Source organism: Dipodomys merriami, unplaced genomic scaffold, assembly GCF_024711535.1.
Source record: "Dipodomys merriami isolate MVZ:Mamm:240054 unplaced genomic scaffold, mDipMer1.0.p SCAF_555, whole genome shotgun sequence".
In the NCBI taxonomy this organism is placed as follows: domain Eukaryota; kingdom Metazoa; phylum Chordata; class Mammalia; order Rodentia; family Heteromyidae; genus Dipodomys; species Dipodomys merriami.
The window spans coordinates 261332-388928 of NW_027206130.1; the positions used below are offsets into that span (position 1 = coordinate 261332).

Sequence of the window (127597 nt, forward strand, 5' to 3'; positions counted from 1 at the left end):
TCTTATATTTTAGGAAAACCAAGTTGTTGATGAAGAAATGCTCCTCTTTAAAGAATTCTAACTATTAAAGTGAATGGAATGACAGTATTAGAAACTCACTTTGCAACACCAAGTAACATCTTTGCTAAAAACAACACATGAAAGATTAGTGAGGAACAGTATAGTAATCAAGTTAGTAGCATCTGAGCTTACAAAGCCATCTTAATATAATTCGAAGTCAAACCAGACATTAATTGGCTTCTAATGTGATTCGGTAAAAAGTATAAACCAACTGGAGCCAGTGGCTCAAGCCTGTAATCCTAGCTATTGGCGAGGCTAAGATCTGAACTTCAAGATTTGAAGCTAGCCCAGGCAGGATAGCTGTCAGTGAAAGTCTTATCTCCAATTACTACCAAAAAGTCAGAAGTGGCTCAAGTGATAGAATGCTAGCCTTGAGCAAAAAAGCTCAAGGACAGTACCCAGCCAAGTTCAAGCCCCAAGACTAGCACACGTACACACATACAAATAAGTACAAACCACCCACTGAGTCTAAAACTTTCTATATTTCAAACTTACAGAAAGTAAAGGGTGATAAGACATGTTAAATAATGCCAGATGATATAACCATTACATCTAAAATGTAGAAATACGCAGAGCAAAATATTCAATTTCTGCAATTGAAAAGGGGCTAGGCATGGTGGCTCAAACATATATTCCCAGCTTTTGACAGGCAGAGAGGATGAAGGTTTAAGGCCAGCAGCTAGAACAAAAAAGATATCAAAAGATCCTATCTGAATGAAGCTGGGCATGGTGGTATGCAGCTATAATTCCAGCTATGTGGGAGGCAATAGTTAGGAGAGTCATGGGCTAATGCTGGCCAGAGCAAAAAGCATGAGACCTATCTGAAAAATAAGGAGTGACTCAAGCATCCGGCCTTGCTTCAAACCAGTGTTACCAAAAAAAAAAAAAAAAAAAGAAAGTAGCACAAAATGGGGGGAGGAGGGAGCTAGAGAAGTTAAAAAAAAGTCTTAGATTCACTAAACAAATGCAATGACTAACACTGACTCTAATGAAGATACTTACTGCAATGAGACAATAGAAAATACTCCTTAAAAAAATGCTGGTGGTTCACACCTGTAATCCTGGTGACTCAGGAGGCTGAGACTTGAGGATCTGGGTTCAAAGCCAACCAAGGCAGGAAAGTCCATGAAACTACTATGTCAATTAATCACCAAAAAACAAAAAAACAAACAAAAACAAAAGGCAGAAGTGGAGCTGTAGCTCAAGTGGGAAGAATGCTAACCTTGAGCAAGAAAGCTCAGGGACAGCACCCAGGTTATGAGTTCAAGCCCCAGGACTCACACATACAAAATAAAAAGTATCGGGGGAAAATCTGAACATAAAATAGTAGGTGAGTAAGGGGGAAACAAAGGAGGAGGCAACAATGTTTGATAAGAAATGTACTCCTTACCTTGCTCATGTAATTGTAACTCCTCTGTACAGTATTTTCACACACACACACAAAAAGCAGATGATGTGACAGCTGGGAACCTCAGGGTGGGTATTGATTGACTGACAGTATCAATTGCTGTGATCTAAATTCACTACTGTCTTCAGCTAAGGCCAACCTTCCTTCTTCTTGCCAATCATGGACGAGCATGAACAGACTGACAGTATCAATTGCTGTGATCTAAATTCACTACTGTCTTCAGCTAAGGCCAACCTTCCTTCTTCTTGCCAATCATGGACGAGCATGAACAGAAGAAAGGTCCATTGAGAAACCTTCAGGTACAAGCACCTATGGCTTGAGGCCTTCACCGGCCTTGTTGACATTGTTTTAAGAACTCTCTATGGATTAAGATTTCCTGTCCAACCATACTCCTGCATCATCCCTGTGCTGTCCTGACAGCCCACAGTCTTCTCTCCTTCCAAATTTCCCCCCAATAAACCTCACACATGCTGCTTCTTAAAGAACCCCAACTAAACAGATATTAAAGAATCTGTATTGGTTTGTTGGATATGATAATATTGGGGTTTTTTTTAAACTCCTATTAGAGGTACATATTAAAATATGAATAGGGGAAAATGATAGGATAGAAATTTAAAGTATTCCAGCAAACAAAACAAGTAGGGGCTGAGGGAGAGGAGAGATGCAAAAGATTGGCAAGGCATTAATAATTTTTGGAGTGTATCTCAACAGTTCATTGGAAGATGTGAGAAATCTCTGACCAGTACTGAAAAGTTTCAAAAGCATCAAAGCCAGGAACACCTGAGACACTGTCACAGCTGTGTCTGAGATGTGACCCCCAAGGGTAACACACAGGGCTGAACTGGATTGTGTTGCAGAGTACTGTAGGGAAAACCTGAGAAAATCTGAGCCAAATTAATTTATCAATATGGTTCATTACTTGCAAAAAGACACAATACTAATGTAAGATGATAACAAGAGGGAAAAGGTACAGAACAAACAGAAGCAGAACTTCTGCATTACCTCCTACAATTCTGTAAACCAAAACTCTTCTAAAGTTTCTTCCATAATATATAAGAAAATAAAATCCCAGAATAATCTTTTAACTTTATTGTGATTCGTCGGGGTGCAAATTGTGGATATCCAACTGGGTGCCAGTGGCTCATGCCCATAATCTTGGCTACTCAGGAAGCCAAGATCTGAGAATCGTCATTTGAAGCCAGCCCAGGCAGCAAAGTCTATGAGTCTCTTATGTCCAATTAACTAGCAAAAAAGCAGAAGTGGAAGTGTGGCTCAAGTGGTAGAGACCCAGACTTGAGCTAAAAATCTCCAGATTAGTTACCAGGCCCTAAGTTCAAACCCCAGTACTGGCACATATATACACAAAATCACTGGATTTCAATCCACTGATCCATTAGCTTAGAAGTACCACTGATTTTTTTCTGAACTCACATTGGCATTTTGAACATGTAGACTATTTGGTGACCACCCAGCGTCTACGTATATACCAACCACCCAACAAACAAACAAACACAAAACCATATACCAAAAACACTGTGCTTAATGAAACATTATTTGTTCCAAACTAGTTTGAAACTCTGACAAAAATGCATTGTTGTTACCAAGAACCTTCAGGCAATAACAGGGATAAACCTTAATAGAGAACAACGAAGTTTTCATTCTCCTGTCTCTGGCATTTGGAAGTCCATTTGAGTTCCAGAGATAATACGGAACTAATGAGGTTATGTCAAGCTGCCAATGTCCGTGCTGAGGCTCCTACTGATACAATCTTTTTCAATGAAAGCAATGAAGAGAAGAGCAGGCTATGTTTTAAACAAGTTCACATGATGTTATTTATATAATGATTCACTATCCAAAAAAAAAAAAAAAAAAGGCAAAAGGTTGTTTTAAAAAAATAGAAATGCAGGGAAGGGGTCTGAAATCTTTGACATCTCAGGATTACCTGGAGGACTTTGTTAAAACAAATGGAGGTGTGGAGTAAGGTCACTGAATTTTTGTATTTCTAACAGATTCCTAAGGTAATGCTAACAGTGTGGGAAATAGAAAACCTCAAAATACTTCCTAGAACAGTGATTAGCTCACCAGTTACCATGTTACAGTATCAAGCACAAAGCTTTGCAGTCAACACAACTAGCAAATTACCCTCTTGATCTGTTTGTTACAGGTTTTAAAGAACCAAATAGAATACATACACCAAACACCCTGGCATACACAGCTACTGAATGTTATTATGCTGCTCTAAAATCAGGTTGGAGTAAATCTTAAATTGTTGCCAGACTCAGTATGTTTATTGGCACCTGCAGCGTAGGGGGGTCCTAACAAGGCCTTTTCATTCATTTGGTCCATTAAAAATTTCCATGATCCTTTTGACTTAATAGTTAACACAAATGTGATTGGCAAAAACTTTCAATTAGTGATGTTGTTTACTGTACAGGGGTTTAAACTCAGTGCCTCACACTTGTTAGGCAAGCACTGTCTCTAGGGCTTTTCCCTACCCGCCCACACCCCAAGCCCTTAGGCCTGTGGGTTATTTTTAGATAGGGTATTGTATATTTGTCTGGGGACCATAATCCTGCCTATAGCCTCCTACAGAGCTGAGACCACAGACGTTCACCACCACAGCCCGATTATTTGTTGGGATGAAGTTTCCATTAATATTTTTGCTCAGGCTTGCTTACTGGAACCATGATCCTTCCCATCTCTACCTCGTGTATGAGCATACTCTTACCAAGAATGATTTGTGGTACTTCAGTGTGGATTTTTACACCGTTGTATATACTTTTGCACCACAAAAACAACAAAAGAAATCCAATACCTTTTTATTCATTTTTCAATAATTTGCTTCTGTAAACCTTAACTGTCCACTGATGACATCATGTACTTGGGCTGACCACAGAACACAGTTCATATTTTAAAGGAATGCTAATATTTTCTTTGGATACAAGACAGTAGTCTAACATAAAGATTGTGACTGACAGATCCTACAGTATGTCTAAACAAAGATACAACTGATTACTTATAAATTAAGACTAAATAAGTGTATGTTCAGACAAAGACATACACTGCTGGGGCTGGGAAGATGACTCAGTGGTACAGCGCTTGCCTTGCATGCATGAGGCCCTCTGTTCGATTCCTCAGCACCACATAACCAGAAAAAGCTGGAAGTGGGGCTGAGGCTCAGGTGGTAGAGCGCTGGTCTACAGCTGAAGAGCTGGGGGACAGCACCCAGGCCCAGTTCAGGCTCCACAACCGGCCAAAAAAAAAAAAAAAAAGACATACACTGCTATGAAAAATTTTGTTTTTATATGTATAAAAAGTTCAATCCATCTTTCTTAACTGGCTCATACCAATTTATTTTTACGTTGTTCAACTATCTAACACAAACCTTTGTTAAAAAGTTTGACAGATGGAGGGCTGGAAATGTGGCTTGGTGTAGAGTGCTTGCCTAGCATGCATCAAGCCCTGGGTTCAATTCCTTAGTACCACATACACAGAAAAAGCCAGAAGTGCTGCTGTGGCTCAAGTGGTAGAGTACTAGCCTTGAACATAGAGAGGCTCAGGGACAGAGTACAGGCCCTGAGTTGGAACACACAAACAAAACTTTATTACCAAGTCATGGGAGTTTTTTGTGGGAGTAACATGTATTTGATTCAGGATTAAGAGGAAAGATCTATTTTCCAGTTTCTCTTTATCTTTGTAGACATAAAATAAATGAATGGATTTTAAAGGACCTAACAGCCCAACCCCTTTTCCTAAGAATTGATCACAAATAAATGTAAAGATGAAAGCTCTTGCAAAGCTGAAGAGTAACTAGAGGAATGAGATTAAGAAATTATGTGGGCAATTTACAGTTGCTGACAAAGTGTATGCATGCATGCATGCACAAATACAGAGTGAATCTAGAAAGAAAAACTCCAGGGATCTGATGAAGTCTTCAGATAAAGGGTTCCAGTTTCAATGAAGACTATGAGATCTTGCAAAGATTTTCAACAGGTTTGCCGGTGGAATATGTTCTGATACAAGGATGTAAGACATTATCCAAGTGTACTGACAAGAATGTTGCTGTCTATTAGACACACAGGATATTACTGAGAGGATATGAACTTTAGAAGACTGATTAGCTTGGGCAGGTGTATGAAAAATAACATATCATGTAAAAGTTAAATGAATCATTTACTAAAACATGAAGACTAGATTTTTAATTTCCAAACCCCCATTTATATCTCAAACTATGAAGGATCTACAGTTCTTTGGATTCAGGTGTAGTTTGAATTCAGATTAAGTTTATATAACAGTTGCAATCATAAATCAAGAAATTAGTAGTTTTTGAACACAAAGACAAGGTTTGCAATCAGGCTGAACATAAAGCACACTTCTTCACTCACCAAGAAGTCCTATCATTATTATATTCAGATATTAAAGTTATATTTTTGTTTTTTAAATATAATTTCTTCTAAAATAATATAACCAAATACAGATTTTTGAAATATTGCATTTTGCTTAATTTCTTAAAAAAAAAAATCAGGGAGAGGATTTCATTAATAGTGTAAGGGAAAAAAATAACCAGTGTTAAAAAAATAAATGAAAATGTAACTTTTATTGAGTATTTTTTTACATGAAAAGCATATTGAAATTAAAGCTATATTACGTTGAATATCCACAATGAAAACCTATGCAGTGGGAATGGTCAAAGCTGCATGTACAATACTGTACTCAATTAACTGTCCAGATGTTTTCCCACACTTAGGTTATCTGAATTAGTGATTTTTCAACAAAACAGTAAGCTGCATATGATCTTTGCTTTCATATGATCTTTGCTGGTACCAATGTCTATTTGTTTTCTTAAATTAAAAAAAAAACAACAAGCAATAAAAACCTTGTATCGCATAGCCAAATCTTTTAAGAAACATGTTGATGAAAAGTAACATACATTCAAGAAGGCACCAGAGGGAAAAACAAAACACAAGCACTTAAAATTCAGAATTATTACCACTAACCTTGTAATCTTACTAGAGTGAATGCTAGTTTGTGAACTGAAGGGCAGAAGCTTAAATGTTTTAAGAAAGCCCTATTAATAATGTATATGGAAATACTAACCTGAAATCAGATTTGGAACAGTTTGGTGCACCTGACACACAATTCTTTTCACTTTATTACTGTTATAAATTCCTTAATGCTTCTTTCCTAATGCATAATTACTCAAATTAATATGGCAAGGTACTTTCAAATATGTATGTTCTTTCCTTGGACTAGTCAGTATTTGACAGTACCTATTAACTAGATCTAATGTAAGACAATGGCTGAATAATTAGCATTAAAAAGTACCTTTGAACAAACTGTTCAGATTAGTCAAACATGCTAGCTAAAACTGTTCTATGCAACTAACACACTACACAGAATGTACTCTGCTAAGTGGAAGAGTTGGTTCATATCCATTTATTTAAAACTTCAACATAACTATAACTCTATACCACATGATTGCTGAGATAGGTATGAATATTCAATGCAACTCTCACACTGATTTGGGGAGGGGGATGAGAACAGGATTTTAATGGGCTAGGAAATTCAGCTAAGCAAAACAAAAAATGTGGGCTAAAGGTTTTCTTACATAATGGTTCAAGTCTTTAATCCCAGAATCAAACAGCCAACTTATATAGATCAAAGAGAAGCTGAACAGCATGGGGGGAGGTGCTTTTGTTGATATACTTGATGAGCAAACTTTGTTGTCCATGTAGCAATTCACTTTCAGTTTAATGAACAACAGAATTAAAATTTTTCATCAATAGGATGTCCTTTATTTAGGAGAGCATAATTCCAATGCAAATCTAGCTAAACTGTAAATTTACTGTTACATATTAGGACTCAGATATGAGAAGTGTTAACAAAAAGTTCTGATTCTTGGATGCTAATTCTTTCTCATTTAACATATTCTCTCTAAGAAAAAGCTGGTGTGTTCTGGTTCATATATTACAAAAATGAAAACACCTAAATATTAGAACAAATTAGCAAAATGATGAGTGCCAGCATTACCTGAAAATTACTAGTCACTAACTCAAAAAATCACAAAACTGAAAAAAAAAAAAGCAAAGGAAGACTATCAACATGAAAGTTAAAGACATTAGGTTAATTGATCTAATTGATCTAATTGATTAAAAGATCTTCACTGTTTTTTCTTATGGTGTACAGCATGTGTCTTTGTATTACCCTAATTCACATTGTTTTCAACAAAGTATATGGACCCAAATTTGATGTCTAGCTACAAAAATCCAGACTGCTCCAAAAAAGATAAAACACATATAACTGAGGTAGGTTTTCCACCTTAAGAATATATTGCTTCTTACCACAATTAAGCAAATTTTAAATTATGGAAATAAAAGACTACAGTGCTTCATTAATACTTAATTTTCTACATTTTAATATACTTGGACATGTGTGACAGTGCTAATCTACTATTATTTAAAAGTACACGTCCCAACTCCTTCCCCTTCCCTCCAACAGTAAATGTATTATAATGAAATAATAAAGAACTCTAGAAAAATGAAATAAAAATTGTAATAACTTTAAGGTGGTCCGTATCAGCAATGGAGATAAACTTAATTTTGAAAATGTTGTAACTTTGGATGTGCTTTATTTTGCCACAAATCACAAGGAGTTATGAGAAATAATATTAATAGGACTGGATTTCACAAAATGTATTTTATTAACAACAAGCATGTTTCCTATGACAGTACACATGTACTTAGACTACCTGCTTAACACTTCCCCTAAAATTTATAAATATTTATTTGTAAATATTTAATTTATTGGTGAGAAAACTTTGTTGCCTTTGAGTATTGCTATGGTACAGGGCTTTGAACTTAGGGCTTCTCACTCTTGCTTAGCTATTTCACTGAAGGCTAAGGTTCTGCCACTCGAGCCAAGTCTACTTCCAGCTTTTTGGTGATTAATTGGAGATAAGGATCTCAAGGACTTTCGTGACAGGGAGGGCTTCAAAAGTGGATCCTCCAATCTCAGCTTCCCCAGTAAACAGGATTACAGGTGTGAGCCACCATCACCTACCTCTTTATATATTTAAAGGAAGAAACTGTAGTAAGTCCTACTTCAGTGTAAAACTCCTACATGAAATAAACACACATTTTAAGTAAGTGGGGAAGTGCAACCTGTGAAATGCTTTGCCTAAATCGTGAGGCTCCTGTATCTGCACTGGGAGTCACTACATTAAAAAAGCAAAAACCATTCCTGAAAATACTAGAGGGAAAAATTTTAAAACATCTCAAGCTTTAGAAGCATTCATAACTAGTACAATTTTAAGTGAAATAAAATGTGCCTTTATCTACATAGGAACTAAACAGAAAACTGAAACTAATTCTTTCACTAATATATTAAGGTAGGATATTGCCAGCATTTTCACAACATCTGCAGAGTTGATAAAGATCTGAGCAATGGAGACCTTTCTGCCACATACCTAAAAATGACTGAAGAGATGAGTACCACATAGCCCAGTAGTGATTGAGCCTGGCAGATACTGTAGCAATGTGGGCAGCTGATCACTGTTATGCTGGGCAAGTCTCCAAGAAGGAAGCTGTTCTTCAGTAATTCTTGTAGCTGTATCAAATTTCATGAGCTAACACTGAACTTCATGTGAGCAGCAAGCATATATATAGATGTACAAAAACTGCCCTCGGGCAGGGTGTGGGGACCCTAGGTTAATTATTACTTTAAAGGAAGAAAATAACTGGTAGCTAATTTGTCAATTACAGGACCTGAAATGGAAAATACACAACAACAACTGATTCCAAAACTACATTACACTAAAAATCAGATGAGCTTTAAAAAGTCTATAGAGTTCAGGTCTCAATCTAAATCTACTTAAGAGTTAGAGCCAGGGATTCTTTTTAAAACTGCTCAAGTGATTCTGAACATTGGTTAATTTTGATACTTCTAACTGCAGATATATTTAGAATTTAAAAGCTGATATTCAATTTTTCCCCATTGTCTTCCATTCCCTAATTTTCTAATGGTGAATAAGTAAGTTTGGCAAGTGAAGTAAAAAGAGACAGTAGGGCACCCTAAATGGGCTCTCCTATGTTCAAGCTACATCTATCTGTGCTTTATTAGATAAAATGACATTAGTACTGCTGCTTGATATTCAACTGCAGAAAGACATTTCTTCATGTTAATACATATTAAGGGAGGGAAGGTTCTTACTCAATATGAAAATATAATATGAAAAAACTCTAGGTACTAAGGATATTTAATAAAAGGTAATTCCTCCAAAAAATAACTTTTTAAAAAAAGTTTTCAGTGTTAGGAAAAAAAATTCCTTAAATCTGGGATAAGGGAATATTCACTCATATAAAAACAGTATCACAGTGTTTTTCCAGCTTAGAAATTAGCTAAAATATTTTGATACTACTTCTGCTTACATACTGTTCTGTTAATATATGTATAAATGTCTTCAGTGAGGACAAATACATTGGTTCTAATATTCTAGCATTTGCTAGAAAAAGCATGGGTTTCCTTCTCAAACACTGTCAATTGTACACAATTTTGAAGCCTGAAGAATGAGTAACTTTCTAAATCCCCCATATTTAATAATAAACCTTGAAACAATAAAGTAGTACCTACATAAGAAATTACATATGAAAAATTACAACTGTTTCTTAGGAATTAAAGTAATGTAACAAGTTTCAATATTCAAAAACAAAATAGTAAATTTTCATTTACTACAGCATAATTCAAGTATTCTCTTAAGTTTGTATTTAACTGACTAGAACATATTGACTTTTAAAAACTGCTTTCCTCTACAAGATTACTGTTATACAAAGTAGTGTTTCTGTTACTACTCCAAATCACATAGAACAAGAGAAAAGAACAAATGACAGTAGACAAATAGCTTTATGAGCGAATCTTCAACATGTAAAAGGTTGCAACATCAGTAATAAGGCATTGGTAAGTAATTTCCCCAAAGAATGTGAATTCATGTAAACAAAGACTACAATATATTCCTTTACGGAGAAAATACACTAGCATAGATAAAATATATTCAAACAACTGTGACTTTAAAACATATATTATTTGAATACCACACAAAACCAAGAAGCATTATCTATCATTGTAATAACTGAAAGATGTTACTTATTCATGAAATAAAAGATTTTTTTAACTCATAATGAAAAGAAAGTTTTGAAAATAAACATCCATTCATTTTCTAAAAATAAATATACAGTTATTTTAATGTACTGCAACACAGGAGTATTACACTAGCATTAACTGTAACATTCAATCAGTAGTTTTAAAGGATTTTTTCCACAAAGAGCCTTGAATCTTCTACCTCGTCAGCTGCCCAACAACTTTCAAAAGAGTTTTATTTTCCTGCTTTAGCTGTTCATTTTCATCTTCTATGTCATCTAGGTCCTTTAAGGAAAAAAAAGAAAAACAGTACTTTTAAAAAACTTATGGGCATTTTAAAAACATTTTTAAAATTCACATTTTAAAATGTGAATGGCTCAGTGGCAGAGCGCTTGCCTTGCATGCCTGAGGCCCTGGGTTCGATTCCTCAGCACCACATAAGCAAAAAAGAAAAAACCCGGAAGTGGCTCTGTGACTCAAGTGGTAGAGTGCTAGCCTTGAGCTGAAGAGCTGAGGGACAGTGAGTGCCCAGGCCCAGAGTTCAGGCCCCACGACAGGACCACCCCCCAAAAAAACTTTCATTTAATCAACTAATTTTAAAATAAGGGTAAGTTCTGAAAGTAACTTTCAATGGAAGATGTCCAACCTAAAGCAAGCATCTATTAGTTGATTTTTCATTGTTATCATAAAGATTTCAGGGCCAATTCTTGTCGGATTTTTGTTTTTCTAATGAGAGCCACAAACTGGGATTTTGAAATTATTAAAAAGTTACTTATAATGATGGGAAATTATGAATTTTCCCATCATTATAAGTAATTTGTCAATTTTTTTTTGAAAAATAAACTTTATTTCCCCTCCCCCAAGTTTATGTTAACCAGCACAAATAAGGGTCAGAGGCAGGATTCAGTGGTAAGAGAGTCTTTCTGGAAAGTGAGAGGCACCGAGAAACCTCAATACTGAGGAGAAAAAGCTGAATTCTAACACAAATGGAGAACTGCTTTATAATGAACCAAAAGGAAAGACCATATCTGAAGTCAAGCACTGGCTCACCATATGTGACTGTCTATGGCCTAGAGTAAGTTATAAACTGACAGCTTCACTGTCTTCGTTTATAAGTTGTAATTATAGCCTTTGAGCTTTACTAGAACAAATTTACATGTTTAATTTTATTTATTATTTTAGTGGTGCTGGGGCAGGGTACATGCAAGTACTTCACCATCTAATTTTTTTATAGTTATAGTTAAGACTGGTTTGGGGGTCTGTGTTTTTCCACCCTGAAGCAAACTTAATTCTGTCTTCTATCTTATATAAAATCCTATAATAAAGCCAAGTTTGGGGATATTTTTCTTATCACCATTGTCTATGTATGGCCTAGTGCTTTAAACAGGAAGTAAGCTCTGGGGCTAAAGACACACATAAGAGCTACAAAAAGGAGTAAGTAGAGCTTGGGACCTACCGCTCAAGTTAGAAATACATATAATACAAGGAAGAAGTGATGGGAAATATACACAAAGATAGCTGGAATTTCTTTTAGTGATAAAGTACCAATTTTTTTTATTAATGTAATTCTTTCCCAATCTCCTTTTATATTGGTAGTGGACAAGCTGCCTAAACCTCCAGACTTTTTTTTGTTGGTGGTGGTGTGACTGTAGGGTCTGAACTTAGGGCCTGGGTACTATCCCTGAGCTTTATCACTCTACCCACAGTGTCATTTTCACTTTTACTGGAGATAAGAGTCTCATGGACTTTCCAGCCCAGGCTTGCTTTTAACTGCAATCCTTAAGATCTCAGCCTCCTGAGTAGCTAGGATTACAGGTGTGAGCCACTGGTGCCCAGCTAAACCTCTAAACTTTTAAGAAAAAAACAGAACAAATTCACTAATTAGTCAACCCCCCAAGGAACAAAAATTGAGTTAAACTAGTCATTGCCTAAATGAAATAAAGTTATGGAATAAAATATAATTCTCACCATAAATTACTCTCTCATTAAAGAACTGGAAAATACAATTAAATAATTTCTTCATAAATATGCACTCTCATATCATTGCTAAAAGGAGACTTTGTAATTAAAATATGTAAAATACTTACTCTGTTTAATAAATCGATTTCTTCTTTGAGTTTTCCAATCATTTCTTCTTTATCTTGCATCAATCTCACAAGTCTTAGGTTTTCTTGCCTTTCTCTTAGTACTTCCTGGTAGATACAATTACAAAGCATTAATAGGGAAGTAACTTGCTTATTCATCTATCATTCATTCATTAATTCAGCAAGCTATTGTGCTAGTACTGGTGTTCGAATTCAAGACCTTGTGCTCTCATTCAGCTTTTCTGCTTACATCGTGCTTTCTTGAGTCACTTTCTCGATCCTCAGATCCCAGTCCTAGTCTCTTGAGTATCTAAGAATATAGGCGTGAGCCTCCTCCTAGAACCCAGGGCTTGGACAGTCTTTGAGATTTTTTTGTTCAAGGTTAGTATTCTACCACTTAAAACACAGATCCCCTTCCAGAGTTTTGTGATTTCCTTGGAGGTAACAGTCTCACAAACTTTTCTACCCACGCTGACTTCGAACCCCAATCATCAGACTCAACCACCGGAGTAGTTAAGATTATACCACCAACTCGGCTTGCAAAGGGATTGTTTTGTTTTGTTTTGTTTTTTAGAACAATACCTTTTACAAAATTGTATTTATAATGCAGGGACCGAGGCTGAGAGCCACCAGAGAGCAAGAGACAGGCAGAGCTGAAAGGTCTGGGTGGTCAGGATTTCACTTCTTTTCTACTGGCCCTCAGAGAAAGCAGCTATTCAAATCAATCAATTGCAGGCAACTACTGGCAATTAAATTCCAATTCCTCTATTCCAGAAGACATTCTGAGGAACCCCCCCTGAACACTACACAGAACGTGTGTGTGTTCTCTAAAGTTTTAAATTTAAATGCACAAAGCAGGAATGTTTGTTAAAGCACAGACATGACCTAAAAATAATTAATACAAAAAGAAATTTCAAAACTTAAATCTCTACTTAAAACAATCAGTTTCGTAAAATACTTATTCACCAAATAATTCAGTATCTATGAGACCATAGCTAATATTTATTTGAATTGTTCTTGCCAGCTCTGACTTCTAAACTTTTCAAAACTCTCAACATATTAAAGATAACGTATAGCAGAATGAGACTATCATCAAATATATTAAGGAACACAAGATCTCTTTCATTCCTCAAGTTTTAACTTCCTAAGAACTGGACAGAACAAGTGAATACCAAGTTGCTATATATCTTAAACTAAATACATAAGTGATGGTTATAAGTAGCTGCTAATTATAGCAGGGTGCCTGTGGCTCAAGCTTATAATTCCAGCTACTTGGAAGGCTAAGATTGGGAGGACTGCAGCCTGAGGCCAGACCAGTTAGAAAAGTCTACAAGACTCCATCTCTATGGAGGGAAGATGGACATGGTGATACAGACCTCTGACCCCAGCAATCACAGGATTAAAGCTCAAGCATGTGCCTATTGCTTGGGCAAGAACCAAGTCCTATCAAAAAACTAACCACCAGAAAACAGAACTGGGGCCAAAGCTGAAACAGTAGAGCTCCTGCCTAGCAAACATGAGGCCCTGAGTTCAATACCCAGTACTGTCAAAATTTATCAACAACAGCAAGTCTGATATTACTAGATGGAAATACCAGTCAATCTTTCATTATCATTACCCATTCTCTACCATTTTCAATTTATTTTCTATCTCACAGATGTTATTAAACGGAAAAAAAAATCCCTATGATACATTCACCTTACAAATCTTGAATAACTCATAATTCATACCTTTTCAAGATCTTCAATTTTCTTTTCCAGTGTGCTACTTGACACCAAATTACTTGCAACAGGTGCATCTCTGTTATATCTACCTCTATCTGTTCTGGTATATCTACTTGAAACTTCATCTTCTGAGGCAGTGGTTGTGCTATGCAAAGAAAAAGACACATTTTATAAAATCTTTAATAGTGTAAGGGACATTTTCTATTCAATCTTAAACAACATTTCCAGAGGATATATTGGTATAACAGCTTATTTACCATTGTATGGACTAATCATCATTCTAACTCAAGGAAAATTTAAAAGAAACATTGATTCTTCTAACTGGAATGTACTAAGTAACTGTGAGATATCAGACCTTGTTCTAGGTACTGAATATGTTAATAGCAAGCACAGGCCCGAACTTTATATAGAGCTTTCGGTTTACTGCCAGGCACTGATGGCTCACGTCTGTATTCTTAGCTACTTAAGAAGCTGAAATCTGAGGATCATGGTTTGAAGCCAGCCTGGGCAGGAAAGTCCGTAAGATTCATCTTCAATTAAGCACACACACACACAAAAAGCCAGAAGTGGCTCAAGTGGCAGAAAGCTAGCTTTGAGTTTGTCTTTAAAAAAAAAAAAAAGGCTGGGAAGGTGGCTCAGTGGCAGAGCAATTGCCTTGCATGCATGAGAACCTGGGTTCAATTCCTCAGCACCACATAAGCAAAAAGAAAAAAGCCAGAAGTGGCGCTGTGGCTCAAGTAGTAGGGCACTAGCCTTGAGCTGAAGAGCTGAGGGACAGCGCCCAGGCCCAGACAGAGTTCAGGTCCCACAACCAGACCCCCCCCCCCCAGCAAAAAGCTCAAGGGGCTAGGAATATGGCTTAGTGGTAGAGTGTTTGCCTAGCTAGCATGAAGACCTGGGATCAATGCCTCAGTACCACATAAACAGAAAAAGGAGAAGTAGCTTTAGCTCAAGTAGTAGAGCGCTAGCCTTGAGCAAAAGCAGCTCAGAGACAGTGCCCAGGCCCTGAGTTCAAGCCCTTGAATCTGTACCAAATAAGTAAATAAATAAATACATATAGAGTTTTCATTTGCTATAGTACAGCATATAACCCCTTCACAGTAAGACAAAGCAGAATCTGTAAGAACTCTAATTTACATATACTGAATTAATAGCATGTGTGTATGTATGTGAGTATATATCTATATCTATATATCAATAAATGTTAACAAACAAGTTTACCTCTTGTTTGCTGTATCATTTACTACAACCAAAACATTATCTTAGAATTGTGTAGCTTTGGACAACACACATTAATTACCTCAAAGTTTCTTCTGTTCAAGAGTTCAGAGGCAGCCTACCTGGATGATTGTAATTAAGGAGCTTTAAGTCAAGGTGTTGGTCAGGTCAGTGCTACAGCCATGTGAAGGCTTGATTTCCGGGCTAGAAAATCTGCATTCAAGCTCACTTGTGACTGACAGCTCAAGTGCTTAGTTCCTGACTGGCTGCTGGTAGAAGCCCTATAGGGTCCTTCCATTTGGGTAATTTTCCATATGGCAATTGACTTTTGCAGAGATAAAGTGACAGAGCAAGCAGGGGAGAAGCTGAAATCATAACCGAATCTTACTAGTGACAAGATATTCCATCTGCCTTATTTTATTAGCCATGCATAATAAGCTTGGTACAATGAGAGAGGACATTCTCCCAAGTGGAAATACAAGGAAGTAGGCCTCTTGGAGCCATCTTGGAGCCTGGCTACCACATTTGTTAATTTATCAATCTAGGGTATACTGACGATGACTCAGATGGGATAAATATGAATCTAAGCTACTGGCTTTAAGCTACTTGCATGCAGAGGAATCAGTCCCATAAAATTATGTTAACAGGAACAAGATGAGAATTTTTACAGGAATTTCAGAAAACTTCACCATATTTTTAATCAAAAATGCAGAAAAATATGCTTTTCAATATTGTCTTCAATCTTTCATAGATAGCCACTGAATTATTTTGTCTAAAACAATCATAGTAAAATCTAAAGAAACTTTTGAAGAAAAAGGTAAATTCCTGATTTTTAAAATTTTCCTTCCTATAGATTCATTTTATTAAAAATTAAAGCTATCAAACATATCATTTCTGATTATAACTTTTTCAAATATGTATCACCAATGTCATAAGCTATTTGTTGACTATTGTTACTGCTTTATGGAACCCAAACTACCTATATAGAAGCTTTCACCCAGATTTTTAACATATTATGGACCTTATCAGCCACGGAAAAACATCAGACATGCCTTCCCTTCATAAAAGGCTAAATCAAGGAAGAAAGAAGGAAAGAAGGAAAGAAGGAAAGAAAGAAAGAAAGAAAGAAAGAAAGAAAGAAAGAAAGAAAGAAAGAAAGAAAGAAAGAAAGAAAGAAGGAAGGAAGGAAGGAAGGAAGGAAGAAGGAAGGAAGGAAGGAAGGAAGAGAGGGGGAGGGAGGGAGTAGGGAGGGAGGGAGGGAAAGAAAGAAAGAAAGAAAAAGAGGAAAAGAAAAGAAAAGAAAAAGAAGCAATCTATAAGCCAAATAAATTTGATTCACATATTTAAAGAGCTAAGGGACAATGCCCAGGCCCAGAGTTCAAACTCCACGGAAAAAAAAAAAAAAAAGAGCTGGCAACCAAAGTAGTTTCTTATCTTGTAAAAACACTAAACACTAAGAGTTTAACCCCAAGTTCAAATAGTCTCCACTGAAATTTTCCCTTTGAGAACCAATGTATAACTTAGCCCAGGACAGTGGATTAGCCTCAACTGATAAGTTCAAGACTGAAACTATCATTTAATGTTTTTGAAATCTAAAATTTAATGCATTAGTGAATAGTACACATTTGTAGTGAACTGTTAATTCAGCTGATAGAGTGCAGGTACTGTGTAGTTTATCTGACACAGCATTTTCTTATTTCTCTGTGAGAAAAATAGGACATTGGTCTTATTTCCAGCCCAAGTATTGTCTCTTTCTGTGCATAATTAGAATATATAACTTATAGAATTATAACCTCTTTGTACAACTACTTAATAAAATATAAAACAATACATTTTGTCAATGTAAAACTTCAAATCACATTTGTTAATACTGTAGCTAATTAAAAATGTATGTGCTTTACAACAAGCTGTGTTTATCAGCAATGAAACTGAAAAACGTTATTATTCATCATTTTTATGACAATAAAATAATGTATTCTATTCTGAGAGAACTTTGTCGGACATTTAGTCTTCTTTATTACTATCCTGTTCTTATTACGTAAACCTATGGTGTTGCTGGAAACTGGTATCCAAATTACCTTCTTTGCTACAGACTTATCCAGGGTTTGCAGGCAAACTCTTGTTATTTGTTGTATGTGGCTTCTCAATGTTGACAACTTTGTTCAAGAGACTTTGTAAGAAAGTAATAAATTACTAACAAATATGTGAAATCCTAAATATCTGCTTCCATCAGCTAAAGGAATAGTCTTTCTTTCAAATAGTAAATTTGGTTCTGGTTTATTTATACATGTAAAAGCCACTCAAATTCTAATTGTATTGTTTCACTAGCTAGTCTCTACTCACAAGTAAACCACTATGATTTTAACTTCTCCACAGATTGTAGTCAAATAAGACTTTCAATATATTGAGAGTAAATACTTCTCAACTGAATTAGTACCAACTGTAGTTAGTGCCTTTGAAATGACTTCACTGTCACCATTTAATGTACTGCTTACTTTCTTTGACATCCCCTCACCCAACCCTCCTCCCCCCCTACCAAAGTTGTAAAGTTTGTTTTCGACATAACGACTTGTACTTCTCATTATTGCAAGGGGTCCACCTGTATCCCTATTTAAACGATTTGTTTTTGCCCTTCATAGTCAGAAAAGGTGTACCTTTTTGTGTCAAAAAGACCAATAGTTTGCTTTTCATTAGTAAACTAGGATTAAAAGACATAATATAAATTTTATTTCCAAGATTTAGACAATATTTATAAATCAAAATTTAAAAAGAATGAAAAACAATTGTTTTTACTTTTTGCTTTTTTATTATTTAATTTAGCTATGTTGAGTTTTAATTCATTTCATGTATAGAAAAAATAAATCTAAGTAAAATTATAACAAGATTTTAAGCAAAATGAATTACATCTCCTTTGCTCCTTATGAAATCTGAGTACAAATAGTTAACATATAATACCCTATGCAGTAACATGGTCTTACTGGGCATGACTAGCATGCAACTCACCAGCACTTGAACCAGCATATACACTCTTCCCAAATAAGCCCATGGATTTGCAGGGGAGGATGACAATCTGAAATGCCACTGGGTTTCTACACACTTCCTCTAGTTTTCTACTGAGCTTGTCATGGATTGTGACAATAGTTCAAGGACCACACTATGAATTGCACTATGCTAGAAAATGTTTACACTTAACGAAGCAGTAAGAATGTGCAAATATCTAAAACTAAGAGTATGTGGCTCATTTGAGAAACAGAAAAGCCCAATATGGCTAAAGCATGAAATGTAAACACAAGAAAGATAAGATAAGAGGCTGGACAAGCAAGCAGGAAACATGAAAGTTATTTTATGGAAGAATTTAATGGTCTCCAACCTTTGTTTATATATATACCTATGTTGGGACTACATTTACTTATATACACGTTATGAGATTTACAAGGATTATATAAAAAGAATACACTTTAGGTATATAGCAAAAAACAGAATATAAACAGAGACAAATTATCGTTTTATTTATAGTACCGAATTTTTAAAAACAAAAATATAATTGATTGTGCTTCTATATTTCTGAAATCCTACTTTAACAATTTGTGATACAGAAGACTAGATGGCTGCTAGTTTGCATTTATGGTTGGTTACAAACTATCACACAAATAGCTTGGCTATCAGAGGTCCTCACAATAAGACTTGGAATTTTTTCTTTTTTGGGTCCGGTTGTGGGGCCTGAACTCTGGGCCTGAGCGCTGTCCCTCAGCTCTTCAGATCAAGGCTAGCGCGCTACCACTTGAGCCACAGCACCATTTCCGGCTTTTTTTTCTGCTTATGTGGTGCTGAGGAATCGAACTCAGGGCCTCATGCATGCAAGGCAAGCACTCTACCACTGAGCCACCTTCCCAGCACAGACTTGGAATTTTTTACTTAACATTTTAATATTATTTTTTAAATATTGGAACTGAAGTCAGTGGAATAAAGTATCTAGTACAAACAGAACAAAAAAAGAAAGAATAAAGTCTAGGAAAGATGGTTAGGTAATATCAACACATAATAAGTAGATATCAAAAAAAAAGTAGATATCAGAAAGGAAGAACTATAAAGAAGTAGATACTAGAAAAGAAATGACAGTAAGAAAATCAAGAGTAAGGTATCAGTGAGGTCATCTCATATTGCAGAAAAGCACCAAAACTTCTGAAAGAATCTTTTACATAAAAAAAAAAAAGCCCAGTTTCTTCATAAACTACAAGATATTCAGGCAGAAACTCTAATGCTGTCAAGTTCCACTTACAAACAAAACACTCAAATACGTTTGTCTTTTAGTGGTTCTGTAGTTGCTTAAGGAACAAGAATGAACTGCATTTTGAAAGTGGCTGGATGATCCAAGATGGCTGAGTCAAGAGGCCCAGCACTCATCTCCCCTATAGAACAACCAGGACAACAAATGTCCTGGTTTCAGGAAGGGAACTGAGGAAGAACAAACACCATGTGTCAATAAGGGAGTGACACAAACTGTACAGGAATCAGAGTCTTGACACAGCAGCACAGAGAGAGGAACAAAACTTACCACAAATGTGACCCTGCCCACCTGCCAAGGCCAATTCCACATCACCAAGACAAGGCAAACAAGAAGACATCACAGATCTCTGTCCACACCACGTAGTAGGAGAGGTTCCATAGCTCTCACTGGCTTTGATCCCAATCTGAAGAACTACCTGATGTTTCTGACTGTTTTGCTCTGGAGAAGTAACTCACTTTGGGCCCCACCTTGAGGACAGAGCCATGGCTAGAGTTCATTCTGCCAAGGGACTGCAGCCACTGCATCTTCACCTCCCTGGAGTCTCACAAACATCCCAACAGCTCTAACACTGGACTGCCACCTCATGACTGCAGCTACTCACCTACACAGCTATGATGTCAGAACACAAGCCTGAGAGCACCCTGAACTTTAGGACAACTAATGCATTCAGCCTGAGGCTCCATCTCCAGCTCACTACTTCAATGCTTTTGGTCTCAGTGCCTCAGCTACAGTTGCCATCATCAGCTTTCCTCTGTGAAGTATGACTGCCACACTATGAGAGAGAGATCCCACCACTATTGCAGCATTCACCTCACAGGGCCTAGGAACCCACTTTACCAAAACCTGGAGCATCACAGGTACAACTGTGAGAGGCCCTCACGACTCCAGCCAGCATCCACTTCTGCAGATAGCTGCCTTAATAATTTTACAGATCCTTCACAACAAGCTTGTCAGTATATAAAAAAGGCACCATTATGCAAGGGTAAACGCAAGACATAATTATTACTGGAAAATAAAAATACTGCTTTATTCCCAGTACATATTAGGTATGAAAGAAGTACTATCATAATTATGAAGAACTGGTTACTTGGCTTTACTGCCAAGTCAAACAGTTTATCCAAAAAATAAAAAAAGTTTTTTAACCTACTTTGTAGCCCAGATATGCAAAATGGAAAATATTCAAAATAAAAAGTTGTTTTATTAACTCCAAAAAGATTGTAATGTTCTACTTAGGAATGTTAACACAAATCTCTAACTAAGATCCCAACAGAATCTTCCTCCATTTGCCCTCAGCTACAACAATATTAATTATAATGTTCAGAAAAGGGAAAATCATAACCAGTATCACTAAATATAAACACCATCTTTTACTGGAAGATTCCCCCCTTCTGAGTATTTCACATCTTCTCTGGAAAGATAAGTGCTGTGTTGGAGAAAATAACAATGTTATTCTAAAACTATCATGAAAGTGAGGTTGGCAGCACTAAGATTACAGCTAGAAGAATTTTCTGATAATATAGACATCTTAAAGCTTAGCAATTAATAGAAATACAAGACTCCTGGGTACAATCCCACTTTAAGAATGGATATCAAATATGTAGAAGCATAGGATGTGATTTCCTACATGACCCAACAAGGGCATGGGTAGTCTCCATATTTTTAGCATCTCTTACTACCTTGCCCTCCCACTTCTCAGTGTAGCTCATGCTGTCTAAAGGGTTCTCTCTTTTCTTCTTCCAATTAGACACACACACACACACACACAACCAATTACTAGCAATCAGAACCAAGTCTCCAATTCTAATAAAAATGATATATGCTATGCAGAAATATAAAAATAAGCTTTATCAGTAACCCTATCAACCCAGAAAAAATGACTATCCTTTTTAAAACGTATTAATAGGTTCCTAACTTTTCTGGATCACAGAAATCTTCAAAAATCTCAGTGAAAAAAGAGATCTCCCAGGAAAATATTATTTTTCCTTTTTTATTCTTTTGTCAGATGTGGGACTTGAACTCAGGACCTGAACACAGGCCCTGAACCTCTTTGTGCTCAAGGCTAGCGTTTGAGCTATAGCATTACTTCTGGTTTTTGAGTGGTTAAAGATAAGAGTCTCATAGTTAGAGATAAGAGTCTCATGGGGAATTTTCTGCCCACGCTGACTTCAAACCACAATCCTCAGATTTCAGCATCCTGAGTAGCTAGGATTACAGGCACCTGGCAAGAAAATATTCTTTTTTCTTTTTTTTCTTTTTTTTTGTTGGTTGTGGGGCTTGAACTCTAGGCCTGGGCACTGTCCCTCAGCTCTTCAGCTGAAGGTGAGCACTCTACCACTTAAGCCACAATGCCACTTCCAGTTTTCTAGTAGTTATTGGAGGTGAGAGTCTCAAGGGCATTCCTGCCTGGGCTGGCTCTGAATCCATGATCCTCAGATCTCAGCCTCCTGAGTAGCTAGGATTATAAGCATGAGCCACCAGCACCCAAGCTTGAAAATATTGTTCAACAGAATTTTAGTGGCACATGACATTAGATCTCAGATTATATATATATCATATATAGGCCAAGTCTACAGTAATGTATATATATTTTTTATTTGATAAATTTTTAACACTCTTCTCCCTATTCTACATTTAATTTAAGCAGGTTATAACTTTCTTATGCAATCCTTATTTTTCTATGCCATAATTTTAATAACTACATTTTTACTGTTTACAAGAATATAGCACAGCTTTAAATATGTCTCACTGTTAAAAATTTCAGTTGTTCCATTTACAAGTTATCATTTATGCTCATGTTTGTCATACTAAATATAGGGAATTATCCTTTTTTAAAAAAAATCAAATAGAATAGTTACTTTATCGAAAGTACTTGGCTGCTCAACTATTACTACTTGAGAGTTAGACAAAACAAATTCAGAAAAGAAAACATTCTTCTAAATGTCGTTTGTTATATCCCAGAAAGAATAGCTAAAATTATACAGTATTATTAACTTACCACGAGTCTCTCACACAGGACTTCACAGCTTAGAATGAGTCAATAAATATTTGACATATAATGTTCCTTTTGCTTTGAGGGAAAAACCCTTTAACAAAACAATACAAAAATTTTCTATGTACTAAGAATATATCAGAATCACCAAGTGCCAGTGGCTCATGCCTGTAATCCTGGCTACTCAGGAGGCTGAGATTTGGGGATCACAGTTCAAAGCAGATTGGGCAAGAAACTTTATGAAACTCTTATCTCCTGCCAAACCTGCCAAAAATCTGAAGTAGAATTGTGGTTCAAGTGGTAGAGAGCTAGCCTTGAGCAAAAAAGCTCAAGGACAGTGCCTATACCCTAAGTTCAAGCCCAAGTTGGGGGGCGGGACCAAAATCTTGTACATGAATGTTTAAAACATATTCTCTACTCTGTATTACATGCACCTATAACATTTCATATTAGCATAAATAAGTGATGAATGACTAAATAAGATATAGTAGATTTGTGAATTTTCTGATATGCTAAGTGAAGGAACACAGTCACAAAGGGCTACATTGTATATGTATGGTTTCACATATATGAAACATCTAGTATAGATAAATCTATAATGACTGAAAGTAGATTATTGCTAAGAGCAATAATTAAGGCCTGACTCTTTAATGAGTAAAGGCTTTCCTTTCATGGTAGGAAAATAATTTCTGGAACTGGATAGTAGTGATGGTTATAGCACTGTGAATACACCTTAAAAGGGTGACTTTTATGATGTTTGAGTTACAACTCATGAAACTCCTTTTAAAAAGAGAATAATAAAAATCATTGTGGGAGGCCTTACACCTATAATGCTAGCTAGAGACCACCCATGCATATGAATGCTAAAGTAAGTCTGCCTGAGTTCAAATTCAGTTTCTGCTAGTAAGTTTGTAGCACCAAGAAAAATATTCTACCTCTAGAACATCATTTACCTCATCTATCAAAGAAAGTAAAATTTATATCTACTTTAAAAAATTACCAGGAAAACTGAGACTGCTATTGAAGTGTCTTAAAACATTACAAGAACCCATTAATCTATGTTTTAGCACATTATAAGCACATGTTTCAGCAACCTTTACAATCTCACCAAGACCAGGAAGTTAACCTTTCTGGTACTATCTATCAATGAACAACTTTTCACAATGACTGCAATTACGTTCCTATATACGTACACATATAAACACTCTGGTGTTTATTCATCACTTAGGTATAATATAATAAATGTATTCAAATCCTACCCACAATGTTACTGTACTTATTAACAGGCATTTGAGAGATAATCAGGTTTAGATGAAGTCAGGAAGGTAGAGGTCCCTCCATGATGGGACATCATAAAAGGGACATCAAAAAGCCAGTCTCCAACTTCACTACAGAATAATACAAGATGGCTAACTGCATCCCAGGTTTATTAAGACAGCCCCCATCAAAACCTAGCTGGAGTGGAAATATGATCATGAACACCTAACCTTACAAACTGTGAGTAAATTAATTTTGTTGTTCAAGCCACCTATAGCTTTATGGCATTTTCTTAATATAAGTGGAATACTTGTATTTTTTTTTTGAAATTTTACTCTTGCGTTAATTGAAATGCACACTCATGGGGCATTTGCCTCTCCTCACAGAGAGAAATCTCTCCCATCACAGATCACCTCCTTCTCATTTGTTACAATGGATTTTTCTTTTTTTTAAATAAGTTTTTTATTGTGAAAATACTGTACAGAGGGGTTACAATTACATGAGCAAGGTAATGGGTACATTTCTTATCAAGCACTGTTGCCTCTTCCTTTGTTTTCCCCTACCATCCCTTCCCTCCCATCTCCACAACTACACTCCCCACCCCCCACCTAAATTGTAACAAGTTCATTTTTCAACATAGCGTCTTGTACATCTCATTGTTGCAATGGGTCCACCTGTATCCCTATTTAAACAATTTGTTTTTTCCCTTCCTTCCCCCCCCCCAAATTATACCAACATCAAATACAGTGAAAACAGGGGTTATACCGTGGGGGAGGGACATACAAAGCAACAAAAAAAATCACGTGGTACCTTATAAATACATTAGAAACAATAGCAAGCAAGGAAAAAAAAACACTGTGTCCTTATGTTGGGGTTCATTTCGCTTAACATCATCTTATCTGACCTATTCTGCTTGTCTCAGACATATACTATTACAAATAAGGGAAACCATGGAACTTATGTTTCTTTGGGCCTGGCTTACTTCACTTAATATAATTTTTTCCAAGTCTTTCCATTTCTAACAAATGGGGCAATGTCATTCTTTCTGATGGAGGCATAGAATTTCATTGTGTATATATACCACAGTTTCTTGATCCATTCATCTACTGAGGGGCATCTAGGTTGGTTCCATATCTCAGCTATGGTAAATAATGCTGCAATAAGCATAGTTGTGCTGGTGGCTTTAAGTACTTGTATTTTCAATAGTTGAATATATGAGGTAAAGTGATTCTAAGTTTTTATTTTGCAAAGTTCATCAAACTATGCAAATTCACAGTGTGGGCAGTTTTCAAAAACTGCAGGATACGTCAGAATAACCTATGGTCAGACAGACATTACATGCCTGCCTACAATGTAATTTCTCACAATATTAAGGTTTCCTGCTTTTCAAAAAGCTACTTTAAGCAGTTCTACTTACTTAAGTAATGGTCAGACAGACATTATACTCATGTCTACAATATGAGTAACAAATTTAAGATTCTTACCTTTTATATCTGCCTGAAACTGTTCTAGATGATTCCTATGAAGTAAAAATAATGACAAATCAGTTTGCATGTGCTTAAGTATACAATCACTAATAGACAACTGATAAAGAATATCTAATTTTGAAAGAATCAGCTGAGTGCAATAACTATTACACTTTTTTAAATTCACATCACTTATCAAACAAAACTTGATTGTTTAAAAACTTGGTGTTTAGCTCAAATTAATCACTTATAAATTGTTGTCTAATATGTATTTTAAAAGTTCAGAAAATACTTGGGTAGGCCATCACTTATCAGTGAACTTAAAGCTTTCTAAAATATTCTATATAAACTAAAATTAAATGTATACCTAATTGGTACTCATTTAAATAAGCATGAGAAAAATGCTAATCATCTCTGAATCTCCCAAATGCAGTAAAGCATCTCATCTCTCTCATTCTGATTATATGCAAAATATTTCTGAACATGCTACATCACCTTCCTGACTGAAATGAAGGAAGCAATGAAGGACGGCTTTCTAAACAAGAGCAGCCCTACTGACTTGGGGGTTACTGCTCTACCACCTAAAATACTATGAGCAACCAGGCAACAGGCTTTTCCTTATGACTGCCAACTACTATTAGTACAAATATGCAGCAAAATTTTAACAAATGCAGAAGTATGAAATGGAAGACAATAAAACTGAGTGTTATTATACTTATTTAACATGTAGATTCAATTATAAATTACTGAAAGTAGATAGCAGACAAGCTTCCAGCTTAGTACATTAATAACAAATTGCATAATAGTATCACGCTATTTCTTTACAGGCTTAAAAAAAAAAAAAATCCAGTCACTTATAGAGTGCTTACCTCGCATGCATGAGGCCCTAGGTTGGATTCCTCAGCACCTCATAAGCAGAAAAAAGCCAGAAGGGGTGCTGTGGCTCAAGTGATAGGGCACTAGCCTTCAGCTGGAGAGCTGAGGGACAGCACCCAGGCCCAGAGTTCAGCCCCCACAACTGACAACAACAAAATCTCAAAAGCTTTTGTTTCCTTGCTTGTTTTTGAAATAGTGTTTTATCATGTGCTTTAGTCTGGCCTTAAATTTGAAACCCTCCTCCCTATGTATGGCAAGTGCTGAAATTATAGGCAGCCACAAAAATTTCCAAATAAAGGAACTTACCTCTATAAACGTGTATTAATAACTAGTATAAACAACTAATGATAAACTTAATTCACTCTAAATGTGAAATAATCTTCCTGGACGTGTATTTATCTCCTCTTACCACATATAAACTTTGTTCATTGTTTCTGAGTTGCCATTCCAATTTGACACTGCACCTGTAAAGACCATTTTCCTGGGATTTCCTTATTGACAGTACAAGCTTAAATGAGCCAGAATGTTTTATTTAAACTTACACAAAACAGCCTGTGCTCTGCCAACATTTTCTTAGCTCTACAAGGTGTTTTCCTTCCCTTTGAGCAATCCAAACTATCCCATTACAGGGATGACTGTTTCAGGAAAAACGTATTTGATATCTGTTGTATAACAGACATTTGAAGTTTGGGGAAGATAAAATTACAGCCTTTGAAATTTGTGAGACCAGGAGTTATACTTTCTACAGGCAGTTTCAGTAGAGTAGGATTTCTCCGTTTTTTTCTACATTTGTATTTCCTATAAGTAAACATGAGACAATAAAAACCGTTGGATCTATTACCAAATGACTGATTTATAAGCTATTATTTTTAAAAATATAATTCATCCTTACTTTAAAATTAAGAAGAAAAGACCATGTAACTAACTTCTTCAGACCTAAGTAAATGGTAGAGTCACAGGCAACTAAATGTACACAATTCTGAGTTTGATCCCACAAAAGACATGATTTGGACAATTGGGAAAACCTGAATAAGGTCTCAATCAATAGATAGGAACAATGCGTCAGGTTTGATTTCTTTCTTTTTTTTTTTAAGAGCTATGATATAGTTACATAGCAGACTTTATTTCTGGAAAATACAGTAAATTTTAGAGAAAATGAAGGCTCAGAGTAGTAATTTACTATCAATTTTTAAAAAGTATTCTGTGTAGTCTTTCAATATGTTGAATAAGCTAACACTAGGGAGAAATGAAAATAATGCCTTCTGAAAATTAATAATCCCCTCTAACAAAATAGCATTACCTACACAAATTGATCTGATAGGCTATTTTATAAGTAACAGTATATATTGAGGATTTTAAAAAACCCTTAAAACATTTTTTGTTTTGTTTAGTTTTATAGTACAGTTAAGCTTCACTCTGAAAATCTGACTAAAGAAATTCAAACCACATTTATAACAATGCCAATTCAACTATTATTTAAAATAAATTTTAACTACTATTTAAAATAAAAATTCTATGCTACTGAAAACATTAGTTTGGAGTAACAAAAAACTACCTATACTACAAAGACCATTTTAGAAATATCATCAAAATTACAAAGGCATATTTCTTTTCATCCAGCAATTCTAATTCTAGAATTTTGCCCTATAGATTTACACATATGCAATATATATATGTTTACTGTTTCACTGCTGCATTATTCAAGACAGCAAAAAATTATAAACAACCTTAATGATCAGGTAGTTTAAAAATTATAGTTCATGTGCAAAATGGAATGTTCCACATTTATGAAAATATGGGTATCTTTACATATGATTGCAGGAGTCTGCAATACTGAGAAAAAGGGCAAGATGCAAGACAACATGTTTACAATATCTTCTGACGCACCAAAAACTTATAATAGAAGGGGGAGAAAGGAGGGCAGAAAGAAAGAGTAACCTAGGGTGATTTTGATCAAAATACATTATATACAAGTTGTAAATATTACAATCAAATTCTTTGTACAAGAAATTTATGCTAATAAAAAATAAAGCCAACTCCTGTGTTAGATCAAGAAAAAGACTGAAAATATTTTAATCTTTCAAAAGAATACTTAAGTGCCAAATTCATACCCCACTTGTTCTTCATTTTTAAAGACTGACTAGGGAAGTGGCTCAGATTCACAGACAATCTTAAGAAACATACTCCCCTATTCAAAATATCCTTGAAAACAACCAATGATGCCAGAATTTATTTTTTCTGCCATATACATCTTCTACTGCTTTTGATTTTGGAGTTGCAGCAGATATCTATCCTTTATGAGTAATGGAATATGTGAATCAGATAGTAACTGGGATCAAGAGGAAGGTCATCTATGTGTACCAAGCATTTCTTGTTCCCACTTGAACTCTGAGAAACCAATTTGGGTGACCCAGGGGAGCTCCTAAGCCTCACTACGATCCTAAATAAATAGCCAGGCAAAACAGATACTTTACGCCAAGGTCACCAATGAGTGGCACAATCACTAACCCCAATTGCTAATAAAACAAATAAACAAAATCCAGAGTAAGGAAGAGTAGGACTAAGAAAAGATCAGGAAAAACTACAGTAAAGAAGACAAACTAGATGAGGCCAGATCTTCAGGTTCCTATCAGCTATGTTCAGGGAATTCCATTTTTGTCTATACATTTAGACAAAACATTAAACTCTGGGTAATACTCTGTTTCTTCAGAAAGAAATCAGATCTGTTTCTAAAGCCACTGTCTGATACTGTCTGAGTTTTCTACTGTTTGAGTATCCCAGAGTAAGTACAAAGGCCAAGAACTGTAACTAGATGTCCAAGACATGGTAAATTGTCTCTATCTCAATAAATAAAGCCTTCAACTTACAGGAAATGTTCACTGAAATAGGTCCAGATTAAACTTCAACTTTATGAGACAGAAGACACAAAGATGTTTTGTACTACAATTTATCACAATTATTGTGACAGTTGTTAGCTTACAGCACATTAAAATATAGTATTACTTTTTCCCAGAATTGTGATGATTACCATCTACCTACTAAAAATTTTGTTTAAAAATTGTTTACATCTTTTTCAGAATATTTTATTTCTATCTGCCTAAAGGCTTCATAATAGATGCTTATATTTTATATCTCTTTTCATCAATAAAATGGGAAATGTACATATTCTTTTGAAATTTCTTTCAACTCTGAAAAGACACATAGAAAACTTAGGGCCTCAGAATATCACAAAATAATTCAATACCAGATTTTATCAAGGATATTCCCAAAATAGAGTTTATATAAAATGGTTCTGGGGCTAATAATATAACTCTGTGGTAGCTCAAACATGTGTCTGGTGTAAGCAAAGACTTGGATTTTCTCCCCAGTACCACCAAAAAGTAGAGTGAGTTGCTATGTATTTAAAATGACAGCTCATTATATGGTATAGATGTTTTAGCAATTAACAATACTATATATTGTGTTTGTTACTTTTTTTGTGAAAATACTGTACAGAGTGGTTACAATTACATGGGCAAGATAATGAGTACATTTCTTATTGTTTGTTACTTTTAAACATTTGATTCTGACGGATCTTTCTGTTCAACTTGACTGTGTTATGTAATTCTAATTCGAAAATCAACCTAGAACAGTTGAACTGATTAATTCAATCTGTTAATTGTCCTTATTTTCCTTGGTTATTTTTAAACTTGATGCTTAAACCAGCTTGTCAGTCAGTCATCAAATATTCATTGTTCAGAAACTATGAGCCAAACATTGCTTAAGTGAACAAGTATCTGAATAAAAAAGAAAATTAGTGGCTAAAACAATAGAAAACACTTTAAAGAAGCTGATGCTACAAAAATTAGACTGGAATAATTATTAACAGCAACTTAAATACTTACTAAAGTAGCTAGTGGCTTCCTGGTAGTTTTAAATACTCACTCACCTGTGGCAAATAGGAGCTGCTAGGATCTAATAAGCTTGCAGCTTCATTTTGCAATGTGTTCTGCTGTGTAATTGCATCCTCTCGTTTCCGCTCTTTCTGTCCTGCTTCATCATCTTCATATTCATCTAAGCACTGAAAGAAAGAAGAGTTTCCAATTCATCTTCACATATATTAAGAGTGTTTCAATGGTATATTGTAAAAACAAATTTGATGGAATTAAAGAAACGTTTGTATATTTAGGAATTACACAATAAATGTGTTCTTTTCAGCGAGATGTACATTTTATTCCAGGAAATTCTCTACTTCAAACTGATACCTCCATACACATTCATATCCCTGGCAACATGTCTTCCCTCTTAGCTCTAATTAGCAGGGACCAATTTCTTTAAAAAAAATTCATTCTTTATTATTCCTTCAACAATTAAATTCATTGTGTCTACATTATACAAGGAAGGCACTCTGCAGTGTAAATGATCTATTATAACATTTAATTTATAGTTTAGTAAAGAAGATAAATAGGTCAGTGTATATATGAATATGAAGGAGAAATAACCTAGTGATAAAGGTTACATTCTAGCTTACTATTCCTATAGTAATATAAAGAATATTTTCACTGGGGGAGTTAGGTAAGCATGATATAATTTAAAGGATGGGTATAATTTGGAGCCAACAATTGTCTATCACCAGACTTCACACACATCTCTCTAGTGTCCTCATTATGTAGGTTATCTGTTCTTTACAACATATTTGTAACTAATATACTGATCTAAAGAGCTCAGTGAGAGACACAAAACAGAAAACTTCTTTGCAAGCCTTGTTTACAAAGGCATTAAGACACTGACCAAACCACAGTAAGCAGGGAAGACAACAAGGTTTATAAACAGTGCATAAGAGAACAAAACAAAGGCCACTGTATAAACCAAGAGGGGTCACTGGAGGATTTGTAGACAGCAAGAACTGAAAAGAAGGGGTGCTAGCTTGCCATGAAGCAATTTGGAATGCAGCAGTGGTACTCACTAGACACTATGTGGAATATAAACTATACAACTTGTTAGTAGGGACAGAAGGGGAAAAGTGAGAGAGAACAAGGGAAGAAGTGACATTGTCAGAAAAGAAATGTACTCATTTCTGACTTCTGCCAGGAAACTAAGAGCTTCTGCCAGGATTCACAGGATAACATTCTAGACTCATAATTTCAGGGCCTCATAATTCCTGAGGTCAAGACTGGAAAGACATATCCTGATCTCCAAGAAACATGAATAATAGATAACCTGAGACATTTATACATTTCCTTACATAGCACCAAGGATGTTAATGTTGCAGTTCCTTGGAATATAAGCATAATAGGATCAAAACTACTTTTCAGGAAAGAACCTACGTATAGCTATTGGCTATTAAGAGTATAGATTAATAGAGTTAAACTACAAAAGTAATTTGATCCTGTGAAAAATTATAAATCCTAGGTCAAAAATAGCAATTAGTAAAAGAAATCTGATTATGTGCTACAAATATGTTAACTAATTAGAAATCGCTCAGGAGGGCTGGGAAGTGGCTCAGTGGTAGAGCGCTTGCCTTGCACGCATGCTGGGTTCGATTCCTCAGCACCACATAAGCAGAAAAACCTGGAAGTAGCGCTGTGGCTCAAGTGGTAGAGCAATAGCCTTGAGCTGAAGAGCTGAGGGACAGTGCCCAGGCCCAGAGCCTGGACCAAAAAAAAAAAAAAAAGAAAGAAAGAAAGAAATCGCTCAGGATATTTTAAAATAACCTTCTCAGGGAGCAGGGGAGGGAAGATAGTCTCTATAGGTAGGTGGACTTGTAGGAAGGGGGTGTGCCTAGAGTGAGGATATAAAGAAGATTGAATACTGTCAAAATAGACTATTTGCAACTATGAAACTAGAACAAGGAAATAGAATACAGTGTAAACGTGTGTACAGATGTAACAATGAAATCCCCATCCTTTGTATAATTAATTTAAGCCAATAAAGAAATTCTTAAAGATTAGTGCATGTAATGACAAAGTATTAACAAAATGTTAATAAAATCAAACTCAAGATATGGATGTCTGCTGTCATGACTTCTGGAAGTACTGATAAAATCAAGCAAGAAAAACGAGAAGTTTTAGCATTATGAGGGACTCAAAAACTGTCATTTAGATATAATTTTTATTTAAAAAGTACTTTAGGATTATGAGTTACATAAGGTGCCTTTTCAACAATAAGCACGAAAATAAACATATATTCTTAAAGTAACATCCATAACAAATGGAATCCATGACCCAGGACTGACACAAAAAGGACTCCCTTTCTAATACATTAAGAGAGAGAAATTCATTATATATACTACTATTAGGTTATGTATTCACCAGTTGGTAAACATCTGCATTACTTCTACCTGAGCCAATAAAGTGTGCTGCTTTTCTTTAAGAAATAATAACTATTAAAAGTAAAAAAAAAAAAACACCAGGCACCGGTGACTCATGCATATAATCTTAACTACCAAGGTTCAAAGCCAGACCAAGCAGGAAAGTCTGTGAGATTTTTACCTCCAGTTAACCACTAGAAAACCAAAACCAAAACCAAAACCAAAAGTGGTCCTGTAGCACTAAGTGGTAAAACTCTAGCCTTGGGCAAAATAACACAGAGACAAAGCCCAGGTCTAGAGTTCAAGTCCCACAACCAACAACAACAACAAAAAAGTATAAAAACCACTTCTCTGTCATACAAAACTAAGGCTCTGCTGATCCTTACTGCAAAAAACAAATGGTCTAGATTCTTCCACTATAAACAGCAACAAGAGGTAAAGGAAAAGAGATCTATAAACTTAGGCTACAAACTCAAAGGACATATAAAACTGGCCATGAGTTGAAAACTGGTGAAGAATGTGTATAGGGGACTTCTTCCTACCCTCCATACTGTGCATATTCTGAAATTCTGCTTAAAAAGTTGTTAAAACATCAATCAAAATGTAGCTTCATTTTAGTCTGACTAAACTATTTTATTCTAAATAGAAAAACACTTTTGCCTCTTGAAAATAAAATAGTGAATATCATTTGAAAACTTTTTAAAAATAGTATACACTTGGAAATATATTGTAAAGGAATCTCTGAATGAATAATAGGAAGAATGAATGAATACACTATCTGTATGCTGATTTCTTTGTTTTCCTTATAATCATCTGAAATGTGTGTTAAATACAAAGTTACAAGATCTCAGATTTTGGAATCAGAGCCTAGATCCAAATCCCAAGTCTGACACCTAAAATAGCAATAGTAATAGTATATTACTATTTGACTATTTTTTAGATGTAGGTCACTGTAAAGCACTAAGTTGTAGTATGTCATATAATTCCCACAAATCCTTAAGAAGTAACTGTAAAGAAGAATCCAAGAACTAAGTTTACCCAACAGGTTTAGCAAGGACATGAAATGGTTGAGTGGTACAGATAAAACTCCAACCCAAAAACCATCCAATGCCAAACCCTGAATTTTCTAATGGTCAAATGTAACATGTTTGTCAGTTATGACCTTGATGTGCATTGCAATGGAGGGTTTTCATGAAGAAAAAGAAACAGGAAAAAATAGAAATTATCAGTCAGTATTTTTAAATCTTTTGTTTGGCTTACCTGTGAGTCTATTAGGTCACTGTATGAATGCAGAAGCACTGAGAGGTACAGTCCAGTGCCTACAGGCTGATGATTATTGGAGAGAGATGACAGTTATATAAGAGATCATGTGTTCTATGTTTTTCTGTGCTCACTCTTGTTTGTTTCTTTTTTGAGACTACCAAATAAAAGAATTCTTTCAGGATCCTTTCCACATCAATCTCAGTTACTGACAACAGGCCGCATTAACCCAAGCTTCATCATCACTGGATGGACACTTGTTTCCCTATTTCTCATGTACCTACCATCCTACTCTGATCCAAGCCTTGTAACCCTTTGCTCTCCTTCAAATTATTCCATTGTGTCCTCTAAACTTTTATGATAAACCTTGTTAACCTCAGAGGCAAATGAAACCTAGCTGGGTCCTTGAAAACGCCAGCTCCCTGTAGTACTTCAACAGGAAACTGCTTGTTTTCATTTCCTCCATGCCTGACAGAGTTAGTGTCTTCTCTGCCCTTTGAAACAAGTCTCTGCTGCAGGTCACTTTTGCTTACAATGCCAGATCTGAGCAATTCTTATTGACTCAGTAGTAGAATTTTTTGGAGGCAAACTTTTGTTCATCTTGATGTCAGAAGGGATACTACTGGGTTGTGGAACTGAAGCTTGGAATACTATATCATAATTTGGAAAAAATAGTTCTGTTAATAACAAGTAAAAGGGGGCTGGGAATGTGGCTTAGTGGCAGAGTGCTTGCCCAGCATGCATGAAGCCCTGGGTTTGAGTCCTCAGTATCATATACACAGAAAAATGCTGAAAGTGGCCCTGTGGCTCAAGTGGTAGAGCATAAGTCCTGAGCTAAAGAAACTCAGGGATAGTACCCAGTCCCTGAGTTCAAGCCCTAGGACTTGAACTCAATAACAAAAATAACAAATAATAACAAAAACAACAATAACAAATAAACAATAACAACAAACAAACAAACGAGTAAAGCCAGGCGCCAGTGGCTCACGCCTGTAATCCTAGCTACTCAAGAGGCTGAGATCTGAGGATCAAGGTTCATAGCCAGTCTGGGCAAGAAACTCCGTGAGACTCTTATCTCCAATAAATCACTCCGAAAACCAGAAGTGGTGCTGGGGCTCAAGTGGTAGAGTGCTAGCCTTAAGCTGAAAAGCTGAGGGACAGCGCCCAGGCCCAGAGTTCAGGCCCCAAAGTTGACAAAAAACAAAAAAGCCTAGTAAAAGGCTAGGGGAATCTCTCAGCTTACTACAAGAACACTTGCCTAGCATGAGTTGTATTATGGAAGGGGAAAAAAGGAAAAGAAAACTCAACCACTTATCTATGAACATATATACATATATATTTACAACTTTTATTAATACCAATCCTGAAAAAGTAGATTTTGCCTAGACATGTCTTTTTTTTTTTTTTTGGTCAGTCGTGGGGCTTGAACTCTGGGCCTGAGTGCTGTCCCTCAGCTCTTCAGCTCAAGGCCAGCGCTCTACCACTTGAGCTACAGCGCCACTTCCGGTTTTCTGGTGGTTTATTGGAGATGGGAGTCTCAAGGTCTCTCCTGCCTGGGCTGGCTGTGAACCACGATCCTCAGATCTCAGCCTCCTGAGTAGCTAGGATTACAGGCGTGAGCCACCAGCGCCCAGCTTTGCCTAGACATGTCTATACAACGTACCCTGACCAGACTCCCTTCCTCCTTTGCTCTCTCTCAATCCTCTTCCTGGCTTCCCAAACCAATCTAAGGTTTCACAGTTCCATTTTCACACAGGTACATAAAGATCTGGACCATTTTCACTCTCCTTCTCCCTATCTCCTCTCTTACTAGTCCACCCATGCCAAACAGGCCTTTGTTTTGCATTCTTGTCTTTTGTTGTTGTTGTTGTTGTTAGTGTAAGGTCTGCTCCTGGATGGCCAGCAGACTCCACCCTCCTCGCAGCAAAGTCTCCGCCCAGTACCTGCGTTACCTAGGCAACTGGGACACCTGGAAGAGACACATCTGCATCTGCTGAAGTCGCATCTGAATTTGATGTGGCCACACCTTTCCCCGCCCATACCCTAGATAAGGCCTAGCCCAGGCCCAGACTCTCTCTCTGCCTTTTTCTAGCGCTCTCTCTCGCTCTCTCAGTTCTTTTCTGCTCTCTCTCTCTGCTCTTGCTGCTCTTTTCTTGCTCTCTCTGTTCTATTCTAGCTCTCTCTCTGTTCTTTTCTTGCTCTCTCTCTTTCCCAGCCACGTGGAGGGCCAACCTTGCCTGGTCCCAGCAGGTCTACTGAATAAACCTACCCCTTACCTGCATACCACGTGCGTGCTGGTGCAGTTCTTACTCGGCTACCTCTTTTTAAAAACCTAACAGTTAGTGTGTAAGATTTTTAAACATTGTCATTGTGGAAAACCTGGAAATTCATTAACAGCAAATCTACTTATGCTACTTGTACCACATATTTATCTGTCTAAAAAGTTTGAAAGTTATAGGACCTTGTTTGGGGCGAGAGACACACAAATGTAATTTCAGCATCATTACAGTGTTTCATACTCTTATTATAAAACATGACATATACAATAAATATACATTGAACTGGAATACTGAAGTGTGTGGTGTAGAGATCAGACTGATTAGATCAGATTACCAAAAATCAATTAAGGCTAAGCAGAAAGTATTACTTGAAGTTCAAATCATAAAGAAACTAGGACACTGGTTTTGGAAGACTGACAAAATAAGTTTATTTTCTTCTATCCAAATGCCTCAATCTATGTACCATATACATTGCTGATGTTACTATGAAGAATCCATATAAGTTTATTAGATGTTTTATAACTTTGCATTAGTTTTTACAAAATCTATTGTCTATGAAGCTCTAGCACTATGGGTACTAGCACAAGTTTTTTCAATGAATTAAAATGAACAGAATCACAACAAAACTAAAACTCAAACAAGTTCAACTGTATTTATGTTTAGTCAGTCATATAAATGTGTCCCTAAAAGCATGATGACTGTCAACTTAATTTTAGACACTGGCAAATGACGTTATTCAAAACTTTTTAGGGAAAGAGGGGTAATTATCATGAAGAAGTAAGTCTCTGTTTTTGTGATCACATAAGTACAAACCATGAATGTGAATTAAGTGTGCTTTCCAAAACAAAAGCTACTGCACCCATGACAGGTATTAGCAGTATTAGGAAAGATTCCACTTGTTTCCTTCATCAAGAACCCTTTAGTCCTATCCATCCAGCTGGTGCCTGATCTGCCTCCTGTGGTAACAACCCCCTTTCATCTTTCAGTGGACCTTTATCTAGCACACACTGCTCTGTTATCACTCAAGTTCCTGCCCTGCTTTTCTTTACCTTCTATCTCTGCTCCAAAGACAACAGGGATTGCCAGATAACTGAACAAAAACAATTTTTCCAAAATAACAGAGAAAGTTGAAATAAGACCAAGTTATTCAGCACCTCTGTGAATACTGTTGGCAAAACTAAACAAGTAATCTCTTATTAGGCAGCAGAAAAAAAAGTGAATATCCATGCTGTGACAATTAAAGCCTGTTATACCCTTAAGACAGAAAGTACAAAAACGGAGTGGAATTAAATTATCTGAATATTATCACATACTCTGGTTTACCTTGCAAAATGCTTGTTACCAATTTGATTCATCACATTTAATTAGTATGCATTTTAGAGCAACAAAATTCAGAGGATCTGATTTTATGGATTTAAAATATTTAAATTTATTATGTATACCAAAAAAAAACCCATCTCTTTATTGCAACAAATTTGATCCTTCAAAACCAGAAACCTTCCATTACAATTCCTTATGTTCACATCAGATGTAATCCAGGCACAGTCAGTATTCAACCACACTACTGGGATCTCATCAGATCTCAGGGCTAAACCATATCAAGTTCTCTAAATATTCATGATCAGAAAGACGACTTTCTCGCTGTCATTTGTTTCAACAAGAATAAACTAGAACTAGTTTCTTTTTATTTTAAACAAACAATGGCATTTTTCCTGACTGCAAAATTAATGTATAGTAGAGAAAACTACAAACAGAAAAGAAAAAAATAATTTCCCAATCTTAAACTGTTACCAGTGTGATAAATCTCTTTATTGGTATCTTTTTTTATTTGGAGAGCTGTGAGCATCTTGTTTTGAGATGTAAATGCATCACCTCATCATCTGAAACAAAACTGCTAGTGGCCACAGTTGTCATTACAGTGTGATTTACTTGTGTTGTGTTGTGAGACATAAGAGCTAGTCTTTCACATGAAATACATGTTGGTACAAACCTAGAACTCCAGCTACAAAGGAGGTAGGAGATGGGAAAATCATGGTTTAAGGTTAGCCCAGAGAAAAATGTTAACAAGTCCCTCATACCTCAACCAAGAAGCTAAGTATGGTGGGTTATGCCTATAATCCCAGCTATCTGGAGATAAAGGTAGGAGAACCATAGTCTCACATGATCTTGGGTAAAATAAGACCTTACTTAAAAATAAACTATACGAGCCGGGCACTGGTGGCTCAAACCTGTAATTCTAGCTACTCAGGAGGCTGAGATCTGAGGATCATGGTTCAAAGCCAGCCCAGGCAGGAAAGTCCATGAGACTCTCAACTCCAATAAACCACCAGAAAACCGGAAGTGTCGCTGTGGCTCAAGTGGTAGAGCACTAGCCTTGAGCTGAAGAACACAGGGACAGCACCCAAGCCCAGAGTTGAAGGCCCATGACTGGCAAAGGAAATAAACACATAAACTATACAAAGGGTGGGTGGTATGGTCCAAGCAGGTAAAGTATCTGCTTAGCAAATGTAAAGCCCTGAGTTCACACCCCAGTACTGAGGGTTTATTTTTTGTTGTTGTTTTTTTTTTTTAAGTAGGCAAAGGATCTGAAATTAATCTGGGCTAAAACAATTGCAAACAGTAGCCCCTAAAACTTTTAAGTTCTGCATTTGTGGGAATGTTTACTCATGAAAACATTCAGAATTTCTCATAGCTAAATCACCCATTGATATGTCTTCATACAGGAGGTTCAATAAAGACTATAGAACTGAAGGCAATGTATCAAGTCCTGAGATTTCTCCAACCCAGAAGGCATTTGCTGAGAATGTAAAAGTATTTGGATAAACACACTGACAGAGTAATTTGTATACATACTTAGACAAAAAGAATGAGAACACTGAAGAATCCTTTGGACAAAGCTTAGTGATCCTGGAATCATTTTTATGCTTTGAAAAACAAAATCAAGTAGTTTCTGTCTCCTTTAGTCAGAATTCTCAGAATTTAACTTGTGATAAATACTACTAAAACAAAGTTACTAGGCAAAAGATTATGGGAAAAGGGATCCTAAAAGAAGAATGAGCTAGGGGCTAGCACCTGCCTGGCAAGTATGAGGTCACCAGGTTCACACTTAAGAAAATGAATGGCAACAGGTTATTATTATTATTAAGCATACTTTGAAAGCACTGTGCTCAGATTCTATGTAGCATATAATTTTTTGTTTTGTGACTATACCTCAAAACAAGGAAAAAAGTTTAGTTCTACATTTGAGGCTAAAATAAAAGAACTACATAGGATTTTAAGTTACTTTATCTTAAGAAAGTGTCCTTATTTTTGGTTTTGCTCTTTTGTGTGTGTGTGTGTGTGTATGTGCCAACCCTGGGGCTTGAAGTCATGGCTGGGTGCTACCCGTGAGCTTTATTTTGCTCAACACTAGCATTCTACCATTTGAGTCACCAGAGCTCTACTTACTTCCAGATTTCTAACTGATTAGTTAATTGGAGGTAAGAGCCTCATGGACTTTCCTGCCTGGGCTGGTTTTAAACCTTAATCCTCAGATATCAGCCTCCTGAGTAGCTAGGAATATAGGAATGACTTAAAGAATTTTCCATTAGGAATGGAAGAGTTACTTTCAAACAGTTTTCACACTTTTATAGAATATGTAAGATAAAACTATTTTTCCTTGACTCTTTACCACCTTACAATGTGATCAGCCGATAGTATTTGCTCAATTAATAAATATACGGGGGAGGGCTAGGAAGGTGGCTCAGTGGTAGAGCGCTTGCCTTGCATGCCTGAGGCCCTGGGTTCAATTCCTCAGCACCACATAAGCAAAAAGAAAAAAGCCAGAAGTGGCGCTGTGGCTCAAGTGGTAGAGTGCTAGCCTTGAGCTGAAGAGCTGAGGGACAGCGCCCAGGCCCAGAGTTCAGGCCCCACGACCAGAGACTCCCCCCTCTAAAAAAAATAATAATAAATAAATAAATAAATAAATATACGGGGGGGAGAGTTATAAGGGGAGAAAAATGTTCACCAATTTAGACAGTAGCACTCATTACTGATATCTGCTTTAGTTTGGTACTCCGAATCTGAACGTTCAATGAACATATGAAAATGCAGAGTGTAAAGGGTAACCAACTTTGCTACTTACAAACTTCTATTTCACAGGTCTTACAAAGCAAGAAAATCTTCAGTCAGAATAAATTATCTAGCTCCCCTCTGTGAACATGTAAATGTTAATTTGTAAGAGAAAATCAGTGACACAACAACTTTAGAAACTTTTCAAAATTATTAGGGTGAATAGAATTGCCAGAAAGTCCTCTAGAATAGTTTTGTTTGGGTGGTGTTGGGGACTGAACCCAGACTTTTGCATGTGCTCTACCACTGAGCTACATCTCAACCCTAGACTATTGTTTGCATCTAACTAATTCTGCTGTTTCAACAAGAATTTTTTACAAAACATCACACACACACACAGCCCTTATGAAACACAGCCTCTAAATACAAGTTACTCCAAACCCTAGATATTCAGAAATTATTCACTGTATATGGTCAGTCCACATAGTTTATTTACATTTGTGGCTTAAGTCTACAAATGAAAGCAGAGTAAATTAAAGACATAGCTTAACTGGTTACCTGCTATCAACTGTGGAAAAATCCTACTGAACTTTCACAAAGCAAAAATAAAGTGGTATCTCACACATTGGGAAGTGGGGTGGTTGGTGAAATCTTTCATTGTACAAAAACTATCTGAATGACACAGGATTATGAGTTACCATAGCAACCAGATCATTTTGGTCCATACCACTCCAGAAATTCCAGTCGTTTAAAACAAAGCAATGCTAAGGCACTAACACTACTTTACAGTCTCATATGTGTCAAATCAAACATTAAAACACAACAGCATTTAGAAGGGAAAACATTCCTGCGGTACAAATGTGCTTATTATGTAGTTTTTCTTCCTTATAATTGAAATTTAAGATTTGTTAAAATTGCCAAAATCCCGTACCATTGGGTTTTAGTTTGTCTTAAAACTATCCAAAGTTCTTGATCTCATGTCAGGACAGACAAGACTTTTATAATGAGAAAACAAAATGTCTGCAGAAAATAAGTTAATTTTGTCTTAATTTGGACTTGTATGAAAAAATGCTCTTGAGCACATTCTTTTCCAAGTCATTTAAAGAATGATAATAATATGCCTTTCCCATTACACAGTTCGGATCAAATTATATGTCTAACAATTACAACAACTGTGAAGTACTCATTTACATACTTTCCTTCAGTGTTCAGAATACCTTTACTGTTCACCACATTGGAAGACTTAAGAAGTAGGTAACACTAGGTAACAAAAAGCATTTTTTCATACCTCAATTGTTTTTATATTCCCTATATCAAATAACCATTGGTTAAATAATAATTTTCTTCAAAAAATTTTAAAAAACAAAACAAAAACCATTATTCTTGTCAATGATTCCCTTAAAACAAATCTGTTGAGGACAGACAGGAACATTTGTACTTAGTTTACTTTTGCTTTGCAAAAATACTTTCACTTTAAAGACTAAAAGCCCAAGGTAAAGATAACTTAAGGTCTAAACTAGGTTTAAAATTCCCTTGGATTCCAAACAGACTTGAGGCTACACATCATAGTGTTAATAATTCTTAAATAAGAATGGCAGTTTCCAAACAGTGTACTAAAGGGTGATAAGCTCACAGACTCCTCAAAAGACAGTTTGAGGAAACAAAATAACTAGCTATCTGGAATACTGGTTTAACCACTAGCTCAAGCTAATTTGGTTTAAAAAAAATTAGATGATGTTATATTCCTTCCCAGGTCACCGTATCTTAACTAAACTGAGTCTCTATAGTTAAAAAAAAAAAAAAAAACATTTATAACATGTTACTTGTTAAACAACCAACCTAATAGCTATATCATCCTTCTGATATTTCTTTACGCATTTAGAAAATTTATTTGCATGAAATATATTAGAAAGCAAACAGTGATATTTGCTATTTTGTTTCCAAAAGAATAAAACACGCAGTGCCTGAGACCTAAGAAAGGAGGGCACTGTGTATGAACAGCAGATAGCTTTATATGTCTTTATAGACATTATACATTGCCACTGTGTAGGAATTGTCTTCATCTGGGTCCTCTGATGCTACAATAGAATGCCACCAATTGGTAATTTATAAATAATAGAATATTGACCCATGGCTCATAAGGCTAGGAAGTCTAAGAACACAGTACAGTGAAGAACTTGCAGATTCCATCCTACCAGGAAGGAAGTGGTCAATATTTTTATATAAGGTATTGTATTAGTCAATGAAGACATGTAGTTCTCCATGTGGAATTTAAGGCTAAAGTTAAGTAAAACAATTAATAATTGTATTTAATTAATATAAGTATGTTAATAACTTCCACTTAAATAACATGAAGACATTTTAATGACATTAGCATATAATAAAAACAGTCCACAACAGAAAATAGAGAAAAAAGAAAAAAGGAATTCCAGTGATTAGAAAACCATCCAATCTGTCATGCTTTATCTAATGAATAAGGAAATAAGGCTACTACATAAATAAAATGGTTTTATTTTATACAGGGGTTTGAACTCAGGGCCTATTCATTCTTGCTCAGCTTTCTTGCTCAGGGCTGGCACTCTACTACTTGGGCTATACCTCCCACTTCTGGACTTTTGCTAATTAATTGGAGATAAGAGGCTCTCAGATTTGTCTGCCCAAACTGTCTTTGAAGGTAGATCCTCATATCTCAGCCTCCAGAGTAGCTAGATTATAGGCTGAGACACTAGCATTCAACTAACAAAATAGTTTTGCATTTTAAAATGTATTAGAAAAAGTACGGTTGGAGTATGGCTCAGAGCAGAGCCCCTGTCAAGCAACCACTAGGCACTTAATTTAAACCCCAGAATCATCAAAAAAGAAAAAAAATACATATCTAGTATTGAGTCAGAAACTGCACAGACAGTATTGCTCAATCAAGACTAAGCTTAAAAAACATAGTAAATAATTATCAACCAAGGTGCTCTGTAAAAGTAACAGCAATATAAAAAGTTATGAGCATATTACTGAAGAGATGGTTACTAAACTGAGTTGGCAAGGTTAAAGCCAATAAACTAAAATTCTCACAACCTTCAACGATCCCTTCAAATGTAATTCTAGAAACTTTCTTTAATACACACACTTTAGGAACCAAATGCTTTTGGAGTTATATTGGCATAATGTAAACTGACTAGACATTCTTCCTCAGAGATAATTTTATCCAAATCAGTGACAATGTTTAGTAAAATTAATTATTTGAAATATGGTCATTAAAAGTTCTAAAAATGGCATAACAGACTATATGAGGGAAGAAGAAAGCTATCTTTATGGGATTCCCCTTTTATGGATTAAAAAATCAAAGTCCCAGAAGTTAAATAATTTACTTGTAGTCTTAGTTGAGGGGGAGAAAAAGTTGAAAGGAGAAAATGCACATCATACAAGGGAAGAAACTTTGGTAACTACAACTAAACTGGTTAACATTCCTATATGGCTAACATTCCTAATCTAAAAATCTTACAAAAATCCATGAAGTAAATAAAATTACTAAAGACTAGTAGGTAAAACATGGCCAATAAATTAGATTTGCTGCATTTAATATTCCTTTTTTTCTGTACCCAGAAAAACAGAGCAAAACAAATCCTTAAATTTGATAGGTCAGATACATCCTGCTCATTTTATCCTAGCTGAGGCTTAATTACATTGCTGGTGGTATCAATGAAGAGTCACTGCCAAAAGAATGCCCCAATTTTTTTTAAATGACCACAGATCTGTTTTTCAGTGAAGCAAAATCTGAAGGTATTGAGCAACCCAATTCCCCAAAATAAAAACAAACCTTTTGGCTATATGTATTACAATGATATGGTTTGTGTCCTTACAAATCCAAAGGACATTTAACAACACTAAATTCTCTTAAGTTTTCAAAAATCCCCCACACTTGCCTTTATCATAAAAAGTAGTAATGCTGAAAAGCTGAAGGGAAATCCTGATATTCATGTTTTGCAAATGTGCTTTTAATTTCTCTGATGACTAAAGGCTATAATAATGTCACTAGGAAAACAGAAGAAGGCTGAGTGAGCATCTGAGGGTAAAGAGGAATGTTTTCACAGGCGCAGTTGGTAAATACCACCAGCTCTAGCTGAACATTCTTCCTTAACTGGAAGCCAATCACAATTCAACTTTAAAAATCTTCTTGCTACATACAGCAACAAGAGGCCATACTTGTCCCAATTTAATATACTGTTCCTTGAAATAAAACTCAAGAGCTTAAACATTATAAACATCTATTCCTTTTTATGCTGTTTCCACAATAGAATATATAGCAAGAGGACTCAAGAGGTCTGACTTCACTGAACTAATCTAGACAACAGGTTCATAAGTTACTTCTCTACTTCTTGTAATACAAAAGGTCAACATTAAGCTGTGTGCATTCATTTTGATTATGCAAACATACAAGCACTCTAAAAGGATAACAGCTAGGGACATCCAATACAAAACTTTAGTGTCAAGGAAATCCTTCACTGTAGTATAGGCCAACAGGGTGAATTAGGATATGGTAATAAGATATAGTTCTCCACAAATGCATCCTATTGTTACAAATTTGCAATACAGTTTGGTATTAAGGTATATAACCTTGATAAGAAAAAATAATACTTGAACACTATGTAGAAAATGAACTTTATAACTTCGGGAGGGGGGGTAGTTGTGTGGAGGTGGGAGGGAAGGGAAGATAGGGGGAAAACAAAGGAGGAGGCAACAATGCTCAATAGGAAATGTACTCATTACCTTGCTCATGTAACTGTAACCCCTCTGCACAGCATTTTTACAATTAAAAATGTACAAAAAAAGAAAAAAATAATACTTGAGAAATGCATAAACCAAAATAAAAATAAGAACACTTTAAATGAAGTAAATGTTATGCTTCTAAAATGCAAAATGTGTTTCTTCACATTTAAAGACTAAGTGACTGAAGACTGAATATACTGTGAACATCAACAGAAAAGGGGCACAAACACCCACATTGCCAGTGGCTCACAATAGTAATTCTAATGCCTAGGCTCTGAGTACAAGCCCCTGACTGGTGCACGCGCATGCACACACATGCACATGCACACGCACACACACATACACACACACACACACACACACATGTACAAACATCCCAAAGTAAGTGTATAATGTTTATAGTCCCAAAGAAAAGCAAATTATCACAAAAAAGAAAATCAATGAAAGAAATTTTGGCAAGTAATTTGCATTTAAAGCATTTCCTCCATATTTCTAAATCCCAGGGCCCAGATCAGCTTCAGTATCTCAGCTCCATCCCTCCAAATAGAGCTGCCTCATCAAGTGCTGCAGTTCTGGATCAGGCTAGGGATTAGCTATTCTCATATTCAAGCTGGGCCAGCAAAATCTTGAGTGACAATGGGAAAAAAATCAAAGAAGAAAGAAGTAATCCCAAAGCTTAAATTCATTGGTCCTTTCCATAGGAGAAATTTAAAATGGTAATATAATGAATGTTTTATACATGTACTATAAAGGGGAAGAAAAAGAAGCAACCCAGTGTCCATCTACTGATGAAAAGATAAACTGTTATATATATTGAGTAGATTAAGTAGAAGACTGTTACACATGCTACAATATGGATAAACCTTAGGTGACACTATGCTAAATTAAATAAACCAGTCACAAAAGGGCAAATACTGTGCAACTCCACTTCTATGACATATCTAGAAAAATCAAATTCATAGTAAGTAGAATGGTGGTTGCCAGAAAGTGGAACAGAGGCATAGGGGAAGACAGAGAGTTGTTTAATTGAATGCAGCAGAGCTCCAGTTTGAAAAGCTGGGAAGTATGGAGACAGACAGTGGTGACAGAGGCATACCTAATGTCACTAAACTATACATTAAAATGGTAAATTTTGTATTATGCAGTTTATTTAAATTTTAAAAAGGGAAGTAATCAAGCTAACAAACTGCAAATACTCTGAAACACTTTCAAAAGCATTAATAGCAGTTAAATATTTAATTTACTAAGTAACACAAAAATATTCTCTCGCTAAATGTACCTTGCAATACAGACTACAACCTGATGGATGTGAGGATTTGCGCTGATTAAGGAAAGGCTTTCAATCACTTTAAAGCTTTTATGTGGAAAAAGCTTTAAAGATTTGTGAGTCTGAAGAGAATGTGTCCTTTCAAAAGATCTTTGGAAAGAGTTTAATCATAAAATAAGATAAAAACATCAAGCCCTAACATTTTCCAACCTCTATATTAACCTCTTCCTGAAATGTATTTACAAAGAATGCATATTCTGCAACAAATCTTTTCATCAATGGCCCTGTGAAAACCTTTGGCAGGGATACTGTGCATTCCTAGGAGGATTTAAATTAAGTGTGTGAGTGACTAAAACCTGGCTTCTACAAACTGGATTTAGGATTTGACAAAGAGTTTCATTTCTGAACAATTTAAACTGTTCTAGTCTCATATGACTTTTCATATTTATATTCTCCACCATCAGTTAAGGAATATGAAAATATAAAACCCAAATTAAAATTACCTAGAGGTAGTCTCATACACTTACTGTGTTAGCTTTGTCTACCACAATACAGCATTCAAAAATCACATCTCTACTTTTAGTAAAAGAGAAAGTAAAATAGACAAAAAAACTAAATTAAATATTCCAACCACAGGAAATCCTATTTTAATGCATTTATAAATCTCTTCACTGATATATTTCAGAGGAAAGGGAGTTTTCTACTCGCAAGCAGGATAGTTTTGCTTTGTTTTTAATTGATACAATTCCAGTCACCTTAAATATTTTTCACTTGAATATTTTCCATGCTTACTTTTTAAAAAATCACCCTCTTGGTCCTTTTGTGTTCCACATTAAAATTCTTGTCTTTTTTTAAAAGGTTATTTTGCAAATTAAATTATAGGCTACAGATTCATTCGATTCTGCAACTTTTGATTTATGCCTGAAAACAAATAGAAAATACCATGTGTACTGTGGTAAATCACTCACACACTCACACACACACACACACACACACACAATCAGAAACAATAATGGAGGTATACCTGAATGATATGAAATCTCCCTAATAATTGCCACATTGTCAGATCAGCTTAATTTATGTAGTGAAACATGTTTAAACAACTGCTGCAAACCTAAGTAAGCAAGATGAAAAGATTAACAAAAGTGACTTGACAATCCTTAAAAGGGCAGGGGAAAACCAAGATTCTTGTAAATAGTACAACAGGTCTATGACTCAGGGAAACAGCATCCATACTGGCAGAGTAACAGTAATTAGGATAATGGATGAAAATCTACCCACAATGTTGGCAGCCACCATTCAATTAACATAAGTATGTTTGGTTAAATATGACTGCATTTAAAATGCATCTTAAGTACAAATACTAAAGCAAAGAATAAGCAAAGAAAAGAAGGGAGGCACAGTCAATTCAGTGGCCATAATGTGAACAAAAATAACCAAAAGGCAGAGCATGGGATCAATGCATTTTTTTAAAGGGGTGTGCTTCTAGGGAGAGGGAGAATGATGGAAGAGGGGGTAATTGGGATATATGGTAAGCATGTGTGGAAATATAACAATGAACCCCGCATAAGTAATGCAAGCTAAGGATAAATTTTAAAGGAATGTATTTTATATAACAAAGTTTTGCATCAATTCCTAATACTCAAAAGAGTGCGTTTGTCCCCTATGCAAAAGCAATGTGTTACTTCTTCCAAGAACCAACTAAACAAAGCTCTAGTAAGGTTTAGATTCCCTTAACTCTGAAAGCTGCTCAAAAAGCCTGGTTCTGGTACTGTTTGAAAAACCCTAAGGGGGGGGGGGGGACTGGTAGAATTTAAATGTTCTTTATTCTGTTCAGAATTTTTTTTTTCATCTTGCTAAAATGTGTGGTGAAACTAGCACTTAGGAATAGTTACAGAGATAGAAGTGCAAATTTGTTTTCCTTAAAATCACAAAGCAACTGGATTACCTTTCTAATGAATACTTGGAAGCTTGGTACAAATGCATTATCTGTCTGGTGCTGGTAGCTCATACCTGTAATCCTAACTACTCAGGAGGCTGAGCTCTGAGATCACAGTTCAGAGCCAGCCAGGACAACAAAGACCTTGAGACTCTTACCTATAAATAACTACCAAAAACAAAACAAAACAAAAAATCAGAAATGGAGCTTGGTTTGAGTGGTAGAACACTAGCCATATTTCCCATTTCCCAGGCTCTGAGTTCAAGCCCAGGACACACACACACACACACACACACACACACACACACACACACACACTTTTAAACAAATCTAGTTTCTTAAAAGAAAATCTGAATTTTAACAGGAGCCTGACACATTGGGCTCCAGTAGTCACATCTACCAACTAGGTATCTCCTATTAGCCCTAGGCCTCATTAGTTAACACCTCAAGCCAACCATTTAAGATTTAGGATAGAGGTAAGATCAGCCCCAAATCCTTAAACATAAAGTAGCACTTTCAAATTAAAAACTAGAATGGCAGGTATTGAACAACAGCACAGGTCCTTATGGCCAGCTTAACAAAAATAATGGTGCCCAAAACCTATATACTGAAGGATTAAATTACCAGGCATCAATTCCCCAAATTATAGCAACTTACACTGATTACCTACAAAAGGTTATCAATCAGTAAACTACAACACAGCTTCTCAAACTAGGAAGCACACATCACCTGTGGATCTTCTAAAGCAAATTCTGATTCTGTAAGTCTGGTGAGGCTTGACATACTGCATTTATAACAACGTCAGGAAGAACTGCTCAACCACTGCCTTTTTAGTCTACAAACTCAAGAACAGAGGGCAAAAACATTTCTTGCTCTCAAATGTATGAGAGTCAAGTGTGAATATATAGTCTCCAATTCAAAATATTCACAACATGCTAAATGCTGTTCTAAGTAAAAATCACTAACAAAATTAACAAGATACAAAAGTGTCATGTTCATGGAGCACATACCCTATGTAACATATAGAGCCCAGATCAGGGATCAAGGAGATTTCTACAATGGTATCTGAGAGAGAAATGCACATTTAGAATGGAATTCCTCCAGGAAAAAGGTGGCACATATAAGATCTGAAGGTAAGAAAAATCCTGTCACATTTGAGGTAAGCAGAACGAACTATTGCTAAAGTTAAGATTGTGAAAGACAAAACATCTAACGATAAAGACTGAAAGGGAAAAACAAAAGGCCAAAACATGAAGAATCTTAAATATTTTGCAACTTAAGTATTTTGGAAAAATATAAGCATATAGTTGTGCCTTGAAAGCTAGTTTGAAGCATGAGATTGAGGAAGGATCTGGAGCAGATAAATGAATTAGGGGCTGCTACAAGGGACCCAAGTGACTCATAATGGTGGCCTAAACTAGTTTAGTGGTAAGGATGGAAATAAGCAGACTAATGTGAACAGTATCTAAAAAGTAAAATAGTTATGACCACATGTGGTGAATGAATGTATATTACATGGGGTGGGGCAGGGAATCAGGAAGACATGTTACTTCAGAGCATTCCTGCAGGGACTTCGATAAACTAGGTAATGGTGGTGCCACTTACAATACGACTTCCAAGTTAGGGGATAAAAGAACAATAAAGTTTAGCAAGAAAAATATTTTTTTCTCCCGTGGGGAAAAGAGCAAGTATGTCCAATAGGCAGACTGGCAAACAGGTCTCAAAATCAAGAGGAAAATCTAGGCTGTAAATGCATCATAGTAAACTCAGTAAGGACATCCACTTCTAATTAAGTTGGAATATGAGCGAGATTAAACAACAGAGAAAAAAAAGATCAAATGCAAACCATCAAATGATGGTTTTCAGACACCAAACATAGGAGAGCAAATGGCTAGGGACCCATAAGAGATTTTTTTTAAAAAGAAGAAGAAATACTGTGAGTTCATCAATTTCTGCAGTTTGTGGATTACAGGACAATGAACCTGCAGACAATCTACTATCTCCTCAAAATAGAAGTAAGGATCTAGGAGGGCCAGGGTAGCTAGCTTAGATATTGGCTGAACTCCAAAGAAAACAGAGCAGCCCACAGGTTTCTCCTTAGACTAAATTTAAACACTAAGTAGCATATGCACAATGAGGAAATACTCAAGTCAAGATAGAGAAGTACACCTGTAAGGATCAGAGGAAACACATCTCAAGAAAGTTGATTATAAGCCTTGTGAATTTCAAAGTAACTGTGTTGAGAGGCTGTGTGTGTGTGTGTGTGTGTGTGTGTGTGTGTGTGTGTGTGTGTGTGTGTGTGTGTGTGTGTGTGTGTGTGTGTGTTTGTGTTTAGACAAGTAAACTTTTGGGGTTGTTGGATTGTTCCTTCAATACTTTGCCTGTCTACACCAAATTAATGCCAATTATTATTCAATAAAATTTTTAAGAAACCTATCAGTAACATACAGTTATGCAGGTGGTTAAGACTGCTAAGAAATCCTATATAGATTTAAAAGAGGGACTAGAATAGGACAATAACTAAACCTATATTAAGAATATAGTAAAGCGAGAGATTGGAAAAGAATGTCCAAAAAACTTAGAAGAGAAAGTCGATTGAGTGTGATAATTAAAGCAAAGTTAGGAGAATTTGTCCCAGGTAGAGAAATAGAAATAATGTCAAATAGAAGATAAAGCTAAATCCAAGTACAAAGGAGAAAGATAGCATGTAAGCATCATGATGTAGGAGAAAGAGCACCAAGGCAAACAATACTGATCAATTGTCCAACGAAACATATCACTTCGCATAGAACGATCACGAAATCCAGATGAATTCTTTTGTTTTAATGCAAGAGGATCAGTCCAGGCAGAGGGCCACTAAATCATTTGGTACAAATGTCAGGAGAGACATGTAATGCTTCTCATCAGCTGCTTGTAGCTTGTCTACCTATATTGATAATTTTGTATGGCTCATGATGATGTCATAAATATCCAAATGGCCCTTGGCAGAAAAAAAGTTCATTATCCATGATAGACATGCTAATCAGGGGGTCTAACACTGAATTATATTTCAGTTCTTAGAATTTTTACTTCGGATTTGACACTTAAGAAAAACCATGAGGGGCTGGGAAGGTGGCTCAGTGGTAGAGTGCTTGCCTTGAATGCCTGAGGCCCTGGGTTCAATTCCTCAGCACCACATAAGCAAAAAGAAAAAAGCCAGAAGTGGTGCTGTGGCTCAAGTGGTAGAGAGCGATCCTTGAGCTGAAGAGCTGAGGGACAGCACCCAGGCCCAGAGTTTCAGGCCCCAAGACCGGACCAAAAAAAAAAAAAAAAGAAAAACCATGAATCCTGGATTCTTGAATCTGGCATTGGAAGCCTCCTATTATGCTACATTCAGTATAAACAATAATTAATTGTCCTTAATTGGATATTTAAAAGAAATTAAATCACAATTGTGCTAAGAGTTATTAATTCACATACTCATTAAACACAAAGGTCAACTTGAAGACCTATCTTCCCAAGTTTAATAAAAAAAACTAAATACTTGAATTCTTAGTCTTTCTTTTAAATGATTAGTAAAGTTAGTTATGTCCCATAGCTCAGACAAACAAGCAGAAGAGCAAGGTTTTTTTTTACTTTTGTTAAAATAAACATGATCACATCATCAGTAAACCTGATAATTTAAATGAATAAATTAAATTTGCTGAACAATCTTCAAAACAAATGCCTATCTATTTTATATAACACTAAAATTCTAAGAGCATAGTCATCCTTCAAGATAAGTATAAAACAAGACAAAAGAAAGCAAAAATAGTAACATGGCTGAGAATGTGGCTTAGTGGTAGAGTGCTTGCCTCATATGCTTGCCCAGTGCTTGCCTAGCCCTGGGTTCAATTCCTCAGTACCACATAAACAGAAAAAGCCAGAAGTGGTGCTGTGGCTCAAGTAGTAGAGTGCTAGCCTTGAGCAAAAGGAGCCCAGGGACAGCACCCAGACCCTGAGTTCAAGCCTCAGAGCCAACAAAGAAAAAAAAATAGCACCAATGAACAATGAAACCTGAAACCTCTTGTTTCAATTTCCTGAAGTTAATTTAGATAATTATATGATCAGCTACACATAGCTATTGTACCTTTGTGATTCCTCTTCTGTCTTTGGGAGGGTAAGGAGGGGCACAGAAATAGTGGGACAAAATGTACTCATTACCTTAATCATGTAACTGTAACCCCTTTGTACAGCATCTTTACAAAAAAATTTTTTTAAAAAGAGTGAATAAATGCAGCAGTGATACTAGACACTGCTGAAAATGAACTATACAACATGTGGGTGGGGAAGGAAGGGAAAAACTGGGGAGAGGGAGGAAAGGCGTAATAACACTGTTCAAAAAGAAAAGTACTCTATCTAACATGTAACTGTAACCCCTCTGTACATTACCTTTACGTAATAAACTTTTTAAAAAGATAAATATGAAAAAGAGCCATGTTTAATTGCTTATGTTAAGTGCTTATATCCAATTTATTAAATATCTTAAAATGAAGAAGAGTTTGTCTCTTGACTCTTGGCATTTAGTTGTCTTTTTTGATTTTTAGTATTTCACCTCAAGTTTAAAAAGATCCCTGTAATGTAATACAGCAGGGGCATAGTAGACTAGCTAAAATAAGTAAGTCTAAAAGCCCAAATATAAGCATACTCTTTTACAAATGGACTGCTGTATTTGTTAAAGATAGTAAAAACACTGCTCAGTCCTCTACCTCATGTCATCAGCCTAATCTCCTTTTGTACAGAAGAAACACTAGAGAAAATATAATAATCCACATACTGTCCAAACCAACTAATACCTAAAGACTAAAAAACTCAGCTATTTTTTATAATAAACCTATTTATAACTATGCACATTTTATCTGTAATCATTCAGAATATTTATTGCATTCTTATGCAACTAAAGAGGAAAACAATTTCGTCACTTGAGCATTCACATTAATTATAAATTCTCTAAAAAATTAATCAAGTTTTATGAAATTATTTTGCGATATTGAGAAAATATTTTGTCTGTAGTCCATCCTGTTTACATTTTTTCTTTTCTGATATTTGACAAAAGAAATATTTGGGTTTGAAAGACTACATACTCCTCCAAAGTACTTTTACAAATTGTCCAAAAGAAAAGAAATCAAGGGGGCAGAGGAAAGACATGGAAAAAAAAAAAAGATTCACCCTCTGTAATCAACTATTTTATTAAACAAAGCAACAAGAAATAATAACAAACAGAAAATGCTAAAAATTTCTCATAATATTTAATGCTAGGCCATATGTTAGTACTTTGGGAAACATACTAGCCACTAAAAGGCATTAAATGAAGGTATCACAGACAACAGGGTTGCTGTGAATGTTAATACTAGGAAGTCTGAAATCATCTGCAGATAGCTGTCTGAAGACTGACAAATTATCACAGTTAGACTAACCTGGGAAATGAAATGAAGGATACAGGAAACAGCACAGATAAAATTCTTTCCTATGGGTAAACCTGAGAAGCAGTAACAGAGAAAGAAATTATTAAGTTAGACATAACAATTCAAATGACAGAAATGGAAGCAAACAGCCAACATGCTGAAGATGCATCCAGATAGGACAACATGATGAATTGTTGGGGGTGGGGGGGAGAGAGACTATGAAAGAAAACAAAGCTTAAAATCTACTTTCAGCTGGGTGCTGGTGGCTTACCTCTGTAATACTAGCTACTCAGGAGGCTGAGATCTGAGGATCTCAGTTCAAAGCCAGCCCAGGCAAGAAAGTCTGTGAGACTCTTATCTCCAAATAACTACCAGAAAACCAGAAGTGGTGCCATGGCTCAAAGTACTAGCCTTGAGCAAAAGAGCTCAGGTATGGCATTCAGGCAGCAAGTGCAAGCCCTACAACCAACACCCCCCAAAAAAAAAAGTCACTTTCAAGAGATAAGGTTTATGCACACCCCACAGTGATCACCACCAGCAGCACCTCCTCCTCACAAGACTAAAATGCCTTCTTCTGTTAAATTCTTTCCCAACAGTAGACACTAGAAGTTCTTAAACTCTAGTGTGCATCAACACAGGATAGTTTGTTAAAACACTAGGTTAGGCTGAAGACAGAGAATTAGCATTTCTATCAAGTTCCTAGGTGATGATATGGTTAGACCCCTGAAGCACATTAAAAAGCATTGGTCTCCAATTATGCTTCGTGTAAACAACCAATTCATGGTAATGGTCTAGTCAAAAGTACCAAAACTTAAATCGTAGTTTTTCTATCTCATTTTAGTAGAATAGACTTAGGCAAATTGTTTACTCTTTTCACTTACTTTACTGATGTTCTTTCCTTTAAATTAGTGTTGTTGCTATGGTTCATTTGTGTTCGTTTTATTACCTAATGAGTATCTTTGTGCACTAAACAATATGATGGCCGAGAATGTTAGGGTATAAATTGATGGGTCTTCATTTATGAAAGATACCAGATGAGGCTTAGAAGAATATCAGTAAATATAACTTTTATTATTGCTGTCATCACCATCCTTAATATTATCATATATATGAACTCACAGATAAAGCCCCATTTCAAAAACGTTGGCAAGACCCACCCTAAACCAATAAACTAGACATGATAGCACACATTCATGATCCCATCTACATAGGAAGCCATAGGTAGTAGCATTGTGATCTGCAGCCTTCCCCAGGCAAAATGTGAGGCCCTACTTGAAAATTAAATAAAACACAAAAATAGGCTGGGGACATAGCTCAAATAATAAAGCATCTGTCTAGTAAGCAACAAGTCCTTGAATCAAGTCCCTGTACCAACCCAAAAAAGGAAGAGAGGGTTAAAGACAGTTACAATTTAGAGACCTTAAAGTATTGGGTATTTTCATATACAGGAAGAGTTGTATCTGATAAAGATTGGGGTACAATTTACGGGAAGACAGATAACCCACAAATAATAGTGGTCGGGGAGGTAAAGTACCAAGGAAAAAAAAAGCAGGGGCAACATTACACTCTCCTAGGTATGTTCAGAACTCATAAAGTAGTCCCTGAAATATGCCAGCCATGCTTGATCTGACAGACTTCTTTCTCAGAAGTTGCATTTCTTAGTTCTTATTTTAGGGTTAGGTTGCATATACCCTTCTTGGAAATACACTATAACAACCTGGTTTATAGAGTTACAACATATGTGACACATTCCTAGAGCACTGAAAGTACTCATAGACTAGAGTGATAGAAGACTTCAAAATACTGTACTATGATAGTATAACTCCTTAGGATATGAAACGTTTACTGTCCAGAAGTGACTTGTTGACATTTTAAGAAGCAATGATTTGGGCTGGGAAGGTGGCTCAGTGGTAGAGTGCTTGCTTTGCATGCCTAAGGCCCTGGGTTCGATTCCTCAGCACCACATAAGCAAAAAGAAAAAAGCCGGAAGTGGCACTGTGGCTCAAGTGGTAGAGTGCTAGCCTTGAGCTGAAGAGCTGAGGGACAGCACCCAGGCCCAGAGTTCAGGCCCCATGACCGGACCCCCCCCCAAAAAAAAGAAGCAATGATTTGTATAATAAACTTGAAAGTGACATACCAGCAGCAAGTCTTTTTCTAGTTAGTAGAAATGAGGCTGATATGATCAAATTATAAAATGCACATGCATGTTATTTAAGCTGTCAAGGTCTATTTACACAAATTAGCATTGATGACTGCTTTAAAAAAATAAAAACAACTATGACTTACCTCCTGAGAAAGTGGTTCACTAACAAATGGTTGTCTCTCTGTATTTAAAAAGAAAATCACTTTTATAACTAGTATTTATAAAAAATTTTCTACCACTGTATCTTTAAAATACCTATGCAAGTTGCTTGTCAAACTATTTAATGATAACAGATTTTTCAAAATTTATAAAGATTTTTTCATCCACTGATAAATAACTAAACATTAAAAGCCGGATGTTTCTATTATGATTCTCATCCCACTCTGCTCTCCCTATCTAAATCTGAGAAGTAAAACTCTAATGAACTCAGTTGTACAGGGTGTGCTTAGTATGAGAAAGGCCATGTATAAGAAGGGTAAAAGATTGCTGGGCAGTGGTGGCTCATGCCTGCAATCCTAGCTACTCAAGAAGCTGAAATCTAAGGATGTGGTTCAAGGCCAACCTAGGCAGGAAAGTTCGTAAGACTCTTATCTCCAATAAACCACCAGAAAACCAGACGTGGTACTGCAGCTCAAGTGGTAGAGTGCAAGCCTTGAGCTAAAGAGCTGAGGGACAGTGCCCAGGCCCAGAGTTGAAGCCCCATAACTGACCAAATAATAATAATAATAATAATAATAATAATAATAATAATAAGTGTTAAAGAATGAAACTTTAAGACATACGTGTCACTTTCAGTGTTCTAATAGCTATATGAAGAAAACATAAAGAACTAAGTAAAATTACTTTTAACAAGATATTATATACCAAAAATATCATTTTAACATGTAACTTAAATCAAGTATTAATGGGAGGGGTTTAAAACCTTAAAATTATTTTAATAATTTAATATTACTACTTTTTCATTGGAAGTCTTAGAATTTTACTGTGTACTTTGTCCTGCAGGTACATCCCAAGGCTCTTCTAATTTCAGGGGCTCAAAAGCCACATGTTGCTATTTGGCTAATACAAAGGTTCACTGAGCAGAAGGTCACAAATTCCAAACTAATGCTCACCCAATCTATTACAAATCTGCTATAGGGTTTAAAGAAGAAGGCCCCTTTATTCATCTCCCCATTTACCAGAGTTAAATTGTGATATTAATGCATAAAACCAGGGACTTCCACTATGGCAAAATGGCAAAACTCATTGGCACATCATCATCCCCAGATACCAGAAAAGATCACCTGATGAAAGTGAAAATGGAAATCTTGTATCTGACATATACCTATAAAAATACAGGAATACCTGCATCAGTCAGATTCCTGGGGAAACTGCTAGACCCTTTTTGCCAGGAACATGTTCTTTGGGTCACAAATCCATTGCTAATACCGTTCACTCATCCTCAACCACACTATCTCCACTGCCTCTGGCTAGCCTTACAAGGGTACAATGTATGGCAATCCCTTCCATCAGCCCTCTACACAAGCATATGCGCTTTAAAATGTTGTTTTTTTTTGTTTTTTTTGTTTTTTTTTTTGCTGGTCATGGAGCTTGAACTCTGGGCCTGGGCACTGTTCTGAGCTCTTCAGCTCAAGGCTAGCACTTTACCACTTGAGCCATAGCACCCACTTCCAGCTTTTTCTGTGTATGTGGTACTGAGGAATCGAACCCAGGGCCTCATGCATGCAAGGCAAGCACTCTACCACTGAGCCACCTTCCCAGCCCCTAAAATGTTGGTTTTCCTTCTTCAGGAATTTCTCAAATCCTTCAGTGTATTTATGTGAATCCTGAACTTTCAACAGGTTGATATACAGAATTTTCCATGTTTACCTAATAGCTGAACTTTTCTCCTGCATGTCAGACTCTCTAAACTTTCCTCTTATCTTTCCCCCAACCCCAAACCCCACCTAAATCCACTCATACCCAAGTCTTTCATATCTAATCTAGTCCTCTAGGTGATCTGCCTATTTTTACCTGGTTTTAAGTAACAAATTATTAGTTCTCAAAGAGTGGTGCCCATTATAGCAACAGCATCACTCACTTAAGAACATACCAGAAATGCAGATCTCAGACACCCACACAGGTTTACCAAATCAGAAACCACTGTTTGGGTGGGAACCAATGCTGAATATTACGACCCTCTTCCAAGAGATAATGACATGCCCTGGTGTTAAAAGAACCATGGCCATAGTGACTATGGTTATCTCTAAAATGCACCATACTCTAAGTAAGGTCTAACTAAAGCTAAGGAAATAAATATAGAAGCTAGGATGCTGCTTGATCACATTCAAGAAGTAAAAGAGAAACAATCCCTTAAACAATAATTGAAATATTGCCACTGAAAAATCTTAAGATTCTCAAACTAAAACATCATTTCAAAAAGCCCTAGTTAACATCGAATTCAGAGCATATTACCAGAATTAACAGAAAAATCTCAATGTAAGTGTACTAGTTAGTGCTCAGAAGATATATAAGATACAAAATAGAAACTAACACAACTTGCTAACGGGGGTGGGGGGGAGGGACTTTACATGTGACAAAATGGTTCTTACAGAGAACTATTTATTTTCATTTGAACCTCCAAACCATTCTGAGAAGAGGCTATTATACACTGTAACAACAAAAATCAAGGACCGACCAACCAGAGAATTTTGCTCAGAATCATAACAGTTAAATCCAAGATCTTTTCTTTTAGTCCTGGGTCCGCAGAACTGTATCTATTATATGAATTGATTATCTTGCAATTACTAATTTCTTGCCTCAACTAACATTCTAGTTCTGGACTCTTCACTAACAGACTGCAATTCAAACTTGAACTAGAAATGAGTTCAGTTTGTTTCCCTCTATCCCTTCTATGCATATGTATCTATCCTTTCTATGCATATGTATCATATATATCTTCAAACTTCAAGCCACAAAATGGCACTCATTCTCCATTAGGCCTATTCCTAAGGGACAAAGAAGATAAATACAGATTTAGTTCTAAAGTTTATGAACTAATATTTAAGTGCATAGGAGAGACAGAGAAATAACCTCAGATGATGACTTTACCTCATGGGAAAAAAATCTTTTAAACACAAAGCAAGTGACTGAGATTCCACAGCACAACAAGGAAGCAAGCTTCACTCACACAACTAAAACTACTACCCACTCATTGTTTTCTGATTATACAACACTTGACATTGATGATTTGTAGAATAAGAATAATGTAAATCTCAATCTCAGAAACATCAGTTATGTGCTATGTAAAGTTAGGCAGGTAGACAAGGTTTCTCATTAGTAAAATGGAAATTTGCTTGTTTACCTTTAAAGTTAGGATTAAATAAAAGCAGGTAAGAGCTCTGAAAGGAGGAGCAGCTATATTTATTTGTAATGACAGCATGAAAACACAATTTATTTAATGTGTGTTAACAACTGGAAGGATGTAAGGAAGCTGAACCACATGAAATAAACTATGGCTCAAGTGGTAGAACAAACAAATATCTCAGTATTTTTCATTAAGTTTAAAATTAAAGTCCTAAATGTGATCATCAAATTATTTTAAGGTCAGGGTAGACTTTTTTAAAGCTCTGATATGTTTATTTTAAAATGAAAAAGAAACACAAAACTGATTTTTTAAAAAAAATTTTTTGTCAGTCGTGGGGCTTGAACCCTGGGCCTGGGCACTGTCCCTCAGCTCTTTAGCTCAAGGCTAGCACTCTACCACTTGAGCCACAGCACCACTTCCAGTTTTCAGGTAGGTTATTAGAGATAAGTCTCACGGACTTTCCTGCCTGGGCTGGCTTTGAACTGTGATCCTCAGATCTCAGCTTCCTGAGTAGCTAGGATTACAGGCATGAGCCACCAGTGCCTGGCTATGATAATTTTATAATTGTATTGGTATTGTTAATATTTATCCAATTTATGTAAATCCAAACCTTTAGAACTTTGTAGTAAACATTCAGCTATACCATTATTCATTATTTACAAAAGACTACATCCTTCAATTTCTAATTTGAAAATAGGTGTCCAATAAATCTTTTTACCAAAAATCACCAAAACTTCTATTTTATGATTCAATTGTAAGGAGGCTTGCTATGTATATTATAATAAGTATGATACAGGTAAAACAATATTTAATTTTTTCTCTAATCTGAGATGCTTAAATGGAATGATAATATTGCTCATAGGATTCTCAAAATATCAATTTTTCTTCAAAAATACTGTATAAATACAAAAATTATTTTTTTTTAATTTTTGTGTGTGTGTGCATGTGTGTGTGTGTGTATGTGTTGATACTAAGGCTTGAACTCAGAGCCTAGTACTGTCCTTTAGTTGTTTCATTCAAAGTTGGTGCTCTACACCTTGAACCATAACTCTGTAGCTCAACTTCTGGCTTTTTGGTGACTAAATGGAGGTAAGAGTCTCACAGACTTTCCTATTCCAGCTAGTCAAACCATGATCCTCAGATCTTTGCTTCCTGAGTAAGCTAAGTTGGCAGGTACGAGCCCCTGGTGCCCCACAATTTTTTTTTTTTTTTTTGGTCCGGTCGTGGGGCCTGAACTCTAGGCCTGGGCGCTGTCCCTCAGCTCTTCAGCTCAAGGCTAGCGCTCTACCTCTTGAGCCACAGAGCCATTTCTGGCCTTTTTCTTTTTGCTTATGTGGTGCTGAGGAATTGAACCCAGGGCGCCTCAGGCATGCAAGGCAAGCACTCTACCACTGAGCCACCTTCCCAGCCCATAACCCTGATATTAAGTTCTTATCTCTAAAACAATTTTCAAGTCCTAAACAACAGAATAAGTTTAACTGCAAAAGATTTATTATGCTGACAGATTATTCCACTTGGGTCAGCTTCCTTCCATCCTTCAACTCACATCCTTCCTACTACTAACCCACATTAAATAACTATTTACACTGCCAAATATTTAAGATCTATAGATAGTTGGCTCAATAAATTCATCTCAACATATTTCTATCGTATCATAAAAATTCCAGAAGTCAATTAAAATACAGGGAAACAGACTTCACATTTCATCTCAAGTATATACAAGTAAGGAATTAAGATGACCTTCCCCTTTCATTTTTGTTTAAGGGCAAAAATTAAAAATTTATTATGCCTAATTAATCTATTGCTCATGCTCCTCTGACATACATCTCCTCTCTCTCAACTTCATTCCATTCCAAGTTCCATTCTCTGGCTTTTATCATTTGTGACAATTTACAACTCCTAATCTTGCTTCAAGATTGATCAAAATTTGGAAGCAATTCTGGAAGCAAATTAGAGACAGGCAAAAAAAAAAAAAACTTCAGCCAAACTCTACAAACCCTAACAGCCCATATTTTTTTCCTCCCATGCAGTTAACAATAAAAGTTCACAATAAAAGAGCACTTTAAGCCATTCAAAAACATTATCTTCTTAATCTTTACAATGTTTCTATAAAGGAAGCAAACAGGTGACAGCATCTGATAAACTGAAAGATTCCTATCGGTTGGTTTAGACTCCTCAAGCAAGTTTCTTAGATTATGTTATTTGATATAGTACTAAATAAGCGACCTGTTAAGACACAAACTACATGTTAATAATTTAAGAGGGCAACTCAAATGTATGAGCAGAGGCCTTCCTTTACTTGTATCACTCTCTAAGTGGAAGTGGCTTCAATTAGTACAAATGGGGTTCAGTCCTCTCTTACCTTTCTCCTGTGCTGAAACAATGTAATAAAGGTTCTAGCTCTTCAGCATTTAGCTTTCCTTATTTGTACAAAATTGTGTCTCAAGGTAATTTAGCTGCTAATGAAAGGAAATTTATAAATTATAAAGGAAAAAATATAAAATCAGAATATCCCATCTTGCAACCACTAGTAAAATTGGATTTAGGCCAACATCTATCAAAACATAGTCCAGGTACTTCTGAAGACCCCTAAGATCCTTTTACCAGGTCTACATGTCAAAATCATTTTCACAATACTAATCTGTTACCTGACCTTTCCACCCTATCTTATTTTCTCCAAAGGTTACACAATATCAAGCCCCACGACCGACAAAAAAAAAAAAAAAAGGTTTCCATTACAAAGGTTACACAATAGGTGATTCACAACAAATGGAATAATGAAGCAGATAGGAGAATCCAGCTATCTTCTGTTCAGCAGGACAATTAAGAGCTACAAAATTATAAAACAATGTCAATCTTTTAGTTTTTTATTTTAGAAAATAGTTTCAAAAACTATTATTCATGTAAATATGCAATGGATTATTTGTTGGTGTCATGATATTTGTGTGTGCTGATACTGGGGCTTGAACTCCAAACCTGAATGCTGACCCTTACAGCTTTTTCTCTCAAAGCTGGTGATCTACCATTGAGCCACAGTCCCACTACTGTCTTTTTTCTTGGCTACCTAGAGATAAGAGTCTCATGGATTTTCCTGCCCAGACTGGCTCTGAATTGTGATCCTCAGATCTCAGGCTTCTGAGTAGCTAAGATTATAGGTGTGAACCACCAGCACCCAACTTGCAAGAGGTTTCTTATTATTTTTAAATAAATAAGGCATTTCCATCAGTTTTAAATATCTAATAAGGCAAACACTAGTAAACAAGTGATATTTAAACATAAACTAAAATTCATTTAACAGTATTAATCATCAGGTATCTAAAGATATCTAGACTAAAAAATTTGGTTACAGCTCATCTGACAATTGGTTAATTACTCTAACACCATAGAAAGAGCATGGACCAAATTTTAAATTCCCTCTGATAAAAGAAGAGTAGCTATGAGGTATTCTTGCATTTAAAAAAAAAAAGCAAATCTGATCAAACCTCTAGTTTAAAGCTACCAATTTATAGGATATAAAAGGTTCCAAGGATTACATTGAACACCGCATAGGAATGCAACCAGCAAAATCCAGATTGTCTGAAACACAAAGGCGAAATGCCAGCTTTATTCAACAAATGAATTGCAAAGAGCGAGAGTGAGAGAGAGAAAGAACATTAATAACTGAAAGAAATATGAAGTATGAGATACAGCAACCAACTGCAGCATAGAGACTTCGGACAAAATATAGCAGACATATGAGATAATCATAAAAATTTGAACAGTGGATATTTGACATTAAAAAAAATTACTATCTCTGGCTGGGAAGGTGGCTCAGTGGTAGAGCACTTGCCTTGCATGCTTGAGGCCCTGGGTTCGATTCCTCAGCACCACATACGAAAAAAGCCGGAAGTGGCGCTGTGGCTCAAGTGGTAGAGCACTAGCCTTGAGCTGAAGAGCTCAGGGACAGTGCCCAGGCCCAGAGTTCAGGCCCCACAACTGGACCAAAAAAAAAAAAAAAATTACTATCTGGGAGGCAGTGATAGGATCACAGCAGTAGAGTGCAAAAGCATAAAAAAAAATTGAAAAATAAATATTTGAAAAATAAACCAAGTATATATTTTACATATTAGGTGTACTGTAGTAATAAAAAAAAAAACAGGAGTCCTTATCATTCATAAATTCATACTGCTTACAAATAAATAGTTATCTAGGATTTCCTAAAAATGAGAATTTATAAAGCCAGATAAAATACAATTGGCCATAAACTGATAATTATTGAATTCATAACTGTTGAAAGTGGGTGCTACAATCATCCATAAGACTCTTTTCACTACCTTTTTTTCTTCTACTTGTTTTTTTCTACAATAATTTTCTACAAAAATTTTTAGAATGTTCTTAATGTTTTAAGCTAGAAGGAAATTTATTTCCCTTGGTAATATATGAATCATTTACTAGTAAGCCTCATTAGGTTGCTTGATGAGGTGGTGTCACTGTCAGATTATTCTACAAATTAAATGTTCGATGACTATGCTACAAGTTACATTTCACTACTGTAACTTTTCTTTTCCCTGATCAGTTTGCCATCTTAAGTAGGCCACTTATGTGGGCTACTGAACCTCAATTCAACTACACAAGAAATGTTTAAACCAATGCATCAGAAACACTGGTGTTATGTTCTGTGCATTTAAGGTAAAAGCAGCTTCTCCAAATTAACTTATCTGTCATCTAGAAATGAATCCAGGCAAAAAGCACACAATCACTTCTAGACAATTTGTCCTTCTGAAATTACATTGAATCAATCAATCAATCAATAAGAAATAAACATTTCTAAGTACCTCTTGAAAGTTTAAGACTTCGGAAAGTCAAAGGTAGACTTTGATTTGCTTTTTAAAAACACTTGGCCTGTATTAGGTATCTGTCTTCCTTGTCTCACATATATCACTCTAGGTAAGTACACCTTTTCAGTATAAGCTGCAAGACAACTCCTGCCTCACAGCCTGTTCAATTTCTGTACCCTCCACCTCTACCTTAACTCCTTACCCTGATTTTTACATGAATGGATCCCTCCTAAAATTCAGATCTCAATTCAAAAGCTTTGTTCCTGAGGCTCTGTCCCTGACTGCTCTCCATCACCACCCTGTAGTCCCCACTGTCCAGCCTTTCCATAGTCCTTACCATTAGACATACTGTCTGCATCAGCCACACACACACAACTCAACGTGCATGCATCTCCAAGAAGACTTATTTTTCTAGAAAATTTCACACATACATAGCAAAACAGAAAACAATAAAACATGTACTCATTTGTGCATCACCAGTTTCAACAATTTCCAGTTTCACTGACACTTCTATTTACTGCTTCCTCCTGTATTACCTGGAAGCAAAATTCCAATATATCTTATCTGTAAATATACTGCTCATGTGTAATCTCTAAAAGGATTCCTTTAAAACACCCTCTATATAATGACAACAAGTGAAATAATGAACACTTTATTTCTCAATATTACCAAATAGGCAGTTGGAAGTCAACTTTCTCAATCACCACAATTATTAAGTGAGCCACTTTAATCATTTTTGGGTTATAAAAAGCTAGAGGGAAACTGAAGGGAGAAAGGATCTGCTCCTTCAATTCTGCTTCTGGGGACTTCCTTTCTCCCTGGTTCCTGTCCCTGTCCCTTTCACCTAAGCCTCACTTTTTCATTCTGACAGCATTCATTCAAGTAGCAGCAGCTGAGCCAGCCTTCCTGCCCCCCTTGTGCCTCCAGAGTCTAGAGAGCAGAGAGTTGGAGGCCCCTGTTCACAGATCTGAGTCTGAGCCCCTCTTTCAAACTCAGTAACCCAGGACCAGGCAAACAATGCCTCCTTCTCAGATGTCTGAGTCTCAGCCCCACAAGCTGAACAAGCTTCTAGATTTTTTTCCCATCACTTTTTTTCTCAGTAAACTTTTACAACTTTTAAAATTTAATTTTCTTAATTTTTGAAAGGTAAAAAAATGTTTCCTCTAGTTGGTACTTCCATGATATCTTAGTATTCCCATCTACATCTCTGTTCCCTAGTTAACAATTTTATTAAATTATCTGTTAAAATTTGGTGTGGTTTCGTCTCATAGATTCTAAGTACTGATCGAGAATGAACTTTCCTAACTCACTGACACAGAAAAAAGTCAGTATGAAGATAACAAGAAACAATTATCATTCACACAAACTTGGAATAGTAACAAAATCAAGTTATAAATTACTCGAACTTTGAATTTGTCCAAATCCTGACACTAATAGTAAGAAAGTATAAGCAGCATTCCAAAAGGGCTAGTACAATGTCTAACATATAACATGCACTAACAAGGCAACATACTGGAAAATCCAAATTATAGCATATTCTACAGTCATTAAGAATAACAAGACAGCCACATATTTATAGATATACAAAAATGTTCATAGCATACTGATAACAAAAATGTTGTAACTATTTGCAAAATGATTAAATCTCTACATAACTAATTATTCATGTTATATGTATCAAAAAATAAGTACAGAAATTAGAACTCAAAACTACAAATTACAGTCATCATTATGGGAATCACATTTATATAATAAACTAAAAGAGAAATGATTAACAGCTCTACTTTCAAAACAAGTTTTAGAAAAGGTTTTAAAAATGTACATATTGTTTAATCCCAATAAATAAAGATAAGAAATGTGTCAGAATAAATGCTAATCTACATTTCATCTTGCACAATCCTGATTATGTGGTCTTATTACAAATCTTCTACACCAAGAAGGCATTTTTTTTTTATCATTAATACATTCTTAAAATGTGACTTAGAAAAGAATCTTAGTTCCCCAAATATATAAAAGGAAAAAGAAAGGAAGGAAGGAAAGGAATATTTATAGAAACTAAACAAGTAATTTTTAGGAAAAAATTCAAAGACAATGATCTCACCCTTTAAAGACATTCAAAAATACGGGAAGAACCTAAATGTTCAATAAATGCCTGCTTTGATATTCATGCAGGACAAACTAATAAACTTCTAAACTAATACACTTCTCCATGGTTAGGTACAATCACAGCAGACTAGCACCTTACCATCACTAGAGTCCTTCAATTCCACTGCATTCTGTCCACTCCAATGAATTTGGATTATTCACATATTTAAATCAGCACATTTATTTCTATAGCCAGAAGCATCACTTAGTATCACTTTGCCAGATCCCATCCCCTACTTTCTTTCTAATTCACGATTTATTTTCCTACATGTCCATTATTTTTACACCACTTTATGTTGTTCAATACTCTTGAATAGATATGTCTCTTACTGGACAATTATTTCATATTAGGAAGGCAAACTTTTTCCTTTCCAGAAGCTCTGAGAGTTATTGTATAAACAGGTGTGTACAGGGGGAGGAAATGTCCAGTCAATAATACTCACAAAGAACAGCAGAATACATTCTGAATTCCTTAGCATATCATTGGGATCCCCATAAGAAGTCAATCCTCTTTAACTCTTCTCCATTCACTCTCACCACCAACTCTCTGCACACGAAGGTTTCCATTGTTAGAACATATCACTCTTATTTTCAACAATGATAACCAGTATGTGTGCACTGGCATCCAAACAGATTTGAAGTCAAAGCCAAGTTTTGCCTGCACAGTCTTTAGACAAGTCACAACACTTCAGTCAGGCTCAACTTCCTGATCGTGTAAAGTGAAAAAAAGCTGTCTTGTGAATTAATGTGAAGATGAGAAATAACACATGGAAAGCCCTCTACTCAGTGGTGGGTACACAGAAGACATTCACTACAAAGCTATAATTCTACAGCTGAACCTCTGCACATGCTATTTGCTCTACCTAAATAGAATGTTACTGGTCCCTTCTTCACTTGGAAAAACCCTTCTAGCAAGAAAGTCAGGGCTCATTTTGTGTAAAGGTGTCCCTGCTTCCTTTAAGTAGTGACCCCCTCTTCTCTGCTAATTCACTATTAGCCCTTTCCTCCATCACTGTTCTTATCACACCTAATTTTAACTGTTTTGGTTGGGTGGTTGTTTTGTCCCCCTTGAGAGAATACAAAAGTTCCTTTTTTTGTCTTTCCAAAAGTTCCTTAGTGAATACAATTGTAGGAACACTGAGGCACACAGCAGAGAAATGCTTCCGAATAAACCAACTAAAAGAGAATCAATAAAAAAAGGCTATAGAGCCGGGCCCCCTAGAATATCTATACATGGTATGATGAATTTTAATAAGCAGGGCTGAATATTTGAGAAAGGAATAAAATGACAGATCTGTGATCTCCAATGAGTGGGAAGTATTTTAAAATGACAGTGGGCGCAGTGGGAAGATCTTCTAGAGGTAAGATCTGCTATAAATGAGAAAGATGAGATTAAAATATCTAAGTTTTGAAGTAAAAACATTCTGTGAAGACTTAATGCTGCTGTTTAAAAAATAATGATGAACCAAAGGTGGCTTCCACTTGTAATCCTAGCTATTCAGGATGTTGAGATCTGAAGATTATGATTTGAGCCAATCTGGGGGAAAAAATCTGCAAGATTGTTATCTCCAATTAACCAGAAAAAAAAGGGCCAGATTGGAGGTATAGCTCAAGTGGTAAAGAGTAGCAGCCATGAGCTAGGCACTGGTGGTTCATGCCTGTAATCCTAGCTACTCAGGAGGCTGAGATATGAAGATATCAGTTCAAAGCCAGCCCCGGCAGGAAAGTATGTGAGAGTCTTATCTCCAGTTAACTACCAGAAAACAGGAACTGGCGCTGTGGCTCAAAGCACTAGCCTTGAGCTGAAGAGCTCAGGGACATTGCCCAGGCCTGGAGTTCAAGTCCCACAACCAAAAAAAAAAAAAAAAAGAAGAAGAAATACCAGGCCTGAGCAAAAAGGTCAAGTGAGAGTTCAAGGCCCTGAATTCAAACACAAGTACTGGCACAAAAAAAATATATAAGCAAATAAATAAACACAAATAGATGAACAAATAAATAAGCTAGTTCCTTTCTTCCTTTTTTTTTAAAGGTCATGGTCCTTTTTAAAAAAAATCTCAATTTCAAAAAGAAATTATCTTCAATAGTAGGTCAAAGGAATTCAATGCAACATTTCAGGTTAAAGACATGATCTTGTTATATAGCCAGGCTGGACTTTGAACCTGTAATACTTCAGCCTCCCAACTTTCAGATTACAGTTTTTCTGACTAGATCATTTCTAAAGACTTTCTCAGCACAAAGCATCCAGTTTTGTGACTTTTAATTCTAATGAAAATACCTCTCATATCAATCTCTTCATTTCCGCCACTGCCATAGCAAACTATTAACATAATTTTGTGTATTTAAAATAAAACAGGTGACACTAACACAAGTGGTCCATAACCTAACCCCAGCCACATCTTTTAAGACATTGTTTTAATTTTTATTAGTAAACCTGTAAGCAGTCTAAAACTGCATATTTAAAACTATGAATCAATTCTCAAATAGTAAGATGATAGAACTCTGCAATCTCCATAAAGGATATGTAAACACTGACATAAACTTAAGAAATTCAAATCAGTTAAACATCCTTTATATCAAGTCAAAACAAACTAATTCCCACATTTTGAGAATATTAAATTGAGAACAGTCCATCATCATTTCTTTCCTCTATGAAATTTAAGAGTAATAAACATTTTAACTTATTCTCTTCTCATGGCTTGCATACTACACCCTACTAAATAGAGAGCTAAAACTTACATACCACAAGTTCTGAAGAGATAATAAAAAAATTAAGATGAAAGTATAAAAGCACTTTCTGCCCAACTTTGTATAAAAAATAATAAAACTGTATACATTTTTTTCTATGCTGGGGAATTCAGAGCTTTATATATAGGCAAATGATATAACTTTAAACTCTAAGACACTATCAGCAGTACTATTAAAAAACCTAATTACTTTCTGCTTATATCATACCTGCAAAATACCAACATCAAAACAATGAAGAACATAAACAAGCCATAAGCTTGATAGTAATTTTAAGTCAGAATTTTAAAGCTAATATTTAACATTTAGTTCTCAATTTTTTCCACAAAATCCTACTTTATCTTTTATAGTAATTATATAAGTATCTTAAATTGTACCACAATATCTTTGTATTTCTTAAACTATGTACATGGTGTGTATACAATACAGTCAAGTATAATAAAGCAGTTAGTAAAGACAAGACTGAGAATGCAAACTACCTCAACTTGTCACTACACAAATAAGTTAAGGCAAGTTAGTAACCTGCAGTCTCTGCCCTACCTCCTTTTGGGCTGTAGTGACAATTAAATGCACCATTATGTGCAAAATGCTTAGAACAGAGACTGACAATAATCATACTATCAAAGTCATCTGTGTTAATAATCATTATTTTTATAAGAAATAGCATCCCAATTCAAACAAAACACTACAAATCCTGATAATGTTGAAATTTCAATTTGCTTTACCAATGAGCCCAAACATTTAAAACAGTCAAACTTAGCATCTTACTATCCTATATTGACCCCATTCAAAAGTCAAATTTTCTCCAACTCTGAGTCATCTTTAATTTATCTCCTGACTCATCACAGAGCAAGGTGGACAGTCTGGAACATAATGGGATTACCAAAAGTTATTTCTTAAATTACCTGGATTTACAGCTTACCAAGTAGAACATGTCCTATGAAATACTCAATAAATACACTGAATAATCATATCCTACACTGTGTTTCTGTGAAAGGGTGTTCTGCATAATAAATGTTTTATTTTCTGTTTTGCTATTCTAGTTTAAATTATGGAGTAGACAGTCCATCCTGACAGAAAAATGTATCATTTAAATAATATAAAAATTCACATTCTTTAATTGCTAGCCAAAAATAATTTTATACTCTGCTGATAGCCTAAAATCTAGCCAAGTAAACTTAAGATTCAAGGGTAGAAGACCAGAAAGCAATATCTAAGACTTCACATTTGACCTTAATTTATATTCAATTCCACACTTTCATTTTTTCCTTCATTAGATGTTTATATTATTTAAAATGACTGTGATAAAAAAGTTAAGGAAAAAATCTAAGGAAATATGCTAAATAATGGAAGGCAGGTTAATTTTCTAAAAATTCCTTCAGATGTGCACTTACACAAACCACATTTTCTTCCTATGCAATCTTTATGAGGTGACAAATAATTGCACGTCTGAATTTTGAGGCATTTACTCTCTATGCCTTCATTCCCCCCTCTGGAAACAAGCAATAAAAGAATAGGAGCCGGGTGCTGGTGGCTCATGCCTATAATCCTAGCCTCCTAAATGGAGGCTGAGATCTGAGGATTGCAGTTGGAAGTCAGCCCAGGCAGGAAAGTCTGTAAGACTCTTATCTACTAAACTACCCAAACTATCAAATGACTTAGTCTTAAACACTAACTGCCCAAAAAGCCAGAAGTGGAGCTGTGGCTCAAGTGGTAGAGCACTAGTCTTGAGCACAAAAGCTGAACGACAGCACGTAGGCCCTGAGTTCAGGCCTCAGGACTGACACACAAAAAAATAAAAATTAGCACCACGAGATTGGTATGATGAGCTTGGTATTCTGAATACTACACCACTACACAAGTGCAAGCTTTCAATGTAGGTTTACTTTTTAGACTTAAACCAAAACTTTAGTGTCACCATTACCTATGGAAAGCTTCTATTCTCTGTGGAACTACCTCTATTATTCATGTAAATCTACACAATGGCAGTAACTTCACAGACACTGTAAAAATGCATTCACAATTGTCTGGGAAGTTATCTTCAACTTCTCTGTGAATTAGGTATTCTACTCAGAGACAAGTATGTTTGCCATATTTCCTTATTTTACTTGAGAGCGCTTTGTGGGCAGTGCCTGTTTTCTACTCATTCCTGTATCCCCAGATTGCAGCCTAACTTAACCCGGACTCGTATTAGAATTACATGGGGAACTTATAAAAACATTAATGCCTGGGATCCATCCCAGACCCATTAAATCATAAGGGAGTGGGAGTGGAGGGCAGAGAGGGCAAGGAATCAGTATGGGGAGCATTTATTTTAAGATCAGCACGTGGTTTCACTGTGGTGCCAAAGTTAACTACTACACTCTGACATTTAAAGTACTGCATCTGTGCATAGATGCATGTGAAGATATATGCATAAATACATAGGTATAGAAACATGTATAACTCAAGCCAAGATTTTGAACACACAGTAGTCTAATATAATCAATTATATGCTTCATTACCATGCTTTTAAACTGTTACATAGCACTTTAGCTTTTCCGTATAATTATGTGTTATCCTTCTTTCTAGATTACAGCCTTACTCACTGAGAATACAGGCTGCCTTATTTTTCTTGTTTTCTCCAGTTTGCATAGGATATTGCCTGGAATAGACATGTCAGTAAACATTTGTCTGATCTAGCACACACACATGAAAATTACTAGTAGGAAGCATGTTGCCACAGCCAAATTATCTACTTCAGACTAATCACTACCAAAAAAGTAAAGTAAAATAAAAACAGACAAAGTAAAACTCTAGGGAAAAGGTGGGGTTTTTTTAACTTAATAATGAGAACCAGTAAAGTTTTCTCATTAAGGAGCATCTGGGTGTTAGGACTATTGCAGTCATCAGACAATACCCACCTTATTCCCTATCTCCTAATCAGTCAGTTTCAGCTTTTAACCTGCTTTCCTTAATAAAACTATCTGCTACTTGATTTTAGTATCTTTAGCTGCCATTAACAATATTACCTTTACGATATTAAATAATCCTGTCACTAATAACATGAGTTAGTGAAAGCCACAATGAAGGCGGCAGGCAGATGTTCAATATGTACCTCTTGAAAGAACTCTTAACCACCAATAAGTCCTCTGCATACTAACCATATGGTAGTCTAATATAAACTTGTTTGAGAATATTGTATTGAAGTCAGAAGAGTCTTACTCAACATAAGATGAAATATACCTACTTTTAACTACTGACAGTCCTTTCACAATATTTTTAATACCTGGAAGTTTTGTAAAATATAACTTCTTAAAACCACAGTTTTACACAAGAAATCCCTTCTCACTGTTGAAAACTAGAAGAAATGGTAATTCTAAATATGCAACCATATAAAGACATGGGAAAGGACTAGCTTCTATGTTTTGCAGTAAAAGCCTCAAAAACCTAGAAAGGAGGCACTCAAGAAATATGCCTGCTAATTAGATTCTGTGGTAAAATATTACTTTGTTTTGTTTGTTCCTACTGCTTGAAACACAGAGAGCCCTAGTTACCACTGAGAGAAAGCAGTCCTCAATTCCCTAGTCAATAAAAAGGTTCAAATTCCACAGACAAGAAAAAAAAATGGTACCCTGGGTTGTTTGTTTTTAAGGAAGATTAAATTTAGGAGTTGCCAACACCCAAACGAAAAACATTCCAGAGCATTAGACTCAATTGTAGTGGGGAGTCATCTACATTCTCAGCACTAGGTTCCTGTTGAGTTAACCAAGGGTGCTTCTTCAGATCTCCCAACATATACCCTACAGATTTCCCCTAGTGAACATCACTTGGTTTTTTAAAGTACTCAAAAAAATAATTTTAGCAGGCAGCCAGACAGAAAGTGAAGTTTAACATCTGCCAAGATATTTCCCAAAATAAGACCCCTGTCAGATGAACAATGAGAAAACATTAAATATGACAAATTCTTTTATTTGGCCCACAAGCTACTTTTAGAGTTGAGGAATGTAGCTTTTTCCAAGTCTTGTCTTCAACTTCCCCTTAATCTTCATATTTTTACATTTTAAAAAAACTGGAAATTTGATTACCTCTTATAAATTCCTTTGAAAGCAATTTAATGAATAACAGATATTTGGTTCAAGTAGCAAAACACAGAGGACAGTTCTGCTGGCTGATTTTAAAAAATTCTCTAAAATTATTCACATGAACTCACCCTACTGACACACATTAGGTACAGAAATCATATTAATACTTGAAAACGATGTGTATTACTGCAAATACTTTCACTGAAATCACAAAGTTAATTTTTCCTCAAGACAAGGTTTTGCTATGAGTCCAGTGTGGCCTTGAACTCATGACTCTCCATCTCAGCCTCCCAAGTGCTGCTGTACAGGCTTGAGAAATCACACCAGGCCCCTCCAAAGTTAGGGATGAAACCTGGGACTCTGTGCACGTTTGGCAAACACCCCATCACTGACTCAGTCAGTGAAACAGTAAAATAATTATTTAGTAGATAGCAGAGTTGAGTAAATTAGGCAAGGAAAAGGAGGGAAATGTGACATACAAAAAGTCATTCAGAAAAAATTGTGGCTACTTGATTGAAATAAGGTAGTTATTTCCAAACACAGGAGCTATAAAGTTACCTAAACTTGTCTGGGATTGTTCTGTGTTGATTCAAGTTGATTATGTAGATTATACACTACATACGTGTGTGTGTGTGTGTGTGTGTGTGTGTGTGTGTGTGTGTGTAATGGGATGCCTCAGCAGCTGCCTGCAAAAATGTTTTTAGACTCATCAAAAATCCCAGAAACATATGCACACAAAAAGCACAGCTCTCACAAATGTTTTTCAGATCCTTAAATACAAGATGAGATCTCTAAGCGTGTGAGTTGTTATAGCATCCCTCCTGACCTAAGTATCACTCAAAAGAAAAAAAGAAGTCTGTTGGAGAACTCTATTTATAAAGAGCTGATTTATACAGGATCCGGTGAGGATGGGATACACTCATCTCGAGTTCCTTGCAGATAAAGCTGTCTTGGAGATTCCCAAGGCTACATTTTCTTTACAGGTGCTGGTAAACACTGCTAAGAGGGAAGAGATAAACAATCTGAAGACTTGACAGGGGCACGTGGGAAACTCCACCATCACAGCCATGAATCAATTTTCCTAACTGATCAAACGTACACAGATCCGTCCGGTCGGCTAGCCCTGGAGCCACAAGTTTGTTTTTTTTCCCCAGTATTCTAAAGCAGTCTTTTCTAGTATTCGGAAGCTCTGAGAACTTAGGCTGGAAAGAAAAGGGAAGAAAAGAAAAGAGCACGTGTCGCCCTTGGGGTTTGGGGAACTTCCCAGGAAGCGTCCTTCCCCGGCCGGACTCGAGCCAGGAGAGGCCGAGAGAGCGAGCCGGAGAGGGAGTGAGCACCGTGCAGGGAGACGCAGCAGGCGGCCGCCCCCGCTCACACCCGCCCGCGCCCCGCCGAGCCCGGGCCCGGAGCCCGGCCCCGCCCGGCTCACCTCGGCGGCGGGGATGTTGACCACGCCGGTGGAGCGCCGCTTCTCCCGCAGCTTCCTCTTCTCGATCTGCCCCTTGCCTTTCCTGGCACTGGGGCCCGAGCTCCGGCCCTTCTCCGGGGCGCCGTCAGGGTCTTCCTCGTCGCCCCGGGGTGTCGGGATCCCCGAGGAGGCGGAGGCAGCGACGGCAGGGGGGTCGTCCTCGGGTCTCCGCGGGCCCGGAGGACCCGCCCGGGCCAAGGCGGCGGCGGAGGCCACCGCGCAGTTCACGCCCCCGGGGCCGGGGACGGCAGGTGCGGCCGAACCACCTGGGAGATTGTTGTTCAGTTCGTTGGCCGCCGCGGCCACCGCCGAGGCAGCCTGCGCCCCGACGGAGGGCTTCCCGGCCGGGTCGCCGCCGCCCCCGGGCGCCCCGGCCGAGCCCGCAGGGTTCTGCTTGGCGCGCATCTTCTCGCGCTTCGCCTTCCATTCCTCCAGGAAGTCTGTGGTGCTGCCACCGAGGCCGCCGCCGGTCCGGTAGCCACCGGTCGCCATGTTCCCAGAGGGACCGGCCGGGTCCTCACCTCGGGCCGCCCACCGGGCTCGGGCCGCGGCCGAAGAGATGCGAAGGGAGCGGCCCCCGGGGCGCCGGGCGATCCCGACTCCCTCGGCCACTGGCGGGTCTGGGGGCTGCGGAGGGAGACACAAAAGGGGGCGGGAGGAGCGTCAGGTCCCCGCGGGTCCCCCTCCGCGCGCGGCCACGGGTCCCCCCGCCGGCCCGGAGCCGCCGCGTCCCCGCCCGGCCGAGGCTCTCCGCGTACCTACCCCGCGGGCCCCGACGGTCGCCGCCCCCTCGAGGGGTGGGGAGAGGAGCTGACCCCACCCCCGGAGCCCGCCCCGTCCCACCAGGGTCCGCCGCGCGGGCGGCCGGGGCGGGGCAGCCCGGGCTAGACCCCGCCACCTGTCGGCGCGTCCCACCGCCTCCCGCTCCGAGGTCCCGGGGCCCAGGCGGCTGCCCGGCTGCGGAAGGGAGGATGGGACGGGGCGCGCGGGCCGACCGCAGCCCCCTTACCTCTCAAGAGTTCGCGGGCAGCCGGGCGAGGGACTGGGAGGGAACGCCCAGGTGAGCCGAGGGCTCAGCGGGCGCGCACGCGCGCGAGCGCAGCAGAAGCGGCGGGCACACTCGCCGTCCTGAACCCGCGGCGGTCCCGGGGCGAGTGGGGAGCCGTGAGAGGGAGAGAGAGACAAGGAGCGAGGGGCGGCTGCGACCCGAGCGGCGCCGAAGCCCGGCGGAAAGAGCCGAAGTGGTGCGCGAGCCAGGGGCCCCCGGGGGGCGGGGTCTGTCCCTCGGGGCCACGCCCACCTGGGCCACGCCCACCTCCCCGCTCAGGTGCGCGGCGCGGCGTCCGGCCCGCCCCTCCCAGGGGCCGTCCTCCGGCGGTCCGCGGTCCGACCGCGCGTTCCCGGGCCCGCAGCCTCGTGGCGTCCGGTGGTGCGGGGAGGGAGTTGAGCACTTTCCACGCCCCTCTGTCTCTTCTCGCTGCTCTTCTGCGCCTCAGTGCGTCTCCCACCACTCGTCCTTTTAAGTCCAAGATCGCGTGATTCCGGGGAAAGTTCCGACTGTTGAAGGAAAGTGCGATCAGCCTGGGGTGGTGATTCAGGATCTGGCTAGACAGGATGGGAAAATACCCGGGCCATCTTCTTCCTGCCCCCCCCTTTCCAGACCTGCTAGACGTGGCAGACGGGATTACAGTATGGATACAAAACGCGACACCCTCCTGATCGATATCTAGAGTGCCCGGTGGTCCTGATCAAGATGCGTTGTACTTATAAACTAAAGGTTACTTGGTAACCCTTTTAAAGTATCTATAAGAGAGAGAGAAGGAGGGAGGCTGAGACAGAAAACAGGTGTCCCGAGACAGGAGGTAGCTGAAAGGCTAAAATTGTCAGTGAATTATCAGAAATGTACTATTTATTACCTTAGGCTCGCAGGCTCGTCAAAACTCCTGACAATGCCTTTCCTGGTCTCACTTGTATGACCTTATCTCTACATTGCCTCTTTACCAATAGTGGATTTAGCAGCCAAACTCCCTGCCAGAGAACTAAAGCTGCCTGGATCTTGATTTGAGATGAGCTGGAGTGGCTCACAGTCTCTACTTGTCCATTATTTTCTGAGCCAAAGGGTAAATCCTAGGTGAAAGTCACCGAAGATCTCTGGATCAGGGTTGGTGGGCTCCACTGACAGGCACCAGAGGAAATAGACTTTGCAATATACAAGTAATGTCAGGGTTCCATTTTTGTTTTTAAAACAAGCAAACAGAGCCCGGAGTCACAGTCTTACCTAACACAAATCCTTCTTCCTACTTAATTCCTGTTTTGCCCAGGTGGCACATTGTAGGTGGCGTCATTAAGTGTCTGCCAAATGATTCATAATGCTCTGTATCTCCTAGAGAGAAACTCTCCTAATTCTGGCCTTTTAATCTAGCTGTTGGAGTAAATATTTTGGTAAACGAGAAAATGGAAAATTCCTTGGAAATTTAAAGGCCTTCCTTGGGGGTAGTTTTGAAACACTGCTTGGCTCTTTGCCTAGCTGGTAGGAATGTGAGGGCACCACCTGAGATTGCTCAATTACAGTTTTGAGGGTTTTTTTCTTAAGTTTTAAAGGTGGAAGTGGAGAATTAAATGCTAAATTATTAAATATATGCAACTCATGTACTTTCTAACTTAAAGAATTTTGTCTTTGGAGGGTATTTTGGATTCAAGCGTATGCTAAGTAGCTGAGATATCTTGAGCATATGTTTAAATTCTCTGAAACAGCAGTTTTCTTTACTGTAAAAATCAGCAATAATGGCATTTTCTAAAACTTCTTTTTGCTGGCCCTAGGGTTTGAACTCTGGGTCTGGGCTCTAGAGGTCCTTCAGCCTCTTTTGCCAAGGATAGTACTTGAGCCACAGTACCACTTGAGCCACAGTACCACTTCCAGGTTTTTCTGAGCAGTTTATTGGAGAAGAGTCTCATAGACTTTCCTGCCCAGGCCAGCTTAATAATGGCATATTTTAACGCTCTTTGAAGAACTGGCATTGCATGGAGGGTCCTTGGTTCATGAAAGACACCAATATAGCCCATCCTATCAATCAGGTAGGAAACTAGTCTTGGTTCTCTTAAATGTCTTGAGAGACTAGAAGGCATACTAGAAGAGGTACTAAACATACACTATGAACTTGAAAACAATACACTGAATGAACTAGAATAACACTTATGCCATATAAATTTATCACTGCATGTTTTACACCAGTTCTTTTAGTATTAGTAGGCTGTGAGTCAGGAGTGTTGGCTATTACTGACTTGTGTGGCTTTGGACAAGTTGCTTAACTTTTGTACCTCTGTTTACTTACATATAAAATGGGGATAATAATACTTCCTACATTGTGAGAGTGTTGTGAAGGTGCCTAAGGACCTGAGATAAAAGGTAGTAAGTGAGGACCAGAGTAGTTATTATTAGTCTATAAAGTGCCCAAGGAACTATGGATGAAAGAGATTATTGAGGTATAAAGCACCATGCTTTGTTGTTGTTATCACTTATTATAACTTTGTCTTTACCATTCTCAATATTCCCAAAGATGTATTTCACACTCAGACTGTGTCCCACACTGGGCCAAGATATTTAGCTGAAGCAGTGCTCAATTGTGAGATGTTGGCTGATCATCAGTCTTTCTGTGTAGAGTTCTGATGAAATAATCCTCAAAGACACAGAACTTAGTTTCTCAACCTCAGTGCTGTTTACATTTGGGACTAGATATATCTGTGGTTAAGGGTTTGCCAGTCCATTGTCATTGATTTCTACCTTATAGATAGATATCAGTAACACCCCCTAATGTTCCCTAGGGAATGGCTGAGAGCATTTGAGAGCCTATCATAACTAGCTTTAGTGGTAAGAAAGGAAAATATGACAATGCTAACAAAATAAAAACATTGTTTTTAACATGTCAGAGTGAAATAGATTATAAATGTTACGGCTTGCTTAATTTTTTTCAGACAGAAAGCTAGCAATGACGTGAAACACCCAGTTTGTATGTGTTGAAACAATTAATAGTACGTTGGGAAATAGCCATTTTGACTTCAATGCAAATATTTCTGCAGCATACACAGTTCAATCTCTAATCAAAATAATAGTCACATATAGTATAAAAAGTTAAATACATTAGTCCTATAAAGATTACAACAAAAGGCAGCATCCATTCCTTATCTTCCATCCATTCCTGCTACAAAAACCCCACCTGGAATTTTGAACTCTTCAAACTGATTATATCAACCTTCAGGGATTTTTTAAAATGTGTTTATTTGCCATTGTTCTTTTCCCCTTTGTTTTTCTACATTTCACTGTAAGTGAATTTAGCTGCCTTGTACTAAGTACACATTGTCATTCCTTTTTTTTCCCCCCATACTTGGGTTTGAACTTAAGGTTTTATATGTGCTCAGCTTGCTTGCTCAGCTAGTAGCTACCTATCATTTCAGCCACACCCTGCTTCAAACTGTTTTGGTTTGGTTTGGTTTTGTCGGTCATGGGGTTTGAACTCTAGGCCTGGGCACTGTCCCTCAGCTCTTCAGCTCAAGGCTAGCACTCTACCACTTGAGCCACAGCACCACTTCTGGCTTTTTCTGTTTATGTGGTGTTGAGAATTGAACCCCAGGCCTCATGCATGTGAGGCAAGCACTCTACCACTGAGCCATCTTCCCAGCCTTATACTGGTTATTTTGAAGATGGAGTCTCATGGACTTTTCTGTCCAGGCTGGCTTCAAACCATCATCCTTCAGATCACAGCCTCCTGGGTGACTAGAATAACAGATGTAACCACTGGCACCTGGCTGTATGTCAGGATTTTTATTGAATATGGCTATATTTTGTGTTCACCAAAGCCATGTAGTATATTCTGCATTTCTTCCATATTTTCTTAAAACTGTTTTTCCTTGTTACACAACCATTTATATTTCCTGAGGTTGAAACATTCTTCTTTTTAAAAAATCACTGGCATAGTTTTCTATATACTGTTCACAAATTAGGGCTGGAGGTGTGTCTCAAGAGGTAGAGTGCATAGGTCCTGAATTTAAACCTGAATACTACCAAAAATATTACAAAAATATTGTAAAAGCAATATTACAAAAAGGCAAATCCCAATTTTCCTTTTTCTCAATGCAGCTTATTATCACACAGGGAAACATCAGTTCTGTTATTATTAGAAACATCTCTTCTGGAGCTTCAATCCTCTGCTTTAGTGGGCATTGATTTTAAAACTATTCTTCTGTGGTAATTCTGGGATTAGCTTTCCTGACATCCTGAAATCCTCTGTGTGTGTGTGTGTGTGTGTGTGTGTGTGTGTGTGTGTGTGTGTGTGTGTGTGTGTGTGTGTGTGGGTGGGTGGGTGGGTGGGGGTGTGTGTGTGCATGCGCATATACACAGACCTCTTAGTATTTCTTTTTTTTGGGGGGGTCCGGTCCTGTACTCTGGGCCTGGGCACTGTCCCTCAGCTCTTCAGCTCAAGGCTAGCGTTCTACCACTTGAGCCACAGCGCCACTTCCGGCTTTTTTATTTTTGCTTATGAGGAATGGAACCCAGAGCCTCAGGCATGCAAGGCAAGCACTCTACCACTGAGCCACCTTCCCAGCCCTTAGTATTTCTTTTGTATGTGTATTTGTGTGTTATACTGGTCCTGGGACTTGAACTCAGGGCCTAGACCCTGCCCTGGAGTTTTTTTTCTCAAGTCTAGCACTCTACAACTTGAGTCATATCTCCACTTCTTACTTTTGGTATTGAATTGGAGATGAAGTCTCAAGGACTTTTGTTCCCAGGCTTGCTTTGAACTGTCATCCTCAGATCTCAGCCTCCTGAATAACAGTCTAATGACATGAACCACTTGTACTCAGCTTTCTTCCATATTTTGCTCTCATTTTGCCCTCATTTTAGAGGAGTACATCCACAGTATATTCTGAAAATAGTACAAATAACACATTCTTGAAGATCTTGCATGTTGGAAATGTTATCTTCATATTTATTTGGGCATAGGACTCTAAATTGAAAGCAATTTTTCTTAATTTTTTTTTTTTTTGTAGGTCATGGGGCCTGAACTCTGGGCCTGGGCGCTGTCCCTCAGCTCTTCAGCTCAAGGCTAGCACTCTACCACTTGAGCCACAGTGCTACGTCCGGCTTTTGGTGCTGAGGGCCTCATGTATGCAAGGCAAGCGCTCTATCTCTGAGCCACCTTCCAATCCCTTTTCTTAATAATTTTGAAGGCATCAATATGTTGTCTTCTTCTTTTCATAGTTTCTGGAAGACTGAAGGCATTATATGTTTTTTCTGTTTTTTCTCTGGAAGCTTTTTGAGTCTTCGTAATACATTCTGAAATATATTGAGGATACTCTGATTTAGTCTTTTTTATAATTACCATGTTAGGTTTTCAGTGAATCCCTTTAATATGTGATCTTTCCTTTAACTGGGACATTTCCTCATCGTATTTCTTTGACAATTCTTTTATTTGTTGCTTGTTTTGCCCTCTCTTTCTTGAACTCCTAATAAGTAGATGTTAGAGTATTGAAGATTTTCTAAGAATTTTTTAATCTTTTTCTTTATTTTCCATCTCCTGGAATGTCACTCTACTTTCAGAGACATTGTCTTTACTTTCTATTCCAGACTCTACTGAAATTTTTTTCTGCCACACTTTTTTTTCTGAGAAGACTTTCTGTTCTCTAGATGTTCCTTTCCCATACTGTCTTGTTCTTTTGTCACATATACAGCATCTTTTCTCACTCTTATTTTTCTTCTGCTGACACTGCACTGTATTTCTTGCCTGTATTTCCTTTCTTTCCTTTGTTTCACTCTTCATCTGTTATGCCAGAGCATTTTTGCCCATCCGTCTTCTGCTCATTCATAGTTAAAATTAAGGAACAGATAGATGATTGGAAGGTCTTCTGCGAAAAGGTGGAGCATAACTCATGGACTTCTTAGGGAGCTGGTGTTTCACTCAGGCATTGTGTAGGGGCATGTGTCATACATCAGCATCTGCAGAGCTTGCCTTTGGGCTGGACCAGTTTCCCTGAGACAACCTGTTTCTGCCTGTAACCAACTCTTCCAGGTGCCAACTAGGGGAAAAGGACTGAGGAGTCTCATTACTCAATGAATGTTTCCACTCCATTCCTATGCTTTATAGGACTGGTGTGTCCAAGTTCAGTACATTTATGATTCAACATCCTACAATGTGAACTTTCCATCCTCCTCTGGGAACAACAGAGACTGCTAGCTTGCTACTGAGCCCTGAACCCCTGCCACACAGGACTCTTGAGAGTTGGTTTTATTTTGACAATTTTCAATGAAGCCTTGTGGTTTTTTTGCTCTAATTTTTTAATACTTTTTCAGAGGTATATATTTCTGTTTCCAGACATTGAACCCGTCTTCAGGATGTGTAGAGGGGAAAAAACATTTTTATTAATTGTTTTCTTTTCGCCAGACCTGGAGCTTGAACTCTGTGCCCGGACGCTGCTGCTGAGCTCCTTTTGTTCAAGAATCGCACTCTATCACTTGGGCCACCGTGCCACTTCTGGCTTTTTCTGTGATTAATTGGAATCTTACAGACGACTTTCCTGCCCAAGCTGGCTTCGAACAATGATCCTCAGATCTCAACCTCCTGAGTAGCTAGGATTACAGGCATGAGTCACTGGCATCCAGTGAAAAAACATTTTTTTTGTTGACTTCTTTTTCTGCAAGGCTTTAGAACTCACTTTTCCTGCTCTGCTAAAGTCTATCTGCTTTCCATTTTTTATCCTCCAAAATTTTGCTCTTATGTCTCGTTCTGTTTGCTGTTACTGCTTTATCATTTTACTTTTGTTTCAGTCAAGTTATTTGAGGGGGTATAGATAAATGTGTGTTTAATCTGTTATCTTTCTGTGTATTTGCAGATAGTCCATCAGTCCAAGTCAATAGGGACTTCTGCATCTTATTTCCCTCTTAACTAAATTACATCCTAAGATAATACTAATTAGCACAGTAAAAAATGTTTTGTCTTCTTTATAAAGATGTGGCCACTTAAAAACAGAATGTTACTGGGGTTTGTTTTTCTTGTTTTTGTTTTTTGTTTTTTTTTTTAAAAAAAGGTAAGCAGGATGCTGGTGGCTCACGCCTGTAATCCTAACTACTCAGGAGGCTGAGATCTGAGGCTCACAGTTCCGAGCCAATCTGTGCAGGACTGGGCTTCTTATCTCTGATTAACCAACTATAAACTGGAAGTGGGGCTGTGGCTCAATGTGGTAGAGCACTAGCCGTGATCAAAAAAAGCTCAGGGACAGTGCCTAGGCCCTGAGTTCAAGCCCCATAACTGACAAAAAAAAAAAAAAAAAGGTAGGAAAAGAACTCTGATATCTCAGTTTAATATAGAGTTGACTCTCTTGTCGCCTTTTTTCAAAAGCCATAGTAAACTATGTTTTAATTAAAATTTCCCTTCATAAGTAAAATTTCCCTTTTTCAATTGTATGCGGATAATCTTAGACCAGCTTTTGGCCTAATCTTGGAAGACCTGGATTTTATGGTGTCTAAAGTTTATACAATTTGATGAACGTTCTTTAAGAAGAGAATAGAAACAAATGTGGTGGCTCACACCTGTAATCCCAGCACTCCAGAGACAGAGGCAGGAGGATTAAGTTTGAAGCCACATTGAAAAGGAGGAGAGGAGCAGGAGAAAGAGAGGAAGAAGGGTAAGTAGAAAGTAGGAGAGGGAGGGCTGGGAAGGTGGCTCAGTGGTAGAGCACTTGCCTTGCATACATGAGGCCCTGGGTTCAATTCCCCAGTACCACATAAGCAGAAAAGGCTGGAAGTGGTGCTGTGGCTCAAGTGGTGGAGCGCTAGCCTTGAGCCTTGAGCTGAGGGACAGCGCCCAGGCCCAGAGTTGAAGCCCCATGACCGACCAAAAAAAAAGTAGGGGAGGGAAAGGAGAAAAGGAAAAGAAATATTTTCAATAAAAAAGGTTTTTTTAAGTGATAAGCTTAAATAAAGTGGCAAATACCCTAAATATAAAAACTAGAAATCTGTAAATTATTCATTTATTATCTATTATATTTCTATGGTACTATTTTATATACACTTTATTGTTTAAGCCTATTATTCTTTATTAATGCAGAAAATGTGTGAATTTACATGAAGATATATCTATGAATCATAGTACAAATATATTCAGGTTTATATAAATAGAATACTGATACACTCCATTTTATTCTATTTCCATCAAAAAGAAAACAATGTACTGGACATTCATCATTTCATACTTTATATTATCTAATATATTCCTGATTTCTTTAAAAAAATTTCTATTTTGACTAACTAAAAATACATCTCTTCTTACTTTATACATCTGATGATGGGAAGACTATCCCTCAAACTTAATTTAATATCATCAGAGTATGCCACCCCCGTAAGCAATCTCCTTGTTTCTGTCACTAGTCCACTTCCCAGTCATTCTTCTTCTTCCATTCCGTCAGGCATTCCCATAGTCTTATCATACCTGTAAATGAATCTCCAGAATCTCAGTTCTAAAATCTTTGCATGTGTGTGTCGGGGGAAAGGGACTGGGGCTATCCCTCGGCTTTTTTCACTCAACCCTGGAGCTCTACTACTGGAACCACACCTCCACTTCTAATTTTTCCTCTACTACTTGAACCACACCTCCACTTCTGATTAAGGGTGTGAGCCACCAGCATCTGGCTTGAAATCTTATTTTTCAACCATTACCTTCTACCTTTTCAGCATATTTACTCTAGTATCCCCATTCCAACCATTTTTAATTTATTGATCTACCAATTTTTCATACCTTAGCATTGTTTAATGTCTCTTACTTGGCTTCAGTTCTGAAGTTTATCATCAGCCTTCTTTCTGTGTGCACCTGCTCAATAAAATTTGATTGAAACAAGCCATGATATGCTTAAAGGCATAACCATGGTCAACTGGTAGTCCATGCTTTCTGGCAATTCCATATCCTAGGAAGACTGCTTTCCTGTGCTCCAAAAAGACTAGTTCAGGTTGGTGTTTTCAAGTCCATTACATCTTTATTCCAACCTTATTCTCAATTGTTGAACTTGCCTTCATATTTCCCTTGACCCTAGACTTCCTGTGTTTTAATAAAAAGCTCTCAGCCTGCCAGGTGCTGGTGGCTCACACCTGTGATCCCAACCGTTCAGGAGGATGAGATCTGAAAGGTCCCAGCAAGACACTTATTTCCAATCAATCACTCAAAACTGAAAGGGGAGCTGTGCCTTAAAGTGATAGAGTGCTAGCCTTTAGTAAAAGAGCTCAAGGACAGCACCAAGGCCCTGAGTTCAAGCCCCACAACTGGTCAAAATTTTTAAAAAAGTAAAACACAAAAAAATGTCTCAGCCTCACTCAGTACCATCTGTGTCTCCCCTCTTTCAAGGGCTTTGCTCCTACAATTATATACATCGCCTTCTAGTCCTTGGATCTACTCACTGGAGGTTGTATCTTCAACACATGAGCCTTTGGGAGGACGCTTTGTATCTAAACCATAAGGTTTATCATATAAAATCAATTTCCCTTCTCTATTACATCATTTCCTTCAACATACAAATAAGCTATAGTGATTCTCTGTGTGTTAGTTTTCTTTTTTTAATTATTATTTATTGTAAAGGTGAATACGAGGGAACAGTTATGTAAGGAAGGTAATGAGTACATTTCTTTTTGAACACTGTTACCCCCTCCTTCATTTTCTCCCGCTTTCCCCTCCCCATACCCCTCCCACCAAGTTGTAAAATTCATTTCCAACATATTGTCTAGTGAGTATTATTGTTGCATTAGTTCATTCTTTGTCCTGCTGTTTCTGTGATTCCCTTTCCCTCCCACAGATCAGCTAAACATATACAAACAAAGGGTGCAGAAAACTTAAAAAAAAAAAAGAATAAAAATAACTGAAAACAGAACATAATAAAAACCTCTTGTTTCCAATTCTTGGAGTTCAGTTTTATATGCCTCATATATGCACCTGGTGGTTGAGCTATTGTGATCCTCTGCTAAGACTATCATAGATGTACAATGGAATTCTATGCCTCCATCAAAAAGAATGACATTGCCCCATTTGTTAGGAAATAGAAAGACTTGGGAAAAAGTATATTAAGTGAAGTAAGCCAGGCCCAAAGAAACATAGGTCCTATGGTTTCCCTTAGTTGCAATAACTAGTATATTTCTGAGTCAAGCAGAAAAGGTCAGATAAGTTGATGTTAGGGAAATGAACCCCAAGATAAGTATTCAAAAAAAAGAATATCATAGATGTAGTCTAGTTAAATGCTACAAATTTGAGAATCTGGAAAAATTTCTAGCAAATATTGATATACCCAAAGTAAACCAAGAAGGTTTACTACATTGACCTATATCAAGGACTGAAATAGAAATGGCAATGAAAGACTTCCAATCTAAGAAGAGCTCAAGATCAGATGGATTCACAGCTGAATTCTACAAGGCCTTCAAAGCAGAACTCATACCAATACTCCTCAAACTATTCAAATGAAATCGAAAGCAAAAGTTCACTACCAAACATTCTACAAAGCCAGTACAACCCTCATCCTAAAACCAGACAGGGACTCACAATGAAAGAGAACTATAGACCCATTTCTTACGAATCTCTGAATATCAATGCAAAACTTCTTAATCAAATTCTGGCCAACCGGCTTTAACAACTCATTAAAAAAAATGATATACTATGACCAAACAGGATTCATTCCAAGGGTGCAAAGCTGGTTCAATACACACAGGTCCAGTAATGTAATTCAATACATCAATAAGAACAAGGACATGATCATCTCTATAGGTGCAGAAAAAGCATTTGACAAGATCCAACACCCTGTTATGATAAAAGCGCTGTAGTTTTCTTTTAAATGTGTGACATTTTTTCTAGATTTAGCACATGACTTTATCATCTTACAGTTTTATAGAAGTCTCCCACACTAGACTCACTGAGCTAAAATACAGAGGCCAGAAAAACTTCATTCTAAATCTTTCTTTTCTTTTTTTTCTTTCTCATACTTAGGATCTACCCACATTCCTTAGATGGTAATTCTCTTCTTCTCAAAAATAAACAAAGGTGCGTCTCTCTGCTCCTTTTCTCCATAGTCATTTCTCCCTCTGGCTCTCTCTATTTAATCTCCTTGCTCTACTTTTGCGGATCCTTGGGCACACTTGGATAATCCAGAATAATCTCCTTCTTTTAAGACTAGTTCATTATTAATCTTAATTCCCGTGTGCCATGTTCACAAGTTCTAGGGGTATTGGAGCCTGAAGCCTTTGGGGGCCTCAATCTGTCTATAATACCCTCTTAAGGAAATAAACTTCCCTTGATTCCAATCTAGGATTCTATTTCCCTGTTGATGTTCTTGGACAAGTTATGTTTAGTCAGTATTTCTACTTTCCATTCTTCCCATTCTTCCTCTAAAGATTTCCAAATGTTCTTGGTCACCACTCCAGTCAAAATCATCACCAACCTTATGTTGATATACAGTGTTTATATCTCTTTTTTAAAAATCCTACTTAGGTGCTTCACATTATTTGGAACAAATAATGAAGTCTTAAATCTTTACATTTTTGTTCTTCAACTTTCTATTAATCAACAGGAAAGTTTCCTTTTTGCTCATCATCTTCGCTGAATGCTCCTTCTTAGCTTTCTTTACCCATTTTTTCTTCTATGGGTTAACCTCTAAAGACTGAGGTCATTGTCCCTCTTTTTTTCTCAGGCAGCATTCTCCCTAGATGATTCCATGGAATTCCGTGGTTTTAGAAATATTGCCAAATGTGTGTTTCAAAGTAACCTTTTCCTCTCTAAATTCCAGACTTTCATATCCCATTTTCCCATTTGACAACTACATGTTGATATCTCTAAAGGAATATAGCCGAACAAAACTCTCTCATCTACTTCTCCATCTGCTCCACCCCATTCCTCTCATTTCTTCCCCTAATGATGACATTGTCTCAAGCAAAACCTTTAAGTTTCTTTGATTCATCTCTTTTCCCTTGTCCCATAAATGTATTGCGTCATCTTATGACCAGCCATTGCAAAATAGAGTCAATCCTCACAAACAACCAGTATGATCCTCTCAAAATATAATCAGACCTATGATTTATTTCCTTGTATTTAACCTCCAATGGATTCCAGAACAGCCACTGCAATTCAAGAAAGCCGGGTAGATGCAAAAGTCACCGGGGCATAGTAACCAGGCAGAAGTTTGCTGCTGTGTTGGAGCCCCTGCAAATCACAACCAGTACAGTGATGCCTGTAGTGCTGTAGGAGTAGAGCTACAATGGGACCCCAGGGCAGAATATCTTGGAAAGCTGCCAACATCAGTGTGGCAACCATGTGGGCATCAAGTAGGAAAGCTTGAGCTTAAAGCTGCTTAAAGCTCTGGGGGCCCATGCTCAGGCCCTGAGTTCAAACCCCAGTGCTGGCATGCATGTGCAAACACACACACACACACACACACACACACACACACACACATAAAGACTGCAACTCTAACAAACCTGGATTTGTCTCATTTTGTTACAGGGTATGCTTAAAATCACCATATATAATATTTTATTATATAAATATAATTTATATATAGCTCTCTATACACAGAGAAATATATATATGTGTATATATATGTATATGATATGTATATGATATGTACCCCCTCCCTATATTTTTTGACAAGCAAACTCAGCCACCCTCGTATACATAACTGTACAGAACTTTATAAAGCCATGTTCCTTGGAAATACTTGAAATGGGTTTGTACCTTGGAGCAAAAAGAAGTAAACTGAAATTAGGACAATTTCAAAAGGCATCATTTCCTTTAGAAGAACTAATCTTTCTTCTAATTGCACTGATATTTCATTTAATATCTGGAAATCGATCTCTAACTTGGCTCCTAAAGCTGTTTACTTGCACTGACAGAGGGTAGCACAAAGCTGCTGATGCCTTTCCTTTGAACACTGTCACAATCATTCTTCCTTTAGATATTAAGAAATATTCCAATTTTCCTAAACCCCATTTGAAGCTTGACAAACCATGGTCATTTTGTCAATGGTGAAAAGGCATCTTTGTGAAGGGAAGCTTTTTTTTTTTTTTTTATTTTTTTATTTTTTGTCCGGTCGTGGGGCCTGAACTCTGGGCCTGGGCGCTGTCCCTCAGCTCTTCAGCTCAAGGCTAGCGCTCTACCACTATGAGCCACAGCGCCACTTCCGGCTTTTTTCTTTTTGCTTATGTGGTGCTGAGGAATCGAACCCAGGGCCTCGAGCATGCAAGGCAAGCGCTCTACCACTGAGCCACCTTCCCAGCCCTGAAGGGAAGCTTTTTGTAGATATTGTCTACCCAGATGGAGCCCTGTGCAGCTCACAGACACACCTGGTTTGGCTGCTTTGCTGAGGATGCTCCACACTGCTGTGACTCATGGCTGTCTCCATCAACAGGAATTGAGCTGTGCCAGCAGTTCTGAAAGGAGTCTTGTCTGTTGCTGTGAAAGTCATCAACTTTATCAGGGCCCAGTTCTGACCTTGGCTTTAAAAAAATGTCCAGGAAACAAAAAAAAAAAGCCCTTTTCTCTATCACACATAGTCCACTGACTTTCCAAGGAATAAGTGTTAAGCTTTGTCAGTGAACTTCATGGGCAGGAGGCTGGTGAAAGAATGGCTGGAAATAATTAGGGAACTCATTTATGGTTTTGTTCCATTCTAGACAGTTTTGATCATAAGACTAAGGTGAATCTTTTGATCCAAGATTCTACAAAGAGTATTGTGAATGCTGGTAAAAGACACCCCACTATTGGAGGCATCAGTGGCTCCCACCTGAAATCCTAACTACTCAGGAAGCTGAGATCTGAGCATCATAGTTTGAAACCAGCCTGAGCAGAAAAGTCTGTGAGACTTTTATCTCCAATTAACCAGCAGAAAGCCAGAAGTGGAGTTTGTGGTTCAAGGAGAAGGAGTGCCAGTCTCGAGCAATAAGAGATAACACTCCTTAGGCTCAGGCTGAAGTTTAAGCCCCAGTATCTGGGGAGAAAGAAAGAAAGAAAGAAAGAAAGAAAGAAAGAAAGAAAGAAAGAAAGAAAGAAAGAAAGAAAGAAAGAAAGAAAGAAAGAAAGAAAGAAAGAAAGAAAGAAAGAAAGAAAGAAAGAAAGAAAGAAAGGAAGGAAGGAAGGAAGGAAGGGAGAAAGAAAGAGAGAGGAAGAGAGAGAGAGGAGAAGAGAAAAAGAGAAAGGGAGAAGGGGAGAGAGGAGAGAGAAGGAGAGAGAGAGGAGAGAGAAGGAGAGAAAGAGAAGAGAAAGAAGAAGGAAGGAAGGAAGGAGAAAAAGAGAGAGAAAGAAAGAAAACTAAAGAAAGAGACAAAGAGAGGAGAGAGAGAAAGAAAGAAAGAAAGAAAAAATAAAGAGAAAGAAAGAAGGGAGAAAGAAAGAGAAAGATAGAAAGAAAGAAAAAAGAAAATGAAAGAAAGAAAGAAAGAAAGGAAGGAAGGAAGGAAGGAAGGAAGGAAGGAAGGAAGGAAGAAAGGAAAGAAGAAAGAAAGGGAAGGAGGAAGGGGAGAAAGAAGGAAAGAGAAAAAGGAAGGAAAGAAGGAAGGATGGAAGGAAGGAAGAAAGGAAGGAAGAAAGAAAGAAAGAAAGAAAGAAAGAAAGAAAGAAAGAAAGAAAGAAAGAAAGAAAGGAAAAAAAGAAAGAGGGAAGAGAAGGGAATGGAAGGAACTACACCAACTTGTAGAGTTTGGCCATCATTTCAAACAATGGAGGTGAAATGTAAAATTCCTTGTATGAAGGACTTTCTGTGGCCTGAAAGTCCTACAAGCAGAAGTCATCACTATCTAAAAACACCACTGGATTCTTTCAATGTTACTTCTGCTCATATGAATTTAAAATTAAACATGAATTTGCCATCCTTTTTGTCTTACAAAAAACCTTCAAAGCTCTATATCTCACCAAAGATGATTCCATAGATGTACAAGAGTGATGATAAGTCATGCATTCAATTCAGTCTTAAGAGTATTGACATGTGTGTGTTGATGTTTTTCTGTTTTTTGGAAGTCAAAAATATGAATTCATCTGGATGGCCTAGATAGCAACTTTTTTAAATCAAAAGAAGTCTTTCACTGTTATTGAGAAAAATTTAAAGCTGATGTTTATTTCATTGACACATTTAGATATAATACAGGTTCCTAGAAGATATAATTCAGGTTCATTAGAAGAGCAAGAAAGTATTGTTTATTACCAGGCTAGCCATTTCATTTACAGTACCTACTTGAATACTTTATGTTCTGAGAGAGGAGCACTAAAATTACTTTCCTTCCACAGATGAGGAAAAGAGACAAAGAGATTGAATAACTTGTCTACTGTTACATGGCTAGTACATGATAATGCCACATATTCCAGCATATGTTTGCATGATTCCACAGCCCATCCTTAGCTTATACAGCAAAGAAATTGATTTTTAATGCAAGAAATTCAGTAGAATGCTAACACTTCAGTTCCTGTGCATTTTTGATGAAGATTTGTTTGGATTTCATCAAATTTTTAGGGCACTATAATCAAAGACTAATAATCACAGACTAATCAGGTAGTTTTGACTTCCTAAGAAATCTTTGTCTCTGTCTGCACATAGTACCTGGCATAGAGCAGGTGCTTTGTGAGTAAGTACCTGTCGACTGGCAATGGTCAGGATGGCTGCTCTATGTTGAGCTAAGAGCAGCTCATTGTCTCCTAAGGCTTTGGTTGAAATGTGAGGTAGGTGGATTGATTCATCATGAGTATTGATTGGATCCTTAGTCTTGTGGACTGTATCAATATCCAAATGGCCCATTAGTGTCTTTGGGACACAACTTATTAATATAGCCCATTTTTGTGATGTAGAAGACCCAAATAACTCACTGATTTATAAGAAAAAATATGAGAGCAGAAAGATAGGACCATTGAAGTCATTATAATCAGCATGTACTTTCTAAGATGGCAGATGTATATAGGAATGAGAAGTTTACCTAGTATATATGGAAAATGAACAACTGAGGGGAGAATGAAATGAATATATGCCATAGCTAGGTAAGCCTGAGATACAGCTCTCTATACATAATTAGAATCCCATCAAAGTGGATGGAACAGAATGGCTGTCCTAGAACCTTTGCAATACAACTCTGTTTGCTAAAGAGGCTGATGGGTGTGTTCGACCCTTATTTATGCTTGTGATTTTAGTCTGGTTATGATCAGGTATTTTGGTTAGATCCCTTTCAAGTGAATTTACATATCTTTTAGAAATCAATTCATTTAAACTTTAAAAAAAAGTTTAATATCTCAGGACAATTTTATTGATGAGCATGTTTATATAATTTCAATAGCCTAATGACTAAATTTTCTTTTTCTTCTTCTTTTATAAAAAAATTACCAGTCCTGGGGCTTGAACTCAGGGCCTGAGCGCTGTCCCTGCATTTTGTAGCTCAAGGCTAGTGCTCTACCATTTGAACCACAGCTCCACTTAGGGTTTTCGGTGGTTAAAATGGAGTGAATATGGCTATTGTGTCTAACTGGTGTCATCTTGGCAGATGAGGGGGACTTTACCAAAAACTCTTCGAGGTGAAATTCACTCCCCACCCCCACCCCCAGGTGATAGGCATGCCTAAATGCCTAGAAACAGCTGGGGCAGGGACTTGGATAATAGGTTCCTGGACCTGCCAGAGCTGTACCATTAACTTGCTAGACCTTTGAACTTTCGAGCTCCCTGTAACTCTGCTCCCTGATCATGACCCTACTTATGCCCCACCATGTCAGCTGCCATTGCACGATGCAGCGTGTCTCTTGAATCTCCTCAGGTCACCATACCATCCCTCTTCAACTCTGTTGATCTTGTTTATTGAGATTGTTTTCCGCTCTTTCTGTACTACCCTCATGGCTCAGTTTCCTAACAGTACTAAGTGCATTTGAGGCTGCAGGTGTTTTGGGAACATGAGTCCACTCGTATTTTCCAGCTTTCAAATAAAGACTCCCTATTCAACCTCTCAAAATGTGGCTTCTCTGCAGCTTGCAATCGAATTCCCATATAACAAGAGTCTCACAAACTCTCCTTTCCTTCGCTGGCTTTGAACGGCAATCCTCTGATCTTAGCCTCTTACGGGTGTAAGATACTGATGCCTTGTCTAAGTTTTTCAAAGGCCACTCAGAAGAGGTCTATTCCCATTATCTTCTCAAAGAAATTTCTCTTAATTTTATTTTATTTTTTCCCACTGAGTAAGAAAACAAATTTTAATGGATTTTGTTGTTTTATAAACCAAGAATGGGTATTAATGCTCTAGGTTTAGTTGAAGGTCCACAATTTTTTAACTTTTTTCAAGTGAATCATCTTTTTATTGTTGTTGTTGCTGTTTGAATTTACTTTATTGTTATTGTAGAGGTGATATACAGAGGGGTTACATGTACATGAGTCAGGTAATAAGTACATCTCCTTTCATACAGTGTCATCTGTTCCCTTATTTTCCTAATTTTAAAGTATATACAAACACATATATTATATTATATTATATATGTAACTATATATTCCATATATATTTATGTATTAAGTAAATATATTTATATAAATATATGTATATATTATATATAAGCTACATGAAGAAGAATATTTCAATCTTTCACTGAAGGAACATTTGGAGGATATGTGCCAGGCTTGTTCTATTTAAGAGTCAAAAGAAAATATTAACAAGTTTTGTTATAGATCTGGTTGGCTTTTATTTGCAATTAATGAATAAAAGCCATTTCCATTCTAAACTTTATAGAATGGAATTCCCCCTGAGCAATGTCAGAACCATGGGTAACATGAGGATAAGAAAACAGAGCAATAGACAAGAGAAAAACAAAAACCCTTACTGGTTAACATTGGATTATTTTTTGTAAAGATTAAAGCAGGTAGAACTTCCTTCTGCTGACTTGCTACACTAGAGTCTTCTATCTTCAGGAAAAACTGGTCTGTTGGGACATCTGCTTCCTTAAAGCTCCAGTTTGGTTTGGTGATGTGACATTTACTGTGAGTGACATTCGATCTGGTTTGTTATTGCAAAAGTGAAGTCTAAAGCAGTAACATTCCATGATTTTTTGTTTAACACAAGTTACTGCCTAGGCAAGAGATTACAGAGATGATCAATAACTCCACCTGCAAGGGGCTTGCAGGTGTGTAAACAAATATTCATACAAAAACAGACATAAAGAATAAATAAGATTTGTTTAAAAAAATGATGGCATTCCGCTCTAAACAGAAACATGAACAAACTGCTGTAGGAAACCCAGAATGAGGAAAAAGATGTCTTCACCAAGAATGAAGAGATGTTTTAAGTAGATGAGACAGGTAAGTGAATTCCTCTTATTCCACTTCTATGCAAAGGCACACAAATGTGAAGACTGCGAAGAATGGGGGAGACAGTGCCCCTAGGATTCTAAAGATTGATGGAAGAGTGGGAAAGAACAATTTAAACTCTCAGAGACAATGACACCTCTTCTATTAATCCTGTCTCTTTCTATTAATTCTCCATTCATTCCTTGAACCAGCAATTCAATATTAGTTTTGAAAGCATAATTCACATAGTTAACATAATATACAAGCGTGATTAGGGCAAAGGGAGAAAAACCCAGTCCTGATGGCTAGCTGTCATGCTCTGCTTGTTTGGTCCTTGAGAAAACCATTGGATGAATTTGCTGTATATCCTCCCAGAAAGTCTCTGAACAGGTAAGCATGCACTTGCGCAGGTGCATACAAATATGCACACATACATGTGTAGGTAAGGCTTATGCATGTAAAACTTTGCATGAGAACACAAGTAGGTCTTGATTTCTTCACTTTAGATTGCATTTGGGAGCTCTTTCTGTTTTAATTCATTCCTCCACTTATTTATTTGGTAAAATCTTATCGGTAAAAGTTTATTCATTGCCTTCCCTATGCCACTGCAGTGCAACAAATATATAACACATCTGCCTTCATATAGCTTACATTTTAACAGAGCGAGTGTGGGCAAGTCACACCGAAACCAAGTTAGAAGTGAAATGGAAATAGTGGACCAGATGGTGATACGTGTAATGAGAAGTTGAGGAGCAGCTGTAGGGATCTAAGAGTTGGAGAGGGAGGAAAAATAGAGTCAGACAGAGACAGAGACAAAAATATGGAGCCTTGCTCCATTATTGGTCCCATAGCATTCTGTCAGGTGAGCATATCACAAATTGTTGAGTCAGTCCCTTTCTGATGAGCATATTTGTTGTTTCTGATATTTTGCTGTTACAGCATGGGAGTCTTGGGCACAGTAGTTTGACCCATTTTAGAGCAAATGTCTTTGTTCAATGGAATCGCCATTTTAGGGGGCCTGTGGCGTTTTAATTTTAACAGCATTTTCAATCGCTCTCTAAAGAAGCAATTTTACAATGAGATGTACAAGTCGTTATGTCGAAAAGGAACTTTACAACTTTGGTGGGGGGGAGGGTTGGTGGGGGGGGAAGATGGGAAGGGATGGGAAGGGATGGAAAGGGAAAACAAAGGAGGAGACTACAATGCTTGATAAGAGATGTACTCATTATCTTGCCCATGTAATTGTAACCCCTCTATACAGTATTTTCATAATAAAAAAAAAGAAGCAATTTTACTTCTATCAACAATGCAGGACTGTGCCAGATCCCCATCAACACTGTGTGTGGTCAAGAATTATGCTGGTGAGTAATACATGAAATCTCACTGGATTATGTTACCTGCATCTCACTTTTTGTCATGGAAACCTAGTGTCTTCTCATCATGTAAAGGCCGTTTTTATTTTTCTAATTTTTTACAAAAATGTCTCTGTTTTTGTCCCTTGCCATGTGTGTATATGTGTGTGTTTACGCAGCTTATATTGCTTGCTTGTTTTCATTTTTTACTTGTAGAAATTCTTCTTCATAAAGAATTTAGCTTTGAAGCTGGGCATCAGTGGCTCATGCCCGTAATCCTAGCTACTCAGGAGATTGAGATCTGAGGATGGAGGCTTAAAGCCAGCCAGCAGAGTAAAGTCTGTGAGACTATGATCTCCCAATAACCACCCAAAAGTGAAGCTGTGGCTAAGTGGCAGAGCACTAGCCTTGATTAAAAAAAGATCAGTGTGCACAGGCCCTAAATTCAATCCCCAGGTCCAGCATACACACACACTACACACACACACACACACACACACACACACACACACACACACACACACACACACAATTTAGCTTTTTGTCCAGCGTGTGGGTAGTAAATATTTTACACAATTTATTAGTTCTCTTTTGATAGGGTTCACACACTGTTCACAATGCATGTAGAAAATTATGTTGTCAAACTACATAATCTTTTTATGGTTTTGGAAGTTACTTTTTGTATTTTGTGTGCTTTACTACTTTCTGAGTTAATTTTTTACCTTTAAGCTCTCATATTATCTGGAACTCATTCTGGATAAGATGTGAAGCACAGCTTATTTTTTTTCCCATTTGGTTACCATTTGTCTCAATATAATTGATGGAATATTTTCTTTTCTCTCTAAGATTTTGAAATTCCACTTTTTCATATGCTTAATTTTAATAAGTATGTTGGAACAATTTATATTTTCTGTTGAATTCTATTTATTTCATAAGCATATACTAAAATATGTGCCTGGCATTTATGTTTTGTGTATATGGAACACATGTTATCATTCACATAGTTAGCAGTATTTTAGCTTATAAATTATATTTTACCATCTGATAGAAAAATGCATCTCATCTTAGTTTTATTGTTTTTGTTCTGTTGGGGTTTTTTTAGACTTTCCCTGGCTCTTACATAGTTGTTTCCTTCTCATTTGAATTTTAGTCAGTTTATATGGTTCCAAATGAGTCATTTTTATATTTTTATGGAATTGTGTCAAATTTATAAATCAATTTTAGGAAAAATTGACGTCTTTGCCATGCTAAAATTTCTAGCACAAGAGTACTATATGTCTTTTGACACCTGTCTTCTCTCCCTTTCTCTCTCTTTCTCTCCCTCTCTTTTTCTCTCCCTCTCTGTCAATCCCTCAGTAGCACTCTTTGATTACATCATATATATATATATATATATATATATATATATATATATATATATATATATATCCTTAGTTTCCATGTATTTATTTTGTATCCTTTTATTCTGAGCAGTGTTTCACATGATTCTCTTGAGTTAAATAGATAATCATATGCCATTAACAAATTGTGCTTTACTTTTCCAATTTTTATTTTTAATCATTATTGTTATCAAATTATGTTAGTTGAATAATAGTAGTGGTTGAAAAATATTTTATTATTTTGACACTAAGGAACACTAATATAAGCTTCTTTGTCATAGCTGGAAACAGAAGTCTCTAACCAGGAACCAAATTCCTTAAATAAGAAGAGATTCATATATAGCTTCTTTTTAGTAAAGGGGATTTATCATAAGGATACTTGGAAATTAAGTTTGAAATTTATCTCATTAAAAATTATAGGAGCAAGGCACCAGTGGCTCATGGCTGTAAACCTAGATAAGATCTGAGGATTATGGTTTGAAGCCAGCCAGGGCAGAAAAGGCCATGTTACTCTTATCTCCAATTAACCACCACAAAACCAGAAGTGGTGCTGTGGCACAAGTAGTAGAGTTGTAGCCTTGAGTAGAAAGCCCAGGGACAGCGCCCAGGTCTGAGTTCAAGCTCATGACTAACAACAACAAAAAAGAATTATAGGGTATATACAAAATTCTCTGAATGGAAGCTTAATTAATTAAAATTTCACTTTATTGCCCCAAAACTGCTGGTTGTTTAATGGCTATTATGGTAAATAATGAAATTGCCAAACAAAAGAATAGAAAGTGATTACAAATTTTAAATAACTTAGTGGTACACTAACTCATTAGTCCTTAATTAATAGTAAAACAATAAGTACTATGGATCAGTGTTTCTGAAACTTTAATGTGCATTTAAATCTGAGGATCTGGTTAAAAATACAGAGTTCTGGTATAGAATGTAGCTCAGTGGTAGAGCACACATGCTTAGCAAGCACAAGGCCTGAGTTCAATCTCCAGTTTAAAACAAATAAAACTGTCTTCCTCATCTCTCATAGGGGATAATCTTCTCTCTCCTGTTCAAACATGATCATCATCCATGGAAATTGCCAAGCTTATTTCTCATATTATACTAAATTTAAGATGCCATAATGTGGATGGTATACTATTATTTATTACCTCACAGAAAAGGCAAAAAGGAACACAGTGCCAACAACTAGGTAAACAAACCATCAAATAGAAAATGGATTTCAATTTCAGAGAATCAAATGTGAAAAATGTACTGCTTAAAATTGATGAAATAGGGCTGGGAAGGTGGCTCAGTGGTAGAGCGCTTGCCTTGCATGCATGAGGCCTTGGGTTCGATTCCTCAGCACCACATAAGCAAAAAAAAAAGCCGGAAGTGGCGCTGTGGCTCAAGTGGTAGAGTGCTAGCCTTGAGCTGAAGAGCTGAGGGACAGCGCCCAGGCCCAGAGTTCAGACCCCATGACCGGACCCACCCCCCAAAAATAATAAAAATTAAAAAAATAAAAAATAAATTAAAAATTGATGAAGTGTGTACTGTTATCACTGTGCCACCAGTTAAAAACCTAGAGGTCATCACGCAGTTCCCTCTCTAAACTCTCATATCTAGTACTGGAGTTTCTATTTTCCAAGTCTCATAAATGCCTGCCTCATTTTATATTTTGGAAAACTCTCATCTGCTTGATTCAGATAATTCCATTAACCACAAGTCACTTCCGATACTAGAAGCATAAAGATATTCTAAAATGTAAATCTGATGATTATACTACTAGATGAAAATACTTTTCTCTAATTTGCTCCAGGGTAAAGTCTAATCTCTTCTTCATAACCTAAACAGATTCTGTAGTGTTGTTTTTATCTTCTGTTCAAAGTAACATGCAGAAACAAAGAGGAAAGAGTAGCATTTAGAAATTGTACTCTCTCTCTCTCTCTCTCTCTCTCTCTCTCTCTCTCTCTCTCTGAGTGCTTTTCCTTCTACCTTTCCAACCTTGAAAACATCTGCTTATCTTTCAAGAATCGGATCAAATATCTCCTCCTCAGGAACATTTCTGTGATGGCCCCTATGTTCACAGCCAAAGAATCTACATTTTCTTTCTGTGTTGTGTAGCCTTTGCCAATTGCTAACACTTTCTCATTTGAATCTTTCAAGGTCAGCAAAGATGTACATTACTATGTCTTCAATGGGTAGCATTGGGCCTTGCACACAACCAGGTGCTTAGCAAATGTTTGCCAAGTGAATAACTAAATGATGTGAAAAAGAACCACCCTTAATAAATACTATGAGATCTCAGAGTCATGAAGTTTATATCACTTTCAATGTGGGAGAGCAAGTCAGGCCCCAAGAAAAGGTTTTGCGTCTTTTACCTTCCTCATCCCTCAATTTAAAGTCCACTGCTATGGTGTGAAGTCCCAAAGCAGGAAAGAATCTCAATCAGAGGATCCTCTGTGTATGTGGTATTCCTGAAGCCTAGGTTTGTGAGACAAAACAACCTAACTGATCTTGGAACTTGGGGTATATTTTTTGTTGCTTACTTTCACACTCAACAAAAGGAATCTAGATTTAAAAGTGAGTTGAGCCAGGTACTGATGGCTCATGCCTGTAATCCTAGCTACTCAGGAGGCTGAGATCAGAGGATCATGGTTCAAAGCCAGCCAAGGCAGGAAAGTCTGTGAGACTCTTTTCTCCAATAAACCACCAGAAAACTGGAAGTGGCACTGTGACTCAAGTGGTACAGTGCTAGCCTTGAGCTGAAGAGCTGGGGGTCAGCACCCAGGCCCACATTCAAGCCCCATGACCAACCAAAAAAAATAAGTGAGTTGATCTATATGGTTTTTATCACTGGAAATTCGTTTGTGAACTGTTACCACCATATTAAAAAACATCATATCTAATAATTTACAAAGTATAGAATGAGAAAAATAATCCCTGCCAGATTTCTCTTTATAACTTCCCCTTAAAAGCACCTAGTCAGGAAGCAGAAAAGTCCAAAGAAAGCTTAATCACTAAGTATATAAACTTTTAAGTTATTCTAAAGCCAAGATGATGACTTTTTTCCCCCATTTTGCTTCTTCCTATATCTTAAAGACTCAGAGTGCCAATACATTATGAGCATTTAATACATGATGATTTTAAAATGTTGAAAGAAAAACATTTTGCCTTGAACTTGTTTCTTCTAAACCTGGGTAAATAACAGGAAAATAATAACCAGTAATTAAAATCATGATTGCCTTCCATGTATCCTTATGATACTACAATATAAGCATAACAGCAATGTTGTACATAGAATGCGATGTTCAATATGTAGCAGATCAGAAAAGTGATAAGACTGGTTTAGAAGAAAGATGTAGAACCAACTTTCTTTTCTGTGACAGTATTTCTTGTTATATGTGATATGATCAACAGAGTTTGAGAGAGCAAGAGAGAAGAAAGAGAGAACCAGATCTATTCAAAAAGTCAGGGGAAGGGCAAGAAAAGACAGCTATGTTACATTAAAATATAAAAATTGCCACTATGTCATCAAAAACAGCTGAGTATGAGCTATTTCATAAAGTTGAACCTAATGCCAATAAGGAATATGAAATAGAAGAAAAGTATTTCTAAAATGGAAAATCATGGTCACCCTGTTAGTGCTCCAAAGGCCTCCCCAGGAACTAGCATCAGTGTGAGCCACAGGCAACAGAACATATTGCTTAAGATAGAACAGTTTTTTCTTGGTGGGTACTGGTGGCTCATGCCTGTAATCCTAGCTACTCAGGAGGCTGAGATCTGAGGATTGTGGTTCAAAGCTGGCCCTGGGCACAAAAGTCCATGAGACTCTTATCTCCAATTAACCACCAGAAAATCGGAAATGGTGCTGTGGCTCAAGTGGTGGAGTGCTAGCCTTGAGCTGAAGAGCTGAGGGACAGAGCCCAGGCCCAGAGTTCAAACCTCATGATTAACCATCCCCCCACACAAAAAATCTGAAGTCACGCTGTGGCTCAAGTGGTAGAGCGGTAACCCTGAGGACAAAGAGGTTCACTGACCAGTGCCTAGGCCCTGTTCAAGACCCATAATGGAAAAAAAAGAAAAAAGAAAAGAAAAGAAAAAGACAGAAAGTTAAAAAAATAAAATTGTTTTTTCTAGTTGCTATTTTTAAGAGTTTAAATGTTATAATAAAATGATATATTTATCCTGTTAATCATGTTGTTTTGCAATATATATATATATAGGAATAACTAATTCAAGTCAATTAGCATATATGTTACCTTATATACTTATCAAATATTATAGACTACACTTAATATCTACTCTTTTAGCAATTTGCAAAAACATAAGTAGATAGGAGAACAAAAGAACAGGACAGAGGGAGTTTTCACATAATTGTGAGAGATATTTAGATAGAAAGATATTCCTAGGCATGTATACATTCAAAAAGAAAAATACTGAATTAAGGATGAGATCATTGCTATGCATTTGATTAATGGAAAAGACAACAATACTTATAGGAAAAGTGCTTTTATATGACTCGAAAAGGTAGAAATTGATACACAACCTCCTAGAACCTCATTGACAAGGAATGTATTTTTCCCTGAGGCTCAAGAGCTTTAAAGCCACATGAAATATTTCATTGTCTTATGATTCATAATGCTGGCGCATCTTATATTACCCTCAATTAAAGAACAGATTCTGTTTCCACACATCACACTCCCACAGAGAACCTGAGGAACATGAAGGCAAGTGTTTCTATATCAAATAGTTTTGTTCATTTCTTGTTTGATGACTCTCTACCTGACTTGGAAGTTTCTGCTTTCAATATTACTGAGTGCTCATATTTGTAACATTTCAGTTAGCAGTAGTTTAGTTTGGGTTTGAATTAGGCAGGAAATGCCTGGAGTTTCCTTCTTTTCTGATTGCAAGAGGAACACACTGGTATGGCAGAATGATTAAGTTCATAATTTTGTTTGAGACAGAACTTGTCTATATTCAAGAACAGACTTATTGATGTCTCTAAGCCTCAGTCTTCTCATTTGTAAAAATCAGTATGATAGTAATGTTTATTCTATTTAATTATTAAGAACATTAGTTCGATGAAAGCGACTCAAAATAGTGTTGGGCACATGGTAACATTAAAACCATTCTCATTCTTATGAACTTTGTTTAGATAATGTCTGAAGAATTATAAGACTTATAGAACGACATTAATTCTTTAGGATGAGATCTCAAGTCTTTCTTGTTTCATGAAAAGTTCTTAAACAATAACAATGTCTCTTACATTTTCTCTTAATTATACACTGTGGTATACTTTCATTTTTATTTTCTATGGTAGAGATAATTACTTAAATATTGGGGATAAAAAAAACAGAAATTAAACATCTACCTACATCTGGGAAGGTAGAGTAGATGGAATTTCCCCTAATTATCCTATAAAGGACAACATAAAACTCTGGATATTATATCTAAAAGAAACCTAAATTGAACCAGGTGCCAACTGCTCATGCCTGTAATCCTAATTACTCAGGAGGCTGAAATCTGATGATCAAGGTTCAAAGCCAGCCCAGGCAGGAAAGGCCATGAAACTCTTATCTCCAATAAACCACCAGAAAACTGGAAGTGGTGCTGTGGCTCAGTTGGTAGAGCATTTGCCTTGAGCTGAAGAGCTGAGAGACAGTATTCAGGCCCAGAGTTCAAGCCCATGACCATCCAACAAAGAAAGAAAGAAAGAGAGAAAGAAAGAAAGAAAGAGAGAGAGAAAGAAAGAAAGAGAGAAAGAAAGAAAGAAAGAGAGAAAGAAAGAAAGAGAGAAAGAAAGAAAGAGAGAAAGAAAGAAAGAAAGAAAGAAAGAAAGAAAGAAAGAAAGAAAGAAAGAAAGAAAGAAAGAAAGGAAGGAAGGAAGGAAGGAAGAAAGAAAGGAAGGAAGAAAGGAAGGAAGGAAGAAAGGAAGGAAGGAAGAAAGGAAGGAAGGAAGGAAGGAAGGAAGGAAGGAAGGAAGGAAGGAAACCTGGACAGACTTGGAAAGGTAGAAAGAAGGCCAAGTGAAGACTTTGGGAACTAAGACAGTAGTCTGGTTTCTTTAACAAAGAGCTAGGGAAAGAGATCCTAGAAAGATGGTAATTTTTCCCTGATTTGATATACAGACAATATAATAGCAACTAAAACCCTGGCAAGTTTTTCTGTAGATATAGACAAGATTATTCTAAAACTTATAAACAAAGGCCAAGGAAGTAGACTAGTTAAGCCTATTTTGAAACACAAAAAGAATGGAGTGGAAGGGAACAAAGGAAGGAAAACTTTTTTTTTTTTTTAAAGATATTGCTGGAGATAACCCACAGCAATTCTAGGAAAAGATGGCAGATGAAAAGTTTCCTCCATGTGACCATCTGAATTACAACAAGAAGAGGCTGTATTCTGGAAGGGGGCGGGGAGATAGCAATGAGAATTAGGAAAGGTGAGTGGACAGTTGAACAGCACAGATATTGCAGAGAAAGATGGGAAAGAATCTGAAGCTCTAACCTGACTCATCAATGGGAAGAGGAAGTTGAAGTCGCCACAACAAAGAGTCTGGAGCTATGGGCAGCTCTGGTGGTAGCATTCTGGCAGTCCGAGATGCAGGAAAAACTAACTGTTCTTACAAGCCCTTAAGTAGAGTGCCAAAATTTGATTCATGGCAAACTACCATCAGAGAAGAAATCCATTCCATCACTCCTTGTATTTTAGAATGCTATAGACAGGCAGAGGACCTAAAAACAAGGCACAAGAACAATCAGGCAACCAAGCAATAACCTATATGATGATTGGGTAAGAGGGTTCCTGCCAGAGTCAATCACGGAGAGAATGAGGGCTGAATGTGTATCTGCTGTGAAGTCCAAGTGTCAGGGAGCTTGGCGTTGTAGGTTGGTAGTGATGGGCTGTGCCAAGGAGTGAATCCCTTTCTCAGTGGAATAGTGCAGTGAGCATTAAGAACTTTGAGCCTATGGCTGGTCATTATTTGGCCCCAGAACTGCGTGTCGTTTTCTGCCTGGCTGGACTGTAAGCTCTGAGTTCAAGTGTAGAAGATGGCTCAATCTCTGTAGTCTCATGCTTTCCACAAGAGGGACTACTGCTAGATGGAGGTCTGAAGGCACTCAGATTAGCAAGTCGTGGGCCCAGTTTTCTCTGGTCTCCCCTTCCAGTGCAGACATCATTACTTTGTTTGCCTCCCAACTCTCTGATACACTGCAGGAGAGGGGTTCTCCTCTTCTGTCAAACCAGAGTGACAATAGCTGCTCAGAGGGACACAAACTGGGCACCTGTGGAGGAAGAATGAATCTGTTTAGCTCACAGGCTACAGAGCTCATTGGGACAAGCAACAGCCCCTAATACACAAAGCCCAATATAAACTGCTGACAAAGCCAACTCTCAGCCTAAATAGGCACCAACCTGTGGGAATAAGAGAAACTCACTGGGGACTTAAATAGTCCCCAGCAATGGCCTACTGCTCCTTCCCTGAGACCTGGTGGATTCCATTCTTAGGAATCCCAGAAAGAACTTTTACCAATTCGGTTCTTCCTTCTCCTTCTACTCCTCCTCTTCCTGCTCCTCTTCCTCTTCTTTCTTGTTACTTGTAAGAATATTTTTGTATTGTTTTTACTCTATTTTACTTTTAAACATATTTTATGCTTTTTACATTTTTATTAATCTTATCTTCATTGACTTCTACTTATGGATTTATGTGTTATAGTAGATTTGTCTTTTAGTCTATCTTTAGTCTTCCTCTTCCTTATATTCTTTTCCTTTTATATTTTTCTTTCATTTAACCTTGTTTCTTGTTTCCCTTTCTCCACCCTCCCTCCTTTACTTTATCCTTGTATTAATATTATTTTGGCCTCTATTAATTTTGAACTTCTCAGTTTATAATGTTTTTGCCACTATATTTCCCATGGTTCTTGGTGATATAACACTGATATAACACGTCTTTAAGGAATCTTAATTGCATTTACATGTCTTGCTTTTTTTTTTTTAGGGGGAGTACTGTTGCTGTTAACATAGTTTGTTTTCTCCTCAGATTGGTATAAGAATTAGATGCTCACTAAAAAGATATCCATCACAACAAATGCACAAATTACAACATAAAAACACAAGAAAGTTGTTTGAGTTCATAACTAACAGTTCATAACTCTTCCATTACTGAAACCAAAGATTAAAATGGTTGAAATGTTAGACAAAGACTTCAAAAGCTCTTCAGGTTCATAATCCTAGCTATTAAGGAAGCTGAGGCTCTTGGTTAGAAACCAGTCTGGGCTAACAAAACTAAGGGCACTCTCCAACTAGCAAAGAGTGAAAACTAGAGACAGCTCAAGTGGTAGAATTCCGGTCTTGAGTGAGGTCGTGAATTCAAAGCCTCCCCCCACCCCCATGTAAACACAAGGAATTCAAAAGTCTAGTTTGACCTTTAAGGCTCCAAATAAACATGTGAATGAGGGGAAAAGTGAATTCTAGATGTGGACAAAAAAATTCAACAACTTAAGAAATTCAGCAAAGAGATTGGTTGGGATGAGGACTCAAACAAAGAGTGATCTTTGAAGTGAAAAGGCTCAGCAAATCAAAATTTAAAAACTCAATAGAAAGTTATCACCGAAAGACTGAATCAGGGACAAAGTATCGGGGATTTACGACAAGGTTGAGGAATTACTATAGTCATATAGCAATAAAGAAAAGTCATCATAACTAGAACATTCAAGACCTTTGGAACATGCTTAAGAGACCAAACCTATGAATCTATGGTATAGAAGAGGGAACAATGATACCCAAGGGGCAGAAAACCTGATCAAAGAAATTGTAGCCAAAAATTTCTTAAATATAGGGAAACAAATGGAAATATAAGTCTAAGAGACTTTTAGAATTCCAAATGGGCATTACAGGAAGAGGAACCACAGGTCAGATATTGGAAGCTCTGTGGGAAGCAGGTCAGGTGTTGCCTCTTACCTCTCCTTTTTCTTCCAACATCCAAGCCATTTCCCTCCCACCTCCATTATGATTTCTTCTATTTCCCACATTATGATTCTGAGAGATGTGAGAGGAGAAAAGGGATTTTTTTTCCCAAACCAATGGCACCAGTCCTAGACTTTTATTGAGCAAGAGACTAAAAACCAAGGAGTTTAGTGATGAACTCAAGACATAGAGATAGTAGGTGGGCGAACTAATGTCAGAAAGAAGATTCTCTACACTCAGTCCTATGTAAGTTTTTCCTAATGAATCATTATAGTCTTCCTTCCTTCCTTAAGCAGATACATAGAATTTGTATATATGGTTGGTGATAGTTCGGAAAATTGTTTATAGGTGGATGAAATTTAAGGAGTCTTAAACATACATTGTTTAGTTTACATATGGGGAAAAGCTTGTTGGTGCCACCTAGTGGTGCAAATGATAGCTCTTAATAACAGAAATCCAAAAGCTATTTTAACACTCTTGCTAATGTTATTTCAATTGACATGGGAAATGTCATTGTCAACTTCCTCACTCTTTTTACTTACTTAGTGTTGTAGGTTAAAATGTTTTTTCAGAATGCAAAGGAAAAGACAGACTTTTAGTTTATAAGTTTATCTTTGCTCATTAAAAACTTTCCTCTTGATAGAATGAATAACTTCGATAAATTGCAGACCTAAATTGCTTGCTAGTTGCAACCGATTCTTAAAATAGCATCTTACTCTTTTAGAAGAAGACTAAGAAGACTAATAAGAAGACTAAAAGACAAACCTAATTATAATACATAAATACATAAGTTGAATTTGATAAAGATAAAATTAATAAAAATAAAAAGCACGTAAATCCTCCATGTAGATCCATAAGATTGTTATAAAAATAATAGCTGGGTTCAGTGTACTTAAATGTACTAACATATACTTTTCTTTTAAAAGCTTTTGTGACCCAGATTGTCTACTAAATTGAGTATTACTCTGTGTAAAAAAAAAAATCTGTGCCATATTTCAGGCTGATATCTTAAGAGCTGCAATTAGAATTAAGTGCTCAATTGAATCATTAAAAGGTTTTAACTGTTTGAAGTTCCTAATTAACATACATAACTTTCAGTGAAGTTATACTGAACAGATATAATCCTGTCCTAGCATCAAAGCAATTATTTGAGCAGACCAAAACCACTGGTATAACTATTGAACCTTTCAAACAATTATGTCTATTCTGACTGTATAGCAATCTTACTTCTTTTATGAAGGGTTATGAAAGGAGTGAATCATAAAATAATGTTTGCTCAAGGTGTTATTAACTGTAGAAATTGCTGTTCTTCTGAGCTGCTCTACTTATCAGAACTATTTTCAGAACAATTATGACAATGATGACTATAGTACACAAAAGATATTAGGTAGACAAAAAAAGGGGGAGGAGTTGTTGACAATACTGTAAAGAGAACCGAAATTTACAGGGAACTAAAATGGTATAGGACCCAGAGACAAAAGCACGGAGAAAGGCAAAGCTCTGAGACCATTGCTGAAAGCTAAAACAGATCAATGAATAGGAGACATTCAGAAAATAATTTTAAGTGCCTATTTAAAAGTTTTAACCTGTGCAAATTAGGTTGTTGGTTGTTCCATAATTATTTTCACCATTGAATGTTAAACAATTAACTAGACTGTGTTTTTCAGATTGCCAAGTCAAAAAGAAACTAAGAAAACATAAATGGCTCAAGTGTATGTAGGAGAGAGAGAGTGATTCTTCTCCTGTAAATGTATACATACTGCCTTGTGATTATCATGAGAATTTACTGACATCTATGCTTTAGGTGCTCAACCAATGCCTACCTCCTCGTGGGTGGGTGGCCAAGAAATGCTAATTTCATTTTTCTTGGTGACTCAACATACCAGACATTACTTTGTAAAGCAACAGCCAGGCCTTCAGAGTTCTTTCTCAGTCTTTTGGTTTCTTTGGTTGAGTAGACATGCACTGACCAAAAAAAAAAAAAAAAAAGCACAAGATGTTTTTCACAAGTTTCATAAAAAATTCTTAGTGCCCCAAGAATCTATTCTTATACACAATTATAACAAGTAGATTTTGTGCCAGGAATACATATTTTTAAATCTAATAATTATAAGACAGTGAAAGTCACATTCCATTTTAACTTGTAGTTGCAAATTACTTAGTTTGGAGCCAACATGGAACTTTTGAAAGAAGAGGCGAATAATAAGTATGTAAGCCACAAAAATAACTTCTATTTTTAGGGTTAGTGTCAGCTTTGTGTGAAATGGTGGTTTCTAAAGAGATTTTTATGCTAGGATTTGAGAAAACACTCTTATTACTATCAACATTTACAAAGATGTAGAAATAAATACAAATGATAAATATTAAAGAGTTTACCAAAGATTCAGTACCCTTCCCAGTGTTATAACTGTCTAAATTTAAGAAACATAACTGTGCTATAGTGAGTCGAGTGATGCAGGATGTACATTAGGGAGCTCAACAACCATCTAAAACACTCTCACACTACAAATTGTGTTTGTAGATATGTTTTCAGTTAGTGATGGACTTAGGAGACAGAGAGACAGACAGAGACAAAGACACAGAGAGACATTATGGCATGATGAAACATTCTCAAGGGGCAAACTTGGCTTTTTATAAAAATCTGTCAATATTTAAAGTAAAAAATATGTTGAAATTTCTTAAAAACATTTAAAATGTTGAGTTCTACTTACATGTGAGATAGGACTTAATCGTACCTCTTAAATTTGCCATTTGGAATATTGCTATTTTCTCCCCTTACTAAGCCATCACATAGATTTTTATGTCCTTTCCCCCCTCCAAATAGATCCTTAAAAAATAAAAATAAAAATGAAGCCCATGAGAGCTGGGAAGGTGGCTTAGTAACAGAGTGCTTGCCTAGCATGCATGAAGCCTGGGCTTGAGTCCTCAGTATCACATAAACAAAAAAAGCCAGAAGTGGTGCTGTGGCTCAAGTGGTAGAGTAATAACCTTGAGCAAAAAGAAGCTCAGGGGCAGTGCCAAGGCCCTGAGTTCAAGCCCCAGAAATGTCAAAAAAAATGAAGCCCGTGAGTATTTGTTTTTGCTTTTTATATTATTGCCACTTGATATTACATCATTCTATTTATTTGGACATTCACTCAATTCTGGTCATCTCTCACAATATGGCAAGTTTCGATTTTCCTGTATCACCAATGTATAATCCAGTCAGCACTTTGAAAGAAATACATAGAAGGACATTTCTTTAATTAATCTGGGAAGTTATCTGAACTCACTTCAGTATGTTCATTGTCCATTTTGTGGGTGGGAGTGGTACTGGTGTATTCACCTACAGCCTACAGTAGATGCTCTCCACCAGCTGAGTCATGCCTCTAGTTCTTAGTGCTTTAGATATTTTCCAGATAGGGTCTCGCACATTTTCCCAGGGCTGTGGTTACAGACTGTAATCCTCTTACCTCCATTTCCTGATTAGCTGGAATAACAGGTGTGTATCATCATACCTGGTTTGTTTTTTGAGACGGAGGTTTCCTAACTTCTTGCCTGGGTTGTCTTCAAAGTATGGTCCTATTTTCTTCACCTCTCCAGTAGTTGTGATTATAGATGTGAGCTACTATATATGTGAGTTGTTCTCCTTTTATATTGGTCTTTTCTCCTAACTCAGGAAAAAGGACAGAAGTGAGGATAAGCGCTTCACAATGTTGCTCACTCCCTCTCCTCCAATCCAGATATAAAGGAGAGAAAATGTGCCTACAGATGACCTCCACAACCACTGACGTGTGCAAGGTGCCCCTGGGTATATACACATGCAGAGGGCTTTTTCACATCTGTGATTTTAAGTTATGAATATTCATTCTTCTCCACCCTTGCTCTGGCCTGACCCCGGGGCAGGGGGTGGGGTAGGGAGGCAATCTAAAAGGTTTTAACATTGTGTTCCAGTGACGTTCACTGAAAACTGTGTTAAATTTTGTGAACAATCAAATGCTTTTTAAAACTTAATAATGTAAATTTTTGTTACATTTGTGATTATGCTTTTTTTTCTATGACTCTGAACTGGTTGGCCTCCTATCATATGATAAGACTGTTTTAATGTTTAAAATGACCCTAAAAGGATTGGAATATGTCCAAGTACAAAGGGAAGAAATGACTCATTTCAGGACTTTAGACAAAAATAAGATGGTCTAGTGGGAGGGACTGAAGTGTTCAGAGCCAATTATTACTGCTATGGCAGAAGCACAAAGCAATTCCATGGGAATCCAGAGAAAATCAGGCTTCATAAAGCTAATACAAGTCCTTATAAAAAAAAAATCTGGAGAGGGTCTCTGTCTATTGTTGTCTATGAATAAGAGAGCAGGTTCTCAGTAGACCCTGAATCTTCCACTATCTGGTCAACTTCTTAGCTTCTAGAACAATGGGGCAATTTGTCGTAGGATTACAAATTAAGACATCCTATACAAAGTTATTATCTTTCCACTTGTTAATATTTCATCCATTTCACTACACTATAAACTAAGCTGTGAAGAATAGGGATTTTACCTGGCTTACCTTTGTTATCTCTAGTGTCCCTTACTTTAGAAGGCCTCAATAAAATATTTGAGGAAGGGAAAGAGACAGCACGGGATGAGTTAATGGAGGGATTTGAATACAAAACCCAAGTCTGTAGGACACTGTCATACCTGTCATTATCCTGTTCTAACTTCTGAGCTTACAAACTGCTTCTCCACAAATTCTTTACATTCATTCAGTAGCAATGCATTAAATACCTAGCATGTAGCCAATATATTATTATGCACAAGGGAGAAATAGGAAATTCATAAATACTATAACTCAGAAGATATTTATCAAGTGGGGTTCTTTCTTTCTTTCTTTCTTTTTGGGTGGGGGCAAGTACTGGGAGTATAGCAGTAATAAAGCTAGGCTTATGTTCACAGAGTTTATAGTCCAGTAGGAAGCATTAAAGCACAGTGGTCAGGGCTGGGGGTTTAGCCCAGTGGAAGGGCGCCCGCCTGGCATGCACAAGGCCCTGTGTTTGGTTCTCAGCCCTGGTTAAAAAAAAAAAGACATATAAAACACAGTGGTCATATTACATAGAGAGGAGACTAATACAGTCCTCTCATCCAGTAGATACACATTTATATTAGAGGATGGATGTTCAGGTTGATACCTGAGACATGACTCAGTCAAACCAAAGAATTATTGAGGAAACAATATGTGAAAGGAATTGAAGAAACCAAAGAAGTTTTATAAGGATGGAGCTCAACATTCTCAATTTCCTAGAAACTTACAGTCCAGTTGCGAGGATAAAATATGGGCATTTTAAACAGTGAAACAGAAAATAAAAGACCCATGGTCAGCCATGAAAGAAAGAGAACTGGGAGAGTGCAGGGTAAAGGACCTTGCAGGTCCTGTGGGAGCAGACAGGAGGCAAGAAGAACATGGACAAAGGTGATTGCAGTTTTTAGACACATAACCATAAGACTGTTTTAAATAAGCATATTTTTTGATGGATAGAATTTTGATGGGATAAAAGGTATCCCAGACAGTAGGAAGTGTGTAAGTAAAGTATACCATATGTTTGTGTAAAGAACATGAATCATCATTTGTCAGCTGTTAGATAAGAGCTCTATGATTTCACAATGGTGGAGAAATGTTGAAGAATTATAAGTAAACAGCAAACCTCTTCCATATATAGAAGTAATTAGCTTTTCTGAATTCTGTGTTATGTGTTAATCATTTGGGGTACCTAACTGTGGAGTTAAATAATCTACCATAGGTAGCCTTGCCTATTTTATTTAAAAGTTCTAACTTAATATAACATTAAATGAGCAAAATATGCAATACAACTAATATTATGTATACATTTACCCTAAATCAGAAGGGGATATAAAAGCAAGTAATTTCTGATGAAGAGATTGAGGGTGTGTGTGTGTGTGTGTGTGTGTGTGTGTGTGTGTGTGTGTGTGTGTGTTTGTGTGTGTGTGTGTGTGTGTGTGTGTGTGTGTGTGTGCGCCAGTAATGTGTTTACTAGTAATGTGGCTTGAACTCAGAGCGTTAGGAATGCCAGTGCTCTACCACTAGCCACAGCTCCACTTTTGTTTTTTTGCTAATAAGTTGGCAATAAGTATTTCATAGACTTTCTTGCTTGAACTAGCTTCAAACCTTAATCCTCAGATTTCAGCCTCCCGAGTAGCTAAAATTACATTTGTGAGCCATTAGCACCTACCTAGGGATGATTTTTGTTGTTGTTGTTGTTGGTGGTGGTAATGAGGCTTGAACTCTGGGACTAGGCGTTGTCCCTGAGTCTTCAGCTCAAGGCAAGCACGCTTATCACTTGAGCCACAGGGTCACTTCCGGTTTTCTGGTGGTTAATTGGAAATAAGAGTCTCACAGACATTCCTGCCTGGGCTTTGAACCATAATTCTTAGATCTCAGCCTCCTGAGTAGCTAGGGTTACAGGTGTAAGTCACCAATGACTAGGAATGATTTTTAGATAAGAGATCTGGATTTCTTTTTTTCCAGGAGCACACAAAATATTTTTCATAATACAGTGTTTTTGGAAGGTGGCCTCTGGCAGAGCCAAGAAAACTAAGAATCTATAAAACTTTCTTTCTGTCTGCTTCAAGAGCACTCTCACTCGTTTTATCTGCTCAAGAAACTATTAAAATTAAAATGAGAAGAACATTATCAGAAAACCCTGCTTCTCCTTTTCTCTCCTTTCTCTCTTCTCTTCTTTCTTCTTTCCCAGTGTTGAGCATTAAACCCAGGGCCCTGAACCTCTAGGCAATTTCTCCACCAGCATACTCCCCAGCTCTCTAAAATTACTTCACTTAAAATTTTTTATATTCTGGGCACCAGGGGCTCAGACCTGTAATACTAACTACTCAAGAGGTTGAGATCTGAGGATCACGGTTCAAAGCCAGCCCAGGCAGGGAAGTCTGTGAGACTCATCTCCAATTAATCACCAGAAAACTGTAAGTGGCACTGTGGCTCAAGTGATAGAGCGCTATCCTTGAGCTGAAGAGCTGAGGGACAGCCCCAAGCTCCAAGATTGACAACAACAACAAAAAAAATGTGCCCAGTTTGAGCTTGAACTCAAGTCTAATGCTTTTGCGTAGCTTTTCATGCAAGCCTGGTGCTTTACCACTTGAGCTACACCTCCACTTTTGGCTTTTTGCTGGTTAATTGGAGATTAAAAAAACTTTAAAATTTATGTACCCGAGTTGTCTTCAAATCAGGATCTCAAATCTCAGGTTTCTGAGTAGGTAGGATTACGAGTATAAGCCACAAGCACCCAGCCCTAGCTCTACTTTTTTTTTTGTTTTTAAATAGGATTTTGCTCTGTAGTTTAGGCTGGTCTTGAACTCAAGATCCTTCTCAGTGCCGGGATTACAGGTATGTGCTATCACTCCTGGCTTACTCTATAGACTTTTTAAGATAGTACTCATAAATTAACATGATGAACCAAAACTTCTTTGTACAACAATTTTTTTGTGGTTTGGAGGATAGGCTTTATTTCAACTGGCATATGAGTGACTAAAGTCTACTTTATAGCAGAGAGAAAGTTTCAAGCAGGAAAAATGAGACTCAGCTTATCCCTAGAAGAGACAGGTGGTTCTACTATCCTGCTCTAAATGTACGTGATTTAACCAGCAAAAAGTTGATACAAACAGTTGTTGATAATACCCTTGGGTACATTTTTGGTACTTAGCCACAAAATGTTGTACAACTATTTAAAGATAATAAAAAATAAATTTTAAAAAGATTCTTAAAATTATAAAACATTTTGAATCATGGCAGAGAAGCTTATATTGGACAAAGATTCCCACAGATAACTATTATGGACTCTGGCCAAACTTAGAAAATAACTAGATAGTGACTAAGGATACACAAATTGGAAAGGATTCATAGGTACCATACCTGGTGAGACCCATGTTGAAACAGGTTTATTCCTGTGGATACTTATTTATTGATCAGTACAGAACAGAAGAGCTGGAACTCAAGTGGAAGTTGTATTGGCTTGAGGAATAAGAAGATAGTTTTCTGTGGCTGCCAGAATGGCTGGACGTTAAAGGGGAAATTTCTGAAAAGGCAAGCTTTGACATGAAAATATTAAGTCTGAATATCAACTGCCTTTAAATCCTCCAATAATCTCTGAACCGAACAATGCCTCATCTCAAAATAGGCAGTGGAAAGTAACAGCTGGAAAATTCTGAGAAAAACTTCAGCTATGGCCTACGGAAGGAGAGACTTAGGTGAGAGTTTGCCGTCTACCAGAGGGGTGTGGCACTTCAGGCTTTCAGCTGAAACTGGGAAGGTGCCTCACATCTGGAGTAAAGACTATTTCTTTGGTCTAAGAATATGAATAAAATTGAACTGACATCCTAAACTTATATAAAAAAATTGAGCTTAGAAGGTTAAAAAGTCATCAACTGCTTGTTAGAATAAAAAACCAGCACTCTTCAGAATAAGATGAATTAACATTATATACAATGCCTACTATAAACACTGAAAATATAAGGAAACAGAAAATGTTATGCAACATCAAGGGGGGAAAAAAAGCATAGTGAACAGAAATAGTAATAATAATAATAATAATCGTATGTTGGAAATTACAATGATGCCAAAACAGTTCTAAATACTTTCAAAGACTTAAGAGATAGTTATAGTGAATAATGGAAGAGTCTTAGAGAAATAGTTATTTATTTATTTATTTTTACTGGTGCTGGGGCTTGAACTCAGGGCCTGGGCACTGTCCCTGAGCTTCTTTGTGGTCAAGGCTAGAGTTCTACACTTGAGCCACAACACTACTTTTGGCTTTTTTGACTAGTTTAAAAATAAGTTTAAGATAAGAGTCTCACAGGGACTTTTCTGCCTGAGCTGGCTTCAGATTGCAATCCTCAGATTTCAGCCTCCTGTGTAGCTAGGATTACAGGTGTGGGCCACCAGTGACTGACTGGAATTTTTTTTTCTTTTTAAAAACCACTGAAATTGGAGGGGGGACCAAGATGGCGACGGGGCAGTAGGGAAACGCCACAGCTCTCTCCAACCAAAAAGAGAGTTCGAGCTCCAACGCTTAATCTCCCCAAGAGACCGACAACAACAAAAAGACGAACACTCAGAGAAAAACCAGAGGCGGAGAATAACAAAAAAAGAAACAGAGGAAAAGAAGAATTTCAGAAGAAAAGCGAAGACCCCTCCCCCAACCTTTACTGGCCGCGCGGCAGTGCGCCAAGCCGCCGGCCAGCCGGCCCGGCGGGGGCTGCGGGAGCCCCAAGAGACACAGCAGAGACACAGGGGGCCGCTTTCAGATCACCAGGTACTGGTTTACAGAACAGCGGATCGCCAGGAACAGAGAAGCCTACCAGCCGGGAGTCTCCACGAGGATCCCACCCCCACCCCTCACTCTCCACCCGAGCAGAGAGGCTCCATCCCGCCAAAGCCGCTTGGCACCAGCAGCGCCCGCCCGATCGCGATCGCAACGACCCGGCACTCTCCACCCGAGCAGAGAGGTTCCATCCCGCCAAAACCGCCAGCAGCGCGCAAAGGGAACTGTCTGCAGACCACCCGCCCGCCCGATCACGATCGCAGCGACCCGGCGGGGCCACTCGGGCCCCAGAGGTACCGCGAAGAAGCTGCCTGAGCGTGGACACTCTTGACCCGACAGCTTCGACAGAGGCAGAGACAGAAAAGAATCACACAGAGCCACCACCGCCCAACCCAGCCCGGATTGCAACAACAACTGACGACCTACACCACACAGAAACAACCAGCTCCAGGGTGAGTACCCCACAGGGGAAGTGTATCCCTCAAGGGAGACCAGAGCTGGAGGGAATCCCCAGACCCTGACCTAGACTCCCTACCCCAACACCCGGACCACAGGACCGACTAAAACTGGGAACTGTTTGAGAGCTCCACCAGCCCGTGGAGCACACTCAGCTGGCCAGGCTAGAGCAAGAGCACCCCTGGAAGGGAGCTTAAATGCCCAAGCCAGGAACAGCGCCCCTGGGTCAAGACTACCAACAGTAGAAGAAATTTGAACTGTGTCCCCCAGGCTGTATAACCTAGGTGGTATACACATCAGCACAGGCCTAACGAGTGCGCTCCAGGCTGCATAACCTAGGTGGTATACACATCAGCACAGGCCTAACAAGCGCGCTCCAGGCTGGGGCCGGAACCAGGCCCGGGGATCCGGCGCCTGAACAACACAACCAACTCCTCCCAATTGAAGTAAAAAGCTGAGCATACGCCTCAACAGAGGGGAGAAAGCCAGGAAACAACACTCCCCGGGGAAGCACGCCTGTGACAACAAAAGACCTGGAGGCCCAGGACAAGAGAAGCCCAAACCCCACCAAAACTCCACCCATATACCCTAGACTGGGAATTGGGCAACACAGGCTGCCAGCACCTGATAGTAAGCAGGAGCTCAGACTGTTAAGGCGGCTCAGCAATAGAGTGATAGTCTTGGATGTATGAGGCCCTGGATCTGATTCCTCAGCATCACAAAAGCAAAAAGGGTCAGAAGTGGTGCTGTGGCTCAAACGGTAGGGTGCCAGCCTTGAGCTGAAAAGCTGAGGGACAGCACCCAAACCTAGAGTTCAAGCCCACAACCAGCCCAAAACAAACAAACAAAAACACATCAGGAGCCCATAGCAGACTCCAGCATTTGGGAGAGTGCATCCAGAGCATCTGTTCTTCACAAGAGCACCCGTAGGAGCAAACACAAGCAGTCTAGGCTGCTCAACCCTTCCAAAGGCGGGAACTGCCAGCAATCTACAGCAGAGAGCTGAGAATCCTAAGTAAGTCAGAATAGCAGCTGGAAATAGGCTCCCAACAGAACCCAGATCAGGCACAGACTCTCTCTACCAATACAGAATCAGCAACCAAGCAAAGACAGACACACCAAAACAAAATTGAAGAGCAGTCTCCCGAACCTCCATGCGAAAATCACAGAGAAAAATCACAAGGTTTACTACCACCCAGGACAGCAAGCTCACCTCAAAAGCCAGCAGCCACACAGGGGAGAGCCCCAGTGGGAGCAAAGCAGGAATGGAAGACAAAGGCTACTTCCAAGGGTTGCTGGAGGCAATGACTCAAGAAATAAAGCGAGAAATTGATCAGAAATTGAAAGAGCACAAGGATGAACTATCCAAAGAGATACAGGGTATCAAACAAGAGATGCATGCAAAAATAGAAGCTGCACAAACCTCAGTAAGAAGTGAGATAAACGCCAAATTAGAGGTAATGCATACCTCATTGAGAGGTGAGATCAGTACTCTGAGAACCAACATTGAATCCATAAAGGGATCCATTTCCTCCATGCAAACCACAATAGAAGCCACTGTCAACAGAGTGAATGATATGGAAGGTAGAGTGTCAGATACAGAAGACAGAATACACCAACTGGACCAAAAAGTGACAGATATGGAAAAATCACTCAAGTTAAACCAAAGGGATATTCAAGAGCAAGCAGATAATGCTAAAAAATTTAACCTTCGCATAATTGGAGTGGACGAAGGTGAGGAATTCCAGAGCAAGGGAATGCAACACCTATTTAACAATATAATCAATGAAAATTTTCCCCACCTCAAAAACGACCATCTTAACTACATCACAAAAGCTTATCGAACACCCAACAAGCAAGACCCCAGGAGAAACACTTCTAGACACATTATAGTAACAATGATAGATCTGAATAATAAGGAAACAATCCTGCATGCAGCAAAAATGAAGAAGGAGCTATACTACAATGGGAAAAAAATAAGAATTACTGCAGATCTCTCCACACAAACAATGAATGCAAGAAAAGCCTGGGAAAGCACCATACGAGCCCTGAGAGCCAATAACTGCCAACCCAGACTGATCTACCCGGCAAAGCTAGCATTCACATTCGATGGAGAACTGAAAACTTTTAATAGCAAAGAAAAACTAAATGAATACATAAACATTAAGCCAGCATTACAAAGAATTCTAAGAGGGGGGACACAACCTGAAGAAAGCAGCCAGGAACAGGGGCCTGCCCCAAACAGGCGTTACTCAAAGTCTAACTGAGCAAGCACAGGAGGAAAGGAAAAAAAAAAAAAAAACTTAGGAAAACGGAATGGCAGGGACAACAATGCATCTCTCTATACTTTCTCTTAATATAAATGGGCTGAATTCGCCAATCAAAAGAAAACGAACTGAGGACTGGATCAGAAAACAAGACCCATCCATCTATTGCCTTCAGGAGACTCACCTCTCAGCCAAACATACAAACAAACTCAGAGTGAAGGGGTGGAAAAGGATCTACCAATCAAACGCCCCCAGTAAGAAAGCAGGTGTAGCTATCCTGATATCTGACAAAATAAACTTTTCACTAAAATCAGTACAGAAAGACAAGGACGGACACTACATATTAATAAAGGGAACAATCCAAGAGGAGGATATAACCATCATCAACTTATATGCCCCAAATATCGGTGCACCCAGATATGTCAAACAAATGCTCTCAAACTTACAGAATAAAATAGATCCCAATACGATAATACTAGGAGACTTTAACACACCACTCTCACCAAAGGACAGGTCTACCAACCAGAGGATTGGCAAAGAAGCTACCGAATTAAGAGAGGCCATACTTCAAGCGGAATTAACTGACATCTACCGAGTATTTCACCCTAAAACAACACAGTACACATTCTTCTCAGCCGCTCACGGAACTTTCTCCAAAATAGACCATATCATAGTTCATGCAAGGAACTTAAGCAAATACAAAGGGATCGACATAATCCCCTGTATCCTATCTGACCACAGTGGAATCAAGCTAGCTCTCAATAACAAAGCATACCGCAGAAATTTGTCTAATACATGGAAATTGAACAGCACACTCCTTAACAATGCCTGGATAACAGAAGAGATCAGAGAAGAAATAAAGCATTTCCTACAACTCAATGAAAATGAAAACACCTCACAAAGAAACTTGTGGGACACAGCAAAAGCAGTCCTGAGGGGCAAATTTATTGCCCTCAGTGCCCACATCAAGAGAATGGAGACAGACCAAGTAAATAATCTCATGTTGCAATTAAAACAGCTAGAAAAACAAGAAAAAATGGGACCTAAAGCTACTAGACGAAGCCAGATAACCAAATTAAAAGCAGAGATTAACCAATTAGAAAATCAGAAAACCATAACCAAAATAAACCAAACAAAAAGCTGGTTCTTTGAAAAAATAAACAAAATTGATGGCCCATTGGCTAGATTAATTAAAAAAAGAAGAGAGGAAACCCATATTAATAGGATTAGGGATGCCACGGGAAACATCACAACACGTACCCAAGATATCCAAACAATTCTAACAGACTACTTTCAAAAGCTATACTCTCTAAAGGAAGAAAATCGGGCAGAAATGGATGCATTTTTAGAGAAATACAAGTTGCCCAAACTGAGCAAAGAAGAAGTTAACCAATTAAATAAGCCAATATCCTATAATGAGATACAGGAAGCTATCAAAAGTCTTCCAACAAAAAAAAGCCCAGGACCAGATGGATTCACAGCAGAATTCTATAAGACCTTTAAACAAGAACTAATACCCATACTCCTCAAGCTCTTCAGAGAAACAGAGAAGGAAGGAGCTATCCCAAACTCATTCTACGAAGCCAATATCACACTCATCCCCAAACCAGGCAAAGACCCAACCAAAAAGGAGAATTACAGGCCAATCTCCTTGATGAACACAGATGCAAAGATCCTTAACAAGATTCTAGCTAACAGAATCCAGAAACACATAAAAAAAATAATTCACTATGACCAGGTAGGCTTCATCCCAGAGACACAGGGATGGTTTAACATACGTAAGTCAATAAATGTAATCCAACATATCAACAGAGCCAAGGTCAAGAATCACATGATTATCGCCACAGATGCAGAAAAGGCCTTTGACAAAATTCAACATTCATTCATGCTAAAAGCTCTGGAGAAAATAGGAATAGAAGGAACATTTCTAAAAACAATAAAAGCCATTTATGACAGACCAATAGCCAATATTATACTTAATGGGAAAAAGCTACAACCAATTCTCCTAAAATCAGGAACAAGGCAAGGATGCCCACTGTCTCCACTCCTCTTCAATATAGTCCTAGAACCCTTAGCCAGGGCAATAAGGCAAGAAAAAGACATTAAAGGGATCCGCATAGGGAAAGAAGAAGTTAAACTATCCCTTTTTGCAGACGACATGATACTATACCTCCACGATCCCAAAAACTCCATCCCCAAACTCTTAGAAATCATAAATCACTTCGGCAAAATAGCAGGATACAAAATAAACCCACAAAAATCAGTTGCCTTCCTATACACTGATAATGTACAGGAAGAGAGGGAAATAAAGGGAGCAACCCCATTCACAATAACCTCCCGAAAAATAAAATATTTAGGAATTAACCTAACCAAAGATGTAAAAGAACTATTTAATGAGAACTATAAAAAGTTAAAGAAAGAAATTGCAGAAGACACTAGGAAATGGAAAGACCTCCCATGCTCCTGGATAGGCCGACTTAATATAGTAAAGATGGTAATACTTCCAAAACTAATATACAAATTCAACGCAATTCCTATTAAAATCCCAATGACATACATCACTGAAATACAGAAAACAGTCCAAAAATTCATATGGAACAACAAAAGACCTAGAATAGCCAAAACAATTCTAGGGGATAAAGACAATATGGGAGGGCTATCCATGCCGAACTTCAAACTCTACTACAGAGCTATAATAACAAAGACAGCATGGTACTGGCACAAAAACAGACCCGAAGACCAATGGAACAGAATAGAAGATCCAGAAATAAATCCACAGGCCTACAGCCAGCTGATATTCGACAAAGGAGCCAAAGACATACAATGGAAGAAACACAGCCTCTTCAACCGCTGGTGCTGGGAAAACTGGGCAGCCACATGCAGAAAACTAAAAGTGGACCCCAGCCTATCACCATGCACCAACATCAACTCAAAATGGATTAAAGACCTTAACATTAAACCTGAATCTCTGAAACTACTGCAGGACAGAGTAGGAGAGACACTTGAACTAATAGGCACAGGAAGGAACTTCCTGAACAGAGTCCCAGGGTCACAACAAATTGGAGAGAGACTCGACAAATGGGACTACCTTAAAATAAAAAGCTTCTGCACAGATAAAGCTATCGCAACCAAGCTAGAAAGACAACCAACTAATTGGGAAAAAATATTTACCAGCAATATATCAGACAAGGGGTTAACATCCTGTATATACAGGGAACTCAAGAAACTAATCCCTCCCAAACCTAACAAACCAATTACTAAATGGGCAAGGGAACTAAAGAGGGACTTCTCAAATGAAGAAATAAAAATGGCAAAGAAACACATGAGGAAATGTTCATCATCCCTGGTGGTGAAGGAAATGCAAATAAAGACAACCCTGAGATACCACCTTACCCCAGTCAGAATGTCCACATCCACAAATCAGCCAACGACAAATGCTGGAGGGGATGTGGAGAACGAGGAACACTATTACACTGCTGGTGGGAATGTACACTCATACAACCACTTTGGAAAGCAGTCTGGAGGATCCTTAGAAAGCTAAAGATTGACCTCCCTTACGACCCAGTCATACCACTTCTAGGCATCTACCCTGAACAACAGGAACCAATATACAAGGACACGTGCACCTCCATGTTTATTGCAGCACTGTTCACAATAGCTAGGATATGGAAACAACCTAGATGCCCCACCACAGATGAATGGATCCAAAAATTGTGGTATCTATACACAATGGAATATTATGCAGCCATTAGAAATGACAAAATAATGGCATTTGCAGGGAAATGGATGGAGCTAGAAGGAATCATGTTGAGCGAGGTAAGCCAAGAACGAAGAGACAAACAGTACATGGTCTCCCTGATAAGCGGATGATAAATCCAAAATGTTAGGTGATATGACAAAACTAACAGGACTTAAGAAACAAAGAACTCCCACTCATCTGGTTGAACCACTACTAAATATCCCCATGCTGCTGATCACGTGTATGGTATATAACATATGAACACCGTTATATATTACAGACTGTGATAGACAATTTGCTCCAGGAAAGTTAGAATGAACGTGTGACTTTAAATGAGCATCATTATTCCACAATACTGTGAATTTCCGGAAATTAAGTAATCACTTAATCACAATAAAAAAAAAAAAAAAAAAAAAGAACCTTGGGGAAGGGAGGGAGGGAGGGGATGGTAGGGAGAAAACAATGGAGGGGGTAACAATGTTCAAGAGGAAGTATACTCATTACCCCACTCATGTAACTGTAACCCTCTGTATAGAATCTTTACAATAAAAAAATTAAAAAAAAATAAAAAATAAAAACCACTGAAATTAATTCTATAATTGAAGTATAATATTTGAAATAAAAATGTTTCTGGGTAGCAAGGGAAAGGGTGACATTTTTCAAAAAGAGATGTACTCCTTATCTGACTTATATAACTATAACCCCTCTGTACATCACCTTTACAATAAAAATTAAAACATGTTTCTGGGTGAGCTTAGTGTCAGACTGAAGATGTCGGGAGGGTTGGTAAACATAAGGAAAGATTAATAGAAAATAGAAGAAAGATGAAGAAAAATTAACAAACCTTTAATAAGCTGTTGGGTAATCAGGTGACCTAACACTCATGTGAGTGGAACTCTAGATAGACAGGAGAAAAGTAATGGAGAACAAGTATTTTTTAAATGGCTACAATTGTCCCAAATTTGGGGAAAATATCAATTAATAATTTAAAAAAAACCCTCAGTGAACCCCTACTCCAAATCACATAAAACCACACCAAGGAACCACCAAACTGGACAATCAAAACTACAAGAAAGTCTTTAAACAACCAGAGGTGGATGGGGGGAAGGGAGGAAGATTTGCTTTCTGTGGGCAAGATAAAACAAATTTTGGCTGAATTCTTAGAGAAATAATGGAGATCAGAAGACAAGGGCAACAACTTTAAAGAATTGAAAAACAGAAAAAGAGTATGTCAACTCCTTTCCTTCCAAGAAATTGTCTTCCACAAATGAAAGTGGAGATTACCATCTCCAGCAGGCTTCCACCCAGAATACAGAACGGTGTTGAAAGCCAAGCAAGCTGATAGGACAATCTGATCGACTAGAAGAAATAAAAGTACCAAAAGATAGTAAATTCTAAAAGATCATCTTTATCAGTTTTCGACCACAAATGACTACAAAGTTATTTACATTACTGCTTGCAATGGGTTCCTGTGTTGAAATCAAGTGCTACCAGAGTGGTGCTACACTGCTAAAAGCTTGTCAGGCCAACTACATCTCTTGGTTGAAGACCCTCCTTCTCCACTTTTAAAAATCAGCAATGTTGAGTCAAATCATCTCATTTTAGAAATTCCTGTGATTATATGGAACCCATGTGGATAAGTCAGAATGTCCTAGTTATCTTAATGTCAATTGATTAGCAAATTAAAGTCCATCTGTAACATTAATTGGCTTTTTACCATATAACATAACACATTCACAGATTATGGGATTAGAACATGGACGTATTTGGGAGTCATTATTTGGGTGGACATTTTAGAATCTACTAGACCAGTTTTTCCTTATGATTTTGTTAAAGTACATGGGTTGAAACTATAAAAATAAGGGTCCTTTTTGTATTATAAAAACATAGGTACAAAATATGTAATAGTAATACCACAGAAGGGTAGCAAGTTGGATAAACTGCTGCAAATGTCTGTTTTACATGAAACTTTTTATAGGAAGCAGTATAGTAATTTATAGTAATATATAGTAGAATATATTTAGGATATTTTCTTTCTTCCTCTTTTCCTTCATCATATCCTCCCTCTCTCCCAGCTTTCCTCCCTCCTTCCTTCTCTCCCTTCCTCCATGCTGGGACCAAGCTTTGTGCTTGCTAGGCAGACATTCTATCATTTGGCTATACTCCTCAGCCCTTGTCATTCATATTTGAGTGTTTTAGCCCTTGCACAGTGTCTGAGACAGACTTGAATTCTGAGCATTTTCATTTTTAACATCAGATGTTTTGTTTTTATCCCTTTGTCTGGATGTTTTTCTCTTTGGTTTCTAACATTTTGAATATAGTTTAGTTGTTTTCTTTTGTTTTAAAATTCTTCTGGTCATTCTTTGAGCTTTCTGAAATTGTGGTTTGATATATTTCACCATTTCTGGAAAAAAATGTTAACAATTCCTCTTCAAATATTTCCATCTGTTCACTTTATCTCTTTTCTCATGGGGAACATGGTAGACCATATGATATTGTAACAGTGTTCTTCTGAAGGGCACCGTTTTCCTTTTTTCTTTTTGACCTTCAGTTTGGATCATTTTTACTGACATATGTTTAACTTCACTTTTCCCTGAGGCCACACTGGCTGGGAGTTTTAATTATCTTTAAGTGTTTCTAAATTATCTTTAGTCTTTCAGTTGAAGCATTCTCAAAGTTCAGGCAAGCTAGTGTAATGGCAGAGTGGTGAGAACTGTTACCACTGGACTTAGGACATGGCTCATGTCCTCAGGGTTCTGTGACTGGTCCCTTGCACAGGAGTCTCTATAGAAAGATGTCTTGTCTACTTCTGTGCTACTTTTCACTACAGAAGTATGGGATGTTTCCTTTTGGGGATGTGTACTGGAACCATTGATGGCCACAGTAGCTTTATAGGCTATGTTCCAGCCAGGCAGGTTTCCATTTGTTCCATATGACACTCAGTTGTTTCTCCAGGGACAGCAAACATCTGCCTGGTAAAAAAGATATGCCACAATGTAGTTCTGGAAGTCGGGATTTAGAGGTCTGGGCTGTGGGCTCTGGGCCCCACCTGGCAGTTAACACATAGCCAGGAGGGAGGTTCCAGAGGCTGAGTATGCTGCCAGCCACTGGCTTGGTGCTGTTCTCACCATGATTTTTAGATGACTGAACTCGAGCCTTGCCTCCAACGATCACACCTTTCACTGCTGAAGCTCCTCCATTTCAGACTCATTCCTTCTCTAAGACCACTTTTTATAGCAGCCATGCTTGGTCTTTGTTTTCATGCTCCAGAGTAGCTCTGTCTCAAACAGGATGGCATCTTTCTCCAGATAGCACATTTCTATAGTTTTCTGAGTGTGTGTGTATGTGATATAGAACTTTCTTTACTGCAGCTAGCCTTCCGCATTAGTGCAGTCACTGTGTCACCATGGTGAAAACCATGGGAGGTGTGGGCTTATCTTGCACTAAGAATCACCACTGTGTTATCAGATTTACCTTGCAATCATTTCATTCCTTTCCTCCTTGCCCAGAAAGCTGCCAACTGCTGTTCACTTTTGCCTTTGTGTCTCTGCACTTTTAAGCTGTCCTGCCACTTCTCATGTGATCCTCAATGTTCTCTCTTCAGAATATAGTTTCTTTTGCTTCTTCTCTTCATTCATGGACTCAAAACAAGGGACATTTCCTCCATCTTGCTGTTATCCTCATTTTTTTATTACTGCAAAAAAATATTGCAGTGAAAATGTCATGTGATGCATCTGTGTGCTTATTAAAGATACAGGTTCTCTTTACGTTGCCTAGGCGAGTCCCAGACTCCTGGGCTTCAGCAATCCTTCTATGTCAGACTTATAAAAATAGATAAGGTTTCAGACACGTCCCTGCTCCAGGGATGTGTTTACGTGAATTTGTTTTTAAATGTGTCCTAAGGGTAGGATGGTTGATTGGGTGCTGAAGTGGTTGGATCTAGAGTTATAGATCTGCAGCTATGAGCTGACGTACCCATTTCTCCAAGAGTACCACCTTGTATAAGTCCATGAATATAATTTTCTTGATATGCTATGATATAAAAGAAGTTTGCAACAAGCACTGCTACACAGGTTGAAGTTATAAAATCAATTGCTAGAATATGGCTCCACTAGAAAAATTTCAACTATGCCTTGCAAATATTCTCAATATGTGATTTATTTCATATTGTATACATTTAAATTTGAATGTAATAAAATGACAATATTTTCATATGTGGTTTTATCTTTAAATATCCTCATTAGTCTTAGGTTAAAAGACAGTCCCTTCTAGTAAACATTATGTTTAGGCTTGTAATTTGCCTCAAATTTATTTTTGTAGGTGAAACGAGATAGAAGTCTAACTTTATTATTTTATCCAGATAACCAATTGTCCTATTTTTCTTATAATGATTTACAATGCAAAATTTGTGACTTATCAGGTTTTGGTAGAAGTCTGGGTCTATTTTGAAGTTATATAGTATGAGTGAGATCAGTATTGTTTTAACTGTGATTTTTAAAATATATCTTGATAGTTATTAGGGTAAGATATCACCTTTAGTCTTTAAAATGTTCTTGGCTATTCATAGCATTTTATTCACATAGAAATTTTATACCCAGAATTCAAATGTTCTGCAAGTCAACTATTTCTTTTCTTTTTAAATTAGAATCTAAGAATACAATTGAGTTTTAACATAACATTGTATCCCAAGACCTTGTTAAATTATTAGTTCTAATCCTTATTTTGGATATGACTTAGTATTTCTTAAGTAAGGTTAATTTGCAAGTGCTTTTTTCTTTCAAATATGCATGCCTTTGTTTTTTCATTACTGCACTAGTTGTAACTGTCAACATTGAAAGCAATAGTGAAGGGTAGCCTTGCTCCAGATTTTACAGAAAGCATGTAACTCATGGGCTTACACAGTTTAAGAGATACCAGCTAGGTCAAACTAAGATATTAAAACTCCCACATGGCCTTGACTCCTCCAACTATCTTAAAATAAGAAAGTGTCAGAGAAAATCCACAAAGACCCCCAAATCCTTTACATGTTATTTCTGGGGTAGCAGTTTAGGATACAAAAGGCAAACTGGTGATTATTTGGTCTCTTAAGGTACAAGAGGATTAAATTTCCAGTTGTGTAAATCTTACAAGATAAAATAGTCCAGAGGGGGAGGGAAACTTAAGGGTCTTCATTGACAAGGAATCAGGTAGATTTACCAGAATCAGAATAAAATTACCTGCTCCTGAGTTGGGGATCTCCTCTTCTCCTGGCTGGTTTGGGGTCTAGTCTCTTTAGAGAAAGAATTAAAGGACAGACAACAGAAAAGACAGCATGAGCAGTTTTATTTATGCAATGCAAAGAGAAACAAAAAGAATGCAACCTCTAGCAGGAGTGTGTGTATGCTGTGCTGTAGGTCCCAAGACCTCAAGCTTTTACTCTAGTGTTTCAGAGCATAAGTAAGTGATCTAAACATACATGCTAACTAAAAATGAGGGAAATAGACAGGTGTACAGATCAGTATGAAAATCCTATGAATTTATCTAGTGTCTATTTTCCTGAAGGAATTGATGAGTTTAGTAAATGCTCTACCACAGAGATACATTCTCAACTCCCCACCAGCCTGCCTCCTTCCTTCCTTCCAGCTCCTCCCTACTCCCAGGGCCTGGGTGGTGTTCCTTAGCTTTTTCACCCAAGGCTGGCAGCCTACTACCACTTTATCCACAGCTCCAGTTCCAGGCTAATTGGAAGAGTCTAGGGGACATTTCTGCTGGGGCTGACTTGGCCCCTCAGCCTCCAGAGTAGTTCGGATTACAGAGTGAGCCATTAGCACCTACCTGCAAGGCCTTTTGTTTTGGTTGTTTCCTGTGTCTGGGAAACCTTTTCCTTCACAGAAGATTGCTCAAATTATGTCATTGGTGAGGCCTCTAGAATTAGCTGTGCCTTCACTCCTAAAATCTCCTACTCTGCTTTAGTTTGTTGCGTAACTTGCCTACTATCTTCTCAAATAATGTTTAACTGTTTAATCTTACCACTATTTGAATGTAGATTCCACAAGTCAGAGTTTTAATTTTTGCTTGTTTTGCTTTTGGCTGTATCCTCATCTGGTGACTGTATGGTATTTAAGTACTAAGGAGGAATTGTTCAATTACTAACATAAAGTGTGAAAGAATCAGAATGTTTTTAATTTGTGGTGCTAGGAAATGAGTTGTGGACCTTATGCATGGTATGCAAGCCCTGAGTAATATAAGCCTAGGGATACATTTAACGAATCTAGAAACCTTTCTTGAGCTCTAGATGTTAAGGTTGAGGGTATAACTAATGAAGCACTATTTGGCTGATATGTGTGAGGTCCTGGGTTG

The 127597-nt window shown here is 37.5% G+C and overlaps 1 protein-coding gene across 2 annotated transcripts; it reads right to left on the reverse strand.

The window, feature by feature from the left end:
• Nucleotides 1-6045: 6045 nt before the first annotated feature.
• Nucleotides 6046-75637, reverse strand: LOC138811993 (PRKC apoptosis WT1 regulator protein-like). 2 transcript variants are annotated; one of them, XM_069999946.1, is made up of 7 exons: nucleotides 75505-75637; nucleotides 74457-75122; nucleotides 30431-30562; nucleotides 25645-25679; nucleotides 14415-14553; nucleotides 12688-12792; nucleotides 6046-10885 (listed from the first exon to the last, which is right to left on the reverse strand). In XM_069999946.1, exons 2-7 carry the CDS (start codon nucleotides 74985-74987, stop codon nucleotides 10799-10801), a joined length of 1029 nt encoding a protein of 342 aa, XP_069856047.1. In that variant the 5' UTR covers nucleotides 74988-75122; nucleotides 75505-75637; the 3' UTR covers nucleotides 6046-10798. The 2 variants fall into 2 exon arrangements, with proteins under 2 accessions (XP_069856047.1, XP_069856048.1); XM_069999947.1 differs by lacking the exon at nucleotides 75505-75637 and having other exon boundaries at nucleotides 74457-75215.
• Between the last annotated feature and the right edge of the window lie 51960 nt (nucleotides 75638-127597).

What these genes read in the sequence shown, in the direction of transcription:
- LOC138811993 (XM_069999946.1), bottom strand. Translation starts at nt 74,987, where the DNA reads ATGGCGACCGGTGGCTACCGGACCGGCGGCGGCCTCGGTGGCAGCACC. An exon ending in AAATTGAAGATCTTGAAAAG is followed by an intron (nt 12,793 to 14,414) that starts GTATGAATTATG and finishes TGTATCTACCAG; the next exon opens with GAAGTACTAAGAGAAAGGCA. An exon ending in AAATCGATTTATTAAACAGA is followed by an intron (nt 10,886 to 12,687) that starts GTAAGTATTTTA and finishes TTTTCCTTAAAG; the next exon opens with GACCTAGATGACATAGAAGA.